Genomic DNA, 139,300 nt, shown 5'->3' with positions numbered 1-139,300 from the left:
GTCCGGCCTGGGGCCTGCACGCCTCACCCGCCCCCGGTGGCCCGTCTGGGGCCGTGTTTGCACGCGAGGCTCCGGGAGGTCGGTCGCACGTGCACCGCTGTCCTCCTAGGCTCTTCCCCTGGGTGGCAGCGGGCCCGTGGGTCCTGGCGGCTGGCCCCCGGTGCCCGCACCTGGCCGCTCCGAGCAGGCCACCGCTTCCCCCGCCCCCTCGTGTGGGAGGAAACCGAGGCCCAGGGACGTCGCCCCAGGTCGTGGCTAATTAGTGCTGAGAACGTCTGCCGTGTTCCGACACGACACCTGCCTCCCACAAGAGCGGTAACTGGCCGGGCTCCCCCAAGGCCCCGCGGACATCACGCAGACGTGCCTCGCCCGCCCCCGCTCCCCTGCCAGCTGTGGGGTCCCTGGTGCGTCCGTGTGCCCTGTTGCACGTGTGAGGGCCGCGTGTGTCCTGGGCTGGTCTCCACCCGCTGACGCTGGCCTCGGAGGAGGCCCCCCCTGGCTCTGGCGTCTCAGGGGTGACGGGGTGGGGGCCCCTCGCTTCTCCCGGCCGAGGAGCGGGGCGGGGAGGCTGGGGCAGCGTCCCCGCGGGGAAGACACGGGCTCTCGGGCTCTGGGGGAAGGTGCCCCGCGCGGCCAGGCCACCTTGCTGGGCCCCACCCAGGGCCCACTTAGTGCCGGGCCCCGCAGAGGGCACCTGCAGGGGAGGGGCCGCCGCCGGGAACCCGGCTGCCAGGCTGCCCCTCGGTCGCCGGGGGGCCCACGGAGCCGGCTCTGCATGGCTGCGGGGCCGGGCCTGGGGGGCTGCTGGCGGCCCGCCCAGTGACCTTGTGCCCGGGGGGGGGGGGGGGGCGCGGGGCTTGGGAGGGCCCCAGGGCGGGGGTGCTGGGCGGCCCCGGCTCTCCCGACGGCGCGTCCCCCCCGCGGGCCGCGCCTTCCCCGCCCGCCCGCCCTCACAGGCCAGTTTCTCATGAGTGGTTTGAGAGGAAAGCCGCGTCGTTCAGCAGATGCCCGGCCCGGTCGCGGGGCCTGGGACCCTCAGCTCGGCCTGAGGACGGGGACGGGGCCCCGAGGACGTGGGGCGGGGGAGCTGCTGGACGGGGCGGCGCGGGAGGGCCTGGGCTCCTGTCCCGCGTGCTCGGCGAGGCCGGAGGCCCGGCAAGGACCTGCCTCGGGGCCCTCTCGCCCGGACTGGCCCTTTCACCCGGCAGCACGACCCGCGCTCGGGACAGAGGCGCGGAGGCAGGGACACTGCCCGGGCAGCCCTCCCTCGCCCCTCGGGCTGTGAGGGGGTCACGTCGGACCATCTCCCTCTGTCCTGACCCCCTGCAGACGCAGATTTCAAAGCCACGTTAGCCCAGGGCCTTAGAGAAGCACGTGTGGAGACAGGGCTGAACCGCAGACTCACTGGGACGGGCGCGGACGTGGAGCTGTGAGGCGGGCAGGGCTGAGGCCGGTTCTGGGGGGCCTCTACGGAAGGATACGGGAGACTTCCAGAGCCCCCTGGCGTCCTGGTCGTGAGCTCCCAAAGAGGGGGTGCAGCGGGGCATCCGGGGTGTCCCCACGGTCCTTCTCTGTCCCTGCTCTGCTCACTTACGCTCTGCCTCGTTCCAAACAGGGCTGGAGATGGTTCTCACCTGCAGCCTGAGCCGGTGGCCGAGCCCCCTTCCTGCTGCTCCCTGAGCCAGGCTACACGCCCTGGCAGCCGCAGGAGGCAGCCAGAGGAGCCCGGCGGGGAGCAGGGGGGCCGAGCGGAAGGCAGAGGTTTGGGCAAGTACGGGGGAGCAAAACGCCGGCAGGTCAACTCCCCGCGGGGGAGGCGGCCCTGGCTGGCGGCACACGCGGCACGGGGCCCGCGTCCTCCTGAGGCAGTGAGGAGGGGGCCGGGGCCGGCCGGGGCTCCTTCCTCCCGCTGACCGACTCGCTCCCAAAGGACCAGGCGCCGGGCCAGCAGAGGGCCCCACGGCAGCGGCACGTTCCCGCCCGCGAAGCCCCTTCCTCCCTACAGGCCAGAGAGCCCCCTCCACCCAGGGGCCCCGGGGAAGCGCCTTCCACACCATCCCCCAAGGTGGCACCAGCAGGACCAGCGCAAGGTCCTGGGCACCGGACAAACCAAGCTGACCCGACAGGGCTGTGTGGGCTCTGAGACCGGCACGACGGTGGGTGGGCCGCAGCCCACAGGACAGCGGAGACCCGGGGCCGGGCCCGCACAGGTGGCCGTGGGCTAAGATGAGAGGTGCGGCCAGCACCTGCGGTCCCTGGCGGGTCAAACAAGCGCCAGGACAAGACTTCGAAGGCACTGAAATGATATTTGTTTACTTATTTGGCTGCACTGGGTCTTAGTTGCAGCCGCGGGACCTGTATTCCCACACGCGGGCCTCTCTGGTTGTGGCCTGAGGGATCCTTTAGTGGTGGCACGTGGGAGCTAGTCCTCTGACCAAGGATGGAACCCGGGCCTCCTACACTGGGAGCTTGGAGTCTGAGCCCCTGGACCACCAGGGACGTCCCAAGGATACGACATGAAAACCACCCAGCGTACCGAGACTGTCAGGTGAACTGGGTGAACCGGGTGCCTGGACCGTTGGACAAGGTCTTAAAGCAGCACCAGGAGGGTGATCCAACAGGCAGTTACAAGTGGCCTCGAACCAAATGGGAAGAATAGAAAATCTTAGGAAAAACCCAGACGTGACGGTGAGGAACCGGATGGGAATAATAGCAGGACGAACCCTGGTCGCCTGGCAGGGGCGGTGTGGCCGTGCAGCGTACCCGCGACCCTGAGCACACGTGGGAACCCACCCAGTCTGAGCAGCAGAGAGAAACACTGAAGACGACATGAACGGGGCCTCAGGGGCGATGAGACGATGTCACTAGAGCCCCAGAGGAGAGGGGAGGGGAGTGAGGCTGGAAGAGAACTAGGATAAACCATGGCTGAGAACTCCCCAAATTTCGTAAAAGACGTGCACCTACAGGTTCAAGAATCTGAACAAATCCCGAATAGGAAAACACCCTCAAACCCACGCCAAGTCACATCGTGACTAAACTTTTGAAAACTAAAGATAAACCAAAATGTTTGCAACACCCAGAAGGAAACACATTGCTGATGAAAAAAACAACCCCGTTTCAACAGTAGCTAGTTCATCTGAGACCACAGAGACCAGAAGGAAGAGGCACATTTTCAAGGGCTGAAAGGATAGCACCGTCAACCCCAAATTACCCTTTGGGGTGAAGGGGAAACAAAGACAACGTTCTCAGGCAGAAATAAACACATAAATCAGTGAATGAATTTGTCAGTAGTGACCTGCCGTCCAACAGAGGGCAAAGGAAGGTTTTCAAACAGAAAGGACACGACCGGAGGACGCTTGGAGCCTTGGGAAGGAAGACGGAGCGGGCGGAGCGCAAGATGGGCCTCCTTCCCGCCCCACAGGGGTGTCTGAGTCACATCTGATGGTGGAGACAAAAATCACGACACCGTTGGACACTCTAGACAGCTGCCTTTAGGAGTGAGGAGGTGCAGAGCGCCAAACAGAGGTGAGAGGCCCTCGGGCAGGTGGGGGGTGGATGCCGGAGACACATGGGCAACACCCAGGCGACCAGATGCCAGCGGTGCATGGTGGACACTCCGACCCCACGCCTGGACCCAGAGCAGCGGGGCAAAGGCCGGGCTGACGTGACACCAGGGCGCACCCCTTGCAGGCTGGTTCTGTTTCCTGGCGCTGCTGTCACCAAGCCCCACCGAGGGGCAGCTCAAGGCACTTCTTCCCTGCCTCTTGCAGGCCAGGATTCCGAGATGGAGGATGGGCCGGGTCGGGGCCTCCTGGCGGCCCCGAGGCGGAAGCTGCCGGGCCTCACTCCTCTGCCCCCGCGCAGCCGTCTCTCTCAGAGTCTCCTCCTGGCCTCACGTGAGGACACGCTCCCTGGCGGTTAGAGCCCGCAAGGTAGTCCGGGATTATCGCGTGTCGCGCTCCTTACCTAAGTCACATTTGCAGAGACCCACGTTCCCCGTGGGGTGGGTGGGGTCCGAGATCCCACCACAACGGCCAACGGTGTGCTCTGCTTCTTGTGCAGCAGGGCAAACCCATGACACCCTCAGAGTGTCCGTAGGATACGCCCCGATGTTCGAAATCAGCTCGCCTGTTTAACCTTGGGAGGAATGTCTTCCCGGGGGGCTCTCCAAGAGATCACGCGATGAGAAAACCAGCGCGGACGTGAGAAGCGGGCAGTCCCTTCCGGCTCCCCCTGTGTGGCAGGCAGGACTGTCCGGTGCCAGGCTGGCTGCTCCCCGAGGGTGCGGTCACGCGGGTGAGCGCCTCGGGAGCAGAGCTGGTGCCCAGGAGCTGGAGGGATGGGGCAGGGCCCGCGAGGTGCAGGGTGGGCAAGGCCGGGGCGTGAGGAGGGGTGAGCCCTGGCTGCGGCCTGACCTGCGGGCTCACTCGCCGCCTGGGCCGGCTTGGCGGGAGGGGTCCACGGGGGCCCCCCTCCCAGGCGCCCTGCACAGAGATGGCTGCAGTGGCGGGTGGGGCAGGGGCTGCAGGGAGCCTGGGTGGACGCCTCGGAGGAACTGGGACATTGAGACAAGACGGGTTCTGTTTACTTCTCCTCTTCGGGGTCTGTCTTCTATTTTAATTATTTTCTCTCTCATGTTTCCGTCCCCTCTGTTCATAACAAATTTGTTTTGCTCACGTTTGCATGTTTTCATCACTCTAGTTTCCTATTTTCAGCCTCTCTGGGTTCTCACCCTGTGACGGTTTTATTTTTCTTTTCCGTGTCTTTCCTGAATTCTGCTACGTATCTTTTCCTTTCCTTCAATGATCTCATCAGTGCTTCGTGAGCTCTTATATCTCTGCTTGAACTCTTGTTTAATAGGTGAGTGTTTCCTGCATTTCTTTGCATTTATGACATTGTCAACACAACTTCATCTCCGGAGCAATCGTTGATGGTGTGTGTTCTTTGTCTGCTGCTTGTGTTTTTTATCCACTTTTCCTTGTTTCCTGCCGTATCTTCGCATAGATCCTTTCAAATTATTAATCCTCCCTGAACATGGTGAGTTCTCTACAGACCTTCCGCTTGCAAGGGGTGCAGGCAGGAGATGGTGAACGCAGCATCCCAGGACTGACGGACGTTTCCTGGTTCTCAGCAGAGCCTCACACACGTCTGTGCACCTGGTGGGACCACTGGTTTGGGGTTACCAGGACTTCTGCAGGCAACAGAGGTCAGCCCTGCAGGGACCTCATAGTGGGAGCTCCTCCCAGCGCCCCTCACTGACAGGCCTCTGTGCGGCTTTCCTTGTTGGCCCCACATACCCCATCCCCTGGCACCAAATGTGGTCAAAGACGGTCCCATAGCCAGCCCGTGGCCCTGATCCCATTTTCCATCCCCAGATCATGGGCTCTGATGGCAGGCTATCTACCTCGTGTGCAGAACTCAGGGTCCTGCGTCCTCTGCCCGAGACCTCCTGCAGCAGGGTCCACTCTCAGCCTGTCGGCAATCTGAGCACAGCCTCCTCTGAGTTGGTGATGCCTGCTGGTGTTGAAGGTTTGAGATTCCCAGTGTCTGCAGTTTGGTCAAAAACAATGTTTGTACTTTGTTCCTGCTCTTTGTGTCCAGGGACAAACAACTGAGACATTTTATTCACCATTTTAAGCTGAAAGTCAGTACGTAACATTTTTTCAACAATCACCTATTTATCTCTAACTCACCCTATGACATGGGTTCTGCGGTTGTCAACAGAAGTCGCATGGTCTTTACAAAACGCTCAGGTGAGAAGAACCTGTGTGGGCAAAACAGTGGGCGCCGGGGACGCTGAGGTGACCCGCGCCCGGGGGGGTGTGGCCCGCAGCCCCTCCCCGGGGACTCTGAGTCCACGGTGTTTCCGCACCGTCTCCCCACGTTGCTCTCTGGGTCAAGCTCTGTTTCCCGTGGTGGTGACCGGCCCTCACCCCTCCGGTGCTTTGTGGGGTCAGCCCCCGGGGACCCATGGATCCAAGCTAGGTCTCACGGTCCCTCCTGCAGGGCCCACATCACGCGTGTGTTGTGGGTTTGCTCCTTCTGACGTGGACAGACGCCTGTCCGGTACTCAGGGTGAGCTTGGGGGCAACCTGCTGGCTGGACCTGAAGCGACACGCACAGTCGTTCCAAAACTGGATTCCAGGCCCCGCGGCCCCGAGACGCTGCAGCTGATGGAGGCGAATAGGACGTGCTGGCAGCGTGTGTCCCCGAATGCAGGTCTGTAGCGAGCAGCATGGGGACCCTGCCCCGAGGGCCGCCCGCCCTGCAGGTTTCCAGGATAACGAGGGCCCGCCTGGCCTCAGATCCCAGCCTGGAGGGGTCGGGAGAGGGGCCCTGAAGACGGAGTGCAGCCCGGCCACTAGAGGAACCTACCGGGCTGGGGCCCAGGTGCCTCTGAGAGCGGCCTGGTCCAGACGCTCAGAAAGCCCACAGCTGCGAGGGTAAGCGTGAGCGGCTCACACCAGCCCCCGCGGGGCCTGCGGGAAGGAGCCCGGAGAGGAAGCCTCGGCGCACAGCCGTCCTCACCCCGCGGCCGGTGTGCGTCCCGCGCGGGGCGCGGGTGCTGGCGCCCGGCTTCCTCAGGCCGTGACCGGGCGTGGTCCAGTCCCTGCACACCGGCTCTGGGCTGTCAGCGGGCAGATGCGGCCTCCCTGCTGAGCTCAGGCAGGCGTGAGAGGCAGCGGAGAGAGGGGATGGTGGGCGGTGCCGGCGGCTGCGGGACGGTCTCTGTCGGCTCTCGCGGGAGGTTGTCCTTGCCACCGGGCCTGATGCCTGGGGCAGCGTCTCCGCCCCTCGGCGCCCCCACCCGGCTGCGGCCTCTGCGCTGTCCGTCCTGCGCCCTGCCGCGTGCTGGGCACACCCGACCTCCACCCCTGGGCACCGGCTGCCGAGGGCCCTGCGTCTGTGGGGAAGGGTGCGGTCAGGCCTCCCGGAGCGCGGGCTGGGGATGGAGAGGCTGGGCGGGACCTCACGCCCGCCTGTGTCCTCCCCCGAGTCCTCTCGCCCGCCCCGTCTCCTCGGCTCAGAACAGGGCTTGGGCCCCACGTGTGACGTCTTGTCCGCAGCCCTCAGAGGGTCTGCTTGGAGCCTCAGAGAGACGAACGAAGAAGAAATGAGCCCTGAGCAGCCTCCCCATCAGGCCCAGAGGGAAAACCAGCCGCTTCTCGTGGCATGTTTGCCTCGGAGCCTTGGACGCGCTTCTGGAGGACCGGGCCTCCTCCCAAGTGGTGTGTCCTTCCCAGGAGCCGGGCGTTGCCAGAGAGGCCCTGGGGAGGGGACGGGCCTCCCGCGGGTCTCCCTCCAGCTTCTAAAGTGAGGCCTTGGCGGCCCCGCGGCTGAGCGCAGCGTGGGCGGGTTGACGTGCAGACAGAGCGGCCCCCCCACCGCAGAACAAAGCTTTTATGATGTCGCTGAAAGACCAGTGTTTGCGAAGGTTGCTACAGGACACACCGCATGGAGAATCCAAAATAGAGCGTCTAGACAAACTCCTACTGTCTGACCTTTGGTGTGTTTCCTCGTCCGCCCGTCTTGCCAAGCAAATGGGCGACTGAGCAGCGGCTCAGCGGACGCCCTGTCACCGGGCCTGACGAGGCCCAGGTCGCTGTTGTAAATTTCAGTCTGGCTGCCGTGGCGACGGGGCTCCTCCACCGGCGGGGCTGCCGTGTGTGTCTGGATCTCCGTGAACTAATTTCAAGTCTGCTGCATCCAAAAGCCACAGGGCGGCTGAAAAACGGGGCTCGCTTCCAGCCAGCGGGACCCCAGCGTTCACCTAAGACACGAAGAGGAAGGCGGACAGCCCGGGAGCGAGTGAAAGGCGGTGACCGCCAGGCCTGTCCTGGGGGCTGGGGCTGGGGGCCCCGGCTCTGCCGGAGGGAAGCGTCCAGGGCCTCAGCACAGCCAGCCCGGGCATTCTCTCCCTCCAGGTCCCGCTGGCAGCCGCGCCCAAGCCTCTGAAAGCAGCCGCGCCTGTGGCTCCGAGGCAAGAGGAGACGCGACTCCACATGCACACGCTCGCCTCGGCAGGACTGGAGCCTGCCTGATTCTCCTGGACGTGCGGCTTTGAGTGGTGGAGCCTTCGGGGCGGCGGCGGGGGGAGCTGACTCTGGGATTCCCTGGGGCAGGGCACGCGGACAGCAGGGGACGAGGGCTCCGGAGAGTAGCCATGAGCCTCCCCGTGGACACGCGGCCTGGCCGTGCCTGCAGACCGCCCGGCCGAGCCGGTGGACCTGCGTTGCCGTGTGCCCTGCAGGCGTTCCGACGGGTGTTTCCACGGGGACGTGACTCTGCCTTTGAAAATGGAAACTGGAGAAAGATTGGACTTGTTTTGCTGGAAAAGATGCCGCTGCTTCAGAACGATGTTGGCGCCGTGACATGCTCAGGGCAACAGCACCTTCGCGATGGCTCCGACTGGCCAGACGCCATGAACGGTCCAAAGAGGAAAAGACACGCTTTGCACCCGATGTGCCGCCTGTACCAGAAGGTGAGGGGACGTGTTCCCAGACCTTCCTGCCCCTTGCCTGGAGCTCAAGGGCGCGTGGGATCTTAGCTGCAGGTATATTGTGGCCAAAGTGTGTCCTGAACACGCGTGATCTTTACACTTATTTTCTACAGACACAGGAAAGGGAAACGTCACGGAGTCTCTGAGCGACGCGGGCTTCGTGGGCACAGTGCTGGGAGTTCTTTAGGGAGTCTGTCCCTGACGAGGGAAAAGCAGAAACGCCTCTGCTTCGCTGGGGCGAGGCTCTGGAGGCCCCGTGGAAGGGGTAGCGGGAGCCTGGTGAAGGGCCGGCCCGTAGGGGCAGTCAGAGGCCTGCGAGCCCCCTGGACTGTCCCAGCAGGGCCCTCAGGTGGCAGGGGGGCTGCTCAAGGCCGTGGGCCCCCCCAGGGCTGTGGCCCTGGGGGCCCCGGGAGCTGTCCAGGGGCACTTGTGGTCGTTGGACGGGGGCGGGCGGGAGCTAGCTTCCGGCGGGAAGTGGGCGCGGGGCGGAGGCCGCCAGCCTCCAGCCTCGTGCAGGGCCCCCAGCGCTTGGAATTCCGCAGCAGAGCGTCCTGAGAGCTGAGGCTGGGAAACCCGCTCCAACTCGAAGGAGGCGCAGGACAGAGGCTGCGGCGTAGCTCTGGCCAGCATTTCCCAGATCTCGCTCGGTGAGGGCCCAGGCCCAGCTCTGACGGTCCCTGCTCTGAGCAGACGGGACAGCGGGAAGCTAGTGTGCGAGTGGGGGCTGGCTGGCCTGCGGCTGGTGACGGGATTGGGCACAAGCCTTCCCAGGGCCGTGCAAATCCATCTCCCCGGAGGCTTCATGAATCCTTGGCCAGAGCCAAACCTGCCCTCGGTGCCCCCTGGCCTGTCTCTACACCTGCAGCACGGGAAGCGTCAGAGCTACGCACAGAGCTGGAGTCCGCACCATAGGAGCAGTGCTGCCCTCGCAGCCTGGCTGAGGGGCTGCAGTCAGAGCTGCAGGGAAGCGTCTGTCACCGGCAAAGCAGAGCTCCTTGGGACCACCACACCCCTGTCAGAACACTTGCCCTTAATTCAGCTTCTCAACACACCTTTCACGGCCTGCCCACCGGCTGCCTGGTCCCGGGGCCTGACACTCAGCACGCTCCCAGCTCTGCTGCCTCAGGAGACAGACTTAACTGTCAGGCCAACGTCACACCTCGGTTCCACCATAGCTTTAAAAATAACGTGTGTGACTTACTGATTTCAAAATGTATCCCAAAGCTACAGTCGTCAAAACAGGGTGGTCCTGGCACAAAGACAGACATATGGACCAAAGGAACAGAATCAAGAGCCCAGAAATAAACCCTCACAAGGGAGGTCAAATGGTTTTCAACAAGGATGCTGAAACTATTCCATGAGGAAGGACAGTCTTTTCAACAAATGGCGCTGGAAAGACTGGATGTCCACGCGCAAAAGGATGAAGTTGAAGCCCTACCTCAGACCATATAAAAAAATTAACACGAAATGGATCCAAGACCTAAACATAAGACCTAAAATTACGAAACTCTTGGATGAAACAATAGGACGAACGCTTCAGGACATCCGGTTTAGCAGTGATTTCTTGGATATGACACCAAAGGCACAGGTAACAAAAGACAAAATAGACAAATTGAACCTCTTGAAAATTTAGAAACTTTGTGCATCAAAAGACAATATCAGCAGAGTAAAAAGGCAATCCACTGAATGGGAGAAAATATTCGCACACTGTCTATCTGATAAAGGGCTAGTATCCAGGATATACAGAGAACTCCTAAAACTCACCAACAAGAAACAAACAACTGGATTCAAAAATGGACAAAAGGCTCGAATAGACATTTCTCCAGAGAAGACATACAAATGGCCAATACACGCATACAAAGATGCTCAACATCACGAACCAGGGAAATTCAAGTCAAAACCACAATGAGGTACCACGTCACACCCGCGAGGATGGCTGTCGTCCCACAACCAGGAAACCGCAGCGGGCAGGGATGTGGAGAAACTGGGACCCTCGTAAGCTGCTGGTGGGAATGCAAAACAGTGCAGCTGCTGTGCAGACAGTACGGCAGTTCCTCAAGAAAGTGAACCTGGAATTACCATATGACCCAGCAACTCCACTCCTGGATTTATACTCAAAAGAATTGAACGCAGAGGCTTGAACAGATGTTGTGCACCCACGTTCACAGCAGCATATTCACAATAACTAAAACGTGGAAGCAGCCCCCGTGTCCATCGACAGATGAACGGATAAACAAAATGTGGGAACAGACCCAATGGAAGATTATTCAACCTAAAAGGAGGAGGAGGTCCTGACTCAGGCCGCAGCATGGGTGAACCGGGAGGACACTGCACTCAGCGAAATAGGCTGGATACAAAAACGTAAATCCGTACAGGTGACTCCACCTGTACGAGGTCCTTCGCGTCGTCCAATTTGTAGACAGAAAGTAGAACGGTGGTACCAGGGCTGGGGGAGGGCTGGGAGGGAGCGCTCAGTGGGTGCAGAGTTTCAGTTTTATGAGATGAGAGGCTTTGTGGGGATGGATGATGGGGATGTCAGCACAGCAGCGTGAATGTACTTGATCCCGCGGAGCTGTGCTCCAAACGGCTTACGGTGGTAAATTTTGTGTTGTGTGTAGTTTAAAACAGTTTTTTTAGAGGGGGGGAATAACCTGTGCAAAAAAAAAGCAGTGACTCATCTGGCTTTTTTGTTGACATATTTACAAGATTGGGAAGACATAAATGTGATGCTTTGCAAGTTTTTGCAGGTGCAAAAATTTCATAATCTTGCCGGCCTTTTCCAGGAATATCATTGCTTGTTTTTTTTTGTTTTTTGTTTTTTTATTTTGGGGGGTACACCAGGTTCAATCATCTGTTTTTATACACATATCCCCGTATTCCCTCCCTTCCTTGACTCCCCCCCTCGAGTCCCCCCCACCCTCCCCGCCCCAGTCCTCTAAGGCAGCTTCCATCCTCGATCATTGCTTGTTTTTGATGATACGAGTTATTTAAAAGAACCGGACATTATCCAAAATACAGAACTCCTTTGGAAATTTTGAGGAAGGCTCTTAGACCACACAGCCCTGATCGTTTGTTCGTGGTCCCCACCCTGACGGCGAGGGCCAGGCGGGTGGGGGCCTGGAGTCGGGGCGGGCGGAGCAGGGGCTCGAGGGCCGCCCTGGTGAAGGCGGGGTCCCACTGGCCCCCGGGTGCACACCCGGCTCCCGGCTCCCAGCACGGGGTGTCCTTGAACGCGGAGGACGCCTGTCCCCCCACCCCCCATCTTCTGGTGCCGTCCGCAACCCACGCCAGACAGCCCTGTGCGGGGCCTCTGTCTGCACCCTGGAACCCTGCAGCTGCAGTTGAAACCTCCCTCCTCCTGGGAGTCCTGTCTGCCTGGCGGGTTCGTCTGTGCGTCTGGACGCACCCTAGGATCGTCTTCTGGGCCCTGAGCTGAGGGCCACGTCCCGGGGCCCCTTCCTGCGGCCCTCCTCTGCCTGCTGGGGTGCGTCCTCCTGCCGGGGGACACCGAGGGCTGGCACAGGGGCCACTTCTGGCAGGAATGGGAGCCCACAGACGGGACCCCACCATCACCACCGCGCCTCCCCCAGGATCCCCCACCGAGAGGAGAAGCCGCGTGGAGGCTGCACGGCTGAGCTCCCCGAGGGCGCAGGGCTGTGACCACGCCAGGACACTGTGTGGCCCCAGCTGAGAGGCCCAGGCAGGGCAGTGCCCAGGAGCAGTGCGTCCGCGGAAAATGACAGCCTCAGGAGCCTGGAAAAGTCGTAAGTGCCGGGAGAGAGCCGGGCGGGTGAGGAGAGCGGGTCCTGCTTCCTGCCGGGCCTGATTCTCCCAGCCCAGGAGCCGCCGCCCGCTGCTCCCGCCCTCCCAGGCACGGCCCATCGGTCCCCCTGGGGGCGAGCGGGGGCCAGGACAGCCAGGCCCGCGGTTCTGTCCGCTTGGTTTGCGTGCAAAGCGGGCGCGTCCCCACCAGGTGCATCTGCGCTGAGACCCGGGCCCCAGGGCCGCGAGGAGCCCCTGGTGGGTGATGGTGGCCCTAGAGTCTCACTGTGGGCTCCGGGAGGTGGGCTCCGGGCCGCGGGCGGGGCCCACACACGGCGGGAGGCCCAGGAAGTGGACGACGTCCGTGGGGACGCAGGCTGGTCTTCACGTGCCCCCAGCTCCCGGGACAAGATCTGGATGTGTGTGTGGAGAGCAAGGTGGGTCCTGAGCCCGGCAGCCTGGTTAAAGCCCCCATCCCAGCAGCACGGCCACGCGGGACCCCAGGTTCCTCGTCCGTAAGTGTCAGGGACCCGGGACCCCTCCCTGTGGGGCGTGGGATGGTAGGGTTGGCAGGAGGGGGTCGGTAGCCTCCCGGTGAGCCTGGGTCCCTGCAAGCCTGGGCCTGGCTGCACCGTGCACGGGGGTTCTAGTGGCTCCTGGGGTGAGGACCACTGGGCCGTGGTGCAGATCGGGCCCTGGAGGGCCACGCCTCAGACCCCACGCTCTGAGTGGGGAATGCCGCGTAGCTGACTTAGTGGGAAAACACAATAAACAGGAAAAACGGGAGTCCCGGGTTGGATCGTGTCTCCAGAAAGATACATTGAATTCCTAACCCCGAGACCTGTGAACAGGCCCTCACTTGGAAATAGGGTGTTTGTAGAGGTGACCATCCTCGAGGCCCAGGGGAGACACCCTGAGACCGCAGAGGTGGGGTGGAGGGACACGGCCGTGAGCTGGGGGGCGCACAGAGCCCCCAGAAGCTGGGAGGCAGGAAGGACCCTCCCCAGAGCCTCTGGTGGGACCGATGGCCTGGGGGCTGGAGGAATATGTTTCTGTTGTTTTCAGCTGCCCCATTTGTGATGGTTTGTCGTGGATGCACACACAAGGGGTCAGAGACACGCGGCTCCCGTGGACTCACGGCCCCTCGGCTGCGGGAAGAAGGGCTCAGAGACGGCCCCTCGTCCAAGGTGCTCTGAAGGGAAAGTTTGTATTTTGCCCCTTTTCTCCGGACTCTGTTGCTCCAGGCTCCTTGCGAGGTGGCAGGAGACCCGCCACAGATCGCCGTGGGTGAGAGCCTTTCCCGGGACGCGCGCCTGGCTGCTCTGGCCCCGCAAGGCGGGAGCCGGGGATCCAGGAAGGACCGCCAGACTGACTCCAGCACTGCCTAGGGCTCTCTGTTACTCTCCTTTAATAGAGGACGTTTGCTGCGGAAAAGGACGGAGGCTGAAACAATTCTGGAGCCAGACTGAATCCAAGTGAAAACAGGTCAGGGCTTCCTCCGCTCTCAGGACTTGACCCCCACGAAGGCGGGAAAGAGGGGTCCCCGGGCCCGCGGCGCGGCTGGGGGCCGGGGTCAGGTGCGTGTGTGCATTTGAGCACGGGGCGTGTGCTGCTCGTCGGAGAGAAGTCCCACGAACTAACTCACTCTCAGGCCGTCCGGAGAGGCCACTGCAGGTCCTGCGAGCCCACGTCTTGTGGACTCTGTTTCTACGGAGGTGCTGGGGTTGGGAGGGATGCTTTCTAAACACGAACAGGAAGTTCTTCAACGAACGCTACGTCATTCCAAACCTCACTTGCTACTCAGAGCTGGGGCTGCATCCGCAGCAGCCTGGGTGTCACCTGAGGCAGGAGGCGGGGAGGACGGGGCGCCCAGGCCCTCAGCCTGACCCACGCCCGACCCCTTCAGCCAGCAGCCACCAAGAGCACTGTGGCTCCCTGGCCTGGTTCACACTCATGTGTGAATGACTGACGGCCTTTTAATAGTCCACACACATTTGCATTTTTAGAATACAACCCTATTTACCCAGATAAATCTCTAACTGGCTGCAACCCTGGGGCCTTACGTGGAAACTTCAGGGGGCAGGCCCTGGAGAAGGGACGGAGCCAGCCTCCATCAGCCCTCGGAGTCAGCCCAGTTCCGCCGCTCACCTGCTCCCCACATACCTGAGCGAATGTGGAGGGAACCGGAGGGGCTCCCGGAGGCTGTCAGAGCCGGGATTCGGAACCGGGTGCACCCAGGGAGAGGTGCGCCTCGGAGCCTGGGCCCCGCTCACCCTTCCAGACACACCTCTTGGGTCTCCCTCCCGGGAATCCCCGCCGGAAAGCTCGTCCCGCACCTGTGGGGTCTGTCCTGTGCCCTCTGCTGCCGACGGGTGGCTGCCCCACCGCAGCGCCCCCGACCCCCACTTTGTGTCCCCGCCCGCCGGTCAGCACCTCGCCGTCCCCCGGCCGGCGCGGCCCCGGCCCCTCTTCTGCCAGTTGCTCAGTCTTCTCCCTGGTCTCCCTGCGCTGGGCCCCCTGCTGTATTCCACCCTCCTGCCTCAGCGATGCAGAGACCGTGGTCTTTTTCTCCCAGCAAAGGTGTATCAAGCACCTACTGTGCCAGCAGCGTCGCTGGGACGTCTCAGTGAGCAGAGTGACCGCAGCCGCAGCGTCCAGCCCGGCCCCTCCCCCGACGAGCCTGGCGGCCCAAGGCTAAGTCAGAGCAAAATCAGTTTAACGGTTTTAGGCAGAAAGAGATTGAAAACAGAATCACCAGACGGTCTCGAGGGCACCTCTGTGCCAAGTTCCAGGGACGCCCCAGGGCCGCCCACCCAGGAGCCACACAGCCGGGACCCTCACCCAAAGCTCTGCCCCTCCCACGACCCCCGACCAGATGCCAGCAGCCGCGCCAGAGCCAGGAAGGCTGCCCCTCGCTCCTGCCCCCAGACTGCTCTCGACGTCTCCAGAGACCGGACTTAAATGCGGCCCAGCTGTGCATGCAGGGAGGCAGGCCTCCGGGGAAGAGAGCGGGGCCCTGGGCTGCGTGCCTTCGTCATTCTTGCGCCTCTGCACACACCCTGCTCTTCAGCCACTGAAGGTCTCGTTATTTCTAGAAGCAGCCAGATGCTCTTGGTGCTTTTACATGTCACAGTGGGAAATTCTCCCCCTGAAAACTCCTCAACATCCTTCAAAGCCCTGCTCCACGTGACTGGGCCCCACTGCCCTTGGAGTGAGCCCTCAGGCCAACATTCTGCAGACAGAGGGTGGACCCGTGTGCTCAGCCCCTGGCCCTCCTGGTGGTCCTGCTGGGATGCTAGAGTGGACCAGGCTTGGGATGTGGAAGTGGGAGGGGCTTGTCCGGGCCAGGTGCAGAGGTGCCTGCCCCTCCGCCACAGGCCAGCCTGGGAGCCTTCGGTTGTCACTCCCCCTGGACGTTCTGGGTCCTGCCCTCTCCCCATCTCTGTTTGGCCGCCTCTCAGCTCTCGAGAGAACCTGCCCTTGGCAATCATTTGGGCGGGCAGGCTGCCCAGTGGTGCTTCTGGGGGAGTCCCATCCTGCCCGGCTTTGGGGGCCGGGCCCCTTGCCGGCCACAGCACCCTTCAGGGAGGCTGGAGTCCAGGCCTGACGACACACGGGGACGCGACGGGGGGACGCGGCTGCCAAGAGCGCCCGCCAGCTGGAGGTGTTGCTGGCACCTGCATCCCCAGCCGCCTCCAGCCCCCAAATACCTGGGCTTACAGGGATGGCCTTTCTCCCCCGGCAGCGGCAGGGGCCCAGGGGCGGCTTTGTTTGGGCGGCTGTCTCGCTGAGCCGTGTGAGCACAGCTGTGCAAGAAGGCAGACTTGCAGGCTTGGATTTTTCACCCTCTTCTCATTTCAATGTATGTGACTGAATGGCTTGCAGCTGCTTCAAAGGGATATCCTCCCCCCACCCCCCGCCCCCCCATCACTTTCTTTTTTGTCCTCGGTGGGGGGAGAGGGACCGGCCAGCACAGCTGGAGCGAATTAAAACCCACCTATTCAGGCTCGGCACCGCCAGCCACGCACACCCACCGTATACACAGACTTACACAGCTCGGCAAAAATAGTCTTTTCATGGCCGGGCAGGGCGGAAACCACAGCCGCGTGTACAGGCCTCCCAGTTTAGGCCTGGGATCCTCAGATCCTCCCCGAGAACAAGGAGGGCTGTGTTCCTGCGACCGGTCTCCCTCGACAGCCCCAGCGCCCACAGTCGGCAGACGAGCACCCTGAGTGCTTCTCCCCGCCTGCAAAGGGCATGGCCCAGTTTGCCATGTTCTTACTCTTTTTCACTCCCATTCATTTGAAACCTTTTACCCAAATTGTTCCATGTGAAGGAGGCGTCCCCCTGGAGCCTCACCAAAGGGCTCCCGGCAGACCTGCCCCCGGACACTGCGGGGAGGGCAGAGCCACTTCCCCGGGGCCGGGATGCTCTTGGCACATGTGCACCCTGGGAAGAGGTGCAGGAATGAGCCCCCATTGGAAAAGCTCAAGTAAGCCGTCGAGTTCAGTGTGAGGACAGGCCCGAGGAAAGCTTACCAGGGTTTGTTCTCCTGGATCTGAGAAGGGCTTTCCTTTTCTTAAAGCTTTTTGCATTTTTCAGTATCTCTCGGCCAGCACTGGGGTGCCTGGAATGCATAAAAGACTATTTTTCCAACCTGAAAATCTGAAATAGAAGCACCAATAAAAACAGATCCCAGATTTATGACCATGTTTTTTCACCTCCCTCTCTCCCTCTTTTTCTCTCTCTCTCTCACTTTTCTTTCTTCCAGTTGACTCGGGATGCCTGAAAACACGTGACTTCAGAGCACGCGGTGCGGGCGCGCCCCGTGCGCTGTGCCCCTTTGTCCCTTCCCGCGGCCTCCCCTCTCCGCCCCCGGGTGGCCTGGCGTGGCTGAGGCCCTGCGGCCTCGCCTTGGGCGGCCGCGCCGGGCGGGGATCCCACCCTTGCCTGTGAACAGCTGTTTCGGCAACTCTGAGGGCAGGTCAGTTTGGCGTGACCTCAGGAACTGCAGAACGTGGAGGGAGGTGGTTAAGAACCGGCTTCTTCACTGTTTCGCACCTTTGCCTGTAGTTTCCCAGCTCCTTCCAAAGCTCTGCCTAGCTGCTATCGACTCCAACCTGTGGCCCTTTGGATTCTTCTAGAAGGCATGTCCTTCTCGGCCCCGGGCTCCACGGGTCAGCACCGTGCCCACAGCCACCGCGGCCACCTCGCCACCCGCCGGACACAGGCCTGGACAGGGCCCGCCTCGCTGCCGGCGCCTGGACCAGGGCCCGCGAGTGGGAGGCCTGAGTCACGGTTTCCGTCGCTCGCACCCAGGCCTCTGAGCCCCGGCCGCGTCAGGGCTGGGAGTCCTTGGAGCCACCCCTCATTCTTCCCTCATCGGTGGGGGTTGTTTGTTTTGGGGGCCGAAGGCAGAAGGAGGGGGTGAAAATTCCCCACAGTGGCCGTTTGCTCCCTTTAAAAATAGTTCTTTAGCTTAAAAGACATCCAGAACTTCATTTCACGGTACTTCTGTAGGTTAGAGCCCTCCCCTGTGAGAAATCTGAACAGAACTATGTTGCCAGAGGCACCATGCCTCCAAGTTAAACACAGTATCGCGTTTGCTTTACTATTATTTTAAGTGAAAGCAATTAGGTCTGCAATTTAGTTTAATCATTTGCCAGGTCCTAGTTTTGACGTCCTAACCATTTAGGGGTTAAAACTTTCCGCCTCCTTCCCACGCCACAAATTCAGCAGGAGCTCAGTGCGGGTGGCTGGCGAAACTGCTGCCCGGAGAGCAGGTCTGGAAAGAGTGGAAAGCGGACGCTCCGTCTCGCGGCAGGTAGGCTGGGCAGGGCCCTGCACCCCTGGCCCCGCCGGAGGGACCCCAGCCCCCGGCACCAGCCCCATCTTCAGCAAGCTCCGGCCTCAGGATCCGTGGGGCGTGGTCTCAGGAGACGTGGCCCATTGTGTGGGGCCCGAGCCCTGGGTGTGGGGAGGCCTCCCACCCATCCCCCCCCTGCAGGGGACGCCTGGGCCCTGGTGCTGGGGAGCTTGCATGCACCCCTGGGTGTTGTTCATGTCTCACAGTAAGGCTCCCTTGCTTTAGACTTCTTTTTTTTTAATCACTGTACTGTTTACTTTTTATTAAAGTGACACTCTTTTAAATGCAGACATATTTTTATAGTTACAGCAACAACCACCACAACAAAACAGCACGCTGGTCTCTCCCCCCACACCTTGCCTCTCATTCACTAAAGGCCCCTGTTTCATTTCTTTCAACTTTCCCTTCATTTTTACCTCCAAGTTTTTAAAAACGTGTTTCACTGCCAATTTAAGATTTTTAAGCTTTAGGTGTTGGGTCTTCCCTGATGGCACAGCGGTTAAGAATCCATCTGCCAACACAGGGGAAAGGGGTTTGAGCCCTTGTCTGGGAAGATCCCACATGCCGTGGAGCAACTAAGCCCATGCACCACAACTATTGAGCCTGAGTGCCACAACTACTGAAGCCCATGTGCCTAAAGCCCGTGCTCTGAAACAAGAGAAGCCACTGCAATGAGAAAACCAAGCACCTCAACAAAGAGTAGGCCCCCTAGCAGCAACTAGAGGAAGCCTGCGTGCAGCAAAGAAGACCCAAGACAGCCAATTGATTAATTAAAAAAAAAAAAACAAGACCTAAATATTAAGAAAAAAAAAAGATTTAGGTGTTATCTGCTGACGTCCTACTGTGGAAGGTGAAGTGTCTGGGTTTTGAACCCTCACCTGTGAGGCCTTGCACACAGCCTCCCCATGTCCTTGTACTTAGAATAGGTGACTCATCAGGAGGTGGGTTTTTTACGTCCACGTAGACGCCACGGGGAGCACCTGGACGGGCAGCAAGTCTGTCGCCCCTCGGCATCTCCAGCCTCTTCTTCTAGACAAGAGAAGAGACATTCTTTGACTTTTTAAAAACCTACTTTTAAATTGAACAAGTTTACATAATACAAATAATTACACTTGGAGTCTGAAACAAATCTTGGACATCATGTGGTTTTATCCATAAATACTTCAGTTTGTGCCTCTTACAGATGAGGGCTTTTTCCTGACATCACCCCAACATCACTTTCATACCCAGCTAAGATAACAGTCACGCTCAATATCCCACTTCCTCCAGTTTCCTCAAGACATCTTTTGTAGCAAAGTGTCACTGGGCATGTGGGTAAATCTCCATGGTTCCTTTGCACCAGGTCCAAGTGGTCTGAGTGGGTGGGAGGGGAAGCGGGCTTGGCAGCAGGGGTTGGAGCAGCGTTTTCAGACCACAGAGGAGGGCTGTGTGCTTCAGACAGTGAAACCAGAAGAAACAGGCCTGGGTCCCGGCATTGATCTCCCCAGACAGTGGGACACACCAGCCTTTCTGCTGCTTCCAGCTTTTGCATCCACCTGAGGTTTCTGCTCTCACACACTAATCTGGCCACTAGAAAACCGTCACCTAGGACATTCTCTTCTGCGGTCCCCAGAGCCCTAAGACTCCAGCCGTGCTGGGTGCCCGGGTTCCTGGCCCCGGGCTTCCCCTTCCACAAATTCCGCTCTCAGGTTGCTGCAGCACATCCTCTAGGAGTCTCCATATGGGTCTGAAAATATCTTTTTTTCCATGCTTGATTGGTAAAGCAGTTCCTAAAGTGGTAGGAAATTATTTTCCAAAAAATACAGTAAAGCGTTGTTCTCCATCTCCTGGGTTCCGTGCTGCTATCTAAGATTCCAGTGTCTTTCCCCTTCCTGACCCCCAGGAAGTCACCCCCCTGGAAGCTCTCAGGATCTTGTCTTTATCTGAGTTCTTAACTCCAAAATGTCCTGAAGGCGGGTGTCCAGGCAGGTGTGCTTCACTCCCAGGGCCAGGAACTTGGTTCTTCACTCTGGAAACCAGATGCGTCAACCTGTGGAGGCATCTTGCCTCATTTCTTTGGCTGTATCCCACCCTCTGTTTTCGGGAACTTCCTTCACTTACATGTCAGGCCTCTTGGACTGATCTTTTAACTTATTTAGTCTCTTTCTTCTCCTCTCTGTCTTTTTCTTCTACTTTTCAGGATATTTCAGTTTTACCTCCAACTCCTCCTTTGAATTTTTATTTGTGCTTCACTTTTCCTTATTTCCAAGAGCTCTTTCTTAAACTCTGGATAACCCCTTTGCCCTGGGCTCTCTTCTTTATGGGACTGCAGTGGATTTTTCTATCTTTCTGGACACATGCTAGGGGTTTGTTGCTGCTCCCTGCATTTTCCGTGTTCTTTCTCTTCTCCTTTTCTGTCTGTTTTCCTCTCATACTATAGGCAGTGCAGAGCCGGAAATGTGCAACAATTGGCTCTCTGGAGGAAAAAGCTTTGAGTTGTCCAGTTTCCACAGTGTAAAGTCTCTCACTGAGAACAATTTCTGTTATGCGGCACTCTCCGAAGGCCATAGCAAGCAAGACACCTCCCGCGTCCTGGGAGTGTCCCCGGCATTGGTCAGCCCTGCGCGCTCAGCAAGGAGTCCCCACTCCTTTCTTAGATTCTTTTGTGGGTCTCACTGAGGCAGCTGGAAAGGAAGAGCTGAGGCACCGGGTCTGGGTTCAGAGGGTCAGAGCTGGGAGGAAAGATGAAAAGTGGTGAAAGAGACGACAGAGCAGAAAGTCCCTGAGCAAGGTCAGCTCACCGGGGAGCCAATGGGCTGGTTCTCGAAAGAGGATCTGGGGCTGCGGTTGAGTCGTTTCGGGGGTACCTGAGCTTGCACGTTCACGTTCACTCAAGCCATTCCTAACTTTAATCCTGGGAGAAGTTAGAGCAGTGAAGAATCTGGCTGGCGGCTGAATGGCGTTTCTGAAATAGAGATCCCGTCTCTCAAGCGTCGAAGCCCCCTCCAGATGGCTAATTGCAGGACGATTAATTCCTGTCTCGTGTCCAGTGGCCAAGAGCACACGCAGGCAGGATGCTGTTTCCACGCTGCTCGCCCCTCGCCCAGGAGGGTGGACGCTCTCGGCCCCTGCGACCCCCCCCCCACGCCGCTCCTCTCGGACGCGGGGCCCTTGGTCGCGGGAGGTCACCATCCGTGGGAGTCAGGGTTCTGACTGGTGTCTGCCGAGGCCTCCAGGACGTCGGCTTCCACGGTGGGAGGAACGCGCCCTGTTCCCACCCCCCAAGCCCACCCCCTGCTGTGCACGAAGGAGCCGAGTACCCGGTTGACAGGGACTGAGATCCTGGCCTCCTGCTCCTTTAGTCTTCGCGCCGTGACCGCAGCAGCTGTAACTGCTCTCCTCCCCACTGCCACAACACGTGTCGAGTACACAATGTTCGTGTGAGCCGTGGCTTCCAGAAGCTACCGTGAAAGACTGGCAGACGACGGGCACTCTTTGCACGTCTGCGTCCGTGGTGAAGGTCTGCCCGGCGCGCGCTGCCGCGCCTCCTCTGGGGTCCCTGCCGAGGGCCGGGGCTGCTGTCTGCAGCGGCTCTGGCTCTGGTCTGGTCGAGTCCAGCGTCCTGTCTCGATGGGCTGTCCCAGAGCCGCCCCAGGTGCCCAGGCAGAAGAGTTGGCCGCGGTTCCTGGACGGCTTTCCAGGAGCCATGAGATAAGAAAGCCTAAGCCACGTCATCAAGGGGCCGTTCGGGGCTGAAAGCCTCTCCCTGCTCGTTCACTTCTGTTCATCCACAGCTTGAGGTACAAGGACGTTGCAGACGTGCCTCCTCCAACATGTGTGCATTTACACGGAACACGTTAATACCATTCGCCCTCAACAGGATTTAGGAGTAACTACCTAGTTCCCCAAAGAGCAAGGGGTTGCAGGGGTGACGCTTCCTGGAATCCTGGGGTAGAAATACAGTAACGTTTCTTATCCAATCTCTTGATGCCATTTGGTCAAAACACACCTGAAGACATACAACATAAGTTTCACGACCCATCCCACAGAAAAGAGCACCCAGGGCTGGTGCGGCCGCGTGCGCCGGGCGCGTCCCCCATGTGGGATGCGTCCCCCATGCGGGACGTGAGGAAGCCTGGTCAGACGTCTCGGCGCCCGCCGGGCGTCTGGGTCCCTGCTCGCTCAACCTGTGTCTCTCTGTTTGCGCTGACTCACTTTAGTGTCTGTTTGGACCTTGGAGATGTGTTAGCCTGAATCTCGGTTTGTTAGTTATTGAACAAGCACTCATCTGGGGTTTTTGGAGACGGATACAATTTGAGCTTTAGGGTTGGGACACGTCTCGGTTCCGTGGTGAAAACAACTGTTAGCGTACGCAGCAGCCCTAAACTGGAATCGCATCCTGTGACTCAGCTCTGTGCACAGTTTCTAATGCTTCCTGGGACGCTTCGGTCAAACCTGATCTGTTAGCCTGTGGAAGTGCAGCTGTGTCTGGTGCCAGGTTTTTAAGCAATGTTTATACACCATAGGTGACATCAACTAAAGCCTGCACAGAAAAGAAAGCTCTCAGGCGGGCCGCTTTGAGACCTGGTTTTGAATGCATGAGTGAAACATGAGGCCACAAGGCCACGTGGTGTGGAAGAATGTGAAACGGGGTGGGGATGGCTCCGGCCCGCGGCAAACACGTCTGACCCCTTGGAGGACTCGAGCGGTGGCAGGAGCAGCACGTCCTGAGCTCCACGGGGCAGCTGCGCCCCAAGCTTGATCCGTGTCATCCTCACAACTGCATCTGGGCCGGGCGCTGCTCCACCCCGCCGCCCAGATGAGACCCGAGGCCCCGGGAGGTCCAGCAGCGGAGCAGGGTCACCCCGGAGACCTCAGCTCCGACCCAGGGAGGCTTGACTCCAGTCTTTGCATCTGGTGCGACGCGCCGCTTGGGGAATGTCCGCCCGGGGGTCCGCCCTGAAACCTCCCCCGAGACTGAGATCCTGAGGGTCCTCGGCACCTTAGAGGGTGGCGGCCCCCCCCCAGCCCCGGGGCAGCCCCTCTTCTGACCTCAGCCACCGTAGGTCAGCTGTGCCGCCCCGACACGGGTGTCCCTGGAATCCCACGTGCCACTCTCACCTGACCTGAGACAGTCGTCCCGCGCTGTGAGTGGGCCGGTTTCACGCGGGGTGGGCGGCGTCCCTGTGTGGACACACCACACGGGTGAGCTGTCCTGCGGCTGCTGGGCGCTCGGGCTGTGCCCAGCATTTGGCTGCCATAAACAAGACTCCACAAACGTGCCCGTCCACGTGCCTGGCGGACACACGCCCACCCCGGAACCGAGTCGATGGGCGCAGAGGCCGCTGCCGGACGGTCCCCGGCGGCACGTCCGTGCGCGCCTCCGCCGGGGCTGTGGGTTTCCACGTGCTCCACACCCACGTGCGCCTCAGCCCTTCGACCGCCAGCGCCTCCCTGGGTCCCAGATGCTTTGTGCGGACGGCCTGCTCAATCTCCCGCCCACGGGGAGCGAGGGTTGGTGCTTCCACGCTGGCGCGAGCCCTGGGCCCCTCAACACCGTGGCTCCGTGGCAGCAGCTGCCACGTCTGTGGAGCCTCTTCACGCGTCACTTTCTGAACCGCATCTTGCAATGAACAAAGACTCTTCATTTTAATGAAGTCGAATCCATCGACCTGTGTCTGCTGCTGGGTTTCTGCGTCTGGTCTCCCCAGGGCCTCTGCCCTCCTCCTCGCAGCCTGGCTGCACAGCCGCGACCAGCTCTAGAGCCATCGGGGCTGCGCTCTGGCCTCGCAGTCTCTGGAGACACAGAGCAGAAAGCAGAGGGAGACAGGGACGGCGTGGGGCGTGGGTGCCCGCCCCCCGCGCCCAGGCCGGGGCTCCGGGGCCACCTCAGCTCCGGGGCAGGATGTTCGTGGGGGACGCAGCCGCAGGCACACCCGCAACCTCAGGCGGAAACAGGCGCGAGCCCGGCCCCGGGGCGGCCTGAGGCCCAGCCCAGCCAGAGGCGCCGCCACAGCTCACTCTGCGGGAAGGAGCGCCGGGCGACGCTGCCCACCTGCCAGGCAGGGCACACGTGCCAGCCAGGCTTCCGCCGCACCCCGGAGGCTGCCTGGGCCGGGGACCTGCACGTCGGGTTTCTCCTCCTCCGTCACGTCCCGGGCAGGCGTGCCGGGGCCGGGGCCGCCCCCACAGGAGGGACGGGGCCCTTGCAGAGGGGGCCGTGCCTCGAGCCGGGCACCAGCTGTCCCGCTGGACCTGGGCAGGCCCCACAGAGGCCCCATTTTATCCTGATTTCATCCTAACCTGGGTTTTCCTTCTGGTTTTAAAAGTAATGTGATCCATTGGAGACCATCTGGAAAATGCAGTTAGAAAAGAGAACATTTTCGATTTCTGCTGTACTGTGTCTGGTGTAACATTGATGGCGTCTTGATCTGTGGCACCGCCAGAGGAGACCTTTGGGCGGGAGGAGCGCAGGTACCCAGGTGCCTCTGTGGGAGAGGAGAGGGTCCCTGGGTCCCTGCCTGGGTCAGCGGGGCCAGGGTAGACGGAACCCCCCGCGAGCTCAGCCAGGCTTCGGGGGATTTGAAAACTGCAGGTCAGCGGGAGACGCCGCCCACCTGCCAGGCAGGGGACGTGTGCCAGTTGCGAAATCAATGTAACGAGTCCTAACGAGCATTAACAAATGGAACAGAAATGCCCATTTCTATGATCACAGCAGATGCTGATTTCGATCCGGGAATCGCTCACCGCGGCCAGGACACCTCCCGTCCGCGTGCGCTGCTGTGGTGGCCGGGCCATTTCTCATGGGGGTGCTGGTCTCGGTTAAGAAGGCTGGGAAGCCCCTCGCTGGCGAGGAGGGGCCTTTAGAGGCGGCCTGCGGCACGTGGCCTTGGCGGATGAGGAGGACGAGGAGACAACGCGAACAGGGCCAAGCCTTCTGTGACACAAAGGCGGCTGGGTTGCAGGCAGAACGAGGAAGGTGCAGCCAGACCTGCTCAGACCTGGGCTGACATCCCCCCACTGCCGTCCCTGGGCGTCTGCCCCTCCACACGCCACGGCCGTCCCCTTGTCCTTAGCTCCATCCGTCGCTCCCCTGGAGGGACCCTTGCAGAGCACATCCGAGGAACACGCGGCGCGTCCACACACGTGCTGGCTTTGGGGCGCACATGCTGGCTGCCTGCGTGCCTGGCCCGCACACAACCTGGGGCAGGGCGAGCGCCTCTGAGAACTTGCCCGCGACTCCACGCCGGTCTGGGAGGGCTGTTCCCCAATCACGTTTCTCTCCCCTCACCCCCGGACATGATTCCCGTGCGTCACTCAGAAGCTGAGTCCCGGCTCCTGGGCTGGTAGCATGGAGGCCGCCGTGCCGCCACCACCGCGTGGCCCCGGCACAGGTCTGGGGCCCTAACCTCTTGACAGGCGCCGGGCGGACCGGGTCCAGTCACACCCGTGAAGCCAGGAGGGTCTCTGCCAGGGTGACGCCGCGTGGTCCGCACCCCTCCCTGGAAGCTCGGCGGGCGGTGGGCACCGGGGAGTGCAGCCTGGCTGCGGGAGGTGGGAGGGGGTCCTCCTTCCAGTCCAGCTGGTGCGAGGGCCCCAAGGAGCCTGCGCTTTCCGCTCTCAGCGTCAAGACGCAGAATATGAGGCGGGGAGCATCTGCTCCAGGCTCGTTTTCTGACTTTATTTTACAGGCAAGGGAGGACAGAAGCGGTAGAGAGAATGGCCCTGTAGACCCCATGGGCCCCCTTCCGTCTTCCTCGGGGACCAGCTCAGCCAGCCTGGTGTCCTCTCCCCCCACCGGCCGCAGAAACCCTAGGCTTCGTATTTCATCCGTAAATATGTTGCTGGTTCTCTGAAAAATAAAGATTTTTTAAAAGAACATTAGTACAGATCTGTTATCACACAGAGAAAATTAATAATACTCTTGACATCATCAGATTTCCAGCGGGCGCTCCGTTCCGGACGAACGCCGCTGGGGTGGGGTGTGGATGCAGCCGTGGAGCAGAGGAACGTGTGCGGAACGAGCCCTGCGGTCCGTCTGCCCCCCGGGCACGGAGCTTGGGTGACGGTGGGATCCCGGGGGGGGATTTGATGTGACACGGGGAAAAGCTCCTGCATCTGAGCTGCCCAGGTCGGGTGGACCGGGTGTGAGGTTGTCCCTGACTTGCCCTATTGCTTTGGGCTGGTGTGGAGCCGGCGGTGCCCCTGGCAGGGCGGAGCCCGGTTGCCTGCCGGGTTGCCGCCTCCCCGCTGGCCCCCGACGGGCCCTGGCTCCCCCCCGCTCGCTGGCTTTTACGGCCAGCACAGCCTGCAGGAGACGCCGGCCCCGGCCCCACAGGAGAGTCCACGGGGCTTTGACAGCAACCTAGGGCCAGCTGTGTGGGCTTCTCTCATCAGGTCTGAGACCACCGACTGGAGCCCACATCCTGCAGTCACGGACGTGGTCCTGTCCCGCCCCGCATCGTGTCCAGCGCCACGCCCGGCACACCATGTGGTCCCTCTTCCTCGGTGCAGACCTGTGGGCCACGGGTGCTGCGTCCTCACCACCTGGACACCCCCGGCAGCGCGCACTCCGCAGAACGTCACGACCACTCAAGCTGGCACTGCTGCCGCGGGCAGACCCGGGGCGGCCCCGACGGAGACCAGAGGCCGCGCCGCGAAGACCACGGGGTGGGGTCAGACCCGCACGCGGGCCGCGCCCCCCAGGCCTCACCCGTGAGGCGCAGGGCGGTGGTGCCTTTGTCTTAGGGTTTCTGTGAAACCAAGTTTGCGTCCTGAGCCGCTGCGAGCCGGCTCCCCGCTTGCGCTTCACTCTGTGCGTCCCCCCCACGCGCCTGTGTTACACGCAGCCCCCGGAAAAGCCCAGTGAGCTCCCCCGTGGGACGCCATCCGGGAGTCTGTGTGCTGACAACGGACCCACAGGCCCCCGGCCGGCCCGGGACAATGTGCGGCAGGCGACTGCGGAGGAAGCACGTGCCGGGGACCAGGCGCGGGTCCCCGCGAGGGCGCCACGTGGGGGCCGGGCCTGGTGCCACCAGATCCCCGTGCCCTGCGGGGTCCTCAGGCCGGGGCTGTGGTCCTGCCTGAGGCCCTGCCTCCCGCGCGGGTGCCCTGCCGCGGTCACACTGGCCTGAGAGGCGGGGGGACCCGGCCGTTGGCGCGGCCCACGTAGGCGACAGGGTCTCCGCGCGCGGCCCCCCCGCCCCCGCCGCGGATGGAGGAGGAAGCAGCACCTCCGGCTCATCTGGTGGAATCACTTCTTGGAGTCGTGTCTGAAAATAGATCCTCAATTTCACAGGCAATTAGGAACGTCCTGCTGAGCGCCATGAAGCATCTCGGCGTGCCCCGGAGCTCTGGGCCCCTCCGCTCCGCGAGCTCGCGGGCTCGTCTCAGGCGGCCGGGTGCTCGGTCCCCAGTGGATGACCTGGGCAGCCCCCTGGGACAACGGGGGCTGTTTGCTGCCTCCCTAGACGCCCGCCCCTGCCCTTCTCAAGCCCCGCTCTCATTTCTGACGGTGCGGGGCCAGCAATGCCCCACCCCCCACTCTGAGTGCCAGCCTGGTGTGGGGTCTGCCCTGTGCCCAGGGAGCTGTGGCGAGTTCTGAGCTGGGTCGGGAGGTGGCGCAGAGGGCTTGGGAGGCTGCGAGCCCAGTGAGCGGGTGCCGTCGGACCCAATGGTCTGTGACGGGCAGGGTAGGACGGGGTGACCAGCTGGCCAGGAGGTGGGAGGGGGGCTGACCCGGCCACTGCGAGTCTGGAGATGCTCTCACCCGAGAAAGAGAAGAGCAGTAAGACGGGCGCAGACTCAGCCACGGCGGCCCCCCAGCCCCACCTGCCTCTCTGCCCACAGGCGACCCCAAGCCCACCCTCCTTCAAACCTGCGTGGACACTGCCTCCCTCACCCTGTGCTGCTTCCAGAAGTTCTCACTGAGCCGTGGCACCTGGGGAGAGAAGGGACCCGGACACCGGTGACCGTGGCCACAAGCCGAGGGCACCTGGCCCGGCTTGCCCCATGTCCGGGGCCCCTCCGGACGCCCGTCCTAACCCTCCCCTAGCCCCCTGCAGGCCCTCCGCGTCCCTCCCCGAATTGTCCCTGCAGCACTCCACAGCCAGGGCCGTGTTGGGCCGAGCAGGTGGACTGGGGTGAAGTCTGCGGGGCGGGCGGGGGGACGAGGGAAACAGACAGAGACCTGGGCTCGGTCCTTCCGTGCCGCCACCTTGACCAGGAAAACCGAGAATTCTAAGTTCAAAGCTGGGCTTTCCGGTGGTTATGAAGGCGTATTTTATACAATTTGTGAGCTTGAATGAAGACTTTTTGATATGTAGGCAGCCCTGCACCCAGGTGGCAGGAGAGCTGGAGGCTTCAGGGCAGAGAAGAAGCGGGTCTGGTTCTCGGCGTCACTGGCCCCTGTGCCGGGTGGTCTCAGCTATCTCCCAGGGGTCCTGCTCAGCTCCCCTCCAGACACAGCCTCCAGGCCGTCCTCTCGGCTTCTAGGACCGGACGACACCCTTTGCATGGTTAGCTGCTGGCTGTCACCACCACGGGCCCCACATCCCCAAGGATGGTCCTCCTGGAGCACCTCTCTCTGGGCCCTGCAGGGAGCTGACCACTGAGCATCTCCCAGAGATGTGTCTCCCAGCAGGAGCAGCGCTGGCTTGCGGTGGTGGGGCTTCACCCTGGAAGCCACGGAGCTGCCCTGGCCTGGGACACCCCAGGCCCTGCTGCTCAGGATGGCTGGCTCTGCCTGCAGACCTGTCTCTGTGACTTCCAGAAACCACGCCCTAAACCAGGATGGGAGACTGTCCAAGGAGACGTTGCCCCCTGACCACACTCCAATGACCAGCTGGGTGAGCGTCTCAAGCCACCTAGGAGCCTTCCCAGCCCTGGCCAAGGGGCCTCTTCCCGAGCCTCGCCCTCCGGCCATGGGGCCTCTCAAGCCACGACCAAGTGGAAACAATGCAGCTTTTTCGGCAGCGAAAAAAGGGGGGGAAGTGGGGAGAGACGTCCATTCCTCGCGGTGGCAGGGCTCCGCGTGTGATCCCACCCGTCGGCAACCTCAGGACGGCTATGGATTCGCGAGCTGGCGGTAAGCAGAGAAGCGTCCCCATGTTTGCGGGAAGACCAAGCCTTCCGACCCGTGTGTTCCCTCCCCACTTAGCACTGAGGGAGACAGACAAGCTGTGCTTTAAACAGCGGTTCCGTCCTCCTGGGCATCCCACAGAATTTCGCCAAGGATCGAGGGAGATGTCATCAGGGAAAAGCTTTTCGGTGGGGGTGGGGGTGGGTCTTGGCTGGGGACCGGCGGCCGGTCCTCTGAGGTCCACCCACCCCCTGCCGCAGGGCTGGGAAGGTGCGACACCCCCCCGACCGGCCAGGGATTCACACCTGCCGTGTGTTGTGTTGGGACCCGACTGGCTCCTTACTTGGTTTTTCAAGCCAAACTGTGCAAACACAGGAAACGGATGAAGAACCCGGGGGGAGAGATGGCCGCGCTCTGTTTTCAACCAGCCTCCGACACGGTGAGAGCGGCCACTCCGTGGATCCACGTCCCTCGCTAAGAGCGAGGCAGCTCTGCCACTGTTCCGATGAGGAGGGGCAGGGCCACTGGAGAGTCACCCGTGGGGATCAGCAGGTCCGGGAGACCTCGGAACTTCTACGCGTCCTCGAGGGCACAGCCAGCGCTCTTGGGTGATGTCTTCCAGGGAGGCCAGGACGGACAGCCCTCCCGCGGAGGCTTGAAATCCCATCAGAGTCTTCAGGCCTTAGCTTAAGGCGGGAAGTCAGAGCCTCATCCGTGTCTGCATGTGACTCGCCGGCAGTGGTTCCGGGAGCACCAGGCGCAGAGCTGGCCGGGCTCCATGGGCTCGAACAGGGATGTCTCCCGTGGGCGCGGTGGGGGCGGGGGGGGGGGGCACGCCTGCGCGGAGACCCAGCTTTGAAGCTGTCAGCCGCCATACCGCCGCGCGGTCCAGAGCGGTCACAGGGGGAGGGGAGACGGAGCGTGGGCCGGGGTCCCTGAAGGGGCAGGAAGGGACACGAGGCGGCCTGGGGACACGAGCCAGAACGCACGCTCTCGTGTCGGGCCTAGACCTGCCGCGGGTCCAGGGCGCCCCCCTCACGGGGACGAGTGACGGGAATGAAACTTTACCACCAGTGAACGTGGACGGCGTGGACGGCGTGGTCGCGTGGCACAGGCCCGCAGCTCCCCGCAGGGTCGCTGCGGCTGGAGGCCCAGGCCCCGCCCCCGAGCCTCTCGTTCGCAGGTCGGTCTAGTGCAGCGTCTCCTGCGCGTTCCCTCGCCTGTTGGCGTCTCCGTCCACACCCTTCCCTCCGAGGCCGGTGACACGGGACTGGCTGCTTAATCAGACATCCAGCCCTCCGCACGTTAGGCCGGCGTCAACGCAGGCCGCTGCCGCGAGCTCCCGTCGCCGTGGGAAGATGGGGTCAGGCCGGGTCCGCCTCGGGAGACGCCGTTGCCCACGGTGGGGCAGGCGCAGGGCTCCGACGCGCTGACTCAGCGGGTGGCGCCCCGTCACGTGAGTCACCGAGCCGCCGCCCCACGTGGCACGAAAGGTGTCTCCCCAGGTGTGACCACTGGAACCGGCCGCCAAACACTGGAGCTGGCTCTCGCACTTCGCCTACCTGATTTTAAACTCACAAGACGAAAGCCTAAATGGCCGTGTCGCTCGCTCCCTCCACCCCGCGGGTGGTGCTGCTAATCCCGTAACAGCGGCTTCTCCGCCAGCCCCCGGGCCGGGCCCACCTGGGCCCCCAGCGGCGCCTGCAGCACCCCCACCCTGGGGGGGGGGGCGTCAGATGCAGGGCCGCCCAGGCTGGGCTCACACGTGTTCAGAGGCGACGCCAACTCCAGCTCCTCGGAGAAAATGCCAAAGAATACATTCCTCCCGGCTGAGTCACGGCCCTGCTGCTAGAGCCCCACGCTCTGCGGTGTGGGCTGGGGAGCTCTGGGGGTAGAGCAGCCACCCCGCAGAGGGCGCGCCTGTGGAGGCCCAGGTGCCTGCAGGGTAGCCGTGGACCAGCGTCTCCTGGGACGTCCGTGTTGGGCCCCTGAGGTCTCAGCCGTGGGGGCCCTGCAGGCCTCTCCTTCGGGCCCCCCAGGAGCCCTCGGGGCTGGATGGCCCCCCGGAGGCGGGTCAGGCAGGCCCCTGGGCCCCCCGCAGGCGGCGCACCTCCGGACGAGGCGGGGCAAGATCCGCGCGGGGCCTGGCCGGCGTGCGGACCGAGGGCTTCAAACGGAAGCAGCTGGTCCGTGTCCAGCCTCAGGCGATCAGGGACGGCCAGTGCCAACGCTGGAGCCAGGGAGCAGAGGCAAGCAGTGAGGACCCTGTGCCCCCGGCACGGAGCCCGCCAGCGTGCGGCCGTGGGCGTCCACCCCGCCGCGGCCCTGCCTCCAGCACCTCCGCTCCCGGAGCGGGTGTGGGTGGGCTCAGGCCCCCAGGCCCAGCGCGGGGACCGGGCCTGAGCCAGTCAACGGGGCGGCTCTCGTCTCTGTGATGGTCTAGACAAATCCTGCCCAGCTGTTCACTCTCCTTGGGTTAAATTAAGATTTTGAAGAAAGAGCGTGTGTTCCACCATCTTCTGGGTAAACTGGACGCGTTTCAGTCTGCATCGTTGTGGTCAATTAAGTCTTGTTACCAAGAAAAGGGTCAATATATTTTGTCTCGGTGACAGAAAGGAGAGAAAGGGGGGATGGTCGGTAGGACACAGGCCTTGGGGAAGTGGAGGCTGAACCCTGGAGAGACTGGACCGGGCCTGGGCAGAGACGGTGGGATGGAGGGAGTTGGAGAGAGAGATGGGGGAGGGGACGGAGCAGCGCAGGAAGCCCCGCCGGAGACTGGACAGCAGGCAGGAGCAGGCCTCCGCCAGGGCCGTGTGTCTCCCCAGACGCACGTGCTGCAGCCTGACCCCAGGGCCCCCGAAGGAAGGGGCCCCTCTTTGCATGTGACTGGTTAGGATGAGCTCGTGCTGGCGCGGTGCGGCCTGCACCCAGCACGCGTGGCATCCTCATGAAAGGGGGACATCTGGACACAGGCACGCCCAGGGAGAGGCCGTGTGACCACAGAGAGAGAGACTGGGGACGCCAGTGGCTTCAGGCGGCCACCAGAAGCTGGGGAGATGCCAGGACGAGATGCCCCACACAGCTCGGAAGGCCCCAGCCCGACCACACCTTTGTCTTGGTATCCCCCTGCCAGACCCGTGAGGCGCTCCGGCTGCCGTGTGGGGACGCGTGAAGGCAGTCCTGGGAACGAACGCCTCCAGGGACCCCCTCCTTCTTGTTTTCCTGCCACGTTCCAGCTTTTTCTCCTGCCCAGCCCGGCACCTGGGTGTGGGGCCCGCGTGCCCGCGGGGTTTACAGTCGGGCTAATTGGAACCAATTTGCCAGACGTACTGGGCAGGTCCTGACAAGAGGCGCTGAAAGGATTGGCAGGAAGTCCAGGTGACAAGGAACAGGCAGGGCAGAACCCAAAGCAGAGACAATAAACAATGCTTCCTCGGAGAAAGACGTGCGGGTGGGCGGCTGGCTGGCACAGGGGCTCCCGTCAGGAGGCAGGGAGGGCCCAGGCTGGGGGAGGGTCCGGGTGGAAGCAGGCGCTGGCCCAGGGCATCGAGGCAGGGGGCCAGGTGGGCCCCCCATGCGGCGCCTGCGGGCAGTTTTGGGGCCGAGGCTGGAGGAACGGGAGGCCTGAGCTGCTACGTTAGGACCCGAGGGGCCTGGAGGCCAGCCCCCGTCGGACGTGGCCACGGTCGCGGGTCTGTACCCGGGGCTGAGCTGGACCACGTCATGCAGGGACCCCCTGCCCTGGGCACCTGTGTCCTCTCCCCCGAGCCTCAGCCTCTGCAGGTGTCTGCATCCCGCCACGCTCTCCTCAGGACCCGACCTTCCCTTCTGTCGGGGTGTCATGAACCCCCTTCCTCACACCGGGGTCCCGTCGCCGGCAGCCCCCGGGCCTCAGCCGGTTATGGGGTTCCCTGGGGGGATGCTGGTGGCGGACAGGCCGCTGACCGCCTGGCAGAGGGCACTGCGGTCGAGCAGCAGCCCCAAAGCTCCGGCTTTTTCTTACAAAGAGGAAGACAGGGCACTTCCTGTCACGGGGTCACCTGGCCGTGGCCTTTCCATCCACGGGGCACAAACCACGGGGCAGAGCCCACAAGTGTGGCGTCGACTCCACGGCAGGAGGCCCTGAGGGGGGCCGGCCTGTGCCCCCGGGCCCCTGGGCGCATGGCTTCACTGGGACGGAGCAAGGTCTGAGTGACCCCCAAGGACAGCGCCTGTTTTCTCAGACACAGAAGGGGATGTAGATGTCTCGCTGAGTCGGCACAGATCGGTGTTTTACCAAATTCAAAGGCAGGGGCTAGGCTGCCCGCACGGACGCCGGGCACCGTCTGTCCCCCGTTGCCTCTGGCTTGGCTGACGGGCTGCTGCCCGTGAGGCGCCCGGCACCTCACCCCAGGCAGCGGACTCTGCGGAGGCCCCGTGCCCCCAGGCCTCACGCACGGGGACGCGAGACGGGGAATGGGGCCTTGTCACGGAAGCTTCCAGAGCAGAGCAGGAGCCCCATCGCAGAGAGGCCCACGGCACCCGCCGCAGCCCTTCCCCCGCCCCCAGGCGACTCGGCCGAGCGCCGGCTCTCGGGGCCGCGCTTCTCCGCTGCAAGGAGGGCGGACAGGTCGCTCCGTGGTCCGGGAGGGACGCGGCCCGGCTGTGGAGGGCCGCCGCCCGCCTCGGCCGCCCGCCCTCGCCAGGGAGGGGACGAGCCCCACGCGCGGCCGTCGAGGGCGCCTCGCGAGGAGGGGGTGCGGTCGAGGCGGCGGCCGTGCAAACAGGGCCCGGGAGGGAGGGCATCGTCTGGCAGCCCTCCATCTGCCGCCCCCAGGTGCAGGCTCGCGGCCTCGGGGCTCGTGCAGAGTGTCTACATTTAAACGGGGCCGCACGGGACGCGGTTTTCTAAACCCACCCCTGAAGCGAACCCGAGACGTGGCCTCGGAAGGTGCGGCGTGGGCCAGCCCGCCGAAGCCCCGCTGCAGAGACGGCCCGTCCGCTCCGCAAACCACGACCGCGGACAGGAGGCAGCGCTCAGCAGCCGGCAAGACCAGAGACAGGAGGTCCCGGGAGCAAAGCGGGCGGACGGGGCCGGTGGCGAGGGCCGCCACCGTCCGGCGCTCACCGGGCGTCCGCCGCGCGGGGTCCTCCCGCACACGTCTCCGCGTTCGGCTCTGAGCACCCTGAGCCCGCATCCCCCCGGCTGCCGGTGTGTCTGGGCCCCCCCGCCCGGCAGGGCCCCCGCCCCCACGCGTCAAGGGGCGTCCCCGGCACAGGACGTGGGTGCACGGGGAACAAGCCAGGGCTGGCGGCCGAGACAGTGCGACTCTAGGGGTGCCGCAGGGGGTCCAGTTTGGGAGACGGGGAGAACGGCACGTGGACGAGAAAGAGGCAGCTTGAAGGCCCCCCAGGTGGGGATGACGCGGGTGGCGCCCCGCGGAGCACCCGGCCGGCAAGCGCAAGGAGGATGAGTCTTCTAAATAAGGACAGAAATAAAACCATTCGGTTGAAGCAACCTGTGAGAACGGCATCCCCAAGCACCTGTGTGTCTGCACAGCCTGGTGCGGGTGGGCCAAGCCCCCGTCCCGCAGCCGCAGCTGGCGACCACCCCCCGCCCGTGTGTGCACAGACCCGGCTGTCGGGCTGCGCTCCCACGTTAGGGTCCAGCGCTCCCTCGGGCACCCGGCTCTCCTCCCCTTCTCGGGGGGGGGGGGGGTTCCTGGGGGTGGGGCCAGGGTACGTTTCCTCTTGTACGAACGCTGTCCCAGCCCGGCCCTGCTCAGGCACGCAGACCCCGCCAGGACTCAGCCTGTGGCGCAGGGGCCGCCGCTGTGATGGCCTGTCCGCGGAGCCCAGGCTGCGGGGTCCCTCCCGGCCCCACGTGCCGTCGCCGAGGGCCGGCCCCCCCGCTGTGGGCGATGACATCTTTACTGAGAGCAGGGCGGAGGGGTCCCACAGGCTGAATAAAACCAGACCGTTCTCCCGGAGCCCAGAGCGGTCTGGGCACACACATCAGGGCTGCTAACGAGGACGCGGACTGCACTGAGACGTTCCGTGACCCAGGAGAGTCCAAGGCCTGTGCCGACAGCCATCCGCACCAGGTGCCTCTTCCTGGGGACCCAGACCCCGTCCCCAGCCGCCCCCCACCGAGCGGCTCCCTGTGCTCCACGTGCCGTCTCTGCTCGGCCTCTGACGCCTGGGTCCCCCAAGCAGCTCTGTGCGCGCGCGTCTTTCTGTACCTCCTGCCGCCCTGGCCGGGGCCGCGCCGGACCCCCCAGCTGAGGCAGCCGTGCCCCCGTTCTCGGGGAGCGGCCCCCACGCCTCCTCATTAAGAAACACTGCCTGGGACTTCATCACAAGCCTATCAGAACCGAATCCAGAGATTTTTGCTTCATGGAATAACCAGGAAATAAATGATCTGGTTCATGGGCGTCCTGGTAAACGGCGTTTAAAACCTCTTCTGTCGGAGGCTTTGCTGACGTTTACCAGCCCACCACCGCCAGGGCCTGCAGCCACACGGCTCCGTCTCCAACCCCTAACTCCTGACGGACCGTGAGGACGAAGGCAGGCCTTCCACGGCTCTGCCGCCAGAGGCGGCCGCGGCCTTTTTTGTTCCCCGGAGCCGCCTGGCATGTCGCCTCGCTCCCGCCTCCACGGGCTGGGGGATCGCAGCTCAGCTCAGCCCCAGAACGGCCCGTGGACGGGGCAGGTGTGCCCTGGGCGTCCGCACAGCCGGCGCGCACGGGAAGCTGGGCCGCGTGGAGCTTGGCTGCAGGATGACACGCGGGTCCGGACCCACGCACCTGCAGAACCTGTGTGGACGCACTCACCTGCCGCCCCTCGGCTGGCCTGGCCGCCCCACCGCACGCCGGCCCCGAGGACGGAGGGCCTGGGAGGAGGTGGGCGGGGCCGGGGCTGAGGGCCTGCAGGCCCGTCCCAGGCCCCACCCGGGCCTCTCCAGGACCAGCCCCGGTCGCGCCTCACCGCCGCGTGGCAGGCCTGGGACGCCGGCAGTCACCCCCCAGGTCCCTGTGAGTGTCAGGTGCGACCACACAGAAGACCGAGCAGACCGTTCCGGTGCCACCACCGGCAACGCGGGCCCAGACCCACTCGGTCCCCGACCCCAGCACCACGGCCCCTCAGCCTGGCGCCGCGGACCCAGCGCCGCAGCACACGCGTCCCTCACGTGCGGCCTGACGGGGCGCGGGGTGCCAGCACACCCCTCCCCCGAGGCCTCTCCCCCGAGGGCCCCCGCCTTCCAGCTTTCCGGCTGTAAAGCAGTCCCAGGCAGGGGCGGCCAGGCCGGAGGGCCCCACAGGCGTGGCCCCCGCCTCCTGCTTTGCTCTGGCTCCAAGAATAATTAGGAAATCCACGTGAGGGGAATACCAGGCCATCTGTCACCCCATCCAGGATGGGAGGAGGTGGCCTGGCCGGGGGGCCTGATGACGGGAGCACGGCCGAAGGACACGGGGCAGCAGGAAACCAACCTGCTGGGCCAGCTGCCCAGGCAAGATGCGTATCTGCCAGAAACGGCAGCCAACAGACAAAGAAACCCAAATCTGGGCACCGTGTGGGGGCAGCGGGGGAGGGTCACTGAACACGGGAGAGGAGGGAGGGGCGCACGGGGTGGGTGGGGGGCGGACAGACGTCAGCTCCCTCTCCACACAGCCGGCGCACAGGGAGACAGCCCCACTGCCCCCCAGTTAACAGAGACGCTTCCCCGGGGCCTCGGTCATGTCACCTGACGTGGGGGGTTGCATTGGTCTCACCGCTCATCGCAGGGCGGCTCTGAGGACCGGATGACATGCAGCGCATTTGAAAATAACTTTGGAAAGTGTGATTGAATCACGTCCACGAGCCACGTACTGTTTCTTTTTCTTTTTAAATTTTGTTTATTTATTTAGGCCACGCCGCGTGGCGTGTGGGCTCTTAGTTCCCTAACCAAGGATCAAACCCTTGCCCCCTGAAGTGGAGGTGCACAGTCCTAACCACTGACTGCCAGGGCACTCACCGTGTGCTGTTATCATCTAGAGTCAGTGGACTGAATGGAAATTAGTGAGAAGTTTGGATTAGAGGCTATGCTTTTTAAAAATTTACCTTATTCCTTTCAAGTATATGTAGTTACAGGAACTAATTGCTAATATTATATTTTTAAGTCAAAGTCCTGCTGGGCTTACTACAATGAATAGGGAAAAAAATCTCATAATTAGCAGCCTTATTTGCATGCAAACAGTGACTGTCCCCTCAGACCGTGCACTGCTGACATTCTTAAGTGATTAAATCGCTCACAAGCCCCTTTCTCACTAGAAAGTCTAAAAGTGAACTTGAACCAGCCAAACATCATTAACGTCTAATTGTTCCAAATTCCACATTAAAGTAGTTTCAGCGAATATGTTTTCCAGGCACAGTACGTGAAAACACAAAAGGTAGCTGTGTCCGTGCAGTTCAGCGACCCTCCTTTCTGACCGACAGCCCACTGTCCGGCTCGCGTCGTGTCGTCTGGGAGGAGGCTGCCAGTGGATTCGACGGGGGGACGGCGGCGGCTGCGCGCTTCCCGTCTTGCAGTCACGGGGACAGCGGGACACCAGGGCCGTGTGTGAAGGGTCCCACGCCACCTGAACACAGATACCTTTTTTCTTCTCTGCTGCTTTTTGAAAAGGCCTGAAAACCTCTGCCTCTTCCCCAGGATCCTTTTGTTCTTCCTCCAAGTGAAAAAGCCTATTTGGCAGCGAAAGCCGTTTTTCAGCCTCTGTTTGACGCTTTCCCTTCCGGTTAAAATTATACGGGGCCCCAAGGCATGTCTGGTGATCACGAGCCACTCTCTTGGCTAGACGTGCAGTTTTTATGTGAATAGCATTATTGTTATATGACATAAAATGTAGGGAAAATGGAAGATTGACTACTTCTCTGACTAAAATTTGGCCTACCAAGGAAGCTTTGAAAAATCAAGCATCAGAACTTCTGCTTTCAGCCAAGATGGACTAACAGGGACCAGATTTACCCTCCCACCGAAAAAAGTGAAAAATGGGAAAAATATGTGAAACACGTGTCAGACGTTAGCCATCAGGCAACAGAGAAGCGTGACCCCCGAGAGGGTGACCCTGTGACGGCCCAGCCTCCCGCCTGCAGAGGGCCTCCAGGCCGCGGTGCGAGGAGGTGGACCCCAGAGCAGCGCAGGGTCGAGGAGACGGGAGGCAGGGCAGGGCCGCCACAGCTGCTGGATGTGCAGGGGGCGTTCCCGCAGGCGAGCGAGTCGCCCAGAGCCCGGCCTGGAGGCCAGCAGGGGGTCGTCTCCAGTCTGTGCTGAGCCCTGGTCCACGTGGCCGCGGGAGGGAATCCCCTCCAGGTCTGGAAAAAAGCGGCGGCCCTAAAGGGTTAAAGGGAGAAATACGCGGACCCCACGCAAGCCTGACACTGCGGGGAAAACCTCATACTCCACAGGGCATCGGGGAGAGTCCTCAGAAGGGTTTTGACCCGATAGTGGGAAAACTTAGCCTCAGACTAAGTGTTGCTCTGGTCCCATCAAACACAGTTTAAAAGCTCGGGAGACCTCAAAGGACCAAAATTTTCCAAGTGACTTATGCTGCGTCCCAGAAGCCTTTGTGAGAGCACAGAACATATCCAGCCCTCAGTGAGGCAAAATTCACAATGTCTGACCTCTGGTCATGCAAAGAAGCAGGAAAATACAATCCAAATGAGATGAAAAATCAGTCAGTGAATCAGCAAACAAGGTATTACAACAGTGATTGTAATTCTCTCCCTCGTGTTCCAGAAGTCAGAGGAGAGAGTTAACATACCCAAACCAAGCTTCTCACACTACAGGCTGCAATGTCAGGACCGAAACACACGAGAGCCACAGCAGGTTGGACGTGGCGGAAGAGGGCACAGCACGAGAAACTAGGGCAAATAAAACAGAAAAGGTCTGCAGAACTGAGCATTGGTGAACTGTGGGCCGACTTCAGGCAGCCTCGTGTGTGTGTGTGTGTGTGTGTGTGTGTGTGTGTGTGTGTGTGAAAGAGAGAGAGACAGAGAGAGAGATTACAGCTGCAGATGGTGGGGCAGAAACAGTGGACGAGATAGTGGCTGAAACGTTCCACCTTTGATGAAAGCTATAAAGTCACGGATCCTTGAAGCTCAGCGAACCCCGAGCACGAGAGACACGCACGTGAGGGCGGAGGCTCACACGCCCCAGCTGCCGCCTCCCACACGTGACTTAACCGTCCCCCCAGACCCACGCTCATTCCTCTTTTTCCTCCTTCTTTTTGGGAAAAAGAGGAAGAGCCGCTGAGGACAAACAGGCCCTGGTCATTAAGGGCACGGGCGCGAGCGGCAGCCCTGTGGCCGCGTGGAGGCCGAGATGCCGGGAAACCTGTGGTCACAGCCAGGGAGGCCTCCAGAAAACGGCAGCTGCTGGACGATGAAAGAGTCTACGGCATGTGTGCGCGCGTGCGTGCGTGTGCGAGTCTGCGGCTCTGTTTGCAGAGGGCCCTGTGGCGGATCCCACTGTCAGCGGGGAGGTGGTCAAAGGCCTGCAGCAGCTCTGTTCCTGAAGGAATGGGGAGCATCGCGGGAGCCTCCGTGAGGCTCTTTTCTCTACCCTTGTCATCTGTACGTGTGACGCAGAAGACACGCGTGTCATCTGGGCCTGGTCGGCACCGCCTGAACGACTCGGACACACAGGCCGAGGCCCCGGTTCCCCGGCAGGTCCAGGGCAGCCTGACTGCCCCCGAGAGGTGGGGGCGGGCATGGGCGAAGGCTGCCTTCTGCTTGGGCAAAAGCGGACACTTAGTCATCGTCTAGCTAACTTAATTTTTTTGGCACAGAGAATTATAAATATGTTGTGTTTCACATACGTGATTCCAAATTAGGTTACTGACCCAGAGTCTGTCTCAGGGATGGATAATCTAAGAATCGAGCAAGGGAAAGCAGTCCTTCAAAGAGTAAAACACACAATTACCATATTACCAGGAATTCCACTCCTAGGCGTGCACCCCAGAGAATTGAAAACAGGGGCTGGAGCAAAACCTCACACAGAAATGTTCAGAGCAGCGCTACCCACAGGAACAAAAGGTGAAGACAGCCTAGGCGTCCGCCGGCTGACGGTGGACACAAAGCGTGGTCCATCCACACCGTGGGCCGAGTTCAGCCATGAGGAATGACGTTCTGATCAATGCCGTGATGTGCGTGAGCCCTGAAATCACTATGCTCCGCGAGTGAGGCCATGAAGCGTCCAGAACACACAAACCCACACACACGGAGCTAACGTGGTTCCCGGGGGCTGGGGGCGGGGTGGGGAGGCACGGCTCACGGGCACAGGGTTTCCTTTGGAGGGGACAGAGGCAGGGAGCACACAGCCCTGGGGAGATACTGAGCGCCCTGTGCTGCGCACTAGAAAATGGCTCATTTCACCTGTGAGTTTTACCTTAGTTAACAAAGCGCCGTGGAGCAAGGGCCTCTCCCACATCTGGCCTTCTTCCTCCTGTCTTTCTTCCTTCACGTTCTCCTTTCCGAACACATCAGCTCAAGTGCAGTTTATTTACTGCAACGTGGAGCACATTTCTGCAGGAATAGGTAACGAGGGTGGCGCAGAGACCCCTCCTTGCGGCGGCGGCGCCTGGGGCGCCACACCGGGGACTCGCGTTATCAGCAGAAGCAGCTGGTCCCACGGGTCCCTCCTTCAGCCAGGGTGGGGCCCCCCGTCCCGGGTGGGGGTGGGAAGCGGCCTGTCTGTGTGACAGAGTGGGGGCTGCAGGAAGTCTTCCAGCTGGCCGGGGACCCCGCATCCTCAGATCAGGGGACACCCTCGGACCGAGAGGGGTACTCCCACGGTGCGTTCTGCTCGAGCCGTACTTGGTTACGAGGAGAAATTTGATGCTTATCACATCTTTCTCATACCGCCCCCAGCTCAGGCCGCGCGGGGCCGAAACAGCCGCTGTCGCGGGAGGAGGCATGAGGGGCGTCGGCAGGATGCCCCGCTGCTTCCACGTCCGGGGCTCTGGGGCTGCACCTGCCCAGGTTCCCGCAGGGCCTCAGTCACCCAGGACGGTGCGGGCGGGAGGCGAGGGGGTGTCTGGGAGGTGACCCGACGCCCCGGTCCACACACCGGAGCGAAACACAGTAGCTGCCGGCCGGAAACAAGCTGGTGGGTGTGCTTTCCTTATTGTTCAAAAACAACATAAAATAAAAACTAAGTAAATGGCTATCTGCAGAAGCCCTGCCTCCTTTGCAGAAACCATCATTTTATAAATGCATATCTTTATTTCTGGAATATAAATTGCTATTGTTGGGAGTGGGGGTGGGCTTATAAAAACTCACTTTGAAACAGCCTCCAGGATGTTCTCCAGTGAGGCGGACGGGAACTCTGCCCTCCTCTGCGCCCTGTGGGCTCTGGGATTCGCTTGGGGGTCGAGCTCTCCAGCCAGATCTGGAGGCTCGAGGCATCCTGTCCACACTCCCTGCCCGGCCCTCCACGTGTGTCTCTGATCCCCCAAGCTCCCGTGGACATTACCCTTGGGCTCTGAAGCAAAGGATGTGGGCGGGGGCGGGGAGGGTGCTTTAAGAAGCAGAAAGAGACGGCAAAGCCAGGCGGCCGCGCCTTGTCCTCTACAGCGATGGCGGGTCCCGTGTGAGTGGGCGAGGCCTCGCCCGGCTCTGCCTCTGGGCAGAGATGATGGCAGCTCCCAGGACGGCCTCCCCGACGTGTAAGGAGGAAAGAGACGCCCCTCACATTGCACAGCTCAACATGGGATGCCCTTCTCACAGACACAGAAGTACACGGACCCACAGCAGAATACATGCTTAAGAACAAAGAAGAATTTTCTATGCGTGGAATGAATCACTCTCAGACTAAGACTGTCCAGCCAAAAAAATATTGCTTTATTGGATCTACCTTCTAACTACAAAGAGAGCTAACACAGTATCAAACATTTCCTTCCCACTGGACAGTGCCCTGGGAGAAACGACTCATGCAACTGCTAGGAGGCGAAATGCAGGGCAGGGGCTCGGGCGGGAGGGCAGGGTCGTGTGCACACGAAGCCAGGTGTCTTCAGCTCTTCACAGTCATGTGCAAATGTTACAAATATGGCTTTCAGATTTTTGCTCCTGTGACTTAAAAAAAAAGTAAGACATAATCGTACAGAAGAACATTTTAAAAATAATTCTCTCTGTGGGAGAGTGCTTTCCCCACCAAAACGCTGAGTTTGGTGACAGGACTTGTCACCTCCCCCGAGCGTGCGATTCGGCCGTCTTCCAGGAGGGGGCGTGAGTCCCTAAGGCACAGTTACCAGGTTAAACATGTTTTCATTAAACCATGCTTTTTGGTTACGTGAAACAACAGGTCACTGCTAGCGATAACGCGTAACAAGCTGTTAAGGGTACAAAATGCAGTAGTAAAGCTCACACTAACCTACCTGTTAACAGTAACTCCTCTGGAAACACACTACAGTCACCACATATTAAAACGCTGTTTTTGGTAATCATTTCCTTAGATGAAGCAGAGTTATAAGGCTTCTGTGAAATAATCATCTTACAGCTGAACAAATATATTACACTCCTTTTGTAACGTTATTTACAGTTTCGTTCCAATTCTGCCATTTGGTGACAGGTAATATTGTGGACGCACCTCTCCTGGCTTCTAAAGTGCTTGGTTAACTGCAGGAGGCAGAAAACGCAGACCTCGCGGGGGTGGGGGTGATGCCCCCACGGAAGCGGCTGGGATGCGGGTCTGGAGCCTCAGGTGCGTCTTCCAGAATGGACGCTGGCATTGCTGGGCGAGGGCTGGGCATCGCCACCTCTGTCACGTTCGCACATAAATACACACCTATATGTACACACATGTAAGGGCAAGCTCTGTCCCGAGACGGGCGGGGCTCTGTGTGCGTCCCGTCACCTGTCTTGTGCTTTTCAACTTACCTGTGCTGTGTTCGAAGTCAGATTAAACACAAAATCCTAACACGCGACAAGGAACAACCCTAAGGTTTGGGTAACACAGGGGAGGGAAGGCGGTCATGAAAGAGCTGAGATGACACCTTGGAAGAGTTCTGAAATGCACGGAGTAAGGCAACTGAATTGTATAGTACAACTGTAATTGTATCTTACAGCCCAGGAAAAGGTGAAACACGTAGGAAACGTGTTAGGTTTTCCTAACCACGCCCAGCTCTCCAGTATTATTCCACACAAAGGATAAAGCCGCATGCCGAAATGTCCTCGCAGCTCCTGCTCCCACCCTCCTGGCAGCCAGTTCAGTGCCCAACCCCACGATGCCCTGCTGCTGCAGGCTGCTTAAATAAGGCACTTCCAGCACGACGTCCAGGGGTGCCTGAAGGGTACGGCTTGGGGTCAGGCTGCCGCGGCGGGTCGTGGCCACGAGGGGAGCGTCACGAGGTCTGTCTTCTGTGCTCCCCCCACCCACCCACTTTCGTTTCCTTCTTGAGATGACTTTCCTTCAGAAGATGGAGTGGTCCTTCCTTCCTCCCTTCCTTGAGCTACTTCTCGTACAGATGATCTAAGCCTTCGCGGAGGCGGAAATTCCGAGTGGTACCAGGTGTGAGTTCAGTGTGTTGACTCAGACGTCGTCACCGTCGAATCGACACCACGCAGCTTCGGAGAGTCCGCGTTGCCCACTACGAGTGGATGTTGGTGCTGGAGAGGTCGTTTCGTATTATCTCATTTACTGCAAGAACACAAAAGGAGGGCGAGGGTTAGAGACAGGGCGCCGCACACACGTGTATGTAAATCACCAGAAATTCCATCCGTCAGTCACGTTCAGCCTGTGAAAAGGTGTCCCCAAGAGGACGAGGTGTCCCGAGCCGGCAGGACACGGCTGCCCGGGACCCGGCGCCGTCCCAGCAGAACCACTGCTCAGGCCCAGAGACCCGTCAGGCCTCAGCCTCAGGGTCCCTGACCCAGCAGCGCCGACCCGGGCGCCAGCGCGCAGCCTGTGCTCCCGCAGGGTTGCAAAACCAACAGGCAAAGCCCCGAAGGGGCAGACCCCGGTGACGGCCAGGCCCCGTGGGCCCCACGCCGTGGCCTCGCGGCCAGACGGGCCGGGGCCGCGCGGGGATGAGGGCTGACCCCCCCCCGGGCCCGAGCCCCGCTTCGCTCAGGGCTCGTCCTCCGCGTCCGGCCCCTCGGCCGCGTGCGCGCTCGGCCTGTGATTTTTGGCAGCCGCACAGGAAGCGGGCGGAGCTGGCGAAGGCCCCGGGAGGGACCCGCACCGCATCCCGGTCTCCGCCCCGGGGCACCGGAGGGGGACATGTCGCCCGGAGGCGGTCCCCACCGCTCGCAGGGCTCCGAGGTGGGGACGTGCTCGCGTCACGGAACGGCCCGGGCTCCCCTCTGCCGCCAGATCCAGCGTGTGTGTCCGCAGAGGCCCCGGCCCGGCCGCGGGCAGCTTCCTGGCGCGCCCCGCGGAGCGCGCTTCCCGAGCCCACTCCCTTCCCGGAGCCGCCCCCCCACAGCCCCGCCCCCCGCACTCTTTTTGGGAAAAACAACACCAGCGCGCGGCGGGGCGCCCGGCCTCGCGGCGCGGGAACCGCCGACAGCTCGCCGCCCGGGCGCAGCCAGCAGCCCGCCGCGCAGACCCCAGGCCCGGGCGCCTCCCCAGGGCCGCGCGCCCGCGGGCCCGGGGCGCCAGGCAGCGGCGCAGGGGACGCGGCCGGACGCACGCGGCCGCCCGCCGCACGTTCTCTGCCGCCGGCCCCGGCCTCGCGCGGGGCACGGCCCGCGGGGCGCGTGCGGCCCGCCCGGCCGAGAGGCGGCCTGGCCGCCGAGGAGGCCGGCACGAGGCCCAGGGCGGCGGGCCGTCTCCGCCACCCTCGGCCGGCGCCGCAGGAGGCAGGCCGGGCCCTCCCGCCTCGGCTCGCGGGGCGCCGGCCCGCAGGACCGGCCGCTCCTCTCCGTCTCCTCCGCGTCCCGGGTCCGGCCTCCGTGTCCCGGAGGCACAGGGCTCGGCCCCAGCGCCCGGAGCGTCGGCAATGGAAGAACCCGCGACAGAGCGCGGTCCCGCGTGCCGAGCCTCTCCCGGGGGGCGTCCCGGGCAGGCCGGGCGCACCTCCGCGCACGGCGTCCGCGTCTCGGGCCCCGCGTGCGGGACACGGGAGGACACGGGCGTGTGTGCGGGGGGCCCCCAGAGCCCTGCCCGGCACGCCCTCGGCGCCCGGCCGCGGACCAGGTGCTGCCGCGGCCCTCGTCCCGCTGGTTCTAAAGCAGCCCTAGGCCGACGGGCCCGCGGGGTTTCCTGAGCCGATCTGAGCAAAGCAGCAGGGATGGGGCCCCACACGGGTCCGCGGCCCAGCCACCGGGGCGCAGGCGCTGCTGCGGGAGGCAAAGCGGCCGGCGGGGCCGCCTCGGCTCCACACCACAGATCAGCCATCCCCCTGCAGAGACTCACGGGGGGGAAAGGGGTGCATAGGGTCCAGCCTGAGGGAAGAGAGTGTCGTCAAACGACAGAGTCCTGGGGACCTTCGCAAACAGGGCTAAGGACAGTGACGTCCCAGAGCAGAAACCGGATTCTGGTAAGATCAGCAATGAGTCCTTGAAAAACGTCAGATGGGAAAAAATGAGGGGGACTGAGGGGATCCTGAGGGGTAACAATGAGGGGGACTGGGAGGGAGGCCTGAGGGGTAATAATGAGGGGACTGAGGGGATCCTGAGGGGTAACAATGAGGGGGACTGGGAGGATCCTGAGGGGTAATAATGAGGGAGACTGAGAGGATGCTGAGGAGTAATAATGAGGGGACTGGGAGGATCCTGAGGGGTAATAATGAGGGGACTGAGGGGATCCTGAGGGGTAACAATGAGGGGGACTGGGAGGGAGGCCTGAGGGGTAATAATGAGGGGACTGGGAGGGAGGCCTGAGGGGTAATAATGAGGGGGACTGGGAGGATCCTGAGGGGTAATAATGAGGGAGACTGAGAGGATGCTGAGGAGTAATAATGAGGGGACTGGGAGGATCCTGAGGAGTAATAATGAGGGGGACTGGGAGGATCCTGAGGGGTAATAATGAGGGAGACTGAGAGGATGCTGAGGAGTAATAATGAGGGGACTGGGAGGATCCTGAGGAGTAATAATGAGGGGACTGGGAGGATCCTGAGGAGTAATAATGAGGGGACTGGGAGGGAGGCCTGAGGGGTAATAATGAGGGGGACTGGGAGGATCCTGAGGAGTAATAATGAGGGGACTGAGAGGATCCTGAGGGGTAATAATGATGGGGACTGGGAGGATCCTGAGGGGTAATAATGAGGGGGACTGGGAGGGAGGCCTGAGGGGTAATAATGAGGGGGACTGGGAGGGAGGCCTGAGGGGTAATAATGAAGGGGACTGGGAGGATCCTGAGGAGTAATAATGAAGGGGACTGAGAGGATCCTGAGGGGTAATAATGAGGGGGACTGGGAGGGAGGCCTGAGGGGTAATAATGAAGGGGACTGGGAGGATCCTGAGGAGTAATAATGAAGGGGACTGAGAGGATCCTGAGGGGTAATAATGATGGGGACTGGGAGGATCCTGAGGGGTAATAATGAGGGGACTGAGAGGATCCTGAGGGGTAATAATGATGGGGACTGGGAGGATCCTGAGGGGTAATAATGAGGGGACTGAGAGGATCCTGAGGGGTAATAATGATGGGGACTGGGAGGATCCTGAGGGGTAATAATGAGGGGACTGAGAGGATCCTGAGGGGTAATAATGAAGGGGACTGGGAGGGAGGCCTGAGGGGTAATAATGAGGGGGACTGGGAGGATCCTGAGGAGTAATAATGAGGGGACTGAGAGGATCCTGAGGGGTAATAATGATGGGGACTGGGAGGATCCTGAGGGGTAATAATGAGGGGGACTGGGAGGATCCTGAGGAGTAATAATGAAGGGGACTGGGAGGATCCTGAGGGGTAATAATGAGGGGGACTGGGAGGGAGGCCTGAGGGGTAATAATGAGGGGGACTGGGAGGGAGGCCTGAGGGGTAATAATGAAGGGGACTGGGAGGATCCTGAGGAGTAATAATGAAGGGGACTGAGAGGATCCTGAGGGGTAATAATGAGGGGGACTGGGAGGGAGGCCTGAGGGGTAATAATGAAGGGGACTGGGAGGATCCTGAGGAGTAATAATGAAGGGGACTGAGAGGATCCTGAGGGGTAATAATGATGGGGACTGGGAGGATCCTGAGGGGTAATAATGAGGGGACTGAGAGGATCCTGAGGGGTAATAATGATGGGGACTGGGAGGATCCTGAGGGGTAATAATGAGGGGACTGAGAGGATCCTGAGGGGTAATAATGAGGGGGACTGGGAGGATCCTGAGGGGTAATAATGAAGGGGACTGAGAGGATCCTGAGGGGTAATAATGAAGGGGACTGAGAGGATCCTGAGGGGTAATAATGAGGGGGACTGAGAGGATCCTGAGGGGTAATAATGATGGGGACTGGGAGGATCCTGAGGGGTAATAATAAGGGGACTGGAGGGATCCTGAGGGGTAATAATGAAGGGGACTGAGAGGATCCTGAGGGGTAATAATGAGGGGACTGGAGGGATCCTGAGGGGTAATAATGAAGGGGACTGAGAGGATCCTGAGGGGTAATAATGATGGGGACTGAGAGGATCCTGAGGGGTAATAATAAGGGGACTGGAGGGATCCTGAGGGGTAATAATGAAGGGGACTGAGAGGATCCTGAGGGGTAATAATGATGGGGACTGGGAGGATCCTGAGGGGTAATAATGAAGGGGACTGAGAGGATCCTGAGGGGTAATAATGAGGGGGACTGAGAGGATCCTGAGGGGTAATAATGAGGGGGACTGGGAGGGAGGCCTGAGGGGTAATAATGAAGGGGACTGGGAGGATCCTGAGGAGTAATAATGAGGGGACTGGAGGGATCCTGAGGGGTAATAATGAAGGGGACTGGGAGGATCCTGAGGGGTAATAATGAGGGGACTGGGAGGATCCTGAGGGGTAATAATGAGGGGACTGGAGGGATCCTGAGGGGTAATAATGAGGGGACTGGGAGGGAGGCCTGAGGCGTACTATTGACGGGGACTGGGAAGGAGGGCTCAAGTGTTTTAGGCAGTAAGCAGAGTAGCTGAGATTCTTTTCGTTACTCAGGGTTATAGAGACCACAGGAAAAATAACATCTGTTTGACAAGATAAAAGGGGAAGAAGCCTCAGTAGTGGGCTTCCCCGTGCTACCCACTGGGGCACCTGAACCTCGCAGGGGGGCCTGGGGTGGGAGGTGGTGGTGCAGCCACTCGCCGTGTCCTGAGGCATTCTGGGCCTGCAGGAGGCCACGTCACGGGTCCTGTCTGAGGGAGACAGGACCCTGGCCCTGTCCGCCTTGGCCCTGCCAGGAGATCTCGGGAGAGCTGCAGGGACCCAGCGTGGGAGCAGACTCTGCTGCCCGTCGCTGTGGGCCAGCGGCCTCCCGCAGCCTCCCTCGGGGCACTTTGTCAGCTGGACCCCTGCTGTCCATACCGGGCAAGTTCGGGCTGGCGTCGCAGCGTTTCATCTTCTTAGGGACAGACTCAGGACCACCCCACACGCAGAAAGGCCCTCCAGCGTGTTCCCCAAGCGCCACGGGGCCTGAGCTGGGCAGCTGCCCAAAGTGGAGACGGACGATGCTTCACGCAGGCGTTCCCTGGGCTGAGGTGGACGCCCAGACCTCACTCTCTTCCACAGACACAATCTGGGCGGGAACCGCCTAGGGAAGCCATGATGGTCCCGTTTCACAGATGGATAAGGAAAGACCACATCACGGAAGGGCTGCTGAGGTGGAGGGGCCTTTAATGGCGTGCGGGCGGGGAGTGAAGCACAGGGTCCTGGGGCCCCCTCCCTCCCGGCCACGACTTCCTATCTTCCCTCCATGAGGTCATGGGTCCGAGCCCGTATCAGCCCCGGCCCCGGGGCTCCGTGTGGGTTATTTCGGGGGCGGCTTTCTCTCTTTGATATGGTTGTGCCGATGACTCCTACGGTTTCCCACACTGTCTTCTCTCTGCTGATAATTTCCATCTTCTTATTCAGCTTTTCCACCGACACAGAGGTTTTTTTCTTAACAGAAGTATTTTGAACTGCAGGTAACATGTGACCCTCACGGATCGTCAGGGACCTGAAAGAGGAACCTTTGCTCTGCTTCACGTCAGATGTCCTTGCAACAGGATGTGGTGAGCTGTTACACCACAATTTAATACGAAGGGTTTTTTCCCTTATATTTAATTTTTCTCTAAAATGCTCCTAAGGTGGAAACTCTTGTTTTTTTCTAAAACTCATGTGGCAGTTTGAACTGTTTTAATCTGGGATTTGTTTGCAGGGTGTGTGTGTGTGTATCTGATACACACACACACACAATCCACCTCTATATACAAATCTGGAATTAAGTGAAAAGGAAGTTAGCATTTTTTAAAATACCCAAACTAACATGTACAAAGTACAGGCATAGCTTTTCACCTGTACTTGCATGACATTTGTAAATGTCAACTGCATCCTTCCTGACACTGCAGAAAGATGTCTCTGCTATTCATAAATAAGCATGCGAATTAACTAATAAAGTGAAATGTCCTTTTTAAAGTAAAATATTTGAATTTTCACATATGAGTTTCTTCTCTGGATCACCACTTTGAGAACAGTTGACATCTGAGCTTCGTGTTGTAGGGGAACATCCACGGTTCGTCTCTTAGGTTTCACTCGTGGGTTTGTGAGACTATCTTGAGAACAGTGCAAACCTAAAAGGAATTGTGAGTCTGCATAGTTTTACATGTTTCTCCCCTCTCAGTGCCTAACCTTTAAGCAACGTGTTCCCACGTTTCTGAACACTTGGTTTCTGAATGCAGCTAAGGATCTCAAGGCAAATCTTAAGAAATGAACAAACGACGTCTTTACCCAACACCTACACAGTCTACAGTGTTTGTTTCTAAGCCCTTGCACTTATATCATTCTCAACCATGCCACCACCCTCCGAGAAAGGAAAGGCAGGCAGCGTGACCAGGGAGGCTCAGCCAGAGGGACGGGGCCACTGCTCTCGAGCGACAGGGGAGAAGCTGGGACCGTGCCTCGGTGACCCGAGCGAGGGGCGCTCCCCTGCCCACTTGCCCACACCGCGGGTCCGGGAGCTTCCGGAGGGCTCCCTGGCGGCTCCACTGACAGACCCACAGGGCCAGCGTGACCTGCTCTTTCTCAGGACTTGCTGGGAACGCCAGAAAGGCCCAGGGGCGATGGAGGGCACACAGGGGTGCGAAGATTCCCACGGCCCAGCCCGTGGGACCCGTGCCTGCCCGTCCCCTCCTCCCGGGCCTGCCCCACCCCCCAGGTCCGTCCTGTCCCTGGTCCTCACGTCCTCCCTGAGAGGCCGCTTGGAACACAGAGGCCGGGGAGGCTGAGGGCACAGTCACAGCTCTCCTTTCCTGTGGTGCGTGTGTCTTACAACAAAACGAGACGTCAACACGGCCGCCGGCGCGCACACGAGAACAGCACTCTGTTCATGCTGAAAAGGTCTTTTCCCTCAGTCACCTTTCCTGTAGACTTTTTATGCGCTTCAGGAATTTTTTTAAGGAAGGAGGAGAAGTTGCAGGCGACCAGGGAGCCCACAGGGCCTGCGTGGTGACCGTCTCTCTGCCCTGCAGGAGCCCACGCCGGCCGTGGCCCCGGCTCAGATACGAACCTGCGGCGCGGGCGCCGGGCGGGCGGGGGGCACGCGGGCCGCTGCCTCAGACACGCCACCCAACCCCTGCGGCAGCGCCTCTGCTCACGGGAACAGCCTGGGGGGCTCGCGGGCTGCCCCACCCGGACCGACCTGCTGAGCTGCTCACCGTTCGAGCAGACTCTACCCGACTGGACTCGACTTTAAGCCTTGACAAGCGAGGGGCAGCTGCCCACTGTGCAGGCGTCCCCCTTGCTTGCGGCGACCTCGCGACCTCCCACCCTCCCAGTCCCGAGGCGGCCCCTCCCAGCCAGTGTCACGGCCTTATCCGTCCCAAGACTTTATCACCAGCTGCCCCACTTCCTACTCTAAGTGGAGAAGCGATACGTGTGCTTCTGTGTTTGACCCTAAATAACCAGGACTTTGAACACAGGGATAACAGTACCACTTTGTTCTGCGAGAGCAAAGAATGACTCGGGTGGGACACCCAGCAGGGCCCCCAGACCCCAGGTGACACAGGCCGGTACGCGGTCAGAGTTGAGACAGAAGGCAGCCCTTGAGGAGTGACAGGAGCCACAAGAGAGCTCTGAGGTGGAGCTGTGTTTAAAGACGGCCTGGCTGGGTCTCCAGGGACAGCACCTGGGCCCTGTGTCCTCTGACACCCATGGGCAACCTTGAAGCTGAGCATCCTTTGATCTTCTAACTACTCTCGGACCTAAATCCTGGCCACGTCCACGCTGCATCATTCAAACCATCACTCAGAGGCGTGGGAGCAGCCTGTGACCTTCCTTCAGAAAACCTGCTACGAGGTTAGCCCTGAAAACGCAGTGGGGAAAGTGCTGGACAAAGGCCACCTGGGTCCCCCCCTCCGAAGCCCTGTGAGACTGTCCTGCCCCTATGAGGCCTGGAGGTCACCTCTGAAAAAAGGAGGCTTGACTAAGACCTCTCTGAGGCCCCTGTCTGCCCCGAGAGTCGGGGAACTCCTCAGTCATGTCAGCTGGAGAAACATGCTCTTCCTGGTGACACTTTGTGTGCTGGGAAGGGCAAGGCACGACCCCGGCATCTTCCCAGCTCCGGGGGGGGGGGGGGGGGGGGCTGCTACGCTGATTCTTATTTTGGACGGGACCAGAGCGGGCAGGGGACGCGCCAGGGCTCACACAGCGGGGACGGCAGGGGCCGCCCTGGGGGGCAGCTTGGGCAGAGGGGCTGGCAACAGGGAGCCCCTCGGTCTGTCTCGATGCAGCAGGACGGCTGCTGAGAACTTTCCATCAGCGGCTCGCCGGCCTGCCTGGTAAAGGGAAGAGAAGTGCTCAAGCACCTTCTAGTGAACTCTCAGTTTACCAGCTGTCAGGAAAAGAGAAAACTGGGTGTGTGAGTGGCGGCCGCCCTGGTCTAAAGTTAATGCAAAGTCTGGCTGAACCACAAGACACAAAACGGGACAAGGACAGGGCCACCTCGACTCTTTTAGCTTCCGTGTCTCTGACGATGCACGTGGACCCCTTTATCATCAGAACCAACATCTGTGCAGGTTTCTCAGGTTAGTGAGGACGTCGGCTGTGTCCTTCCACTGGTCACAGAGAGCTGGCAGTGTCGCAAGGGTCTCTCATCAGACGCAGCTATGAATGACGGCCAGGAAAAGCAACAGGACAGCTGCCCGCGCCTGGCCCCGCACCTGGCCCCGCGCCGGGACGGGCGGTGGGCTCTGCCCCCTTTCTGTGTCAGGACCCCAGCAGAGTCACGGCCCTGCCTGCCGGCCTCGGGGAAGGAAAGGCCAGGAGGAGCAGATGCTAGAGTTTTCCAGCTGGCCTTCACACAGTCGTCATCCTAGCTTCCCAGGCCTGGACTTGGGCTTAGAGAATGAGAAATCCAGCCACACTGTTTAATCCCTGATTTAAAAAAAAGCTGAATTAACTCGGATAAGGACCATACTTTACAAATAATACCTTTCTGTGAGTTAAAAAAAACACAAACGTATTGTTGATATAGTTTGTCCCATTAACCTAATTCCATGATTACATACTCAACTACATACAACACACTTTAAAGCATCTTTCTCTTTTTCTTCAATAGTTATTTTAGTTCCAATAAGGAAACGAATTGTACTATGAATTTTTAAAAACTAACAACATTTACCTACTGCTACTTAGCAAACTAGCCAGCCCAGCAGGGATACTGTCATTTTTTCCGTTTCTGGTTTTACAACGTGCTTGATGTTGCTTTCTCATGAAGAGAACTATTTCTTTAAAGCCTCACTGTCCTTTAAACAAGAGCAAAAGAGGGAACAAAGAAGGTCCTGGTGATTCTACTACGGTCCCCGCAGGGCTCTGTTCTCGTCCCCGTCCCGACCCACCACACCGCATGCGGCATGAGGTACCATGACTCTTTCCGTCAAAGCTCACCATCAAATTAAATGCTGCACGTAAATAAACGCCTGGCACAAAAGCAACTGTTACTTGCCCACTCCATCTTCCTCTGAGGGACAGAAAAACGCATATTCTCCCAGAGGACCAGTCATCAAACACATTTTTATTTTTAAGGGAAAGCCAAAATAGCTTTTTGAAGAGCAAAACAAAACAGGAAGGACATTCTTTCTCATTCCTATAACTAAAAGATAATTTTAAAAAGCATTGGCGAACTTTCCCAGAAAGTACACCTTTGGCTAAAGTTGTAACCTAAGAGGATGATAATTTGGGTAGACAGAAGCAGAAACGTCTCCGGCCAAATCTATTCTTAAAGAACCAACTTCTAGGAAGCCTCCAGGTCACGTCTGCTGTGCTGAGCCTGCCTGTGGATCTAGTCACTCATGGACAAGGAAGCCCTTCGACGGGGGCTGCAAATCCTGATGGCCGTAAGGACCATGACCGCTGTGGCTGTGTCACCGCTGGGACACGTGCTGCCACATGTGGACACACAGTGTCCCCGTGGGCACTGGACACTTGCATTTATACTCGGACCTCACTTAGGGTAGCGTTGTGGACGTGAACTAAGCTGAGATGCAGCACGACTAAAGCCCCAATTCAGAGGTCGGGGGGCTGCCCGGGAGTGTGTGCCGCGGTGCCACCGGGGGTGTCAGCTCAGCCGCAGGCAACGTAAGGTGGCGGCTCCCGTGTGGGTGTTTAGCTTCCTGAGAAGAGCGACCCCTTGGCAAGTCCACCTCCCTCACAGGTGGGCTCGGGCCCGCGGCCTCCCAGGTCCGGTGGCCTGTGAGCCCAGTGTGGCCGCACGCAGTCCACCCGCAGCCCCCTCCCCCCACTCCGCGGGAGGCGCCGCCTCTGTGAGATTCTGCCACGAGTGCATCACAACCGCCGTAATTCTGAAAATGCAGAGTTGCAACATCACTGAAATCCTTTTTCACTTTTCTGTTGAGTTTTTTTTTTTTTTCCAGAGATGCTTTGTGAAGCAGTGGAAAATAAAACAGTTTCTCAAGTTTCATTAAAAAGTAAGTTCTCGTGTTACCTCGGGTGTCCTGGACCTATCTCAGCCGTCACTTATTTTTATCTTTTTAATCGTAATAAGCCTCTGCCACGGGCTGCTATTTTTGGAAGGAGAGACGGGGCAGCGGAGGGACTGGGTGACAACACGTCACCATCTTAATAAAACATGACCCTCCCGGCTGGATGCAGGCTTGGCGCTGACGGACACCACTGTTACGCGGGGCTGCCAGCCATTAAAACAGAATAATTGTCCTGCCTCCGTGGCTGCTTCCTGATTTAGCCTGAATATTCCAAATAACGCAAACGCCCCGAGTGGAAACTCCAGGGCCCGTGGGGAGCAGGCGGCCACGTGACGGGAGGGTCCCTGGCTCAGCCCCTGCCTCCCGCTGGGGTGTGCGGGCCATGCGTCCCACGTGACCGGGGCCATTATTTTATCTGTGCCAAACTCACTCCGCGTTGCGCGCTGGGGTCATTAAACCACCAGCAAGCATTTTTCCAGGCCTGCTCTGTGCCGCTAGAAAACACATCGCCTCCGTGATGGAATTTCTATTCCGACAATTAACAGAGTTGGAAAAATAAAAAATGTTAAAGGCCCCTTTAATTAAAAAATAAAACAGGATAAACGGATGGACCACAGAGCTGCCGTGCGTTGGCAGGTTTGTCCCTGTCGCTCGGCTGCAGGAACACAGGCTCCTCGGTGGACACACGACGTCAGGGCACCCCAAGGCCCGAGACACCCGCCACGTGGCTGGTCCTGCTTTGTGGGGCATTGGAAGGGACAGTGAGGTCAAACATGCCCGCTCCAAGTCTGGGGCACTCGGGCCCGAGTCGGGGGCACAGGACCCTGGACCCCTCACCCGGCGCCAATTTCGGTCAGGAGATGCTGCTCGTGAAGGAAGCACAGAGACCCTGGGTTTGTGGGAAGAGACGCCCCACCTCAAAGCGAAATGTGACCTTAAACTAAACCCTCACCTCCCCTGAGCATCCTCAGCGGTGTTGCTACGTGTGACCGTGTAAGAAAACGACACTGTGTCTGAGGGACACAGGGTGAAAGATGCGAGGCCCAGGCCGACTTTCAAACACCTCGGCACAGAGGTGGCAGGTGCAGTGACGGTGCCCCCCTCGTCCCGGCCCCCGATGCTGAACTGGGGTGAGGGGGCAGGAGACCCTTTATGCTACTCATTTGGCCCCAGTGGACACTTGGAATTTTCATAATTCAGCACCAGCCCCACAATCAGAGAGAAGCTGGGGCTGGGCTGGCTCAGCATCTGCTGTCCTGCAGTGACAGGGGACACGAGGACCCCACGCTCGGCCCGGCCACCCACCCGCCCCCACTGCCCAGGCCGGGTCCTTGTGCTGCCTGGGGACCGCCGCGTGGCCCGAGCTGGGAGGATGCGGACTCTTAGCCCCACCCAGCCCCACTGAACATTCTAACAAGGTCCCCAGCGACTGGATTCGCACCCTCGAGTGTCTGGAGGCCCGGGGCTAGCGGCGGGGAGGGGTTGGCTGACAGGAAACCTTTCGGAGCCGCAGAAGAAATCTGCCTTAAAGAGAATTCTCTAGAGCTGCTGCATTAAAGGCCACGCCTACATCCCTATGGACAGAAAAGCATGCTTTTCTCATCTTCAAAATATTCTGAACTATCATTCAAATGGTTGAGAAGAGATTTTGTGGCGCAGGCCTCGCTTGGGCAGCCCAGGGCAGGTGCAGCTGCTCGGAGCCAACGTCAGCTCGGTAGCCTGGGCTCGGGGGGTTGAGAGAAGAATTAAAGTAGCAGGCAGAGATTTTCATTTTTATCTTATAGTTTGCAAGGGATAACTTTTTTTTTAATATTTATTTATTTATTGGCTGTGTTGGGTCTTCGTTGCTGCACGCGGGCTTTCTCTAGTTGCGGTGAGTGGGGGCTCCTCTTCGTTGCAGTGCGAGGCTTCTCGTTGCTGTGTCTTCTCTTGTTGTGGAGCACGGGCTCTAGGTGCGAGGGTTTCAGTAGCTGCAGCATGCGGGCTCAGTAGTTGTGGCACACAGGCTTAGTTGCTCCGCAGCATGTGGGACCTTCCCAGACCAGGGCTCGAACCCGTGTCCCCTGCGTTGGCAGGAGGATTCTTAACCACTGCACCACCAGGGAAGCCCCAGAGATACTGTTTTTAAGGTGGTATTTTAAGTTATCGCTGGTGCAACCCCATGTTTCCTAGACTGAACTCCTGAGAGGCCACCTCCACTTCCAGGTGCAGGTGCCGCAGGGTGAGGCACGAAGGCCGTGATCTGACGGCCCTGCCGGCGCGTTTCCTGCGGGTCTCAAGAGCACCATCCTACCCTGTCCCCCGTGAGCTCGGGGGCAGCAAGGCCTCCGGTGGGGGGGCTGTGGACACCGCCCGGGCCCCTACCCCGTCCCTGCCCAGGGCCGCGCTGACCCTCCGCCTGCTCGTGGAGAACTCTGGGGCCCAGTCACGGGGCCGGGGGCGCCCGGCGGTAGGGGGCACTGCGTGGACATCATGCCTGTTCACGGGGTGCTGCCTCCAGTTCGGTTTCTGCCAAAGGTCCAAGCCACGGCCTTGGAGCCCCAGGTCCCCTTGGGCCGGCGGCGCTCCCTGGCTCCCCCACACTATCCCCGTGGACATAGGCATGGCCGCCACATGGCAGCAGGGCCCCGACCTTCTCCTGGGCTCCACAGTCCGCCCCGAATCTCGCTGAGCCCACACGGGTCCTGAACACGGAGGCTGCCACGTCTACCCGCCCGCGCGTCTGAGCAGTGCGTCCGGGATGGAGACAGAGGGGCCCACGGCCTGTGCCCACCTGGGCAGCCCCTCTCCTCGGTGGCCCCTGACCCCGAGCCGGGACCCCAGCCCTGCTCCCGCACCTCAGCAAAGGCCGCCTGTTGCCTCCTGGGCATCCGAAAGTTTTGTAACTGTCCAGTCTGCTCCCCTCCCCATGGCACCGAGCCCACCCTGAGGGTCAAGCTGTGCCTCTGAGTGTTGACAAAACCGACAGACCGCAGAACCTGTTTGTTCATTCCATAAAGATCTGAACAGAGAACCACAGAAGGCATAAAGAGAAAAGTGCACAATATCAAGTTGGTAAGGGACTCAAAACTCCTAATTTCGAAAACGATCGGAAAGAGAGGGGGGCAAGGAGGCAGAAAATTCTGCAAAAGGGCCAGGCCCCATCATCTTCAGGACACATTGACCCCAGAGCAGGAAAAAAAGCAAAAACCAAGACTGAATTTTTGAATTGATTATCCAATTATCAATGCTTATAGCAGCTATTTCAACACTGCACATAATGAGTAATTCATCAAAGCGTATAAGGTGCCGTGCACATTGCCTCCAGTAGAAAGGGCCATTAGGCTTCTTGTAATTGCACATTTCTGGAGCTCTCCTCAGCGCTAAAGCAGATCGACAGGACCGGCTTGCACGCACTCTCATCGACCTTGTGGAAGGACGCCGTGCCCCTGGGGGTTACCAAATGAGCAGCCCTGTCAAGTCACCTGGTCCCAAAGACCACCTCTCAGCCTGAGAGTGGTGTGCCCGGTTCTAACGATACTTGCAAGAACAGGCAGGAGAGTCACCTGTGTTTCCTTCCTGCGCCTGGAAAGAATGCACAGGGCTGTGGACCAGGGACCACGGTAGGGCGGTGGGGGGATTCGGGGCAGGGACGCATCCTCATGGGGAGGGGCTTACAGGCTGGTTTCTGGAGGGAGCTCTATCAGTCAACCACTCCCCGACTCGACAGACCTGGAACCCGGGGCTGCAAACGCGTCTTTCAGAGGCCTCACGCCCGACGATTCTGCATTTCCCACGTGGAACAGAGATGCCAGTTGAGGTAGAGAACAGGCAGCCTCTGAGGCTTAGCTCTCACCTCTACTCTCTGAAAAGTCCTTCCTGAGACGATCCCAGGGTCCCTCAAACCTAGAAGCAAGAGTGCCGGATTCACTGGCCTCCGTGATTCCCTTGGCAGCGAATCGGGCACTGTCTGCAGCCCTGCTTTGTCATCCTGAATTGTTGTTTATATTTTAAATCCTGTTTAGCTGTTTAACCTGCTCTCCCCGACCCCACTCTAACGTCCCAGGGGTCAAGGGTCTGGTCCAACCACGTGTCTCAACAGCCCTGCCATGCCAGAGCAGAGTAAGAAATCTGCAAGAGCTGGTGGGGTCCTGTCCTCTTTGAAAGTTGAATTAATCCCTCCCAGGAGTCTCACCGAGGCTGAGCCTGGGCAAGGTCTGCCCCGCAGGCCTCAGAGCGCTCGCTGCCCGGCTGTGACCTTACTACCGCAGGGACCTGCACGTCAGCTTCCTTTCCCTGGGGCGGAGCTGTGTGTTTGGAAATTTAGTATTAATTCCTTCTGTTTATCTAAATTTGATTTCTGAAGAAGCCATGAAATATGTCTTCAAAAACAAAACAAAAAACAAACAAAAAAAAACCCCAAACCCAAAAATCCCAGCACGTGGAGAACAAGCTGCGGAGGCTACTTGTTCGCGGGAAGGGTTCACCCAGACGGAAGGCCAGCGAGGCCTGCGGGGGTGCCAGGAGTCACCTCCACGCTGTGCTGGGCCTTCACGAGGGATTGAGACTGCGCTTAAGGAGAGCTGGGGGCCCATTCCCATCACAGGGCGTGAAGAGACCTGAGATGACATGACGGGAGCCTCAGGCCAGGAGCCGGGCTCCGAGCTCAGCGCCGCCTCTGCCGGTCCCCGTTCCCGCGCCTCGAGCCGGCACACGGGCCTCCCCTGCAGGCGCGCAGTCAGGCGCTGGACCACGGCGCTCTGTGGGCTCAGCAAGCCCTGGTCCTGCGGAGACCAGGGACACGGGTCCACGTGATCAGCGCTGCTTAAAGCATCCCACACGTGTCCATAAAGATCCCGCGGTGAGCAGGGCTGCAAGTGCAGGGGCAGGAGGACATCTCTCTAAACCCAGGGGTCCTCTGACCGGCCAGTGGCAGCGACGGGCTCCAGGAAGGAGCGTCGCCCAGAGGCTCCTGCTTTTAAGGCTCCTTCTCACCTTCCGACCGCTTAATGAGTGCCGGCCGCGGCCTGCAAGATGAGGCTCCCGCCCCATGGCCCAGCTCCTGCCCGCTGTGTCACCACGGCCTGGCAGGGGAGGTGGGAGCCAGGAGTCTGGGTGACCCCAACACTGGCTCTGAAGACTTTGTGACGGTGGCGACTGGACGGCTCCAACAGACTGGTGGTGGCCGGGGGACACCGGCGTGTCTGAGTCAGAGATCGTGCGCCAGCCTGACCCCGAAAGCAGAGAGAAACAGGACGCGGCGCAGGAGAGGGCGTGGCCGGTGAGGGCAGGGGCGCGCTGCTGCTGAGAGGCTGCCGACAGCCCAGGGCAAAGGCCACCCACAGGGAGCCCACCCGCTTGTCCCATGCCCCCATCACCGAGCTTCCAGCTGCACGTCTGCCTGCAGCCCTGCCATTCCGCGCCATCTCAGCAGGAAACGGCTCGCAGGAGGGAAAGCTGGCGTGTGAGCCGGAGGAAACCGCCGTTTCCACCTCGGCAAGCAAAGGAGGCTGTCACAAGAACAACACAGGTTATAGCTCGGGGGTGACAGGCGGGGGGGAGGGGCAGCCCTGCATCTAGCGGCCTGGACGGTGGACTGGTTCTCAAGGACAATGACCTCTGCTCCCAGCACTGCTTTCCATCCAGCACGCACGCCGAGTTAAGAGACAGACTGACAAACACTACCTGAGCTCTTTTCTAAAACTAAAATGCATTAAAACCACCTACGCCCCCCTCCCCTGCCCCCAACGCGGACTGGCTGCCCGGCGGCTGCTTTCCCACTGCGGCCACAGATGCCCCTGCCGACGCCAGGGCCAACACTCAGGTGACGGCCCCGGGGCCACCGCGCTCCAGCCGCCGCCACCACCACCACCTCTTTCCCTCTAGCCGTCTGCCAAGAGGAAATCACTCCGCTGCACGGGGAGCCTGCGAGTCCCAGAAAACAATCTTAAGTCCACAAAAATAATTGAACTTCGCTTCTACTGAGCCGCCCGGTTCCATTCTGATTTTTATTACAATGTCAACAAGAGTTTAATTTGTTTTAAAGTTTAGGTTCTTAAATCTGAGTGATATACGGTAGTTTACAGCTTGCTGGCAACAGCTACTGTGGAAAAAAAAGGAAAGCGCATATAAAGGCGATTCTAAGTTTGACGTTGTGAAAGCAAGGAGCTGGGCCAAGAGCAGCAGACAGCAGGCTTTCCCCACCGGACGGCGGCCCCGACACGTGACCACGGTCCGTGTGCTCCCTGACCAATCTCGTCTGGGGACAGTAATTAAGAGGAAATGCCCTAACGTGTCATTTCTCTCACTAAACACTCGCGGATGCCAGCTAGGTTGCCAGTGGTCCTATCTGGGCTCCTTCCTAAAAACCGATTCCAGAGAAAACCCTTGAGGGGCAAGGAGGGTGCTCCCTGCCCGCTGGGTGACTTTCTCACTCACTAGACTCTGGTCCGTGAGCCGCGGAGGCGCTCAGATGATGTGTGTCTGCACAGAACGCTCCGACCTCAAATGCATCCACAGGCCAGATGTCAGCTCCCGAGGCCTCTACAGGGGCCCAGCTCTGATCTCTGCTGAAACCATCTGCTGAGACACAAGCCTAGCCCGCGAGCCAACCCACTCTATGGAGAAAGGATGGGGAGGCCGTACAATGGGGCTGTCCCCAGAGCCCCCACCCTTGGCAGGGCAGCAGAGGGAGCCGTCCGGCCAGCGGCCTGCTTCGCAGCTGAGGCCCCCGCGTCGGGGCCCCAGACGTGCCTGGGCTGCCAGGGCTTGGACGGGACGGGGCCAGAGCCTGGGGGAATCACAGACGCTGCTAGATGTCGTCCAGGGCTCTTCCAGGCACCCTTCCTGCCGTATCTAAAATAACAGCAGCTGTGGGGGCCTGATAGTGCCGAGTCGGGGAAGCCTTCACCCTGGTGGGGAGGGAGGGCGGGCTGGGCTGATAAGGACCCCAGGCCCCGGCGGCGGAGGGCTGCACCTGCGTCCTCGAGGAGGCGGTGCTGGCCTGCGGCTGGGCCACCGTCCCAGGACCCGGCCCTGGTCAGTCGGGTCCCCCGGGCCTGATAAGGGCGGATGTTCTAGAAGGGGTTAGGCTTTCTTTGTTCTGTCACTGTGTGGACGTGTCCACATTACAATCTGGAAGGAAGGAAGAGCCCTGTGTCAAGATTCAAACTGAAGAAGCTAAAAGCACTCAAGGCTTTGTGTGCCCAGCCTGAGTGAGGCACCCACACCACCCGTGGTCGGGCACGGCTGGCCCCGTGTGCGCCCCACGCTTTAAAGAGAATCTTTAATTTAGCTAAACAGTAAGTAACAGAGAAGGACACATTTTTATTCCCTGAGAGAAACTCTGTCATCAGCATTATGTTCATGTCATATAAAAATAGAATCAGAATTTTCTCCCAACGCTCCTGAAAAAGGACTGTGTGTGTTCCACACACGGAGGGAAGCACACACGACACACACAGGCCTTCGCCTCAGAAGCACTTTTCTCCTCTAACACCGAGTGTTTTAACAAAACTGTACTTAACAGCAGCGAACCTGCATAAGAGACCAGACCTGGAAATATCCATCCCCCCCACCCCCCGGGCCAGGCTGCCGGCGGCTTCTGCTCATCGTCACACAAATGCAACCATAATGCGTGGGCTTCTGTGTGTGGCTTTGTGGGTCAGCATATGTTCCCAAGGTCCCTCCACGGCTGAAGAGTCCTCCCCTGTACGGATGGAGGTGCCACGCTTCCCTGCTTATTCTCTATTGCCGGCCACTCAGGTTCCTCCGTGGCTGAAGAGTCCTCCCCTGTACAGACGGAGGCGCCACGCTTCCCTGCTTATTCTCTATTGCCGGCCACTCAGGTTCCTCCGTGGCTGAAGAGTCCTCCCCTGTACGGATGGAGGTGCCACGCTTCCCTGCTTATTCTCTATTGCCGGCCACTCAGGTTCCTCCGTGGCTGAAGTGTCCTCCCCTGTACAGACGGAGGTGCCACGCTTCCCTGCTTATTCCCTATTGCTGGACCCTCAGGACGTCTCAAATGTTGCACGTTATATGTGATGCTGCAAGAACACTTGTGTGCAAGCCTTTGTGCGTACCTGTGTGTTCACTTCTCTTGGGTAGATGCCTAAGCACACACTACTTGGGCCTTAGCACAAATCTATATTCAACTTTTAAGACACCGCCAAAGTGGCTGCACTATTTTATATCCCCACCAGTGATGTGTTGAGGGTTTCAATTTCTCCATATCCTCTCCAAAATTTGCTATTGTCTCTGTTATTTTTTACAGCCATTCTAATGGGTGTGAAATGGTATCTCTCTGGCATTCCCTGTGACTAATGATGTTGAATATCTTTTTATGTATTTATTAGCCATATGTGTATCTTCTTTGGAGGAATGTCTATTTCAATCTTTTACCCAGTTTTTGACTAGGCTATTTGTCTTATTACTGAGATATGTTGCTCTTTGCATTTTCTAAACATAAGCCTTTATCATACGTTCGTCCCGTATGTTGCTTGTTTTCTGTTTGTTTGTTTGTTTGTTTGTTTTGGCCATGCTGCATGGCTTGTGGGATCTTAGTTCCCCAACCAGGGATCAAACCCCAGCCCTGGCAGTGAAAGCGCTGAGTCCTAACCACTGGACTGCTGGACTGCCAGGGAATTCCCTTGTCTTTCTTTTCCTTAATGGTATCTCTTGAAGCACAAAATTTTTGAATTTTGATGAGGTCTAACAACAACTTTAAAATTTTATGGGCTGTGTTCTTGGTGTCATAGCTAAAAAAATCTTCACCTAATTCAAGGTCTCAAAGATTTTCTCATATGTTATCTCCTCAAAGTTTCATCATTTTAGCTCTTACATTTAAGTCCATGATCAATTTTGAATTAACTTCTTCGAATTCTGAGTTAACTTTTTCGTGTAAGGTGTGAGGTAAGGGTCTAAGTTTACTTTTTCTACTGTATCATTTAAATGCTTTTGGGGGGGTCTTGTTTTGTTTACTATGTATATTCTTAACATTTTCTTTGTGGTTCCTCTAGAGATTACAATATACTTAATATCTATTTCAGATTAATACTTATTTCTAATAATACAGAGAAACTCTGTTCCAAGATAGCTTCCTTCCCTAAATGACATTTTTATATAAGCCCATCGGCAAAGTTTTGTAATTACTGTCCTATGTATTTTCCTTTAAATTAGTCAGGAGAAGAAAAGTTTTTTAAAATGCTTCTGTTGTCTTTTTAATTTACTTACGTAATTATTTTTGCCAGTGCTTTTTATTTCTTCATGTGGATATGAGTTACTATTAACCTGAAGGACTCCCTTTGGTACTTTTTGTAGATCAGGTCTGCTGGCAATACATTTTCTGCATCTTTGCTTATTTCTCCTCCATTTTTAAGGTTAGTTTTTCTAGGTACAGACTTCTTGGTCAACAGTCTTTCTTTGAGCCCTTTGAGGATGCCATCCCACTGCTTTCCGGCTTCCAGGACTGCTAACAAGAAGTCAGCTGTTGACCTTACTGAAGATTCCACGTACTGAACCTGAGAGCTTGTTTTTTTTCTTGTGGCTTTTAGAATTGTCTCTTTTTCTTTGACTTTTGACAGTTTGGCTATGACATGAATCTCCTAATTCATCCTACTTGGAATTTGTTGACATTTTGGGATGTGTACAATGTTTTTCTCCAAATTTGGGAAGATTCTGACCATTATTTCTTCAAATGCTTTTCCTACCCCTTTCTTCGCTCTTTCTGGACTCCCATTATGCACACATTTTCATGCTTTATGGTGTTTCATTTCTTCATTTTCCTTTAATCTTTTTATTTTCTACCCCTCAGACTGGAGAACCTACTGGCTTTTCTTCAAATCTGTTGATTCTTTTATTCTGTCAGCTCCAAAACGTTGTTCAGCCCAACTAATGAATTTTTCATGTTAGTTATTATGCTTTTCAACTCTAGAATTTCTACTTGGCTCTTTCTAAAAAATGTGTATTTCCTTCTCATTATTGACAGTCTCCATTTTGTCAGACTTGATTATCCTACCTTCCTTTAATTCTTTACACACGGTTCCCTTTAGTTCCTTGAGCTTATCTATGGTAGCCGATCTGCTTTACTACCAAGTCCAACACCTGAGCCCTTTCAGGGACACGGTCCACTGCACGCGGGCTGTTTCTCCCCCAAGTATGGAACGTGGTTTCACGGTTCTTTGCACGTCCTAGGACTTTCTGGTTGAAAGCTGGACGTTGTAGACAGTGCACTGTAGCAACCCTGGAGTCAACTCCCTCCCCCACCCACCCCCCCATCCCAGGATCTTTTGTTATTGCTGGATTTTTTTCCTCTAGCTGCTGCTAATTTGATCCGTGACTTTCCTGGACTAGCTCCACAGATTCTCTGTCTCTGCAGTGTGTGGCTGCTGAGTTCTCTCTTCCCTTTTGCAAGCCTCGCGTCCTGGTGGGCACCCTCAGGTTAGCATCATTCGACGGTCAGTCAAGTATCCGTCAGGTTTCTCTAAACGCCTTCAGCCGTTAGGCCTGCCCATTTTGTCGAGGAGTTCTGTGTGCGAAAGCCGCCTCTGATGTACCTGCAGCTCACAGTCAGCCTGGGTGTCACTCCTGCTCATACAGAGTCTTGAGATGAAGGAGTCAGAGGCGAGCGGCTGGGCCTTCTCCTTGCCCAGGTCTTCCTGAGCGTGCACATCCATGTGCGTGTGTGAGGTCTTCCAGACCCCCAGGGGCACGTCAGGGCTTTTCAGAATCCCCTGTGGTCATCTAGCTTGGCCAGGCTCCTTTGCAGCAGTTGAGACCACAGCCTCGGGCAGATCCAGGGAGCATCTACTGTGTTTTATCCTGCCCTGGGAACAACCAGTCAAAGGACTGACTGTGCTGTGGGGATGGGTTTTTTCTAACAGAGCCCCAAAGGGGCCAGTCTCCTCGACTGTCAGTGAAGCTTCTGGCTTTTCACGGCTATACTCCATGGAGCTGGGGAGGAGGGACGGGAGTAGCCCCAAGTTACAACACCACAGATTCATTACCAAGGTCCAGTTTCTCTTGAATAAATGCTTTGCAGTTTGGTCTGCCTCTGGTTAACGTTCAGACTCTGGAATAATTGACTTGAAAGTTTTGTCAGTGTTTGTATTGCTTTTTAGGGGGTGCTCTCTCACCAAGGTCCTCTCTCCATCATTTTCGGAGTCATGCCTGTCTTCCGGTGCTTCTTGGGCCATCAAATTGTGCCTCAGTTAATAACGAGAGATTCTCTCATGAAGAAAATAATATTCCACACTTCTCTTCGGCTTGCCAGGCCAATTCATACTTGAAAGCTAGACTTTGAAGCAGGAATCTTTGCTCATTTCCTTTCCAGTGGGTAAAAAAAATTCAATAACACAGCTCAACCTTGAGCGTAGAGAGACCGTGTTGAAATCAGGGCTGGCAGATCAAGGTGGTGTCCCTGGTTCTGTCACTCACCAGCTGTGCTCTGAGCAGGTCGAGTGACATTTCTCTCTAAGCTTCAGCCTCCGCCTCCATCAGGTGCGGCTGAATCGGCAGTTCTGCCCACTCACAGGACTGTCGTGAGGCTGAAACGTCAACAGAGACTGTATGCAAAGGTCACTCTGGAAGGAGCCAGAGGCCACACGCTGGTACTAGTATTGCCGTTTGGGTTTTCTGTGTGCTGGCAACGATGTGTCACGTTGGATGGGGACAGCCTTCTGGTTATTCCAATTGTACTGGAATAACTGCTCTGACGGGAAGACGGTTATTCCAATAGAATTATCCGCGTTCTTCTCCACCTGACTCGATGGGCGGTTGTACCGGGCACTCTCTGTCCCTCAGGAATCCACATGGAGAGGACACTCGCATAGCAGGACGGTCACTTAGAAGCGCCATGCCGCCGGCCCTCTGCTTGGCTGCTCTCGTGAAAACACAGGCATCCAGCAGAGGTGGTCACCACTCTCCCCGCAAAGAAGCCAACGGCTGGGCTTTTGAATGTGGCTGTTGCGCTTCTGGACACCTTTCCTTGTGGCTTCGTGCTCTGGTGACACAGCACAGCCATAAGCCACATGCTGGCTCACAGATCTGAGAGGATCTGTCCGGGGTGCTCCTGCTTCAGCACAGAAAGCGCTTTGAAACGTTACGGCATCAGAGAGAGGAAACGCGGAGACCAGGCCAAGGTTGTGCAAGCTGGTCTGAAATGCAGACGGAGCTGATTAAAGCCCCCGGAAAGGTGCTCACCTCCGCGGAAGCGTGTCCACACCGGAAAACTGCATCAGTCCTGACCCACTCACTCGCCAACACTCTCCCGCCCTCAGAGCCTGCCTGCAACGTGGGACAACACGCTACAAGGTGCCCACGTGGCCTGCACACGGCCAGGTCTGAGCACCAGCTTCCATCACCAGTGTTTCTGGCACCAAGTAGATCTAACTGGTTCTAATTCCATACAACCTTTCCAGCTCTTCCCTCTGCTTTCTCCCGATCCCACCCCAGTTTCTTTTCCTCAAGTTAATAATGTCAAACAACTCTCTATCAAAAGAAGGAAATAAGCTAAGACCTAGGATTAAGGAGGAAAGTTAACATTAGGTGAAAGCAAACGACCCAATTCCTCTCCAAGTGCACAGAAATAAGTGGGCTGGAGAAGACCTGATTAGAAACTCCAAGCAGCCCCTGCTTCTAGCGGACGTCTACGTCCTGCAACTGAGAGACGCCCCGGACCTCAGACACCTAAGCTGCAGTGTTACATGAGCTGCAGCAGACACTCCAACGTCACAGGCAGCCAGCTGCGTCCCGGGGCCAAGTGCAGCACCCTATTTATAGAGGCCCTTACTCAGCGGACACTCAGTGCCGTCCCTGCCTTCCCCCTCCTCCTTCGAGGGGGGCAGATCCTAAGGGCTGCTGCCCTGCAGCGCGGCCGCAGCAGGCAAGCACACACCTCCCAGGACGCAGCAGAAGCTCAGTGCTGGACCACTGCCCACAGCAGGTGGACAGTGGTCGACAGCTCCCAACAGTCACTGGGGGTCGCTCGGGTCCAATCCAGCCAGGGACGAGGATGTTTATGCCCAGGTCCGCACACTGGTCTGACCCACTTGGAGGCACAGTATCCCTGGAAGCTTGGCCCCAAGTCCCTGTGCAGACAGACCTGGGCGTTCAGGGAGGCATGCGCAGCTGCGTGGGGAAAGGCTGCTGTGCCCTTGCAGGGTCTCAGCGCCTGCGAAGTGAGCAGGCGGGGGCTCTGCTTCTCGGAGTGGCGGCGTCAGGCCCGGCCCCAATGGACTCCCGCCTTGGGGTGATGAGGCCCACGGGTCACCACGCCGACAGCAGTCCCCATGTGCGGTGGCACCCCAGACGCCCGGGCCTTAAGGACTGACCCTCAGGAAGTGTGTGCAGGGCTGAGGGCATCCTCCCGCCCACCGGGTAGCAGCCCACGTCCGCAGCGTGTTGGATCTGCAAGGCAGACTCTTTCAGTCATCACCAGGAGCGCGGAAGGCCTCAGAGCTGGGCCCCAGGCCAGGTGAGCAAAACGTTCCATGAGGAAAGCTGCGCGTGCTCTCCCAGAGCAGCCCAAGCTCAGGAAAGAAGGGGGGCGCGGGGGACGCGCAGCCAGACGTGGGGCAGACACGGTCCTGGCCGCCCGCTCCACCTGCTTGTTGTTTTAATGACACCTGGACTTCTGGAAACCCGAGCGCCCCCGGAGGGGCTGAAAGGGCCGATTGTGGCCGAGGCCGCGGGGCGGGCGGAGGGTGCGGCGCGCGGGGCTGCAGCGGCAGGCAAGCCGACAGCCCGGGAGCCACGGCTTGGGTTGCAGAGGGGGTCCTCCTGTCAGCACAACAGGGTCCCCTTCACAAAAGCAAATGCTGGAACAAACTCCGAGAGCTTCGGGGACACTCACACTGCGTCTCTAGCAGATGTACAAAAACGGGAGCGCGTCCGTGACACAGAGCCCTGTGCGCGTGTACGTGAGCTGCCCACGTTCCCACGTGCGTCCGTCAGGGACAGCCCGTCACCGGAGGGGCACTGCCGTGGGGTCGTGGAGCTCAGCTCGGCGAGGGGCAGGGCCGGGGAATCCCTCCGGAGAAACAGCTCCCCCGTAGCTTTCACGGCACACTTAGTCTACATTTAAAACAAGGGAGGCCCGTAAAGCTGATTTAAAAACAGAAAGGTTCCCGCGTCACTGCCGTGATTGAGAAGTCCACGCTGAGAGCTGAGGCTTCATGAATGTTGAAATTATGTATGGGCCAGACACTTTCGAAACAAAACCCAAGAACAGAAACAAGTGACACACAAAGAAATCCTATAAGCGGGTGGGGTTCACTTGAGGCGCGTGCCCGTGACTTGAACTGCCCCTCGGTAAACGAGACCGGGGACGTCACGGACCCTCCGCGTCTGGGAGACCCTGTGCGGGCGGAGCAGGCGCACCCCGTCTGGAGCATGGCCGCCTCTCCCGTCTCTGGGTGACTCATTTCTGTCCCCCAAATGCCCCAGGCTCTCTGGACCTGGAACCCTTTGCATTCTACATTCCTGGAAAACAGAAACCCAAATAAAAAACCAGAACACGCGTGAAATCAGCTCTCACCCCTCACAGACCCAGCACCATCAGCGTCACGAACAAGCCCGAGGAACCCCAATCGCCCTGACTCAGAGCGGCCGTCCCCCCGGAGCAAGAACGGCCGGAGTCACTGCAGTCCCGGCCGGCAGAGCGCCTCCGAGAGCCCTGCTGGGGGATTCCCTACGCTGTCACCGCGGGGTCGGGACAGAGGTCGCTCTGCGTTCCTGGAGGTGACATGGGGCTGCGTTTGCCGCGTGGGTCGCGGTGCCTGGCTGGTCCCTCCCACCCTGAGGACCACGCCGCGGCTCGTGGGGCAAAGCCCAGGAGATGGCAGGTCAGACCTGCCAGCGCCTCCGGAACAAGCAACCCCGTCCTGCTGAGACGAGGCCTGGGGAGGGGCTGCCACCCACAGCCCGGGCCACGCCCCCTGCACCCCTCCTTGTCCCCTGGTCCCAGCCATCAGCCACCCAATTCCTTGCCGCTCCCTGGGTGTAGACGCCGACAAAGTGTTTGCTTTCTAACGCCAAGACCACTTGAACTCCACGGTGTCTAGTTTTCTGATTTAGCTTCTCGCCCTTGTTTCCGTTTTCTCGTCTGCACCTTCCTGGGCTGGGCTGCAAAGTCACACCCAGACACAGAGAGGGAGACGCGTGTGCCCTGCCGGGAGGGCTGACGAGCCCCTCCCTGCGACCCCTCCAGACCTTCCACAGGGGCCTGTTTCCTAGATCGGGCAGTGGCCACAGCCGATGGGCTCCCCGTCCACCCAGGCCAGGCCCCGGGGCCGCGCTCTGCACACCCCCCCCCCCGCCCGGGTGCCCTGTGCCCCACCCGGAACGAGCGGGGGTTTGGAGGTTGTCCTGATTTACAGATTAATTTTCAAACACCTCGACCACACACAGCATTTAACGGCGAGGCCGGCCCAGGATCGAGCCCAGTCGTCCGAGCTTTACAGAAACCCGCCCCATGACACCTGCGTGTCCCTCCCACCATTCTGCTCAGGAAGGACCCGTAAGAACCTGCCCAACCCCCTCAGCATTTGGGGCAGGGAGGCTGGGGATTCGGGCTCCCACACACACGATGTGGGCCTTTATCTTGCACCAGATGGTCTTTCGAGGCCTAAAGAGGGTCTGACACATGTTTATATCACAGCTCCTGGGAGCCAGTGGGTTCCAGGTGGAGGAGCCAGGGTGAGCACAGAGATGTGGCCTCAGGATCCCCCTGCACTCAGCTGACAGTTCCGGACACCCTCCCACAGGACAGAGGGGTTTTCTCCTGCTTCCACTGCAGGATTTCTGGCAAGAGCTGGGCCCTCCTCAATTCTAAATGCCTGTGGACTCGGGGAGTCTTCGGCCACTCAGAGCAACGAACACTCAGTCTGCTTTCCTGATGGGGGATGGACGCCTGACCGGACGGTGTGTGCTCCCAACTCCAGGAGGGAAGCCCCACAGCCTAAGTTCGCGGTGGCTACATCCAGGGTAGTCCCCAGGCCGGCGTGCACGGATTGACCCCGCAGGCCAAGAGCCCCACTGCAGGGATGCCAGGCTCGTGTGAGGCTGCCTCCCAGCCACGTGGCATGTGTGCCCCGAGGCCTCCCTCAGCCTCGGGGGTCTCCCTGCAGGAAAGGCTGCTGTAGGGGGGGACACTGGCTGCAGGCCCCCCGGCAGCTCCAGCAGGACCGTGGGGGAGGGGGCGGTTTGCCCACTGGCGCGTGTCGAGGCCACTCTGCTCAGGGCTCCACCCCGGCACGGTTTTAACTGGGGGTGAGCAGGGCGGCACCGAAACACCACGTATGTGGGGGCGGGCATGAAAACACACGGACATTCACGTAAACGCAGTCACCGCTTTCCGGGGTGGCCTTGCACCACGACGGCAGTCCTGACCGAGGAAACCAACATCACTCCGCTCTCCTGGCCAAAACCGAAAGGCTGCGGTGGCAGCTGACCCGAGTGATGGACACTGAGTGGAAACCAGGGCCCACGTGGCCACCCTGGAGCAAGGCAGAGAGAACCTGTCTCCCAGAGGGAACCACACTGGGCTGATCTCAGAGCCGCTGCCCGAGGGGCCCCGGGACCACAGGCGTAACCTGAAAACAGTGGACAACTGCTGCCGGAAGGTGGGGCGGCCGGGAGGGGAGGGCCCGTGGGGGACAGGGCACCGGGCGAGGCCCCGCTGTCTGCTCTCGCCCAGAAGCTATGAGGCTGTGCAGGCCCTGGAGAGCGCAGATGGATGTCCTCTCTCCCCCGGCCTCCAGCAGGACCACAGGGCACTTCCTGAGACAAACGGATGCCAGAGCCACTGTCCAACCTTGGACACAGGGGCTTGCCTCGGCCGGACGCTGGGACCGAGGGCAGAATCCGCCAGCTCCACAGAGGCCACGGCAGGGGGGGGGGCACAGGTGCCACGGCCTCCTTCCGTCCTGACCACCAGCCTGGTCCCAGCGTGAACTAGGGTCTGGATAGGTGAACCTGGCATCTCCTGGGCCGTTATCAACCCCCGAAAGTTGCGGAGGGCAGTTACGGCCCTAGAACGTGGTTCTCAAGGGAAGAGCCCCTGGGCTGGGACTCTGAAAGCACCTCTGGGGGTGGGGGGGGCCCTGGCCTCCCTAGGAACCCGCACGTGCCCTACAGAGGGATCGCCTGCTTTGAGGGAGACCATTTATGGAATAAGAATACCTGCAAGCGCGCGGCCTTGCGTCAGGAGCACGCAGGAGAGGCGCTGGGTGGGGCCTCATCGCCACTTGCGGGGCCCTGAGGGCTGGGCTGGCCCAGCTGACCCGGTCTGGCCCGGTCACCGGGCTGCGGTGGGGATCTCACCCCCAGGAAGGCTCGCGTGCCGCAGGCCCACCTGCACCTGCACGTCAGATGGGACAGCGCGTGGGGGGGGGCCCGGGGGCACCTGCGACCATTCCTGGGACGGCAGCGCCAGGGACCCTCTCCCCACAGGACCCTTGGGACACGAGGGCCGCCAGGAAGCGTGCAGAACACAAACGTGGGGCAAAGGCGACACTCACTGAGAGGGCGGTCGTGGGAAGAAGACGCCTACGACGTTTGGCTGTTATTTTAGGGAAAATGGCCAAAGGAGGCCAAGAGGCCTTGACCGTGGAGGCTGTAGAGGCCAGGCGCCATGTGCCCGGGGAGGCCGCTGGGCTGTGACGGGGAGGCTGGGGGCCCGGGGCCGCGCCCTGGGTTGTCCTGCACCAGCGCCTGGGCTCCTCCTGAGTCCAGGGGCCAGGGAGGCAGGCACCTGCTCCTGGGCTTTGGTCCGCACTCCGGTCCGGGAACACCTTACACCCGGGGGACGGGCTATGCAGCTGACGGGAGGCCAGGCGCCTCACACATCACCCACGTAGGGCCCACAAGAGCCCTGATCGCCTCTTACCCACCCATCACGGGGCCCCTGGCACCTGGCCCCAAAGGACAGAGAATAAATCTTTCGAGGAGGGGCCTCCTGCTGTTACTTCATAGGAACCTCGGTGCTCAGATTTTCACACCAGCTGGCCTGCCTGCAGGTGTCTTGAGGACACTACCTTTCCAAAGCACCCTCACTGTGTCTGCACAGGGTCTGGGTGCTGTCCTGGCGGCGGGGGCTGTGCTGGGACCTGAGCCCCTGTCCAAGGAGCCGACGGCTCCTCGTCGCCTGGTCACTGGGCTTCTGACGAGACTGTCACGTGCTTAAGTGTTTTCACGGCTCAACAGGGGCAACGTCCCTCACTTTCAGCTACGCAACTACATAAAAACCGTTCACGCGACCAGACAGGCCCTCCGGACGCTAAGAAACGAGAAGCTGGACCCGCAGCCGCGTCCAGGGCGGCCCCCTCGCCTAACAGGACGTGTCAGCTCGCGGAGGCCGTGCTCCACGCGGCCGCGGCCGGCACACCCGGGCGTCCGGGGCCCTCCCGGTCTCACCGCGGGGACCGCGCGCCCCAAGGGTCGACGGCCACGGCCACCCGCCGGGCAGAGCCGCGCGTCCCCCGCCGGCCAGCGGCGACGCCACGGGCCGCCGGGGCCGCCGTCAGCGGGAGCGTCCGGCACGCGCGCCCCTCCTGCGGCGCGGGCCCCACGGCACGGGGCCGGGCGCGCGCCTGCCCGCGGGCACTCACCGTCGTCCAGGTCCAGCGGGTCCAGCTCCTGCGGCTCTCGCTTGACCGACACGGGAATGGGGGCCAGACTAGGATTACTGTCCTCACGCGCCGCGGGCGGCGGCGGGGGCCGGGCGGCTGCAGGCTCGCGGCTCGGAACCTCGGGCGGCTGGTGCTGCTGGTGGCCCGTCCCGGGGGGGCGCGCTGGGCCGCAGGGCGGCAGGCGGGTCGGCTCTCGGGTCCCGGGCGGCAGCGGAGAGGAGGGGCGGCGGGGACAGGGCGCCGGCCGGCACCCCGGGGAGCCGCGGCCGCGCGACGGCGGACTCACCTGTGGCTGCAGCAGGGCGGGGGGCGGCGGCTGGGGGGGCCCGGGAGGCACGCCCGCGGGTCTCGGCGCCTCCTGGCCGGCGAGGACCCCGCCGACGGGCCTCGGGAGTCCGAGGGGGCCGTGGCCGTAGGGGGCGCAGGACAGGTCGTGCAGCTCGGGGCTGGCGCTGCTCTGCGGACGGGGCGGGAAGCCGGGCAGGAGGCAGGCGCCCGGGTCCGGCGGCAGGGCCCGCGGCCGGCCACAGCAGGGCTCGAGGAGCGGGCTCAGGCCCTGGGTCGTTGGTCCACAGGTGAGGGCAGGCTCGTAATCGTCGCTGGGCTCCGTTTTTATGATGGGAACTGCAAGGAAGAAAGACGTCGAGTCAACACGAGCCGCAGACAGGAGCGATGGGGCGGGCTCGTGGCGAGGACACCCTCGGAAAACAAACAGCGCTTTGACTGAGTCCCTGTGTGTCTCCCGCCTGGCTCGCCCACCCAATTAAAAAGAGGGCGTGAGTCATCGGCTCCAGAAAGCTGCAGCTGGTTCTCATACCGAGAGCACTGTTTTCCTTGGAATCTCCCCCAGCACTAATGTGCTATAAAAATCCATTTGCAAACTGCAGTAGAAGCCTTGGACCCAAGGGCCCGCGGATTTGTAGTAATCAAAGTGAAAATTTTAACTTGGATGTTCTACTGCATTTGTGCAGCTACCGACACCCTATCTGATAAACGTCTGACGCTTGGTGAACTTGAACACACAGTCAGATGGCGTTTGGAAGCCAGTAAAAATCCGACAGGAAGGATGTGTCCGTTCGCTGTAGAAGAGGAGCCTTTAGCTGCTGGACAAGAAAAACACTTTCTACACGAGCAAAAACGCCCTCCCTCCTTCCCACTGCTCTGCTGCCGCTGGAAACGACGCACAACCAGTGACCACACAGCTCCTGGGGCAGAGCCCGAAGCCCCCAGGCTGCTTCCAGACCACTGCCCCGTCCACCCCTGGCCAAGAGGCCAGTGGCGCAGAGAAGGGCCGGGAGGAGGGCTTGACGGGGACCGGCCTTGACCGCGGCCCTCTCCCGCCCTTGCCTACTTCCTGTGTCCCGTCTTCTCTTCGGTCCTGGCCTCTTACGCCGGTTTACGCGAGACATCCCGTGGCTAAATTACTCCGAGAGTGACCGGTAAGAGCACACTTAACCTCATGGCAGATGCCCGCGTGGCAGCGGCGGTCGCAGGCTGGGTGACGAGCTGTCAGCGGACCCTCCTGATCACGTCTTCACCTCTTCGTGTGTGTGCTGCTGAGTTCCCAGTGGCGGGGTCAGCCATACGGAGGCAACGCCCCCTCGCGATCCCAGCCTGCGGGCCTAGGTGCGGCCCGGCCTCCTCCTCAAGGAAATTAAGATTCCTTCTCAGACGTAGCTTTGCTTTAACAAAGGCCTCAAGCCAGCCAGGATGCACATCTGTTCTCTGCTTGGGCCGGGCGAACCCACAGCAGCCGTGACCAGGAAGACGGGCTCTTCCGAAGCCTGGGGCACCGGGCAGCGCGGTGGCTGTGTGGCCGGGACTAGGGGACACTGCAGACCCACCAACGTGAGACCACGTCTCCGCTCCGCACCGTCAGGCCCTGGGCCTTCAACTCGGGATACCCAGGAGCTGTTTCCTCTCGTTTTGCCCTCATTTTGCCGACTCGCCAGCCCCTGTTCCCAGTCATTCTTGTGGCCTTTGCCGCACCCTCCACCTGGCACGCCGGGCAGGGAGGCGCCTGGTCCGCGGGCGCGGCTGACAGCTGGAGGGCCAGGAGGAAGACAGGCGGGTGGCGGTCATCGCGGGGCAACCTCAGGAAGTCTCCCCGGCCACCGCAGGCAGGGCCACGGTTGCTCCCGTGCTGCCCCTGGAGTCACGTCGGGCTGAGCTGCAGGGCCTTGGGCCTGCGCGGCGGACACCCCCCCCACGGTGCCCACAGCCCGGCGTGCCCAGCCCCTGGGACAGCATGCACGTGGCACGGCGGGTGCAGGCCGTGCAGGCGGGGGTGGGCGGCCCCCCGGAGGGCGCACGGGGCGTCCTCACCCCAGGTGCCCCGTCGGGGACGCGGGGTGGTTTCTATCCGCCAGTGGACCCCCCCGCAGGGCCTGGCCCGCCCCAGTGCCCACGCCACACCCACGTCCTCTGCTGGGGAAGGGACCCCGCCCCCGCCCCCGCCTCGCACAGCCAGCCCGTGCTGCGCGTGAGGGGCTCGGGTCCCTGTGTGACTGGATTCTGGGGAGAGCGTCCCTGGCAGACGGCCGCACCCCGAGAAGGGCCGTGGTCCTCGGGGGGCATCTCGTCTCCACGGCAGCAGCCCTGTGCGTCCCCGTGGCTCTGAGGGCGCCCCCCTCAGCGCAGGTGTGAGGATGCCGCACCCGAACGCGCCCGGATGCAGGGCCGCAGGCCCGGGGAGGGGTAAGTGCTTGGCCCAGGCTGTCCAAAGTCCAGGCTGGGCCCCCAAGACCCAACGTGTCTGTGGGCCCCGCGCCCCGGCACGTGTGCAGAAGCCCTTGTGGCTTCGTCAGGTGGCCCCTCGGGCATCAAGGGACTCCCTCTTCCAGCGCGTAGGCCTGCCGCCAGGGCTGCCACAGCCCGGGCTTTCTGCCACGCGCACCCCCCGGCCTGGGGTCGCAGTGTGGGAGCCCACCTCCAGGAGGGGCCTCTGCTGGGTCCGAGCTCCGTGTGCAGCAGGCTGCTGGGGGCTCCTGCCCAGTTTTGCATCCCAGCGGTGGGGGGGCGGGGGGGGCCCCGGGGCGGCCTCGACAGAGACGCACGTCCGCGCGCGCGTGAGAACACACGATGCGCTGAGCCCTCCCAGGAGCAAGCAGCCCTGTCGTCAGCGCTGCAGGCTCCAGGACTGCACGGCGAGGGCAGCTCCCAACCAGGATCACCCGGGACGGCACGTGGACACGGGTGGCCCCCGAGAGACCCGACACCCGAGGGGCGGGGCCTTCCGATGGGACACAGCTGTCGTGAACAACGGCCTGACAGACCCACACGACCGGTGGATGTGAAAGCCACCTGTGTGGACTGTGGCGTCCAGGTCAGCAAAGGTTAAATTCTGCGTCTGCGCCGACAGAGTTCAGGATCTTAAAGAAAAGTGTCTGGCAGGTTACACGAAAGCGCTGCTGGGATCCGCTCTCCTGCACTGGACTTTCAGCCAGACACGAGGGCCAGCTCGCCTCTCTCATCAAGCGTCCCCCGGGCTCTTTAAACACCCTCACCGTGTCTGCTCTGCTGGCTCTGGAGATGCTGCCCGGAAATGCCAGCAGGTCTGATTTGCCCGCCACGCGGCCAGGCCAGGCCCCACGTTCCCGGGGGCTGGCGGAGGGCAGGAGCGAGTGGGCGTCCGGGCTGCCAGCCGCTTCGGTGTCTGTGGTTTATGACCTGTTTACAGCCGCCTGATGGCAGCGGTGTTAACTCCCACTTCACCGTGGGGGTCCTGCGGGGAAACTCCCAGCAAAACCAACTTGAGGGGCCTCTGTGGGCCCCTCCCAGCCAAGGGCGCGAGGGGAGGGTTCAGGAAATGCGTCACCCTCAGCTGGCGTCGGGACCCACCAAGTTCTTGCCACGGTCGGGCGGAGCGCCGACCCAGGCGGGACCCCTCCCCACCCCAGCCTCCGGGTCCTCACGGTTGCACGCGTCCTCGGTGATCTGGCCAGCAGGGCCTCCTCTCTTAGACGCCCTCCCCTAAGCACACACGCAGGGGGCCGAGTCCACCTCCGGAGGCCCCTGCACGAGGCCGTCCTGACAGGCTCCCTTTGGGAACAAACTCGTGTGCACCTGACAGAGATGATCCCCACCCTGCCTTCCCCAGGGGCTCCGCACAGCCCCAGGGACAGAGACCGGTACAGAGACCCCCGCACCTCGGCACCAGGTGGGCCCCAGGCAGACGCAGAGCAGACGCGGGGCCCGGGGTACGCGTGCCCACTCCTCCCACGGCAGCTACGGAGGCGCCTGTGTCTAAACGCACGTCTCGTGTGGGTTTCAAAGCCAGCGGACGCCCCTCCGTAAAGCAGGGATGCCTCCTGCCTCCTCCGGGGCAAAAGCAGGAGTGCCCCTCAGTGGACCCGCCTGCTGGCCGCCCAGGGGGATCGGGGGCACTCAGGGCAGGTCCGGCCCCCGTTTCCCAATTCCCTGCACGTATCCCGCCAGACCCCGCCCTCCGCGGGGCGCCGCGCTCCAGGTCCTCTCAGCTCACGGATGTGGCTGCACGTGGTCAAGGAGCACGGGCGAGCCTCGTTCTGCGTGGCCTGGGCGCGGGGTGGACAGACGACGCCCCAGGCACGGCCGCCCCGCCCTACCGCAGCCACACACCCTCCTGACACACCCTCTTAGAATGTGCCCGTGGGAAGCGCGCCGGCGCCCGCCACGCCTGGGGCCTGGGCGTCCGGGCTGCGGGTGCCCTGTGCGTGCCCGCACCCTGCCTCTCCCCCAGGGGCTCCGTGCTTTTTGCGAAGGACCCGCCCCGGCTGACGTCCTGAACGATCAGACGGAGGCACCAGAGGCCCTCGGCTCACGGCCGCTCAGCCCAGGGCCCGCACCGGGACGTGGGGCAGGACCGGGCCCTGTGGTCCCCGACGGGGCCTGACCCCCCAGATCCCACAGAGACGGAGAAGCCCGTGGGGGGCGCGGGACGACCGCCTCTGGGAAGCAGGGCTCAGACCCTGGCCCGCGGGCTGCTGCGCAGAGGGACACCTCCCCTCCTGTGCTGTCAGACGCCGAGTCACGTGACCCCGCCGTGTCGGGCTCCCCGCCCACCTGTGCCCCCGGGGCTCAGGCCCAGACCGGGGCCCTCACACGGGGGTGAGGGGCAGCCGGGTGACCCCTAACCTGAAGGGCACGGCCCAGCGGCCCGAGCACAGGACCCCAGTCCTCTGACCCAGGGCAGGCCGAGGCCGACGGCTCGCCGGTCGCTGGGGAGGTGTGTGGGCCGCGGATACTGAGCGTCAGCACCGCGGGGACCCGCTTTACTCAGGAAACTACACGCCCAACACGCCACGCGCCTCCGGGAGCCCCGGGAGCCCAGGGTCTTACGGACACGTGTTTCCCCGGCACGTCGCACGGCAACCAGACGCAGACCAGCAGGCCGACCCGCAGCTGCAGTGAGAGGAAAGCCGACGACCACCCCCCCCCGCCCCACAGCACGTCTCCTGCACACAGACGACGGACAGACGGACGTGGCCACACCTGGGACGAGGGCGAACGTCCCCGCTGCGCTTGGGCGGGTGGACTCAGCCCCGGCAGGCACCCCCGGCTGTGTGGCCTTGGGGCTGATCTGTGACCCCAGGCCTCGGTTTCCCAGCTGTGACACAGGTGACACCACCTAAGAGATGGCGGGGGACCCGACGGGCGTGAGCGAGGTCGGAGGCGCCCTGATGCCGCAGGGCTGTGGTCTTACGAGGGAGACGGGGCCTCACGTACGTGGGGACACAGCAAGGAGGGGCGTCCGTGAGCCAGGAGGTCCCCCCACCGGCACTGCCTGCAGCTGCCTCCAGGCTGGGAGCGCGAACCTCCGGTCTTCACCTGCAGCGACGTCCGGTGACACCACGGGCACCGAGCACCCCTCCCCGGCGAGGACTCCCCCAGCGACCCCCCCACAGCCTCAATGGTTCCGGCTCCTGCTGCTTCCCGGGCACCGGCCACCGCCCGGCACAGAAGAGGCTGTTCTGAGCCCCGGAGAACAAAGCTCAGGCTGTCTTGTGTTCGTTCCGTGACACGTGAGCCGCTGACATACACACCGCAGGATGACTCCGGGGCACGGCTTTTCCGGGGCAGGAAACACGGCGACGGCGCCTCCGTCCACGTCCAGGGCCGAGAGGGAACCGTGGAGGCGGACGGACCAGAGGATGAGGGGACTCACCGGTCCCACAGCCACGTGGTGGCAGGAACGGCGCGCCTTCCTTTGGGGACAAGCTCCGTCCTCCCCACACGGCACCAGGGAGCCGTGCGCAACGCGCAGCACCTGCAGCAGGTCGGCCGCGACACCAGCGACTGCCCGGGACCCCAGCTCCGCGCTGACGGCCCGTCCGCTCTCGGGTCCTGCCAGCCGTCCTAGGGGTGCCGCCTGGCAGCCTCGGTGGGCCCCGAGAGACAGGGTGACTGAGGGCTCGTGGACGGGACGGCCGCGGTGAGCAGGAGAGGCAGCCCTGCCCGTCCGGGCGCCCTGCCCGGGGATCCCACACCCTCCAGGGAGGCTGAGGACGAACTCTGGGCAAAACCGACCGCACGAGACAAACGGTCGCTCAGCTTTCACCCAGCGATGCCAACGGCGCGTCCGAAGAGCACGTGACGCGTCCTCCTGCGGTTGGTCCAAGCAGCTGTGTGTCGAGGGCTGAGACGTGGTGGGGGGCCTGGCGAGCCACGCTGGGGTGACCCCCGCGCCAAGAGCCCTCGTGGGCCCGGGTCCCCGGGGGCGCGAGTCTCCAACTCTCCCGTCCGCGAGGCAGTGCCCGGACGTCGTGGGGGTCCGGGCTCCCCCCTGACGCGCACTGCCTGTTTCTCGCGGCCTGTGACCCTCAAGGGTCTCAACGAAACCACGCCCCCCACACCCGCCGTTCCGCCGCGGGTGGCGTTTCCTGCGGGGGAGCAGTGGGCGTGACGGTGCCAGACTGCTGGCCCTGCTCCCTGGGGAAAGGGCACCCACGTGCTTTCCTCCCAGTTCAAGCCGCACGACTCACCCCCTCATCCTGCTCTGTTCTAAGCTCAGACCCCCTCCCTGCAGGTTCAAGGTCAGGCTGGGGGCCTCGGGCCGCCGTCGGGCAAGACGTTCGATGGCGTTGACCCCACAGCGGCCTTGACAGGTGACGTCCACCTCTCAGTGCCTGGGCTCTCCCACCACCGGTCTGGACGCCAAGGCCAGCGACACGCAGGCCAGACACGCCGTGAGGGGCTCGGACCGTGGAGGGAGCTGCGGGGAAGGTGGCGTCCGAACCCCGCCACGAGCCGTGGCTCGGCCCAGCCCTCCAGCGTCCCCCGGGGGCCCCCGCCGCACGTGCACAGCCAGCTCCCTGCTCCTCTGCTGTGGCAGGTTTAACATGGAGAGAAGTGAAGACATCGGGGCCTCGTCCTCAGGCTGGAACAGCGAGAGAGCCCGTGGCACCGGGAGGAGCCTGCGGGCCACGGGAGCTCCTGGGACAGGGCGTGTCCCGGCGCCGGCAGGAGCCCGACAGGCACAGCTGTGCACCGACCCCTCACTGCCCGCTCCACCGGCCACGTGGCTGCCACGCAGCTGAGCGGACTGGGGAAGGTTCCAGAAGGCCCACAGGCACTGGCCACGCCACCCACTGCAGCAGGCTCCCTCGGCACTTCTCCCTTCTGGCCGCACCCGGCCCCACGCGGCTCCCCTCGGCCTGCAGACAGGAGCTTCGGGTGGGCTGCAGGTCCAGGATTGGCATCCCCGAGCCCCCCGGCCTGTCCCAGCCCTCCATGTGCGTGGGTGGACACAGCGCCACGGCTGCTGCGCGTGGAGGCCGGCAGGTGCTCCGGGACGACGGGACGCTCAGCCCTGGGCCCAGGTGTGGACACCCTGCACCCTCACCTGCACCTCCTCGTTCCCGCCAGAAGAAGATGAGAAAACCCGGCCGCACAGGGCCCGGGGGGGAAGGACAGGCGTGGCCCTGGCCGAGTGGGCTCTGAACGCAGCTGCTCCAGAGGGGCTGCCACGTGCCGCGCACACACGCAAACACGCACACGTGTGCGTGAGGATCAGACGCTTGGCTCCTCGGGGTCAAGGCCACAAAGATGCAGCTGTGACCCGTGGCGGGATAGGGACCATTTCCTCCCAAAGAGCAGGACCGGGTGGGGGGGGCCTGGAAGCCCAGGCTCTGGGGAGGAGCCGCCGTGGCGCCACGCCCAGCCGCTCTGCAGCTGGCGGCTGGTCCCCACTCAATGTCCCAGCCTCGTTCCGATCTAGGACGTGAGGGCCGCTCGGAGGAGCTGGGGCGGGGCCCGGGAGCTGCAGCAGGAGTGGCCGCGGTGGGAGCCGGGGCGCTTTCCACGGTCCCTGCCAGGCACGCACACGGACATCTGGAAGTCCGTGCATCGGGATAAAGAAAAGAGCCGGGCGCTCAGCGGAGGTCAACCTGGAGTTTGCTGTGGGCGCGGCCACAGGGCTGACTGGGCCAGCTGAACCGCCGCCTGCCCGCGACCCCGGCCATCAGCCCCGGCCGCCCCGGCGCACCTGACCCGCACGTGTGCGGCCCGCAGCCTCAGCCCTCGGAGGAGGGGCTGCGTGGGCACACGCACGTCCCCAGGGCTTCCTCGGCGGGCGCTGGCGCAGCCCCAGCCCCAGGACCCCCACCCTGAGCGACAGGTGGGCAGGGGGCCCGGTGCCCCCGCAGGCCCTCCCGGGAGCGGCTGCAAGCCTCTCAGATGAAGGCATGGACTCCCCGGACCCCGGGGTTCGTTGTGGCCGCCCTCCTCGTTCCAGGAGCACTCCGACCTTGGGCTGGGACCCTGAGGTCACGGCTGGGACCCCTCCCTGGTGTGTGAGCTGCCGCCCCTCCCGCCGTCACTGGGCACGTCGGGAACGTGGGCTCCCGACAGCCCAAGTGGATGCCACCTTCCCCGCGACCCCGGGGGCGGCTCCCCGCGGGGCAGGCTGCTCTCCGGCGTCCACTGGGGCTGACACGGTGGACGCTTCAGAACCGCGACCGTTCCCGGGGCGTCTCGGTCTCGTGACAGGACCTGGGCCCCTCGGCTCGCAGTCAGCTCCGGAGAGAGCGGACGCGTCCTCTCAGAAGCGTGTGGTTACAGCCAGACTCTGACCCACAAGAAACGGAGGAACCCCTTCCCGGGGGCCGCGGGCCGGTGCGCGGCCTCTCCTGCCGCTGCCCGGGAGCCTTTCCTGCTGCTGCCCGGGAGCCTTTCCTGCTCTACCCTCGACCTTCCTGCCCACTGGGGGTGTCCTACACACCCCTGGAGACTCTGCCCCAGACACGGCCCCCGAGGAGCGGGCGGGCCCCAGGCGGCCCCTCGGCTGGGCCTCCGCTCAGCCTGAAGGGTGGCGCCAGCTGGCGGGCGCTGGGCCGAGCCGGGTCTGCCCGCGGCGGAGGGTGAGGACAGGCGGGGACCAGACGTGGGGCGGGGGACGGAGGCGGGGCCCCACCCCCCCAGCCCCTAGGCAGCACCCCCCACTCAGCCTCGCGAGAAAACACCAAGCCTAAAGCTGGAAACGCGCGTTCCGGTCTTTCCTTCATTCGTTTATTGAAAAAGAAAAGAAAAAAAACACAGAAGGATGGCCCCCCATGACCTGGGCGCAGAGTCAGGACCGGCTGGGGTCCGCGACCCAGGGAGCTCTCGGTCCGGCGGGGCGTCGGTGGTCACGGCCCCGCGGAGCACGGCCCTCACGGGCCCCTGAAGACGGAGCAAACGTCCAGGAGAGAAGTGAAGGCGGGCCAGGGCCTGGTGAAAGCAGCGCAGGCCACAGACGGCCAGACAGCCATGCTCCGGACGGACGGACGGACGGAGGGTGGAGCTGGGTCACCAGCTCGAGGGACAGGGGTCCGGCCGATGGTCCTCGGAGCACGAGCGGTGCGGGGACGGGCAGGCGCCGCGCGGGGGCAGGTCGGCCCGGGTGGGAGGGAGCCTGCAGCGCGGCGCGGCGGCGGCAGGGAGGGGAGACGGTGGCCTCCCGGCAGCCCTGCCCCGGCATCTCGGTGACGTGTCTCGGGGGGCCTTGGTCCCCCCACCTGGAAGGGGACCCCCCTCCCACGCAGGCCCCTCCCTCCGACTGGGGCGTCTGCGTGAGCGGGAGGCGAACTTGGAGCAGGCACTGCAGACAATAACATTCGAGCTCATTTCTAAACTGCTTGAGAAAGTAATGTTTCTGTGTAAGCGTAGGTTTTCTTTAAAACATTCAATTTTTAGTCAGCCTCGCTTGAATTTTAATTAGAACATGATCGTTACATTTTCAAATAAAGACTGCATATCTTCTGCTGTAAGGGATATAGCACTGTATCCCAGAACCGGTAGGATTCGCGGGGCGCGGGCGGCACCCGTCACAGACGTCCCGGAGGGGCCCAGAGCAGGAGGGAGAAGGTCCTCCCCGCAGACGGCGCGACGGCAACACGCATTCCTGCAGTTCCGGTCACACGCGCGGGACGTGGCGACGACAGAGCCGTGTTACTCCAGCCTGGAGACGCACGGCTACTGTTTGCCCGAGAAACAGCGGACTCGGACCGTTTGGTATCCACAGGCTTCCCAGGGCTCTCCGTGACCCAGTGCACTCTGGACGACAGCTCACACTCGGAGCAAACGGAAGCCTCGAGGAGCAGCGTGGCCTGCCTCGGGTCCCACCGCGGCGGCTGGGGCCTGCTGGCCGGCCGCGCTGCCCGACACGCGGCGGCAGGCTGCGGGGCTCCCGGCCTGGCCCCGCGCCCTGCCGCGCCACGCCGGGAAACAACCTCCTGCTACTTCAGGGGCGGAACAACCAACCGTGCTGTTCTCCCTAAGAAAAGAGCCTGAAAAGTGGGCAAGCAAACCGGTCTTTTTTAGGACACGAAACCACCCTGGAAGCATGTGCGCGGACAGTCTGAACAAGGTGCTTTCTGGTCGAGTAGAGGGCGTTCGGGGGTGAAAGCCTCCCAGTCACGGGGAGATGGGACCATCCACCCAGGAGCTTTCTGTGGGACGTCAGCGCGAGGACAGGAATCGTGCCAGCCTTCAGGCTTCACGCGAGGGTTTATTTCGGAAGGCTCCTGCAGAATCATCACGGCCGTGCGCTGCTCCACCTCAGACATCTCCAGGATCTACACTCACAGCCCGGCCACCTCAGCGTCCGTGCACAGAAGACCTGCACCTCCTCTCCCCGCTGGTGGTTATACACACATACGCGAGTGGCCAGCAAAATGGTCAGTGATTCCCCTCCAACGCGGGCCCCACCCCCAACAGTAATAAAGGAAAATACACCGAAAGCGTCACTTTTCTTTGGAAGGGACTGACAGTCTTGCTAAGAGGACGGTAGCCGCTCGAGGGCACAGCGCGCCCACGTTTGCAGCCACGCACGTCAGGGTTCCCGACGTCCTCCTAGGAAAAGCACCCCGTGGGCTGGCTCGCAGCGTTTAAGGTTAGAAAGAGAGCGTTACCATTGGCGGGCAGGTAGGTGAAGTGCTGGTACTGGCTCCTCTTTCTCTTCCCGTTGCACACGTAGAAGCTGACCTGCACGGGGCTGGTTATTCTCTGGTTGCGGAAAGGCGGGATCTCGACCACCAGCGAATTCTAGTGAGGAAGCGGCAGAAGGAGGCGGCGGTGAGCGTCTCACACACGCAGACACACACCCAGGCCCCCTGGAGCGTGAAACACTCCGCAGGTTCCCTCCCCCGACAGGCCGCCCAGAGAGCCTGCAGGCCCTCGTCTCCTGCTCAGCCAGAGCCGGGAGGTGGGCTGAGGGGCTGCACGGGGGTGGGGTGGGGTGGGGTTCGGGCGTCACCTAAGATGCCACCGACGCTGCCCACGAGAGCCGCCGTGAGCACAGATGCTAAGCGTGGACCAGCTACCGGGCAGGAGAGTGTCCACACGACCCCACGCCCCTCGGCCCCCACACCAAAGCACGACCTTCAGAAAACTAACTAAGCCCGCGTCTGCGGACGTGCGGGTGAAGCGGGAGCACCCGTCCAGGTAACCGGCGGCGACGACCCAGGCGACGCGCTCCCCGGAAACGTCCCCTGCCAACGGTCCAAAGCCCGTGCTGTGACCCCTCCAACGGCAGGGGACGGGGAGGCGGGCGGAGCGGAGTCTGGGGCAGACGGATCTGGGCGGCACGCGGGGGCTGCTGTGACCTTTCCGTGTTTCACATGGAAAATCAGCGACATTTTTACAAAAACTGCGCCCTTTCAAGCGGAGAGATAAACACAGGCCGCCGTGGGGCAGCGTGCTGTGGGAGGAGGCAGGAGGGGTCCGTGTGCAGAGCTGCCCGGGGGGCCACACGAGGGCCCGTCCTCAGCACCAAAGAGGCGCCCCGACCTCGGGGCGAGGTGAGCGTCCAGAACCGCACGTTTTCGTCAATGATTTTCATCACGTGACTTCCGTTAAGAAGCAGGAAACTGTCTAAGAAAACCCCACGGCATCACTTTTGCTGTTAGAGTCGTCGTCGCCTCACCCAATTTAACAGCAAGACGGACGGAATCCTGTGGACGAAACCTGAAGAATGTTTACACAGAACACTGAGCAGACCTTTGGGGCAACCTCTTCCCTTTCCAGGGGAAAGAGGGGGCAGGGACGCCCGCTGCGGACGGCGCCGGGCCCGGTCTGCAGCCCCCTCTGGGCGCCATCCCCGGGGCCGCCCTCAGGCCAGGCAACGCGTTCCTGTTGTGTTAACGACTTCATTCCACGCGGAAGAAGCCACAGGCTTGCAGGCCTCCCGCCTGAGCAGAACAACCCGGAGGCGACGGAGCCAGCGGAGCACACGGCAGGAGCTGCGGCCGGGCCGCCTCTGCCGGGAGCCTGCAGCCAGCCGCGCGGCCCGAGCGCGCGCTCCCCGTCCCGGCTCCGACACGCTGGGGTCGGAGCTGCACCAGCTGCCCGGGGAGGAGGCCGGGGAGACGCTCCTCGGGGGCTGTTTCCTGAGGATTCGAGGACGCGAGGAGGCGCCGCAGGGGACGCCGGCGCCCGGCACACAAGGGTGGCAGACACCTCGGTGCACGGTGACAGGAGCCCGCTCCCTACGCCAGGAACCAGGAGAGAGACAGGGAGGAGGCGGGCGTGCCCGGGGCGCCACCAGCAGCAAGGCCGGGAGGCCGGGAGGCGGCCGCAGGAGGTCCCGGGATGGGGTGGCAGGGCGGGGCGGGGGCCGTCAGTTCTCAGACTGGGGGGGGCGTTGTGACGCGGGCACAGACTGAGGTGCTGGACAACGTGTCACACGTGGCCCAGTGCCCAGCCCGAGGAGCACGAACGCTGGGCGCGCGGCGAGGTGGAGACGAGGAGGCACGCGCACGCCACCTGCTGCCACACCGCCGCCTCACCCAGCACACCCAGCCGCGCGTGACGCACGTCACGCACACGCCTGTGCGCGGCTGAGCCTGCAGACACACACCCAGGAGAAGGGCAGGACGAAACACCCCCAAACGTTAATGGCGGCTACGTCCAAGCGGTGAAACGACACTCAGCGTTTTCTGGTTTCACACTTTGTTCTGTCTTCCGAGTTTCCACAATGAATTTCACACTTTCATAATTAGAGAAAGATACACAAAAGTAAACTTCAGTTAAGAGATAACAAAGGTGAAACCGTGAACTTGAAGCACATCATCCTTCACATGTCCTACGTCCTTTCAGAACAAATGACTGATCACTGCTCAGCTTTCTTTAAGGTATGCTCTGTTCACAGTAGAAAAGGAAACTCAACAATGGAAAATCTGAACACGCAAACGTGGCAGAATTATTCCGATGCCAAAAGATGCACAGCTTCTGCAGGCCTCTCCTTCCTGCCCAGGGAGAAGGGGTGGGCGGCTCCGGGCCCCAGGGCAGAGTGCTTGGCCCGCGGTGGGGGAGCCCGTTTCGGGGTGACTGCCGGTGGCCAGTGCCTGTCATGGCAAATCCGCAGGCCGGCTGTGCAGCTGCTGGGCCTGGGGGACCCGGGGTCCCCATCGGGAGATGGAGCTGCCTGAGACAGGAGCACTTCCTCGGGGGAACCAGGAGGAGCCCGGGAGGGCATGTGTGAGGCCAGCGGCCTGGACACCCTGGGGGCAGTGAGACTGTGGACACCGGACACAGGTGTCACCCTGGGCCAGGGATGAAATGTCTCCCTCTGACACCATCTGGAAAGGCTGCTGCTAAGTGGGTCAGTGCTTGGAAAAGGAAGCTTAAGTCACAGGTTAAGATGCTTCTTCCCGATGGAACCAGCTGTGCGGAGGGCGGGGCAGGCCCCAGGCCCCCCTTCCCGACACGCGTCCTCCCGGCCACGGGCAGAAGGCACCCAGATCGCGTCGGCAAGCCCCACGGCCGGAGGTCCCCTGTTCACACAGGGAACCCAAGGAAAATATTCAGTCCTTGACCTGAAAGAGACTCTGAACAAAGACCCCCCCTTCCTGCGCCTTCAGGAGGACCCCCCACATGCCTCTATCAGGAGCGGCCACCGGGACAAGGGGAGCGCACGGAAGGGCTGTGAGTTTCTCCAAAAAGTTACCGAAGGCTGCTACTGCTGTCCTGGGACTAAGCAGGACCACACACGCGCGGGGTGGACGGTAACCCGGCCCCAGCCACAACCACTTCGAACACAGCAGTCCCAACACCCCACCCAAAGACAGCACCCGTCAGCGCGGATGAGAACACAGGGGCCCGCTCTCCGCTGTCTGCAGGACCCGCTAAAAACACAAAGACGCAGACGGAAAGCTGCCACGTTAGAGCTCGTCCAAAGAAAGCTGGAGCAGCTACGTAGCTTCAGACAGAAAATACCCTCCACCGACAGCAAAGAAACGTTCTTCCTGAGGTCCGCCTGTGTGTGGACAGCCACGAAGGCCATGGAGGCCGCGTGTGAGGCCCTGGGCCAGTACAGCGGCCTCGCAGGGGTCAGGGGTGTGCGGCGGACGTCTGGCCCCGCAGGCGCCCCAGCCGCTGGCCAATGAGCCCCGCAGGTCGTGTGGCACTTAGATCTGACCCCGGGTCCGTGTTCTGGCTCTTTCCTGGGAGGACGGCAGCGAGGAGTCATTGCCAAAGATGCTGGCGGAACCCTGCGGCCCACAGGCCCGGGCAGGGGCGGTGCCCTCCTGCTCTGGACAGTGGGTCCTCCCGGGGGGCCGCGGGCCGCCTGCGGCCCCCGGTGACCACGGCAGCCAGAGGGGACGGCGGGCCCTGGGCGCACGTGTGCACCCTAGTCCTCCTGGTGGGGGCTTGCAGCCCCCCGGCACCGTGGCCTCTGCGGTCGCCCCACGTCCCCCCGAGAGCTCCTGTGTCAGGTGTTTCACAGCCACGTCTATGCCGCACGCCCACATTGTCATGTTCATCAGGGGTTCATTTTAACAAACCAGAAGCCACGTGTCTGGGCGGAGCCCCTCTCTGGTTCAGAACCCCCCGCCCCACCCCCGGAGCGCGTGCACCCACGCCCGCCCGCGCTCACCGGCTTGCACAGGTCTCCGTCGGTCTTCGCCTCCATCTCCCAGATGTGGTGGCCGTCTGCAATAAAGGGTGCGAGAAGTCCGTCACTCCGTCCCCACCGGGCACCACCCCGAAAGCCCGCCTGGATGCAGGCAGAGAGAGGACCCGCTCTGGCCCGGCCGGCCCACCAGCAGCTGGCACGAGTGGGACGCCACACGTGGCTGATGGCTGGAGAGCGGCCGCCAGGCCCTGGGGAAGAAGCTTAAACCCAGACCCGAGAGCGGGGAACTGGTGGGGCCTGGAGACCCCCGTCCGCAGGAGGGGCCAGGTGGCAGCGGGCACGCCCAATGCCGGCCCTGGGAGGGGTCCACGCACCGGTCTCCAAGGGGGCGCGAGCCCGGGAGGAACACAGACGACCCAGTAAGGAGGGCACCGCGGGGACGCGGACCTGGGTCTGAGTCTGGGCTGCGGGATACACGGTGGGAGCCGGGCCGCGTTCCCTGGGCCCACGGAGCCCTCGCGTGTCTCAGGAGCACAGTTACTCTAATGAGTGGGGCCTGGGAGCCGCGGGGCCCGCCCTGCTCAGGGAAACTGCTGGGCGAACCCTCTCCGTGACTACTCCTTGCCACATCAGGACAGAGAAATGCAAAACACAAGGTATTTTTAACCTCCCCCCCACCCTTGGCTGTTTGCATGTTTGAAAAAAACGAAAAGGCTCCTGTGCCCATGAAAGAAAGGGCTTATTGTCCCCGGGCCAGGCCCTCGCGGGAGGGGAAGCCCGGAGTCCCGCTCGCTGGGGTGACGGAGCCGTGCTCTCGGTGCCGGGAAGCCCCTCTGGCGGACACGCTGTTTGCGGACGAGGTCTGGCCGTTACTTTGAACGAACAGATGTCCGTCTCCTGCAGAGGCCTCCTTCCTCCGCATCTTTTATAAACTCGGCTCCCAAACGGACCATTACAGCCGGATGGGCTGAGCTGCTGCGTGTTCTCTGTTTTTCAAGAAGAGATGTGCCTTACACATCCTAAATTGTACATAAATCAGACAAACCCTCCTTTTTCTCCCTGGCAGAGCTGGCCAGGCAGGGGCGGAGCGTGGAGCCGCGAGGAAATGTGAGTCAGAGAGGCTGGGACGTGCCAGGACGACACCGGCCCCTCGGGACGCCGCGCGGCCCGTGCAGGCCGTCCACCAGATGGACCCGCTCGGTGATAAAACACGGGCTGGAGGCCCGAGGGACCGGCGTCCATCCCTCCTCTAGGAAAAAACAACAGGAAACGGAAAGAACGCCCACCGCCCAGACTCTCCGGAGTCCTGTGAGCGCAGGAGCGGGTGAGAGACGTGTCCCTGACACCGGCTGATAAACCACGAGGACGCAGGTACCTGTGCGAAGCAGCCCAGGCCCGCCGTGGACGCACCGTCGGGCCCCACCCACCCCCACGTGTTTGAAAAAATCAAAATCACTCTTCCTGGAACCAAGCTTCCCATGTCCTCGGTGCCTTTTAAAAACAACAGTTTTCTTTCTTCTGACAAAGTCCATCTCTGTCCCTCTCCCCCCGAGACGGCTTTAAGCATTAAACGCTGAACGGTCGGGGGGCAAGACCCAGCCGCTACCCAGGCTCTGGTCGACAGAGGCTGACGCGCCTCCCGTCAGAAGGAGCGCGGAGACGGAGACCTCCGGGGGCCGGGACACCCAGCACCACCCAGCGCCCACACCGCCGCCCACCGTCCGGGACCGGCCTCCCCAGAACGCTGTTGTGGGTAAACGAGGAAAACGCGGGCAAGGAGTGGGCCGGGGGGCGGCGCAGGTGCAGAGGACAGGCGCGGCGGGGGGCTGCTCCCCCTGCAGGGCCGCGAGGGCCCGTGGGACACCACCCTTGTCCCCGCGCCCGCCCAGGGGCCGGCGGTCCCACTGTGCGCACCGCGTCCGCGAGCCCGCTGGGCCGAGCCACCTGCACAGCTTCCGGAAGCGCAGCTCCTTCCAGCCTCAGACGCACACGGGGCGCAGGCAGGCAGGCTGCTAAGGGCCAGCTCTCAGGCTCTGGGCTCCCTGCACCCCTGTCACCCTGGCCCTGGGGGTTCTGGCCCTGAGGTCTCGACTCGGCGGTGGAGTCACGGCCAACGGGCAGGCCTTGGGGACCCCACACACAGCGCAGGCCCCTGGAAGCCTGTCTCCTTCGTCAGAAGTGTGTGCACGGCCCCGCTCAAGGATGAGACAGGAAGAGCCACCAAGGCGGCTCTGTCGTCTCACGGGGACCCTCTCCCGTGGCACCGCACCCCCACTGCCCGCTGACTCCCCAGGGCGGCCCGGGCCCCGGGTCACGGGCCACCCGGCCCGGGGCGGCCTCTCCCGCACAAGGCGCGGCTCAGCCTCCACCAGGAAGGGACGCGGTCGGCCCTGAATGGGCCTTTGTGTTCCAGCCTTATCAGGAGCTTGCTGGCTTTCTCAGTAGGAAACTGTGCGCAAGCCCAGAAGTAAAAATATTCCGAATCATTAGGGAATTCCCTGCAGCGTGAGTCATCGGAAAGGCTTCCCCACCACACCCGCTGGGAGACTTCCACAGCCGCCCGCGGGAGGAGTCGCCGCTGGGCTGGACAGGTCCCGCTCACAGCTCCCGGGGCGGGCGCTGAGCGGGCCGCACGGCAGGGCCCCACGGGCCGACGCCCTCCCGAGGCTTCTGCGGGCCGGGGCACAGGGGCCAGCGCGGACGCCCGCGGGGCAGCACACCCAGCCTCGGAGCCCCGCGGGCCAGTGCGTGCGCCCCAAGAGGGATGGAAGGCCACCCGCCGCAGCGCCTCGAGGCCCAGCAGCCCTGCCAGGAGTGCCCCGGCAGGGACACACGTGCGCTCTCGGGAGCCCAGCCCGGAGCCACGGCGACGCCACCCGCTTCCGGGTGTGAGGGGCAGGCCAGCCAGCGGCTCCCACTTCCCTGCTGCCCCGCGAGCCCACGCACAGAGGGGCCTCGGCCCAGGGCTACCCTCAGACCCCACCTGTCACCGCCTGTGACAGCGGCCGTCCACGTGGACGCACGGCGCCTCCCGCCCTCCTTTCCCAAGTCGGCGCCGGTAGCATCTGAACGCAGCGGTCTCCCTGCACCCATCACAGCTTCCGGGTGTGAGGGGCAGGCCAGCCAGCGGGCGCCGTTCTGGGCAAGTCCCAGACACCCCTGAGCCCAACCCCAGGGCAGCGGGGCCGCCGCCTGAGCGCCAGCTGACGCCGGCAAGCGAAACCCGGCCCGCAAGGCCCTGCCCGAGACCCCCTCAGCAAAGGCTGACCACGGTGGCCGGACCCCAAAAGCCAAAGGACCGTTGGGCACCGCCCAGCTGGGGGGCCCCACGAAGACCCAGCTCGATCCTCTTTAGTAAAAGGGGCGAGGTTTGCATCCGGTCCAGTGTAGACTCCGACTCTGGCAGGCAGCCACTTCCCTGCAGGCAGCAAGACCTGCTTCCGTTTTAAAGTTTTAAGAACGCTTTTCTCCTGGGGTCTGTCTCTGCTGGGTCTGGGGCCTTAGTAAGGGTTCGAGGAGGTTTCACAGGGAGGTGGTCTAGTCGTGTAGCTGGCGGTCACCCTGTGCCCAACGACCCCCACGTCCACACCCTGGGTGTCCCGCCCCCGAGTCCGCGTGGCCTGGGACCTGCCTGAGCCCTGGTGCACTGGGGCCCCTTGGAGTCTGGGCCCGGAGGAGGCCTGGCGCCCACAGAAGGGGCCCAACGCCTTGTGGAGGAGACCCAAGGGCCACAGCCGCGTCCAGCCACGCGAGAGTGCCAGCAGACAGTGTTGCTTGTTGAAGCCGCCAAGTCCTGCTGAGGTTTGCTGTGCAGGAAAAGAAGCCCTGTGGGCTCCACGTGGTTTCCAGGAGTCGCGCAGAACGGCCGCGGCTGCACACGGGGGACTTTCAGCGTCGACCTCAAGAACCTGGTAATGAACTTCCAAAGCCTTCCCCTCTCCAGAGCAGGGAGCTCACCTCCACGTGGGTGCTCTCCGTGTCCTCGTGTGCACGCTGGGCTGTTTCAGATATTCACACACATGTGCAAGTATGTTCCTCGCGCACAGATCTTCCGTGGGAGACGGGACACAGCATCTCCCTTCAGCGAGTGGCCCCGCCACCGCCTCCTACACCTGCCGCGCCTCCCGTGTGAGCCCGTCCCGATCTCCACTCACGTGACGGTCACCGTGGGAGGTGTCATCTGACGCGGAGGCCACAGCTGCGACCTTGAAGGAAAGGCCCTGGGGCTTCCTGCTGGACACACAGACCTGAGAAGAATCACAGCACGGTTCCGGAAAGTCCTGTCACTTATGCGGCCAGAGCCGAGCGCAGCTGGTTCACGTCTCTGTGACGGGTCCCAGGTCCACGGGAGGAGCCACGCTCCCACGTCCCGAGGGCCATCCGCCTTTGGGGACCCTGCTCAGTCACCACAAGGAAGACACAGGTGATGGCCGGCCTGTAGCCAGGAGGAACTCTGAAACACTGAAGAGCTGCGAACGCTGCCCAGAGCCGCCGAGGGGACGCCGAGTGACACGGAGCCCAGCTCCCCCCGGCGCCTGGTATGGCGACACTCACGGCAGCGACAGTCCGGCTCCTGCAGTGGCTGCCGAGGTGCCGGCTGCCCACGTCCAGAACCTCCAAGAGACCTTCAGGAGCCCAGAGGACCATCAGGCTTTTAACCTAAACTGACTCCAGTGGTTTCTCCCCCGAGAATCAACCAGGAGAGAAGCCCGGTGACAGCTCAGCCCCGCCAGGGAGCGGCGACGTGTGGCTGCCGAGAGAGAAGGAAGACACACAGAGGAAGAGGGCGAGCGGACACCTGCTCCCTCCTCCTGAAAGTCTGGGCTGGCAGGGACGTGTGTGCAAACGTGCCAACAACCTTGCTTAAACACAGACACGACGTGACAGGATGCACAGCTGCATGTTTACATCACACGTGTCACGACGCAACACATGTTCACAGGACATCTGGTTTCCACCCACTTGCTGGGCTCTCGCCGTCTGCCCGCCAGACGTGGCGCTGCTGCAGCAGCGAGCTGGGGACGGGCCCCTGCGAGACGGCGAGCGACAGGGGTGCTCAGCCCGCGTGTGGGCCGGGGCAGCCGGGAGGCCCAGTGAGGACGACGGCCAGACGTCTGGGGACTCGGCTCCCGCCCGGTGGCCACCGTGAAGGCCCCGTGACCGGGCTACAGCAAGTCTCCCAGCCTCAGAGCCCTGCAGGCACCCGCGACAAGCCGAGGGTATCAGGGGGTGCCGCACGGTCCCGTCCTGGCATCAAGGTCAAGGTCAGGGCTGACTGGTAGAGCAAGGGCACTGGCCAGTTCCCATCACAGACGTCTGCGTGTGTGGTGAGGACGTGGCGAGGACGCAGCGACGGGCCGGGCCCCCTCCCCCACGTGCACAGATTTAAAGCACAAAAGCTTAAATTATTTCAAAATTCACCTCCTCCAAAGAAGGGCGTTTCGGGAATGCAAATTCTCCCCCTACCATCGCACACTGTCCCCTGAAACAGTTTCCAATCACGTGCATGATTGTACCGGGAGAACAAATTAAACGTGAAACACTCTTAAGCCCATTTTGATTCAAGTGCTTACGTTTCCTGCAAACGGTACAAAATCAACCCCATGACGGAGGCTGAGTGCCTCTGCGGCTTGCGGTCAGCAGCACGCCTCCCGCCCTGGGCTCGGGAGGGAGATTGCGCCTGGGGAAGAGGGGGCGGGAACTCGCCCGCGGGCCCGGCCCTGCAGGCGCCCCCTCCTCAGCCTGAGGGCTCAGACGGCAGCAGCCCTGTCTGGGGAGACGGTGCCGGCAGGCCGCGGGCCAGCCCCCTGCAAGGAACCCGCGCCAAAAGCCAGCTCCGGACTCTGAGAGGGACGTGAGGCCCACACGTCTCCTTTACGACCCCGGGGTCTCCGGGGCAGGGCCGTGCCGCCCCCACGTCCTCCCCACAGCACAACAAGGGGCTCGCCGCCCGGCGCCCCAGACACTGGAGGGAAGAGACCCTTCCCCGTCAGACCCACAGCCCCCTCCTCCGAGCACACGCGCACGCACACACACACGCAGACACACACGCACACACACACGCGCGGACACGGAGCAGCGGGGGCCCTGGGTCCCCGTCACGCACAGAACAGCAGCGTCTGCCTTTGTGCCTTGCTCTGCGCCGACGAGGACAGGGGCCTGCAGGGCGCCGTGGGTGCAGAAAGGTCTCTGGGCCCCAGTGGGGTCCCCCGTGGCTACCGTGGCCACCCTGCACCTGGACGCCTGCCTCGCGTGGTCTGTGGTTCTGAGAGACGAGAAGATGCACCCGCACGGGCAGACCCGCCACAGGAGCTGCTGGCGCCCACGTGGGAGGCCCCTGCGAGCCGGGCAGACGCGGGGAAGCCCCGCACGCGCAGAGTGCAGCGCCGCATGCAGCGGCCCCAGGACGGCACGGCGCCCAGGTAGCCCGCGCCCGCCTCACGCCCGCCAACCTCTGCCCGGCCCCGCACGGCAAGCACCCGGTGTCGGTTTTTAAAGCGAATACCTGGTGCTTTCTCCACGAAAATGACCTTGGAGTCCTGCAGGAAGTTGTGGCCGGACAGGACCATCCTCTTCCCGCCGAGGACCGGGCCGCTGGCGGCGCTCTGCTTCTCCACCAGGGGCAGCTCCTGGGCCGAGCGCTGGGCTGCACGGGGCAGGAAAGCGAGCGCACGTGAGATGTCAGGCCCCCTCCTCGGGCCTCCGGGGGCAGCCGGGCCCCCTGGACCCCCCCTTTCAAAGGGTTCCTGGGTGAGCGGCACGCCCCGTCCCTGGCACACGGAACACAAGAGGGGCCACGCGTGGTCCGTGTCTTCACAATCTCGCTCCGGGTCAGAGCAACACGGGGAGGCAGCCACGCCGCTGACGCGTCCACGTGGAGGCAGCGCCCCTCCCGGTGACCCGTGTGCACGTGTGTGTGTGTGAGCCTCTGCGGGCCTGAACACGCCCTGCGAGGGTGACCGTCCGTGCACAGGCCTGGGGAAGCCGCGGGGGCAGGGGGCAGGAGCTGACGGGGGAGGGGGCGGCCCACAGGCAAGGCACCCCCAGACAGGAGCCGGGGCGTGGATGGAGGCCCACCCACGGCGGGGCCTGGCTCAGGAGCGGGGGCCCAGGCGGCCGGGCCGTCGGGGAGGCAGGACAGGCCAAGGACTGGACGCAGGAGGCCGCAGGGCTCGGCTCGGTGAGGCCGCGCCGGGGGTCCTGACGCGGCCACCCCACAGCAAGGGCACCCGCGAGGGAGGGTCCCACGCCGTCTCACGGGGCGGGGGCCACAGGGCAGGGAGGAGCAGCCACCGGCGGCAGACCCCGCGTCCTGGGGACGGAGGTCTGGAGACCGGAAGTGAGGTCCAGCAGCGGCGGGCCGTGAGGGGTGCCAGGCAAAGGCCACGAGGCAGAGGAGGGGCTGCGGGGGGAGGACGGCCCGTCGCCGAGGTCTGACGGTGCTCTGACGACGCGAGGCAAAGGCACCAGACCGGGACGCTCCCACCGAGACAGGCGGGCTGGTGAGCCGCGAGGACGGCGGGGGCCTCCAGGGCTGAGAGGGGGAGGAGGGCGGCAGCCGGCACAGGGTTCGGTCGCCCCGGGCCTGGGTCCCAGGCCGGGGACGGGGAGGCTGGGGGGCCCTCACGTGGCCGGCCCCGCCACCCGATGTGCTAACAGAAACGAGCAAAGTCACGACGCGAGGCAGCTGAGCCCCGGCCTCGGCGGCCCAGGCGCCTGGAGGGGCCCGTGGCCGGGAGCCCTGAGCTGCCGGGGCCTGTCCACGCGCTCCGAGGGCAGGGAGCCCAGGGCCGCCGGGGACGGAGGCCTGAGGTGCAGGCAGGCCGCTCAACCCCACGGGCTTCAAGGCCAACGTGCCACGTTCTCAAGGTCTCTGAGACGTGAAGGGATCGACGCAAACGCGGTCACTGCAGACACCTCAGGGTTTCGGGACGCGCTTTCTATCCTTTTCATTCCCTGCTGCAGGCCCCGCACCACGCCCGGGAGCTGCGGGGTCGCCCTGACCAGGGAACAGGTGTCTCCGTGACGACACGGAAGGCGCCTGTGCTGCGGGACAAGCTCCGCTCGGAGGCCGTGCCCGCGCGGACCGAGGTGCTGCCGGGAGAGGCGCCGCGCGCGGGACGCGGCCGCGGGGGCACTCACAGCACTCGATGGGGTTGGAGGCCACCTGCAGCGACAGCGTCCGGCCGCTGGGCTGCGGGATGTGCACGCGGAAGACCAGCCGCACCCGCGTGTTCTTCCTCCCGATGTCCGTCTCCCCTTTGCGGAGCTCGATGTCGGAGTTTCTGAGCTTCAGGATCCCGGCGCAGTCGATGCTGCCGGAGACAGGGGTCCACGCTGGCCTCATCCCCAAGCCCTGAGCCCCGCCCCCACCCCGGACACCGCTCCCTCCCCCAGCCAGGGAGACGGGGCCGGGCAGCGGGGCGCACGCCAGTGCCGCCCCGTGCTCAGGGCTCCAAGGCCGCAGCCCACGGCCCCAGGCGCGGGTGGATGCCCAGAGCAGGACACAGCGCCCGAAGGACAGCCTCCCCGTGGCTCTGAAAACCGCCTTCCATTTCAGGTTCTGGCAGTTAACTCAAGGTCCCGACTTCCTAGGGCCTCACACGGTTTCATTTACTTTCATCTAACCTAATAATTCCATTCAACACCGGACGCCCGCAGAACCACCCAGGTATCATTGGTTAGCCCTCTTCCTCTGTCAGAAGCTAAGATGCCCTCAGGTGGGGACCACAGCCCAGCCCAGAGCGGCGGGAAGCCCTGGCCTTGGAGCCGGGGCGGGTCCCGGTGCCCTGGTGTCTGCGCTGTTCCCAGGCTTCAGGGGTTGGAGCACACGCAGCCCCTGAAGGCACAGCTGCTGCCAGCGAAGGAACCGGCAGTCCTCTCACACCACCTGCCTGTGCCCTGGTCCCTGGGAAACCGAGCACAGCTCTTGAAGCGCACCTAAAGATCTAGAATGAGTTCACCCAAATCCATGAAAAGCCAACACGGAGAGAAGGTGTTCCTTTTGCTTTCGACTAAGAGGGTTTAAGAGTTACAGATAACTTATCAAAGTCCCACACAAAGCTCTCCATGACACAGCTGCCACAGCCTCTCCCTCACCCACCCCAGCCCTGGGCTCCTCCCCAGCCCAAGGATCCCCCAAACTCCATCCTGCCCCAGGGCCTTTGCACCTGCTGCCTCCCCTCACAGTCCGCTCTCAGCTTCCGTGCCACCCCCGCCCAACTCTCCCCCACAGGGCTCCCACATGCCCCCTGTGTTCACGAACGGCTGCCAGACCGTGTTTAGGGTCTGTCCTCCGCCCCCGGAGCAGGTAAGTCCTGTGGGATGACAGAGCTCCCTTTCTCTGCCGCAGCTCAGGAGTGAAATACACACACTCGTCCGTTAGCGAAGCCGTGAACACAGCCCCTAGAAGCCGGCTGACCCACTCATCTCTAAGCTACTGAGTCCGATCTGACCTGCACATTCCAGCTGGTCACATCAGCGCTGGCAGAAACCTTCAGTGAACATACAACCCAGACGTACTCATCTCTCTAATGTCTCAACGTGTGCATCCTAACCACTCCTCTGACCCTCACAGTGCACTCAGAAATAGACGGGTGCCGCGTTCGCACCCGGAGGAGGAGGTGCTGGCAGCTGGGAACGGAGATCCTTATTTTAAGTGGCGACATGCACCGTGGCTGAAACCCTCAAAGAAACACATCTGTCGTCATCCATATTTGTAAAGTCCCCTGAGGTGTTAGGCCAGGGGCACCCGGGGCCCTGAGCTGCGGGAATGTGGGGAGAGACTCAGGCGGGCGGTGCCCGCCCCAGCCGCGAGCCCGCGCGCAGCTTACATGGCGCGCATGTTGTTTTCCGGCAGCAGCGGGATCTCCAGGACCTTGGTGTTGGAGAGGACGGCCTCGTGGCTGGTGGTGGAGACGGTCTTGCCCGTGATCCGGTGCACCTGGTAGAAGGCGTGGGGCCGCAGCAGCCGGTCGTCCGCCGTCCCGATGAACAGCTGCAGGGTGAGCGGTTCACTCTCCACGTAGCCGTGCAGCTGCGGAGAAGGGACAGCCGTGAGCGCCCACCACGCCCCCCGCGCAGAGGCAGCGTGTGCGGCCCGAGGCCGGCCCCCCCCCCCCCACCTACACCTCGTGCCCCAGGGCCTCTGCCCCGGAGACAGCTCTGAATGCTCGGCTGCCCACGCTGGAACACGCACACACGTGCGGCGCACACCTGCACGCGTGTCCCTGCATCACAGGAGAGCACGTGCACGGTGCCCGGGACGGCGACGGGGATCCGCAGGAGGGGCAGGAGGGACCCAGAGCCCATCTCTCCCGACGCTGCCTCCTGCTCAGACCACCCTCTGCCCACGCGCGTGCGACACGAGCATCTCGTGAGGCCCCCCTGGAGCCGGGCCAGCACCAAGCCCTCCCCACGAGCCTCCCCTGACGGGTTCAGACACATGCCCAACAGGACTCCATCCCCTTTCCCCTGCCCGGTCCAGTCCCAGCCAGCAAGCAGGACACACGCGGCGTCGGCCCTCTCCTGTCTGGCTTGGCAGGTGGCGGCCGCGGGCTGCCCTGGCGCCCGTCGCACGCGCCCCTGGGCCGGCTGCAGGACGCCCCAGGTCGCGGCCCGTCTGCCACGGCGTCGGGCCCACCACGGGGGGCTGGGGGGCGCACGTGGCCCCTCCCGTCTGGATGCAGGGTCTTGAAGACACTGCGTGTGGGCGCGAAACCCCGTGAGACGCAGGCCCCAGGACCAGCACGGGCCGATCGCCCACCAGGAGCCCGGGGGCGCGCGCGGCGCCCGCGTCTTAGGACCTACGCGGGGGCCGAGGCCCGAGCCCTCCCACCCCCCGGCACTGCCGGCCGCGCCTCCCTCAGGGGAGTCCTCGGGGCTGCACGGACCCCCTCTCCTCTCCCCTTTTCCGGCAGAGCATCTTCCAGAGGCAAACCCAGAACAGGCAGGCAGCTCAGCGTGAGGCCCGGGCCCAGCTGCCCACCCCCTCCCGCTGCAGGAGCGGGCGGCCTCGGTGGGCGGCAGCCCCCGAGGGTACTGACGCCGGACCCCCCCGGGAGGGGCAGCCGGGCCAGCACAGCCGCGCGGCCTCACCCCTTCGCTCCCTGGACTCATTTTAGCGGCTCTGACGACAGGTAGCAACGGTAACAGAGTCTGACGGGCCGAACGAGCGCCGTCCCCGCGAAGACGGTCCCTGCCCCCACGGCAGCAGAGACGCGGGTGCGGCGTGTGCGTGCGCGAGGCCGCCTGCAGGCCCCGGACCCGCCTGCCCCGCCGAGGGACTCTCCGGGGGCAGGAGCCCCTGCCAGCACCGCGGCCGCGCGGAAGCCACGGAAGAGCCGGCCCCGCGGCGGAGTTACTCTCGGTCCATCCACCCTGCCAGCCCCAGAGCCCCGCCTCCCCGCCATCCGGGCTCCACCTCTGCCCCCCGGGAAGACGCCCTGGCAGTCACGTCACAGCCCGCGGGGACAGAGGCCGGGCTGCACGACCAAGAGCTCCCAAGCCGTGCTGGCTCGGGACAGGGACGGTGCCGGGGCACCGAGGAAGCACAGGAGGAGCAGGCACCAGCTTTCCACGTTAGCGTGGAAGCCGAAGGTCTGTCTAGACGAGGAAGGTCCGTCCAGACGAGGAAGCCGGGGTCCCACCGGAAGGCCCGGCACTGGGCTCAGCCCTTTCTCTGCCCGGCTGTCGCGTGCTCTCTTCCTCGTGGAGGGTTCACGACATGCCGCTGCCATGGCGGGTCCTCCGTGTCTTCCCACGGCAGGTCCTCCGTGTCTTCCCACGCCACCCGGTCAGCAGCCCCCGCCTTGTCCCCCCGCTGCAGCCTCCCCGCGCTCCCCCCCGTCCCTGCATGTGGGACGACTCTCTCTGCAGCCCAGAGACGCGCGCCGCTGCAGGGTCGGTCAGATCAGCAGGGAACCGCCCGTCCACACGGCGCGGACGTCTCGTAATGAAGAGACGACGTCACTCACAAATGTCGACAGCTCAGAAGACGACCCCAGACGATGACATGCCGTTCCCGGCCGGTTCACACGCACTCCGCAAGCAGAGCGCCAGGGCCCGCCCAACGCCCGCCACCCACCTGGGGCCCCGGCAAGGATGTGCTCGGGCGTCAGGCTGTGGAGGGGCCGAGGAGGGGCCAGAAGCAGGATCCGGGCGGCGCCTCGCAGGGCAGGGCCCCGCAGGGTGAGGGCTCCCTGCACCGGGCCCCGTCTCCCGGCCGGCGGGGGCTGCCTGGTGTCACAGCTGTGGACACGAGACAGCAGGCCGCGCGCCAGGACGGACCGCTGCCCCTGACGCGCGAATGCACAGCTTCGGAGGAACGTCCGGCAGCTGGGACTCCCGCACGAGCTCCTCAGGGGTGTCTGGCACCTGCGGGCGCCCTGGGGCACATTCTGCAGCCCCCCGTTACCATTTAACCCTGTGTGTGTGTCACAGGCTGTGCAGAGGCTCCCGGGGGCTCTGAATGCCGCCCGCGAGGTTTTACGGAGATAAGGAGCCAGCTCCACGCAGGCCGGGCGCGTGGCTGTGAGCCTGGGCCGCGGGGACTGTGCGCACACGCACTCGCCCTCCAGACGCGCCCTGGAACTCTGTCCCTGGGGGGGAAGGCCTTCCTTCCCACAGCAGCAGGCGTTTCACGCGTCAGCCTCCCTGTCTGCACCGTGTCTGTCTGCGACCCCGTCCCGAGCACCCATGGATGTCCTCATCCTCAAGGTGGTTCCTTCCTAGCAAAATCACGGTGGCTTCCTCCTGAGCCACAGGTGTCCGGCAGGCGTGTGCGCAGAGGAAGGGCGTGGTCTCAGGCCTGCAGCCGAACCCCGCGTGGCCCCGGTGAGCAGAGAACGGGCGGCAGCATCGTTTACCGCGGGGCCCACCTGCCCACGCACGGTCCTGGCCCGCCGTGCGCACAAAGGCCACGGCAGAGCACCTCCCGCCCCCAAGGCCATCGCGCAGAGAACCTGCCAGCAGCCATGCAGTCCTGACGCTCATCGGCTCTGCAGCAGCAAGATGCCGCTCCCGTCTGAGCCGAGCTTTCCTCCAGTGTGAGCACACGGGAGTCTCCACACACAGAGTCCAGTTAGGGGAACCAGGACCGGGGGCCGGGCCCACGCGACCTCTCCTTGCTGGGGGGAACCTGAGTCTAGCCTTTTGCCGTTTAACGAACCTCCTAAGAAGCCCGTACTGCACGCTGGACTCGACCTACATTTTTATAACAGGAAACATAAAAATAAAATCAGCGACGGATGAAGAAACGCACATTGCCTCTCCGTATTCCGCCCGGGACATTAAACGCAAGAATACGTCAATGAGTCTTCGACCGAGACCAAGACCTTCTCTGGCGCAGCCGAGGCGAGCTCCTCAGCGCCGGGAGGCAGCCTCAGGCCGCCACACGGCCTGGCCAGGGTCAGACGACGTGACGATGACCCCTTCAATCCCCACAGGACTCACACTGGGGCCCTGCTCTGACGGCACGCAGGACGCAGCGGACTGTGGGTGTAACGCTGCCTTTTTAAAAACATGCCGTCTCAGTGAAAATGGGAATATGTAAGGTTGATCCTGGGAGGTAAAAACATCTATTATTTAAAGCATGACGTTCATTTTAAGAGAAGTCATTTAAATACTTCACATGTTCCACTGCATGGGTTTTCTGCCCCCAGCACGCTATCGTGTCTGTCAAAATAATATTTATAAAATGACCTGTCGTAACAATGGCCTCTCTTTGCTTCAACCTAAACTAAACAAACTGTATTATTCCATTTTCGAGGTGTAAGAGCTGGGGTGAGTTTTTAGGCGCTACGCTCGCCTCGGCAGTCACGTGGCAGGATGACAGGTGAGGCAGGGACTGGCTGGGCGCTGAGGCTCCCGCAGCGCACGCGGTGGCGGGGAGCGCCACGCAAGCGAAGGACCCGTTCACCGAGGGAAATTACTTCCGACTCAGTTTCGAGCGGGTGCAAACTCCGAGCGAGGGGTCCTTGCACCCAGCGGAGCAGGCAATTGAAGGGTACATTATGCATTTAACCCAGATGTAAAGTTTGCATCTTTACACAATCCCCAAGGGAGCTCCGCAGGAAGGAAAATCCAGTTCGCAAGCGGGTTTCACATGTTTCCAACCCAAATTTTCCTAACACTGGATTAACTTAAGGGACTGTGCCACGTGAGCATCGTCTCCACATCCACAGGCGCGTGCTCCCCGCAGGGCACCCTGTCCCCCAGCGCCTGGGAGGGAGGCCGGGCCCAGGGCCTGTGGCCGGCTCCCCACAGACCAGACCCCAGGCGGGCGGGGCCCACCCTGTGCCCCCGACCCCGCCTTCCCCGGGGCAGCCCCCCTGAACTCAACTGTGCGTACCTCAGGATGGCGGAGGGGGGCGGCGGCCACCCCCCAGGCGTACGGGCGTGGGCAGAGCTGCACCTCTGGCAGCGGGCCGGGCCCTCCGCGGTTACTGCCAGCGATGGAAGAGTGGCCGCCGGCAGGGCCTGGACGAGGGCTGACAGAGGCCCGGCGCGGGCCGAGGGCACCGCCCGCCGGGCGCCCGCACGTCCCATGACGGTCGGCCCGGCGTGAGGCCAGCTCCTGCCCTGGCCCCGGGTGCCGCTGAGGGGACGGTCACCGCACGGCCAGCCACAGCACGACCATGGGTCCCGCTGGGCGGGGCCTGGCCCACGGCAGGGCCGAGCTGGCCGCCTGGGCGGACGCAGAGCAGACAGCCCTGCCCGGTGTCCCGCAGAGGAGGAAGAGGAGACCGGCGGCCCAGCTCAGGGAGACCCTGCCACCCCCCCGGGAGCGTGCGGACGGTGCTCACGGCTCCCCAGCCGCACGCTGGGTGGGGCAGCGCTCAGGGTGCAAGCACCCCTCCAACCTAGAGCCTCCCAGAGACGGAGCCGTCTGCAGAGCGCAGCAGCAGGAACAGCCAGGAGGACTCGGACACAGGGCCCGGGCATCCACCCGTGCGCCGGAGCTCAGGCCAGGGCGGGCTCCGCGGGCGCGCGTCCTCTTTCTGCCCGCGGGGAGCAGCGCGCTCGGTGGTCGCGCCTCCCCCTCCCACCCCCCGTCCCTGTGCTGCGTGGTGCCCCGGAGCGAGGACGTCCAGGAGACCCTCCCCCGGGGAACGCGCGGCCCGCAGGCTGAGGACAGGGCTCTGCCTGGGGCCGCAGGATGGGGGCTGCCTCGGAACCGAGTGGGGAGGCCAGGCCAACCCCCACCCGAGGGCTCAGGGCATCCGTGATGCTGCCACCCGTGGGCGTGGCCCCGGGGAGACCACGGAGCCCCCGGTCAGAGCGGAGGGCCAGCCGGGGCCACGGATCTCCCTATTTTGTCGTTTTTATCAAAGACGGTGACTTCTCACCATCACACTGTCCAGCGCCCACCCCCTCCCGCCTGCACCGCACGGGCGTTTCCTGAGGGCTGGGATGGCGTGTGAGGGCAGACGCAGAGCTCTGAACGGCAACGGCCGGGACGCGGCCCTGCCCTCAGGGGACGTTCCGGGAAACCTCCTGGACTCACGCAGGAGACACGGCGGAATTACGGACCATCGCCAGAGGTTCTGCGTCCGAGGCAACTTTTGTCTACAATTCCCCACAGCCTGCAACACAGAAGCCGAAGCGTCTGAACTGGAAGGTTTTTGGAGGCTGACAATGCTGTTTATCGTCCTGAGAAGGTTTCCGCCGCTGAGCTACTCACGGCCGTCTCCCCCGGTGAACGTCCTGGCTGCAGGAGAGCCTGACCCGCGCTGTCCTCAGCTCCGCCAGGCGACGGAACTCTCAAACAGGTGTTTAGAAACCCACGTGGCGCAGCGGAGCCGGGCAGGCGAGGACACGCCCCAGCACCTCTGCGACCCTCAGAGCTATGATCACTGGCAACGCCGCGCCTCGCACGTGCTCACACCACGTGACTCCGCGGAACAGCCTTCCCACGACGGCGCGCACGCGGGCACCTCTTTGCTTTGCTTCGGGAGGAACAGACGTGTCCACGCCCTGCTCGGCACAGACGCTGACGACGTGTTTCGTGGGCTGAACGGCGCCGCCCTGAGCACCCTCAGGGCCCACTGCGTTGTGGGGGCAGGAAAGGCCGCCCCGTGGCCGCAGCTCGCGGTCAGCAGGTGCGTCCAGAGTGAGACCGCCCAGGTCCACGCGTGGCCGGCCCGGGAGGAAAAGGCCATCTGCCCGGACGCTACCGCAAGAGCAGAGGGCGGTGCCTGCCGCCCCCAGGCTGCCCCGTGTGAAAGATGAATCTGCCCCGTGGGCAGGTCCGCGGCGTGTGGCTGCCGGCCGGCCGCTGGGATTGGGGCTGCGGCCACCGGGCAGCTCTGACCCTCAGCGCCCTGCTGGGCCCCAGGGGGTTTGCCACCACATGGAATTTCTTCCACCCGCATCTGTTTCTCTGGCTTCTGTGAAAACCTAGGCTCCCAGGTTCATAATCCTGTCCGGAGCACAGAAAGAGATGCTCACTCAGGACAACTCACATAAGAAAAATGGAGCAAAGCTTCGGGTGAAACAAAACATGCCGCGGACATCAGGGAAAAGGAAGAGCTGCCGTCTGTCTGGGGCATTCAGACACCCACAGGAGGCAGGGCGCTGCACGAAACGAGACGTGACGATTTTGATGATCTGAAGAAAACGGCTGTGTCCTGGTGCGTCCCTGCCTTGGCGTCCGCTCTCAAATGCCTTCTCTGATAGATAACTACGCGTCATGGCCCACAGGGGCAAATTTGAGCCGAAAAGCCAGCCGCCCTAAGGAGAGGCCCCCGCGCCACACAGGGCACGAGGCTGGGGCCGGGATACCCCCGGGGCCGGCCCAGCCTCCCAGCCCCCGCTGCCTGCGCCACGGTGGTCCCGCGTCCCCCCGCCCGTCACCTGGCCAGACAGGGGTTACACGGGTCATTCATAACTGACAAGAACACAAATGACAAACGTGAAGTGCTGTTTAGGAACTGACAGCTCTGCACCGAGTCTCACGTTTCCGCGACCTATCAATTATTGACGCGGGCCCAGCCTCCTGTGTGACCGGCTAGATGCTATCGAGCAGGTTATTTTGGTAACTGGGTAAACAGAGCTTCACCCTTTGACCCCTGGGTCAGAGGCCAGCGACAAGCCCCAGGTCACTCCCCCAGCCTCCGTGGGGCGGCCAGAACCAGGGACCTCCACGGAAGGGCTCTCTGCTCTTGAGATGGGGACGAGGCATCAGGGATGCAGCCCAGAAGGGCAGGGAAGAGAGATGGCCAGGCCTGGACGATGGCCCAGGAGGAGAGGAGGACAGGGACGCAGCAGAAAAGAAGCAGAAAAACAAAGTGAAGAGAGTCAGGCTCCTCGAGCTGCAGTTTTCTCTTCTGAGGAAACACAGGGGCCTGGAGGCCCCTTCGGGGACATGCGCTCTGATTTATCCGTAAAAACACTGGAAAGGTAAATTCCACACAGGCCCGAGGACTCCCTCTGCTCCCCCTCCTCGGGGGGACGGCGGGGGGATGTCCCTCCTCGCCCCAGGCCCACTGACAGGAACGGCAGGGGACCAGCCACGGCCACCGTCTAGGTGCTGGGCGCAGACGGGGGCGGTGGGAGCCGACGGGCTGGGAGACGGACAGATGGGAGGTGCCCCCGGACGCACCCAGGACACCCGGCCCCGGGCTGGAGAGGCCGCCGCGCCCAGAGACCCTCGTCCGCGAGCGACTGACCAACAAGCAGGGGAGGGCCTGGGCGGGGCCGCGCGCTCACCCTGCCGGGGCACCGGTGCAAGCCCAGCAGCGCAGGAGAGACAGACCGACGGCGCGACGCGCGCGCTCTGACCGCTCCTCGTCGGCCCGTCCTGCCGGCACTGCCGGGCAAGCTCGCAGGGGCACAGGTGGGCAGAGAGATGGCCTTTGCATCCCCGTCGGAAGCTGGGGCCCCTGCCGGCAGCCCACAGACTCACACGGACAGCCGGGGCGCTGGCGGCAGGAGCTCTGGACCAAGGACAGGAGGTGCCTGGGTGCTGGGAGCCAGGACACCCCACACGGTCCCTGCGGGACACCTTGCGCCCGAGGGGCGCACTGCGTGTGTCCAAACCGTTTGTCAACAGAGGAAGAGGCAAGATTTGAAAGTGCGGGGAAACCCACACCGCTTCCTCCCTGGTCCCATCGTGACAAAGTCAGCAGAGGCCAGCGCGGATCCTGGGGCCCTGACGCAGCCCGGGGCCACGCCACACGCACCCGCCGCTGGAGCCGGCGGCCTTGCGGAGGACAGCCGGCCCCATCTCGCCCCGCCCAGCCTGCGAGGAGGGGGGCCAGCCCCTGAAGGGGCCGTCACAGCAGCCCCCGGGGCTCAGACGCACCCCCGGACACACCCGCCAGGGCTGCGGGGACCCTGGAGAGTCCGGGCTGCGGATGGTCTGGGACGCTCCCTCCCGGCACTGGCCCCGCCGGACACCGGGCAAGCCCCGCACCCACCTGTGTCCCCAGACGAAAACGGGTGGGGTGGGGCAAGACCCCCTGAACGCAGGGTCCTTTCCTAATCTGAAAGTTTAGTCTGATTCTGCCTACAGTGAAGAGTCTGCAACGCGCGGTCTCCTAGACGCAGAGGAAGCGGCTGTGTGGGGCAGCTCCCCGTGCGTGTCGGCCACTCGAGAAACGCAGGGTGTCCTCCCTGGGCCCGGCGGGGCCTCCGTCCCGCACAAGGCGCTGCTTCTGACCTTGCGACAAGCTTGCGGATGCAGGAGCAAGTCAACGCGCTGGGCATCCCGGGGGAGCAGCGACAACCCCCGGTGCAGCCCACACGCACGCCAGCCTCCCCCACGCCCCACGTGACAGCAGGTCCACGTGATGGCCTGGACGCCCCGGAACCAGCACCTGGCTTCCCTCTGACCAACTGACCGCAGGACGGCCAGTGGGAGTGGCTGTGTCCCCCGCCGTGTGGACCGGCCCGTGGCCGAGGCGCCAAGGCTCGGGTGGGAGGAGCCGCCGGTGTCGGAGGATGTGCTAAAATAGCTCACAGCGCAGAAGAAAACTTTGTGGTTACCGGGCTTTCACAGCAACTGAGAGAGTTTTCTGTTTTCATTTGTTTTATAATTATGTGCAAATTCTATTTTTATCGAATTTGCGGTCCACTAACTGAAAAAGAAAACAAACCCTAAAAGCCCCTCTTTTTACCTGCTTACCCTGCCGCAGAGATCAGAGAGAGCTCCGCTACCAGCTCCTCCTGCAGGAGAAAGGCTGACAGGGGCTGACATTTCTGTGGGGACCGGCTTCCTCCGGCGTTTCAGCTGTGCGGCGGGGGGCGGGGCCTTCCTTCTGTTTCACCCCAGAGCCAGCCCCTCCCATCCTGCCACCACGGAACGCGAGGTAATTTCTGAGGATGCGTTCTTAAGATAAATGCTGTTCCAAGTTTCAGAATTCCTGCAAAGCATCTCAATTCTCTCTGTCTCATCTTCGCTGAGAGGTTAACACCACCTGGTGCCCAAGACACTTGCCTGGTGGGAACGGAGGCCCGGTGCTGTGGCCCTGCAGGGCGTGGGGCTCCACGTGCTCCCGCAAGAGGCGGGGGCGAGCCCGCGCCCCCAGGACCACAGCCCCCACACCGAGGACAGGCCGGCCCTCACGCAGGGCCGCAGCCCGGCCCTTTGCATCTCACAGAAGCGTCCGCATGACACAAGGCTTCCTGCCATCCGGGACCAGTACCCCTCGCCTACAGAATTTACAAGAAAGGGGTCTTTTGGCCATTATTTCTCTCCTGCTGTATTCTCATTTCTCCTTATTTAACAGCCTATTTCCTCACCTTTGTAATGTCTTTTCCATTCAGCAGCAACACACGTTCTTCCAGTGGAAACCGTAGCGGGAATGGACTTAAACACTGTGTTTATGGACTCGGCTGAGAGCAGGCATGACGCAGCCTGCCTCCGCCCAGGAGGGGAGCTGAAAGGGCCGCCGGCCGCTGGGCGCTGATGAGCCCCCTGCGTTTCCCGAGTCCGGCCGCCAACCAAGTGGGTATTCATTGGCGCTGAGCGCACGGCCTCGAAGGTCGCCCCAACGTCATCCCGCGAACTCCAGGCCCTGATTGTCACGTTGGCGGACCACCACTTGTCTCTGCGTCCTCCTGCCCTCGCACGCTTTATTTTTATTTATCTAAATGGAATAAAATAAAAACACGGCGTGCCCTGCTGCCTCCCCTTCCGGCTTGCACCGTTTCCTAAATGACAGGGTCGGGGAGCCCGGTTTACGGTGGGGGCGTAGGCCGGGGAGAAACCTTCTCCGTCAACACCGCACAGCCTGCCGCTCCAGGACAAGAGGGCAAACTCGCGTCCACGGGGACCGTCGCAGGTCACATCAGAGGGGCCTGGGGGGGGACGTCAGGCTGATGAGGGACACGTACGTCCAAACGCTGACCCAGGACAGCCTGCCCGCGAGTTCACGCTCACCTCCTGCCCGGAGGAGGGTGACAGGTCCAGGACGGCGGGTGCGGCCTGGACACCCGCTATGAACACGCTGACCCCCAGGGCGCGTGGGGCGGGGGGCGGCGCCGAAGCCACGCCGGCAGAGCCCACGCCTCCCGGCACCACCGGAGCAGCAGCCCCTGCCCGCCGCCGCCCCGACACCCAGGGCAGTCCCGCGGCTCCTGCTCCCAGGTCAGAAGCAAAGCGCTGGGCGCCGGCCCGCGTCCAATGCCGGGGCTGGCGAGCAGGCCCAGGGCCGGCGCTCCGGGCCCAGCAGGGCAGGGGGCTGGAGAACCCGCGTCTGCAAGGGACCCGGTGAGACGGACCCTGCAGGTTGGGGCCGCTCTTCGGGAACCGCTGCCTCAAAGCGCCCACGGCTTCAGAGAGCAAAGGACGGAGCCTTTAAACTTAGCCTTTGAAAACCCAAGCCAGAGGCACCCCCGTGCAGGTGGACTCTGCTTCGGACCCATCTTAACGTGGCCCAAAGAGACCCTGGTCGAGGCTGCGCTGACGGCCGCCGGAGACGCGCAACAAGGATCGCGGCCACCTCTGGGCAAGCAGCCCCGGGAGGCGGGTGGCCACGGCCGCAGGCAGAGCAGGGCCGCACGCTCTCCCCGCGCGCCTGCACCTGCGGGCTCGGGGACGGGGCGGTTCTGAGCAGAGGGCTGCGCGGAGCTGGGCTCCGGGCCCTGGACGCGCCTCTCTGGCCCTCCCCGAGCGGGGGCACCAGGGGCGTCCTCCGCCCGTCCGCGAGCGGCGCGTGCTGCGGGCTGTGGCGTGGCAGCCGGGCCGGGAAGCGCGGGCGGGCGAGGGCCTCAGCAGCCACATCCACCCGTGGTGCTAGGAAGCCTGAACGTCTGCTGCTACGGGTCTGTTACAGAAAAGGTCCTCAGAAATGAAGCACTTTTATTTCAAAGCCGTATTTATTTTCGTCTATATTTTCCTATTCCAAGACACTTAAAACGCAATAGCTCCAGGGTCAAGTCTACAGCAGCCCCAGCCCACACAGCCCAATGCCACCATCCAGGCAGCGAGATGGGCCCTCAAGGTGGCCCAGGCCACCTTCGTGGACACGCTGTCTCTCCTTGGATTCTCTTCTCCTCTTTCCAATGTTTTCTGAGTCAAACGTGACTCCTCAGGGACACACAAGGATAAAGGACATTGTCCATCTGGACAAAGCAACAGCCAGGCTGTACCGAGGTCACCTCAGCCACCCACCAGGAACCACACGCAAAAGCTACAGCTCTTCAGCCTCCTAGTTGAATACAGACCTGCCACCAACACCGTCCAGGGGCGTCCCCCAACCCCGCCAGGGCCACGCTGGTCGCCCCGGCGACACCGTCCAGGGGCGTCCCCCAACCCCGCCAGGGCCACGCTGGTCGCCCCGGCGACACCGTCCACGGGCGTCCCCCCAACCCCGCCAGGGCCACGCCGGTCGCCCCCACGATCTTCAGGGCACTGCCTGCTCCCCAAAGCAGCTCCACTGAAGAGGAGCCTCCGGTCCGACACCTACCGCTGATTTACGAGCTGCGGAAGCAAGCGGAGGAGACTAGGCAGGCACTCTCATTCCACCTTTATACGTATTGAGGAGAAAACGAGGACTTGACTGTGTATAAATACTTAGCTAACCTGGCGGGAGATGAGAATTTTTTTTAAAAAGACAGAAAACGGAAAGCGCTGTTACAGCACAGCGGCCTCTGGACTGAACCAGCGCCAGCTGCTGCCCTGCAGCAGGGACGCGCCCTGGGGCCAGAGCAGAGCAGATACCTGCACACTGGGGTGTCCTCCGGCCGACGCCTTCACGGCCCCCCGACTCCCCTCCGTCTCATAATGAGCTCTGTGGTGGGACTTGGGCTGCACCTCGATCCTCAGCTCGTACGGTCCTGAGTGTGACGGCAGCTGCCAGTCGAGGGCAGGCAGAGACGGGCTGAAACAGAACACAAGAGTGTGAGACATTCATGCACACGCTCCCCGCGGCCCACAGACCCGCCCTGAGACCTGGGGCCCCGATGAGCAGCTCATCCTTCCAGGCTTGCGTCTGAAATTCCCATCAGTAAGGATAACGTCCTGACGCAGTCGTTTAAGTCTCTGCAAAACCAGTGGGGATTTGACGGTGACGGACGCCCAGAGCCTTGTCAGGTCTTCAGGACGAGGTTCTTGAATAAGGTGGACATATTTTCCCCACGCGACCTTAAAATATTTTCCTTCCTTCGCGATGGGCCTATAAATTATTTCACCTCCCTAATAAGACAGGTTCCAGAATTACAGATCTTTTTAAAATCACAGCGCTGTCGGCCTGGCCTGAGAACGGGGCAGGCTGGCCCCTCGAACGAGCTGTGGGCGGAGCTGAGCCGTCAGGGGTGCGGCCGGGCGCCGGATGAAACGGCGGGTTTGCAGCGACCTCGCCCAGCCCCCTACCTCCCGCGATCTGCGCACGACACATGGGCAGCCGCCCACCAGGGCACGAGTGAGCTGCAGCCGAAGGTCTGCAAGGCCAAGGGGGCAGCCCCGGAGCCCAGGGAGGCTCTGCGGGCAGGTGTGTTACTTGGAGGCTGGGGAAAAGGGCGTGAGCTGGGCCCTGCCGGCGGGGCCCACGGTAACCTCAAATCCCTTGAGGCACTGAAAGCCTCCCTGTATAGACAGGAAATGGAGGCCATTTGCCACCTGAAACCAGGTCCACGTGGGGCCAACGGTCCTGCTCTCCCTACAGAACGTGCTTCAGGGCCCTGCCCTGTGAAAAGACAAAAGGCTGACCCCAAAAAGCCGCAGTCCGCACAGGGAGGCCACCAGGTTCCCACAGGAGCTGGGGTCTGACCCACCCCCCCGCCTTCCTGCAACCAGAGCCCATGGCGGGGGGGTCTTGGTCCCCACGGTGACAGCCCCTCCCCCTGCCTTCTCGGACGCAGAACCTGACCCAACAGACATGCTGCTCGTCAGACCAAAGAGGCGTCTGGGAACCGACCTGGCGCGGCCAGGAGGGTGTGAATCAGGAGCCGCGCAGGGACCCCCCCCCCCCCCGCCGCCAACAGAGGTGGACGGGAGGCCCCGGTCTTGCCCTCCGCACACAGCCCCGAAGGCGCCTTCACTCCTGAAGTCTCCACCATCGAGGCCCCACTGTCCCCTCGCCCCGGCGCCTGTCGCTGACGTGTCCGTTTCCGTGTCCACAGCAGAGACACGTGGGTCCTGGCGGCCGGTTTGGGGCAGGCGGCCGGCGAGGCCGGGTTTTGTTTAGAGGCCCAGACACACGGACGCAAGCTCACGGTGTCCCAACCTGGACGCAGTCGTCCACGGCGTCCCCGAAACGCCCCCCATCTCCTCTGCCTCAGCTCCCAACTGTGAACCAGTGGTGATGTTGGAAACACAAAACAATAGAGAGAATAAAGGTATTTTTTTAAAAGAAGAAAAAGCCCAGAAATCAACGTGAATTCGGATCAAACGCGTAATTTCTAAAAACACAACATGTCTGAAATATTCCTGGAAAGGATGGTATATTTCGAGGCATCCGTGGCTCTACAGTGACCGGAGCAGCGGAATCCTCTCACCACGCGCGCGGTCGCCGCTGAGTCAGCTCTGAGAGCGCCCCGGCCACCCTGGGGTTCTGCGGCCCCACCCCCGGGGTCCTCCGAGGGTGTGTGGCGGTGGTGCTGAGAGCCTGGCAAAACGCAGGGACGCCACGCGCCCCACGTCCCACCATAATGTCAGCACTGGGTCTGAGGGACACCACCAGCCCCGAGGCCACCCGGGGGATGGGCCCGCCCCCAGCAGGCCCCAGCTCAACCCTCACGCAGTAAATCCACACCTCTAGCGGGAGGAGACCTGCACCTGTGTTGACGCAGCCAGAAATGTAAACTCCCAGCTGGGGTCCGTGCGTCCAACCGCCAGACGCCGCTGGAGGCGGGAGGCCACCGTCCTCGGGGGCAGGACCTCCGTGCAGGCCAGCAGGCCGCTTTGGAGAGTGTCCCTCAGCCCCTGGGTCCACCCTGCTGGACCCTAAAATCGCTGTGTGGGAGGCCTTCCAACCCTGGGAAACCCCCCTCCAGACTATCTACTGGATTCCAGGACCCACGTTCACTTGAAAATCCTCACCAAGCACAGCCTTGGAAAACTCTAGACCACGTGACCAAGAGGACTGGGACACACACGTGTGTGTGGAGACTCTGAGCTGCCCAGATGAGAGAAATACCCACGTCGCGGGCTGGGCGCCACACCCCGCCCAAGTACCAGGGGGCTTCTGGGCGTCATCAAACAGCAACTGGACGGGAGTCCTCCCCACAGAGCAAGCGCCACAACCCGTGCAGCAGTCGCCCAGGCTGTGGCACTCGCGGGCACCTCCTAGACCCGTGCGTGGTCACCGCACCGGGAGAAAGGACCGGGTTGGCCCTTGGTGACGCACGTCTCACAGGGGGTGCTCCCCAACCCCCAGGCAAACTGCACAGCTCAGAGCTCACCCCGCCCAGAGGGACCACGTCCACATTCAGAATATCCAAGGTACTCATCTGTTCTGTTATCTTACACATATGGCTGATCTAAGTGAAAAGACTGTCCTCTGCTATAAACAGAACAGAAACACATAAAAAACAAAATAAACGTTGGGCTCGTCTGACTCCCAGGAAATTTAAGAAAAGAAAGAGAGTAAGAGACAGAAAAAGTGAGGGAAAGATGGAGCGTCCAGCTCCTCGCCGTCCACAAAGGGCAGGCGTCTCCTGAGCCTCTCTGCAGCTGAGCATGCTCGCAGCATAGGTCTGGGGAAGCGAGCTGCTCCTGAGTCACTGACAGAGCCAGCAACACAGCACGCGCACGGCTTCACGTCAGAACGGCGCGCGACATAAATACTGTAACACAGGCAAGTAAAATCATTGTTTGGGCTGGAAATTTTCAGCACGAATTTGGCACCTCTCCAAAAAACGTAAACGTCTCTCTGACTCAGAGAAAAGGCCTCAGACGGGAAGCCATGTTCAAAGACGCTGCTGCCTCTGCTGTGAGGACGGTGACACGCGGCTGTGCTCTCCTACCCTCCTCGCGGGCCCTGCGGCCGGAGCGCCGCTCCTGGGGTCACCGCCGACCCCGAGAGGAGTCGCCCACAGGGACCACATCAGGAGGACCCTCTTGTGGCCTCGGCCCCAGCTGCTGAACACAACAGATAACTTCAAACTCACCTCCAGCTTAATCTGATTTTTTAACAAGTCACCCTCAAGGCAACCAAGACAACAGGCGGTTAAATCTGTATCTAAGATCCAGCCGATCTGTACGAACAGAAGCGATTTTATGTTCTACATGTGCACACACGCACACACACATGCACACACATGGACACGCACACACACATGGACACGCGCACACACACATGGACACACGCAATGCACACACACATGCACACGCATGGACACGTTGCACATATATGCACACACATGGACACGCACACATGCAATGCACACACAAACACGGACACGCGCACACACGCAATGCACGCGCACACACGCACACACAGGGACACGTGCGCGCACACGCACACACATGCGCACGCACGCACACACGCATCTCATAATCAACCAGAGAAAGTACCTCCCCAACCAGGCATCTATCTGTAAGCATTTTTACATAAAAGGCATATATCTTAACAAAATAAAATACAGAACGTGACCTGTGACTTTTTAATTTAAAGATCACATTTTGAGCATCTTCGCACATTGTTCAGATGGCCTGACCGCAGCTTGCCCTGTGGGTGAGTGGTCAGCGTACAGATGGACCTTTCGCTCTCATCAACACCGGAGACACGAACACCCAGAGCGAGGTCCTGGCGGCCTCTCTGGTCATTTCCTTAACACAGACCCACGGCCTCCGTCAGAGAGCGTGAGCCCCCGGGGCTCCCGATGCCCCCGGGTCCCCTGCCCAGCCTCGCCTACACAGGGCCTGACCCTGACGGCTTTCACCTTTGCCCAACCACACAGGGGCAGCTGCTCTGAGGCTGCAACACTGTAACACGCACCCGTGACGTGGTAACAGTAAACACAAGCGACTCTGAACCCCCGGGCAACACCTCTGAAGTCTCCAGGCCTCGCAGCGTCCCCTGACCGCTTACACGCGTTTGACTGACGGCGACGTGGCACACCAGGCCCCCCACCCCCGCTCCTCTGGGGTCTCCAGAGGCCACGTAGCATCACCCTGTCCGTGCTGGGGACGCTGGCTGAAGGGCACTGGGTCTCTCTGCAACGTCTTGTGAATCTGGAATTCTCGCAAAGAGAAGCTTTTTTTAAATGACTGTCTTGAGGTCGGCACGTAAGGACTTGAACCATGTTCCTTTTGCTCCCGTTTAAAGAAGAAGAGGCTGGAAGCCACGTCCCACGGGGCCCTGCACGCCCACACGCAGAGCCACGCTGGTGCCCCGTGGGCGCTGAGTGCCTGCCGTTTCCACCCGTCACCGCTGGCGCCCTCACCCCCCACCCCAGGCCGCGCGGCGGACCAGGCCACGGCTTCCCCAGCCGCCGGGAGCCCCGATGCAGGCGGGCGTCGGTGGCCTGGCCGGCCCTGTCCTCCAGGCTGGGGGTGCTGGCTCGTGCGACACAAGGAAGTGAGTCGCGTGCCTCCATGGGGAGCCGCCGGGGACCCCGACACAAATTCCCACTCTCGGGGCTGCTGCCACCGCCCGCTTCCCACCAGAAAGCTTTCCGCGTGCTCCCCGAACCTTGCGCTTCCCTTGTGCGGGAAGAGGGGGAAGCACCCTTCCAACGCTGAGTTCACGGCCTGGGGCCCGGGGCCCGCAACCCCGTGGACATCCAGAGCCCGAGACAGACCTGAACTTCTCCTCGGCCCGTACCTCCTGCCCCATCCAGGCCCTGCCCCAGCTCCTGGGGCCCCTCCTCCCCACTCGGCCACCACGGTCGCCCGCCTGGGGCTTCCCTGGGAACCCAAGCGTCCCGGGGGTCTTTCCAACACACAAAGGATTTCACAGACAGCGTCCCTCCCCTCCGCAAAAGCTGTGCAGCCCCGGAGCAGGGGTTTATGAGACGACAGCTCTGACCCTGACACGCCCAACCACCTGCACCCATCCTGATGCGCGGGGACCGGGGCAACAGCTGACCCGCCCGTTTCCACGGGAGCAGCCCGACAACGACGCTTCTCCAGCTCAGAGCGCGGCTCACGCGGGGACACAGACAGACGGAGTCCACCCGCCCCGATTCAAAACCAAGGTCACCGCAGGGCTCGGGCTCCGGAAAGCCTCACCCAGTCCCCCCCAAGTCCTCTGTGCTCCTGACGGCCCACGGGGCAGGGCTCGGAGCTGCTCACCCCAGGCCTGTCTGTTTAAACCACCTTCAACCACCACGAACACCACGGAGATGCCGGAACCCGCCCCTGAGGGAACAGCATGCATCACGTGGCCAAAACTCGGAGCCAGATCCCAGCAAGGCCCTGATTCTGCACCAATTTAGGAAAAGCAGCGAAGACCAGGGACAGAGGAGTGTGTCAGCTGACCTGACGGGACCCTGCCCTGAGTGGAGACTCACGCACCCGAGCGACCTGAGGGGCGAGGGGCCAGAGCCCCACAGCTGCGGAGAGAGTAGGGTCTGAACGCGGGCCCGGTGACACCAAGGGCCTCCTTTAAATCACCTGCGAGCGTCCAGCATGCATCGACTGGTGTCAGGATGCCTTTCTAAAACTGAGCCCCCAGCTCGGACAGACACACGCTGAGTACCCACGGGTGAGCGTCCACGAGGGCCGGGCCTCACGGCAAAGCAACGGGTGTGGGTGGGCGAGGCCAGCCGACCACGCGTCAGTCGGGTGGGCGTGAGGACCGTGGCGCGTCTGATTCTGCACACGTCTGATTTTCTGCGACACAAAGCGCACGAGCAGCGCTGAGGAACAGGCCCCAGGTCACCACGGCGCTACCCCAGGGCTGGGAACCGTCGGGGACGCGCCGTCCTTTGTTTGCCGGCATAAAAAATACCGCAGTGGCAGATGCAGGTCGTAAACCCTCACATCACCGCCCCCCCCCGCCCCTGGGCTCCTGCCCTGGCCAGCCTGCGGACTGCTCTGAGTCAGAGGCAGCGACGTTCCTGAAACGGCTCCACCCGAGCCTGGGGCCCTTCTGGAGGCTTCCCCCTGAGAAAGGCCACGTCCTCCCCGCGTCCGAGAACCCGTGTGCACTGGACATGCCCCGCCAGGGGCCGCGTGCGGGAGTCTTGGGAGAGGCGCTGTGGCGTGACGCTCCCCTGCCGTGCAGACACCAGGTAGGGCGGCTGCTCTTCTGTTCAGGTGGTTTGGGAAGAATCCTTTCAATTCTGAATCGTATGAGACCTGAGGCCCGCATGGACTCATCCCTTAGAAGAAAACTGTACAGGCTTTTAGGACTCATGTTTCTAAAACAGCCGAGGCTACAACCTCTCCACGGGGCGGGACGGAAATCTGCCCGGAGGAGAGAGAACCAGAGCTGAACGGGGGACATCGCCCCAGGCGCTGACGTCTCGCGTTCTCCCAGGCTCCGGAGCCGAGGCCTCCCCGCTCGCTCCCTTCGTTTTGGCTTTCTCCCTCTGATTTTAAAAAAGGGTATCATCTCAGGTCTCGGCGATTTAACTAAGCAGGGTCTCCGGGCCCCGAAGGGCTCCCGTGGGCCGAGGCTGAGCCAGGACCACACACCGCGCCGTGAGCTCCACGCCGCTCCCCCCGGGCCCCCTCCTCCCCCGCGAGAGCGGTCCGCCTTCCCGGAGGGCGGCCCTGCGGAGCTGACCTCCCCCCCCCCCCCCCCCCCCCCCGATGACCCCCGCCCACCCTCCCGGGGAACGGCCCTCAGGGCGGGGCTGGCTGTGATCCCCTACGAGGCCAACGTCCCCCAGGGCTGGCCTTGCACGTCGGGTGCCTCTGGAAGGAGGGGGGCGAGGTGGGCTCACAGGAACCCACGCCGGGGGTCTCGGGACATCGCGGGCTGTCACCCCCCACGGTCGGGACCGGCCTGTTCTGCACGGTCCCTCAGACGGCGCGGAGGGGGCTCGGGGACAGGATTGGCCTCGGGCGGGAGGCGCCCCGGCCACACTCAGAGCTGAAAGGGGCTCTTACGGAGACACGACGGGCGAGCGGGGCACGCGCGACAGAGCCGGGCCGTGACGCGCGAGGAGACCCGCGGGGAGCACAGGGGCCCCCCAGCACCTGCCCGTCCTCAGGGCGCGCACAGAGCACCCCTCCCGAGAGTCGGCGGCCCGCGACCTGCCGTGCGGCCCAGCCTCCCCCCACCAAGAGGCCCTGTCCAGGTCACAGCGGTGCCAGACCCCTCCTCACCGCCACCTCGGCCCCAACGTGTCCCCGTGCCCTGGGGACGTGGGGGGGGGGGGTGACGTGCCTGCTGCCCGCTCGGGGAGCGGGCAGCCCAGGGAGGACCACCTGCCCGTCCTCCACACTCCACACTCCGCCAGGCCCAGGGCTGCTCAGGAATGCAACTCGGACTCAGCCAGGGACCTGCAACTTTCAGAATAAGCACAGCAAGGCCACCACGGAGAGGTTCCTTCTTTTCTAATGATGGGTTCAGGAATTTCGTAAGCATTCATCGCGTTCAGTGGCTCCGCGGAACAGGGTGTGGAGGACTCTGGGCAGCAGAGACTCCCTTCCAGCCTTCTGGAAAATCCCCGTCATCCTGCTCTAGGCTGCCTCCCACCCCCGGGAGAAAAGGCCCTCTTCACGTGAGCCCCCTGGGCCCTGCTGTCCAGACTTCCAGCCCAGCCATTCCCGCCGACCCTGCACCCGCAGCCGGGTGGCCAGGCCGCCGGCCTCGGACTCCGAGGCAGACGGGGCCCGGCCCCCCCCAGGGCGGACGGCTCCCTGGGTCTCCTCCTCGGCTCGCCGCGGAGCCCTCCTCCCCCACAGCCGGCCCTCTGTTCTCCAGGAAAACGCGCCCTCAGACTCCTAAAACCCTTCCTGAGAGAAGGCACGTCTAAGGACACGAGGTGTCCCTACAATTCAACACGGGGGGCACCTCAGGGGGACGGAAAGAGCTCTTGTCCAGAAGTCCAGCTGAGACGGAAAATAAGCTACCTCAGAGGAATTTCTCAAACTGCTGGGGCTCGTCCTCCTGACCCTAGACGAGACAACTGCATCTCAATCCAGTTCCTCGGTCCCCGGGAACGGGAACTGTCTGGACAAGAGGGGACACGGCCGTTGCCTCACGTCCACTCTCAGAGTGGAACACAGGGCGCAGGGAAGGCCCATGCCTTGGATGCGGGGGGCGGGGGGGGGTGGACAGATGGATGGATGAGTGGGTGGGTGGGTGAGTGGAGAGACAGATGGGTGGGTGGATGGATGGACAGGTGGACGGGTGAGCGGGTGGACAGATGGATGGGTGGGTGGGTAGACGGGTGGGTGGATGTGTGAGTGGGTGGGTGGGTGGAAGGATGGACAGGTGGGTGGGTGGATGGATGGACAGGCGGACGGGTGGGTGGGTGGATAGATGGATGGATGGACCGGTGGGTGGGTAGACAGGTAGATGGGTGGGTGGATGTGTGAGTGAGTGGGTGGGTGCATGGTTGGGTGGGTGGAGGAACGTTTCCTTGATAAGGACCCCCGTGGGAAACTGAGCTCTGGTGGCCCGTCAGCCGTGCCACTGACCCTCACGTTTGCTGAGGGACAGATGCAGCGCGTCTGTGGCTGTGACTCTAGGCCACAAACACCTCCTTAGATGCTGCCAGTGCTGGCTGCTGACTGGTCATCACAGAGCCTGGGAAAGCTCAGACGACCCCGGCCAGGCTGCTCATAAAAACCAAGAAATGCAGGACTGCCGAGCCCGTGCGGGACGGGGGGCGTGAACACACTGTGAAGCTGAGCCTCGGGGTTGATGTCTACCCACAGAGACGCCAGGACAGCCGGGGGCGACCCCCAGAGCTCAACCGCGATCTGTTTGAACAGGCGGCCCGCAGGAAAACCTCGACAGTCAAGGAAGAGCAACCATCCCGTTTCCAAAGTCTGAGTTTACAGCCGACCTCGGCGGTTCAGGATGTGACAACTGCGTCGTTCTCAGACCATCCAGCGGAGCGTGTCTGCGTCAGGTGTGCTCCCTGAGGACCACAGAAGCTCGGAGCCCTGGGGCTCACCAAAACAGAGCTCAGCCCACGCTCAGGCCAGGGGAGGCCCTGCGTCCGACAGGCACAGCCCACAGGGTGCTGCCCCCGTCACCGTGGCCTCTGGACCCCGAAAGCGAGGGACCTCGGCACCCCCGACTCTGCCTCACCCCCTCCTCGTGACGTCTGACTTGAAATAAAACAGTGGGATCCCAGTGCCACCTACAGGTGCGTGTCCAGCCCCAAGATGTGCCCCACGGCGGGGAGCTCCCAGCCACGCTGGACCCTCCCAGCCCCGAGCCCTGCAGGGACCACACGCGTCCCGCACCCCCCCCCAAGCCCCCGACTGGAGAACTGGAGCCTTACTGGCTTCTGGCTCTTTTATTTTGTGCCTAGGTATTTCCCAGTGCCTCAGTTTCCCCATCTGTAAAATGAGACTCAGCCACACCTCCCATGAGCTTGCCGGCCCCGAGCCCAGGAGCCCAGCGAGGGATGCTGAGACGTCCAGGCCTCGGCCCACAGCCCTGCAGAGCCCTGGGCCCGGGGAAGCAGGCCTCATCGCGGGAGACCATCAGGCTTCTCCAGGGGCCCTGGCGCTTCCAAGGCGTGACCAGCGCCTGGGAGGAATGGTCAGATCCTGGAAACAGCCCACGTAAACCCACGTGCAGCCTGAGCAGGGAGAGGACAGAGCCGCCCACCTCAGCAAGCCTTTGAAACAGCGCAGCCGGAGTGACAAATGCCCCATCGCGGAGAGCACGGGACGCGGCACAGAAGGAACACAGCGCTTCCGAGCTGCAGTTCCGGGGGCTGGTGGGGCCGGTGCCTCGTGGGCACTCAGAGCACAGACCGGCCTGGACGGGAAACCTCGGGGGGGAAACAACGTGCGGCTGGCTTTCTCTACCGAAAAACAGCTCCTTGCTGTGGGTCAGGCCCCAGGTTCCAGGAGCTGTTTTAGAAGTATTTACTTAAAAAGCGAAGCCCAACCTGACATACAAGCATGGTTCTGCTCATTAATGTTCACAGAAGGCCTAGTTTTAAGTGTGGACAATTGCTGCCTCACGACGACCCGTCTAGCAGGACCGGCGACCCAGCCCGGGTGCGCTGCAGGTGCACAGGGTCCCCAACGAGCACCTCACCCTCTCCTCAGAGGAAAGCGTCTGTGTGGAAAGCAATTCTGTTTTGTCTGTGGTCACTGGTGCGTGTCCTCCCTGGATACCTCCTCCCCGTCGGGGCTCCTAACAGGCTGGGAAATCTCAAGACTGGAGACCCGGGACGGGGCCCCAAGATGGGAGACCCCTGAGCACAGCCCTGGCCCCCACGCACACAGATGGACGGCCCGGCGTGAGCAGGACCTGGCCGGGAGCTGACCAGTCTCGCAGCCGAAACTCTTCGGGCATTTGGATTATCTACAGAATCAGCCAAAGACGTGGCAGACCTCAGTGGCGCGACTTAGAAACCTGTGTGTGAAGCCCCAAAGAGTCGGATTATTTCATCCTCTCCAGGAACGCAGACGTTCTCGAGATTCTCTTCCTCCTTTTCATGGCTAATAACAGACGTCACAGAACAACATCAAAAGAGAAATCAGGGCCCACATCCTCCACGCACACCGTGCGGACCGGGCCATGACGGGGCGCAGAAGCCTCTCCCTCTGCCACGAATCCACAGATCTCAGCTAAAACCGTGAGGCGGACCTTTCCAGTTGGAAGTCAGTGCTCAGAGCACCTTTCCTGGCGTCAGCTGTGAACTCTGGGAAACCAGAAAGAGCCTGTCCCACGGGGAGTGAGACCACGTCCTCCTGCGGCAAGAAAGCACAAGCGCAGAAACACACAGCCCGGGCCCTGCCTCCGCAGGGCTGCGGCCAAGGCCGGCCTCCGGCCTCGTGGGGACCTCCCCGAGCAGGACACCCTGACGCCCGCCCCCCACGGCCCCCCTGATTTGAAGGAAAACGCGTCAGGGCTCCAGGGAGCAGAGGCCAGATGGGGGCCGCTCCGGGGTGAGCTGCTCGCGGTGTGAGTCCAGCGCTGCCTGTTGTTAGGGGGGGCTGAACGTGTGCCCCAGCTCTGGGCCCGGGTCCTGTAAGCGCTCAGGGGGGCCGTGCAGAGACCGCCCCCAAAATGTCCTCTTTTTAAAGCTCACTGTCAGCGAGTTTCCTTTTTTTTTTTCCCCTTGGTAATCTTTTAAAAAAATTTTTTAAATTTTTTGGCTGCACCACATGTGGGATCTTAGCTCTCTGATCAGGGACGGCACCTGTGCCCCCTGGATTGGAAGGTGGGGTCTTAACCATTGGACCGCCAGGGACGTCCCCAACAAGCTTGCTTTCGTGATCTTCGGATGACGAGCTCCTTTGCCAGGTCAGAAAAGGGAAAATAACCCAGAAGCGATGGGTCCAACACCCCGCGTGGGCTGGCCCGATGGAGACTGCCCGAGTGCGCACGGGCCAGGGCCGGGTGTCCCGGCGGAAGGACACGAGGTCAGGTTCGTTACCAGCTACAGCTTCATCTAACCTTATTCCAAATGAGGATAAGCGCTGAAATATTCAGGTGACATAAAACGCAATCAGAGTCCGCAGCAGTTTCATCAGACTTTTGGAAGCGAACAACATGCACAGCACAACGCTTGCAGATATTATTAAAATCCTCAATCACACCCAAACTCCTAAGAGATCACGTCTGAATACACTGATTTGGATGTGCAGCCTGTGGGTCACTGAACCCAGCAGCTCTGAGTAAACCTGTTCATTACGTGCCCGCGCCCCTTAGAAAGTCCACTCTTTACTCAAGTCGCAAAAGCAAAGTTTGTAGGAATTTAATGTGACACGTGTGCTGCTGCTGTTACAAAAGACTCATCTTAAAATGCTCCACCTTTCCAAAACCAGTTTCCTTTTAAGTGTCATACATCCCTCAAGTAACTCTGCCCCTTTAAAGGCAAATCCAGAGATTATGCCGGGCACAGATCGAGACAATAAGACCTCAAAAGTCGAGACTTTCCACAAGCCTGCTCTAAAGGGAAAAGAAGTTCACTAAACACAGCGAGGACCCTGGACAAGGATGACGCCCTCTCCCGGGGCAGACGCTCACGTATGTTCACTTGAACCAGCAGACATTTAAACTTTAGCTCCTCTGGGACAACACGATGTCCTCTGAAAGCACCACCGAGACAAAATCTCCCGGGAGCGGGAACCAGCCGGTCACCTCCAACGTCACCCCCAAGGCCGTCACCGTCGTTGGCGGAACTGCTTTCTCATCCGAAGAGAGAAGCTGGGCGGGAAGACCCTCCCTTCTGAAGAGGCTCACGGCCTGTTGGGCACGAGAACAGAGCACTTAAAATGAGTCGCCTGTGGTTTCTCTGCACTTCCCAAGCTTTACGAGCAGAAGCATCATTTTCCGAGGCCCTAAAATAAGTCTAAACTCTTATTTAAAAACTACGAACTTCTACCCAACACTGTTGTTGGTTTCACAAAATAACTCCTTCTGTGGCAAGAATTTAGCGCCATTCTCTGCCCCCGTGGGCCTATCAGAGGGCTCTGCCCGTGGGGCGAGCCACGCGCCCTGTACAAAGACCCCACGAGGGCAGCGAGCCCACGCCCCCCAGACCCCTCGGGAAGGACGGACGCTGCAGGCTTCTCCTCCGAAAGGCCCCTTCCCCGGCAGGACAGAGCAGAGGTGCCCAGAGGCGCTGCGCCACAGGAGGGAGCTGGACTTGTCCCGAGAAATCCTCCACCGCAGACGGGAGCCTGCCCGCGCTGGACACCCCCGTGCAGCCCGAGACCTGGCTGACGCCTCCGCGCGGGCCCCGCCGCCCGGGCACGAGCCTCGGGCATCCACGGCAGGAAGTCTGCTCACCGTCCCCGCGGGGTGACCCCGCCCCCGCCGCACCCCAGCTGACGGTATCACACGGAAACACACCTCCAGAGACCAGGAAACATATTTTGACATGGAACCAAAACAGTGGGAAAAGCTGACTTCAAACCCTCAGGGGAAGTGTGGGGCCTTCACGAGGTTTGCTGGTGTGAACTCACGGGAATGCTGGGGGCATGACACCTTGCTGCAGCTCTGGGACCAAGAGATAAACGGAGCGGGTCACCCGGCCAGGGACCCGTCATCAAGACCCTGGAGCAGAGAGGAAGCAGCAGCTCTGCTTCCTGATGCGGGATGACACGCCAGAAACACCCGTGTTCCCGCAGGCCCCCCCGCCGCCGAGGTCCTGATCGAGCCACCCCACCCGCCCCTGGTGTCACAGGATAAGCTGTTCCCTCTGCAAGTCCCAAGTTGGAGTCCTAACCCCGGGACCTCAGAAGGCCACGGCGCTTGGACGTGGGGTCTTTACGGGGGCCCCCGGGTGGTCCTGGTCCAACGACTTCAGAAGGAGCCCGACGCCAGCACCTGGATAGCGGACGCCAAGCCCCAGAACCGTGAGGGACAAACGTCCGCCATTTAAGCGGCCAGGTCCGTGGGCTCTGGTCACAGCAGCTCCTGGAGACACGGTGGTTACCTTCGCGCCTATGGTTAGGATGCGAGTTCGCTGACATCTCAACTCGGGCCATGAAACTGAGAAGGTCCTAAACGGTGTGTGGGCCTGTGTGCTCGAGAAGGTTAGCTTCAAAATATCCTTTTTTTTATTTAAATAATAACTATAAAGAGAGGACAGCTTGCATAAACAGTTCTTACATTTTTAAATGCCTCCAAATGGATTTTTTAAATTCCCACGTTTATGAGTTAAATCAAGGTTCTGATCACTGATCGGAAGTAACCCTTACTCTCTACCTCTCGACCCCTAATTGCACCCGCGGAAAGAAAGTATTCACCATCTGACGCTTTAGAAACTGTCACCTCTCACACTGCTTCTTTGCCACAAACTTCCCAAAAGGTTCAGCTGTGTTCATTCAGCACCTAGAACTAAAGCATCCACTTGCAGCACCACCTACCTCCTGTGTGCTTCAGCTGTGGGAAAAAAGAGGGTCTGGGCAGAACAGGGAGACTCTGTAACAAACGCAACCCCACTGACCTGCTCTCCTCGTCCCACGGGCACAACGGCTGGAGGCCACTAGGCCCTGCCACGCAGGATCGTCTCCAGAACAAAAAAGACACCACGGGGCCTGGAACACCCGAATCTGCAGGCAGAAGCCTGCACGCCCGTCACACACGCCTGTTCCCGGGGAGGCACCCGCAGCCCCGCGGCCAAGGCCGTGCCCTCCTGGGAAGGCCGTGTGCGCGGCCGACGCCTGACACAAACCCTGGCGCGGAAAGCCCTCCGCTGGGGTCGTCAGCGCCCACCTGCAAATAAAACCGCGGGCTGCGTAAGCGGACCCAGCGGAGCACCAGCCGCGGCGACGCCCTTACAACAACAGGCCGGGACGCACTCGGAGGCGCCGGCGCTCCCGCCAGGCAGCCCGTCCCCCGCGGGCCGCGCCGCTTCCAAAGCCGCGGGGCTGCGGCGGGGGCGGGCGGGGGGCTGCGGCGCCGAGGCCCCGCTGCGCCGACAGGGCAGGGACGGCAGTTAGGCGTGAGCAGGGGAGGCAGACACACGGACAGGAGCGCCGCCCGGCTCCCTGAGGAGCAGAACGAACGCCGCACCTGTGTGTCTGCAAACCCTTCTGCGCCCGAAGGTCGGACCCCCGCACCTAGACGTGACCTCGCCTGGAGACGCGCCTTCAGGAAGGGGCGAACGCGCGGAGGTGAGGTCCCCCGGGTGGGCCCTCAGCCGACAGGACTGGGTCCCGGCAGAGGGAGACACAGACCCGGGCCGGGAGACGGCCGCAGGCCCGGCGCCCCTCCCCGCGCCCTGGAAGGAGCCGGCCCCGCCGGCACAGGTGCCTCGCGCCGGCCTCCGGGCCGCGAGGACCCGCTGCTGCGGCCCGTGCCCGCCCGCCCCGCTCACCTGGCATAGGACGTTGGGGAGCGCGGCCGGGCCCACGGGTACGGGTGCTGCGGCACCGACAGGTACTGGTCGCAGAAGGCGCCCTTGCGGATGTGCTGGAAGGGCGGGAACTCCTCGAGCGGGAAGTCGGACGTGGGCGGCGTGGTCCCCAGGTCCTCGCCCGCCGGCTCCACCTTGAGCGCCACGGAGGAGGGCGCGTGGTCCAGGGCGGTCTTGCGCGCCTTGACGGGGACGCCGTCGCCCAGGTCCAGGCTGCCGTCGGTGCTCAGCGCGTTGATGGCGGCCACGATGGCCGAGCTCGTGTACTGCGTGGTGTTGCCCAGCCAGGTGTCGTCGGTGACGCTGACCCGCGGCGAGCCCTGCGGGGACGGCGTGGGCGAGGGGCGGGGGGAGCAGGACAGCTGCCGGCCGTGGAGGCCGTACTTCCGCTTGTTGCAGGGGGACGAGGGCCGGGACGTGCGGGCCCCCAGCCAGCTCTCTTCGGTGACGCTGGCGCGCGGCGAGGTGGAGGGCGAGTGCCTCGGGGACCCCAGCAGGCCGCAGGCCCCCAGGCCGCGGGGGAAGCCCTCCTCGGGGTCTGTGGTCTTGGGGGACACGCAGGGGGACTGCCACGGCGACGTCTGCGGGGACGCGTACGGGTACGAGAAGCTGGACTCGTAGGACGAGGCCTCGGAGTTGCAGCTGCGGGAGGACAGGCTGCTGGCCGGGCTCAGGCACGAGGGGTCGCGGTAGGCCTCCAGGTTGGGCAGGTTCAGGGTGGCCGTGGACGGGGACCGCTTGGAGCTGGGAAGGACGTCTTCCACGTCCACGTCGTGGAAGAACTGGCTGTTGCCGTGGTGCAGCCCCAGGTAGGAGGTGATCTCGATGCGCGGGCTCTCCAGGGCCGGGGCCCCGTTGGGCCTAACGCCGCCGGCGGAAAGGAAGTAGCTCGGGGGCCCGCTGTCCACAGCCGCACCATAGCCCGCGGGGGCGACGCCCGGGGCCGAGCTCTGCAGGTCGTGGCACGGGGCCGGCAGCGAGGGGTGCGCCGCGGAGAGGGGCAGACCGGAGCCGAGGCCAGGGGGGGCGAAGCCGTAGTGCTCTGGAAGGAACAAGGAGGCGGGTGAGGCGCCGGTCAGGACACAAACCAGGAGCTCGGCGACCCCACAACCTGGGGCCCGCCTCGCCCTCGACCCCGCAGGCCCTGGCCTCCGGGCTGGGGCTCAGCTCCTGCTGCTGCGAGGAGAAGCAGCCCAAGCCCCGGCCTGGCCAACAGGGTCCCCGTGCCCCTCCCCAGCCCCCACTCCAGCCCCAGCCCTTGCGCCTGGACACGCGCCCACCGGGGCTCCCCTCTGTCCAAATGTCCTTCCCCGCTGGCCCCCTCCTTTTTTCTGCTTTTACTCAAAAAGTGTCTCTTCCAATCACCCTATCACAATCCCAACCCCCCAGCCCAACAGGCACGTCACCCTCCCCCACTTTACTTTGTCTCCGTAACGTTTATCATCTCATCCCTCACATCTTCCACCAGGAGAAACCACGTCTTTGAGGGCAGCGTCAGGGCCGCCCAAGTCTACCCGGGTTCACTCCTGTCCCCAGGGCCCAGCCTCTGCCTGGTCCAAAATGGTGCTTAACTTGCCCAGTGAATGCACAGGTGGGTGAGTGGGTGGATTTTAGACACTGCGACCTGCACGTTTAAAGACGCTGTAATAGGGACGTCCCTGGTGGGCCAGTGGTAAAGAATCCACCTTCCAATGCAGGGGATGCGGGTTCAATCCCCAGTCCGGGAACTAAGATCCTACAACTGTCCCGCAACTGCTGAGCCCGTGCGCTGCAACTACGGAGCCAGCATGCTCTGGAGCCCACGCGCCGCAACTAGAGAAAGCCCCTATGTCACAACTAGAGAGAAGCCCGTGCGCCACAACTAAGACCTGACGCAGCCAAAAATAAATGAATAAAATTTAAATAACTAAATAAATACATTTTTTTTTAAGAGACTGTAATAGACTAATCACCGGTGACCAAGCAAACACCCCAAGGGTTGGATGAACACATAGATTCCGGGGTCTCTCATGTAACTTCTGATGGTGGCTCATGGCCTAAGAATCGTTCTTTTAAAGGAAAAACGAAGCAGAGGATATTGATGTACAGCCATGTTTTAAATCATTATATACTAATTATAACCTCAGCAAAACGTGCTTAAACATTCATTACTCGTGTAACTAGTCATTTTTAGCAGCAAAGGCACAGGTCTGGCTTTCCATATTGAGTAGACTTTTTATTCCTTGTTGGTACCTTGTCACCTGTGCCTAGAGCTGCGTCTCCCAAGGCCTCTGAATAATGGAGCCGCGGGCGGAAACCCTACACCACCCCCAGGGCCCAGCAGGGCCGCCCTCCTGCTGCGCTTCAGAGAACCAAGGGCCTCAAGGTACAGGTGCAAACGCTACCGGGTTTACTAGCAGAAGCGGGTCCAGCTCCCCAGGTCGGGAGTCTGTTTCCATCCCTGCTGACTTCAGGAGCGTCCACCCTCCCTGGGAAGCAGGCCCCGACAACCCCTGCGACGGAGGGGGTCTGGCTTCTGCACTCTGAACCCCCCGCCATTCTCTGCGGCTCCCCAAAAGGGCGGCCGGGGAGAGCGCACAGGCCCTGCCCGCCCCGGCGCCGGGGGCGGGCGGGCTTCCGGGGAGAGAGCATCTGTGTCCAGATGCTCAGAACCGGTGTCGGATTCTAAACGGCCCCAGGGAGAGCCTGAGCCGCCACGAGGAGAGACGCGAACCTGCCGTGGGGACCAGGAGCTCCGGGTGGGAGGCAGCGCGGGGCGGAGGGGCTGGGCAGGTCCCGGATATGCCCCCGCAGGCCCTGTCACCCCCCCACCCCGTCCGCGCCCACGCACCTGAGGGCGGGGCACCGGAGGCGCGACCGGGGTCCGGGCCCGGGCGCCAGCCCCCAGCCCCCCCAGGCTGCCGGGCGAAGCTCCCCTCGACCGCCGGGTCCCCCGGTCACACCAACAGCCTCACGGGCTCACGGACACGTTCAACACAAAACTGTAATCAAATGCTAAAAATCAGATGACAATCTTTGTAAAGATCACACAGCACGTGAATAACCCTGGAAAGGCCTGTCCGGGGGAGACGGCCAAGCCTGCTCAGGAGGAGGGCCCTGCGGGCTGCAGGCCAGGCTGCCGGGGCCCCGGGAAGAGGGACGGCGTCCGGTCGCGCACGCTCGCCCCCGGGCCCCCCTGCGCTTGGAGCCCTGCCTCCGCGTGAGGCGCGCAGACAGTCCAGGGTGCAGCGAAGAACGGACTTCCCTTTGCAGATGTCACGACCCCAGGAGGGACGCGCAGGCAGGACACGGACGGGAAACCTACGCACTGCGCGCAGAGCCCAGGCCCGGGGCGTCCGCACAGCCCGCGACGGGCCTGCCGGGCCTCCCCCAGCACCCGGAGGCCGCGGGGGCCCTGAAGGGGGTTTCGTGGGCCGATCCCCCCCCTTCCTGCTCAGCGGAGGCGTCCTAGGCAAATCTGTCATTTATTTCAAGAGATATAGCTGATCCCACCGCTGACCTACCATTTGTTGGCAGGAAGGTCATTCCAAGAATTGAAAAAAAAGAAATCCTAGCATTCAGCAGTGGCCACCCGGGGGCCTCCCCACCGCCGCCCCGAGGACTAGCCACGTTCCGTGGCCCCCAGCCCGAGTCTGGGCGGGGATGTGAGAGCGTGCCTGTCCCTGCCCCCTGCCTGAGGGCGCGATCAGAGCAGAGGGTCCGCTGACTCCTGGAACGTTCCAAGAGGGGCCTTTACGTAACCAACGTCTGTCAATAATCACCACTCAATGAAGAAAAGAAAAACAGAAGCCTTTATTAAAACATAAAAAAGACCCCCTAAGCAGGAGTGTTCCTTCATTCAATAAATTACAAACCAAGCGCCTTAAGTGCCTGAACTTCATTCTGAGCTCAGCCAGTCTGGTGAGGACGTCCTCCCGGCTGGGACACAACCGCGTCCAGGGAGGTCCCAGGCTGCCCGGGCCGGCCTTCCCGCCGGGAGGCCTCTCTCCCCTCCCTGCCTCCCTCCCAGCTTCCGCGCCATGTGGTTTTATTTCCCACCTAAACCGTATTCAAATCTGAATGATGCACCTATTCACAGGGGTTACGTGAGATGGAAGGAACGCATTTCCAGGCTTCCCGTCGGCCCTCCCGAGGGGCTCGGCGGAGCGGTCGCGGCGGGCGGTACCGTGCAGCCCGGCTCCACGGCGCGCTCTGTGCCGCGGCCTCCGCGGCCCGGCCGCCCGCGGGGGACCCGTGAGCTGAGAGCGCGGGCGTGACGCACGCAGGACGGCCTCACAGCCCGGCCGCCCGCGGCTCCGCTCTGAAGACGAACCGCCGCCCGGCCTCCCGCGGGTCTGGACACCCGGCCCCTCGGTGGGCGCCGGCGGACGGCGCGGCCGCTCCCAGGCGGGTCCCGCGCCCCCTGCGAACCGCATCCCCGGCAGGCTCCGCACGCCAGAGCGGCCGGAGCAGCCTCCTCTCATTCTGAAAACGCGTCTGTTCCAGAGCCACACAACTGGGCTCTGCGCCGCACAGCCCCCCGAAACGCAGACCCGTGTCCTTCCGCCACGGCCGACGGCCCCTCCGCAGGCTCCCGACCGCTGGGACCCCCACCCGGCGACGCCGGGACCCTCGGCCCCTCCTGGGCCGCCACAGGGCCGCAGACGGCGCCGCTGGCCCAGCCCTCAGGCCGCACGCCGCGGCGGCCGCGCCAGGGACAGGCTCTCCCGCGGGGACCTCCTGGCCGCTGCCCGAGCCCCCCACCCGTGCAGACCCTGAGAGGGAGCCTGTCCCGGCCACTTCTGTGTGTCATTTTAAGGAACCTCCCCTTCAGCATTTGCTGGGGTTGAACCGCAGGACACGAAGCTAGAAATAGAACTGGAAGCAGCCTGGCAGCCAGGCCTCCACACGCGGGCCAGGCCGCCTCCCCCGGGCCGCGGGCGCGGCAAGATGTCACAGGTAGTGGAAACGAAACAAAACAAAACAGAGCAAAGATGCTTCATGCCAGGGCCTTTCTGTCAGGAGCTGTTTACTGAGCGGGGCGGCCGGGCCCACGGTGACAGACAGACACAGCTCTGAGGGCACCCGTCACCCCGCCACCGGCCAGGGGACGGTCCGCAGAGGCAACAAGCTGCCCGTCCTCACAGGGGCCTCCTGCGGCCCGACGCACACGGGCTCCAACGCCCCAACCTCACTTCCTCAGGCCCTGCGTTTAAGGCATGAAAAACACCCCGTGGCCTTCCTCTGACAAACACCAGAGAATCAAAACGTCCTCTGGGACAAACAACTACAGTTGGTGGAAACACCTCGGGAGCTTCGGGGCAAACGGCGGAGGGCGGGGCTGCACAGCGGAGGCTGCAAGTGGGTCGCTCGTCCTCAGTGGCCGAGGTGGCGGCCTGCGCTCCGGGCCCCTGCGGCCTCCGCACGGTCACCGAGGAAGGACTTGAGAGTAAGAGCTCCCCAAGCCTACACGCCATCAGAAGATGTGCCCTTTCGCACGTGAACCACGTCATGCCACCCTGCAGACAGGGAAGGCGGCGAGGGACCTGCCTGCGAGGCCACCAGGAGGCCGAGGCCCAGCCCATTTCCTCCTGAGTTGCCACGGCGACCGTCCCCAGCCGGGCGGCCAAAATAACTTAGAAAACAGGAGCCCCGGGGCGGGAAGCAGCGCCACGCCCTCCGCTGGCTGAGAGCAGAGCCGCTGTTTCCTGAGACCCAGAGAGAAGCCGGAGGCCCTCCGCCTGCTCCCCAGAGAGGGAAGCCCCCCCACCAGAGGAGCCGGGGCGGCCCCCGGGGGGCACCCACCGCCCTGCCCAGCCCAGGGCAGACCGTTTTTAAAATTCTCTCTTCCTTCTCCCAACCCGTGGTGACTGACTGTCTGCACCTGCCGAGCACTCTGCAAATAGGGAACCCAGGACCCACGGCCCCTCGAACACCGGGTGCCACGCGCCCCGGCGCAAGAGGTGGTGCGAGCACCAGGGGGACAGGTGAGAAGACGCCGCTCTCTACTGGAAGAGAAGCGTGACAGGGACGGGGGGCCAGGGGCCCTGGGGTTAGGGCCGGCCGTGTCCTTTTGGGAAAGCGCCCGTGTCTGGTTCAGCGCCATCACTAAAGCTCTGCCTCAGCTCGCGTCACAGTCCATCTCCGGATCCGTCACTCATCCGCTTATTTCCACCCAGGTTCACTCCAGAAATAACATGAAGTCACTTCTGCCACCCATTGAGAGCTGAAGAATTTAATATAACAATGGAATCATTAACTTAATAATTAATAATTACAATGTAATGTCAGGAATTAATAAGAACAAGAAGAAAGTATTCATAACTACCCAAACTCAGAAGCAACCAAGACGTCCTCTGGTAGGTGAGTGGATAAATAAACTACGGTCCATCCCGACAAGGGAAGATTATTTAGCACTGGAGCCATCAAGTCACAAAAAGACATGAAGGAACCTTCAGTGCGTGTTACTGAGTGGGAGAAGCCAAACTGTAAAGGCTGCGCCCTGTGTGTCCAACTACAGGACGTCCTGGAAAAGACAAAACTCTGGACACAGGGAGCAGATCAGCGGTGCCAGGGGCTGCGGGAGGGAGGGAGGGACGGGGGGGAGAGCAGAGGACGTTTAGGGCTTTGCAAACACTCTGTGAGACCCCGCAGTGGCGGATACGTGTCTACACATGGGTCCGAACGCATAAACTGCACAACACCCAGGGTGAACCCCGTGCTGACTACAGACTCTGGGTAACGACACGTCGCGTACGTTCACCATGTGGAGGAAAGGTAGCGTCCGGCGGGGCTGCTGGTAGTGGGGGAAGCCACGTCTGTGAGGGCAGAGGGCCCGCAGGAAATCTCTGTGCCTTCCTCTCAGTTCTGCTGTGAACCTAAAACTGCCCTAGAAGAGCCTTAGTAAAAAGGAAAAAACTACGTGTGTCTCTCACATAAACAGATGAAAAGGCATGTTTTCCATCCCCTTCTTTCTAACACCACGACAAGGGGAAGGAGCCCCCTCCACCTCTGCCCAGAGCTCTCTCCAGCGGCCCTCCCCCAAAGCCTGGTGAATACTGGGCCCCAGGTGCCAGCTCCCCGGAGACCTTCCTACAGGAGGCTGTAATGGGACTGTGGTCCCTGGAGGTTGGGGTGGGGGATACAGGCTTGGCAAAGATGCTGAAAACACAGCTTAAGAACGTCCCTCAGCCTTGCTGTCGGGGGAGCAGACGTGCCAAGAGACACAGGGAGGCTGTGAGGCCTTCCCTAAGCCTGACAGCTTCCCAAGCACAGGGCCTCCGCACCAGCCGAGGGCAGCGCCCCTGAGGACACTAGACGTGTGTGGCAGTCCTTGTCCTGGACTGGCTTTCACACCACTAAAAGGTCAGGAGTGCAGTCCACACGTCACCACACCTCTCGTCAAAGATATCCATTGGGTGGTCGTAAAGGGCCTGGATACCAAGGGAGAAAGTCTCCTGGTGGAAACAACCAAGGAAGCCGGGCCAGGACGTGAGCCCAGACAGCCAAACCCCAGCAAGTGCAGACGGCCTCCAGGGCCCACGGCTCCACTTCCGGCCCCAGAACTGTTCAGACAACTGCGTCGCCCTCCCACCCTCGCCTGCGCTGGCTCCCGCTGACCCAAAGGCCTAGGGACCCACAGCCGCAGGAGAGGAAAAGAGAAGACATCCAGGCAGGGCAGATGGAGGCAGCCGTGGCCTGGTTGGAACATTTATTTTTTAAAAAAACGAGCGGACGTTGCACTTTTAAAAGAGGAGTGGTGAATGCTACGGAAAATATTATCCAGTCACTGCAGAGACGGGCGCCCGCTGGTGCCAAGGGTGCTGGGCTCAGCCCCACCGCTTCACCGCCACGTGGGCAGCGACAGAGAGAGGATCTTGAAAACAGACCACAGAAAGGAGGCCCACAGGGGACAGAGGGACAGGCGGGGGGGGGGGGGGAGAGCCAGGCTGCAGGGAGGGGGCTCCGGGTTCCCTCCACGCAGGGCGCGCCCGGGCACAGTCTGAGTCTTCCCGCGCGCGCGGGTGCGGTGACTGGGCGGCTCATTCTCACTCCAGGGCGTGCGCCCGGGGGGCTGAGGGCTCCTGTCTCTGCTATTTAAGTAGAACCTTCGTTTTTGACAGAGAAGAGAAAACGAAAGAAAGAAAAGGCCTGGGGAACTTGCTGGTCCCCGGGACTTGGAGGCTAGCTTCACTGGAACTTTTCTTGGGGGGGAAGGAGGCTCCAGTGCTCCAGGCACAGGGAGCTCTGCAGGCACCTCGGGGGCCCCACGAGCCCCCACCCCGCGGGCACGTCCGAATCCAGCGCCTGGCACACTCCGCCCCTGGCGGGAGGGGCGCGGCGCCCGCAAGGGGAGGCCCCTCCAGCGGGAGCGCGCTCGGGACCAGCCGCGCGAGCCTAGCGTGCTCGGCCCGGGGCGGGGGGGGGGTCCCTACCGGCCCTCGAGGGGCCTCCGCCGCGACCCCCGCCCGGCCCTCCACCTGCCCCGCTTTCCGTCGGGCGCTGGGCGGGGGGTGGGGGCTGTGGGCGCCGCGGGGGGCGGGGGCCGGGAGCCCGGGGGGCGCGCCTCCAGGCCGGCCCCGCGCCCCCACCCCCCGCGCGCCCCGGCCCCGCGCGGACCCACCTGCGGTGGCCGCCGCGGCGCCCTCGTCGCTCTGGTTAAACTCGAAGAGGAAATCAAAGTCGAACTCCTGGTCCTCCTCCAGCCCCGTCATGTTGGGTCGGGGTCGGAGTCGGAGGTCCGGGGTCCAGGGGAGGGGTCGGGCGTCGGGGGTCGGGGTCCGCGTCCTAGGTCAGGGGTCCAGGGCCAGGGCTGGGATCGGATGCGGGGTCTGGGGTCTCGTCGGGGGTCAGGGACGCGGGCGGGGTCCGGTGTCGGGCGTCAAGGCGGGGGGTTGGGGTGCGGGGTCGGAGTCGGAGTCGGGGTCCCGGGCCGGGGTCGGGGTCGGAGTCGGGGTCCCGGGCCGGGGTCCCGGGGCGGGGCCGGCGTCCGGTCGGGGTCCGGGGTCTGGGCCCCGGCCGCGGGCACCTGTGGTCGCGCCGCCCCGGCTCGGCTGCGCCCTGCTCTCGGCCGCGCGTCCCCGGGTAACGTGACTCCCGCCGCGCCCCTCCCCCCGGCCCTCCCCCGCCGCGCCCCTCCCCCCGCTGTTTCCGGGTTTACATAAACAAGCGGCTCGCCGGCCGCCGGCTTCCGAGTTTTAAATAAACTCTCCCCGCGAGCCGGAGCGCACGCCTTTCACCGGCGGCCCGGCGCGCGGCGCCCCCACCCGCGCCCGCGGGCCCCCACGAGGCTTTCGGGGTCGGCCCCCCGCGCGAGCGAGACCCCCGAGGGCCCCCCCAGGCCCGCGCTCGGGGGGGGGGATACACGTGCGCCGGACGGGGGGGACACGGGGGCGGGCACCTCCGTCCGCCCCGCGGCCTGAGCCGGGGGGGGGGGGGGGCGGGGCGGGAGCCGGCGGGGACCCCCGCCCGCCCGCAGCCGCGCTGGGGGAGGCGGGCCCCGCGAGCGGGGCCGGCCGGCCCCCCCCCCCCCCCGGCGACAGAGGGTCGCGACGATCGACACCTGCGCCCCGGCCCACAGAGCGTGCCCAGAGGAGCCCCCCGGCCGCCGGGCCCCTCGCGCCACGGGGATGAGCCCGCGGCGCGCGCGTCCCGCCGCACCCCGCAGCCCGGGCCCGGGGCCGCGTCCCCACCGTCCCGGGAGCGGCTTCTTCCGCGGCCGCGGGGAGCGCCGAGCGCCCGCCCCCAGAGCGCGGAGGGCCGCGCGGCGGCGGCACGGGGGGACGCGCTCCCCTCCGCGCGTGGGGGCCGCTGCCCGTGTCTGTGACCCGGCTCGCTTTCGTCCCTCGGATTCCCGAGACGCGCGCGCGGACGCCTGGGCGCGCACACGCCGGCCCCCCGCGGGCCGCTCCGGGGCTGTCCCAGGCTGCGCGGGAGGGCGAGAGCCCGCGGGGGCACCCAGGGCGCCGAGCGGCCTGTGCGCGCGACGCCGGCACGGAAAGCTCGCCCCCGGGCTTGCTCCCATTCCGAGCTCCCCAGCGTCTTGGCGCCCTGTGAAACCCGCCTCTGGAAGAGCGAGAGAAGGTGGTCAAGACGACCGAGCGAGGCGCGGCGGGTCACCCACGCGGCGGGGAGTCGAGCGGGAAAGGACGAGGGTGCACGAGTGTCCACGTCTGCACCTCCACTGCGGACCCAGCGGCCTCCTCTCTGCCCTGCAGGCCCTCCGGCCCCTCGGGGGATTGCTTTTCCCGGAAGCAGAGAACCTGGGACTCATGGGACACCCCCACCGCCCCAGACCTCTTCCCTCCCTTGACCCCTTTCAAAGGGCCGGTTTTCTCTAGGGATAAACTATAGTTCACTTTGGCCTGATTTAATTTCTAATAATAGTTCCAACTTTGAGATGTATGTTGGAGGGCTGTTTTGTTTTAGTTTGCTTTTTTTGCTGACCTTCAGGCAAATGGAAGTTCTGTTTTCCGTTCAGAAGCCACAACATTTCATTTTCTCTCTTTTCGGGTTTTTTTTTTTTTTTTTTTTCAAATTAAGCCATCTTCTCACCCCCACCAAAAATGTACACACAAACAAAAGCCTCTAGCATCTATTTAGACTAAAACTTCTCTCTTAACTCTTCCACCTGGGAGAATGTGGGTTTAGCCTTCTGGGTGCACCCGGGCGGCCTCAGGGTCAGGACTCAGGTCTGCGTAATCCTCAAGCGGAGCTGGTCCCCACCTAGTTTCAGATCCCCAAGCAAGGTAACCGGATAGGGTGGCCATTTTTTAACTGCTCCTCTTGCCAGCACCCCCAGTGCCTTTCGTCTTGTAAATGGTTTGGAGCTATTTGCCAATTCAGCAGACACTCCTGTCTCGATGGAAGTGTTTAGCTTGGCGCTTCCTCTCGGAGGCTGCGGGTGTGCACGGGGCCCAGGACGCCAGCCCTGGGTGTGACAGAGCAGCAGGGCCTTTTCTAATCTGGATTAGGAAACAACGCCGAGAAGTTAAGAGGCGGGAGAACAGGGCAGGCTTTGTTCTGCTCTGGAGAGCCAGGCCTTCTGTGTGCCTCTGAACCGGTGGGTGGCTGTACCTACGAGGCCTGCATTTCTCTGCGTTCCCCACACGCAAAAACAAGCACACGGCCTTCCCAAACAGCAGTGCCTCACGAGCTTTCACCAGGTGCTCACGAAACTGGAGGGAAGTGCTGGGGAACCCCTGAGATTCTCAGATGGGCAGCTAAAGCCTGGTCAGGCCTGCGGGGAAAGGCCAGGTCCATTCCGCCAGCCCTCAGCAAGGCAGGCGTGGACCTGCAGGCAGGGCTCTGCCTCTCATACCCTGTGCCTGTCTATATGAAGTATTAGATCATACTTTCTGCTTAGCCTCACTTTGTAGTCCTAATAAATGCACCAATATTTGTTGGGTCAAAGGGCATCATCGCGCCTGGCATGCTGTCTCTTAGCAGAGGCACCTTCAGATATATTTTCTTAAGTAGGAAACATGACAAGGAACCACCTCCGCCACACGCGTATTTTCCTCTCGTAAGAGAAAAACGGTTCTTTACTGCAGACCACCGAGTGTTCAAGTAAAGAAATCTAAACTCTGAAAGACCCACGTTTTTCAAAAGCAGTGAGAAGAAATATGTGGGGGGAGACTTTGAAATGTGTCCCAAGATGTAAAATCAAAATCTTGACAATTTTTACAACTTTTCTAACAGTAAGAGCTCATTCTGTAAACTACCTGCTGTTTACATTTAAACATTTTGTAAATTGGCTTGAAATGGTAAGAAACATAAGATACATCTTCTTCCCTTGATAAAAATAGGTAGAAATGACATAAGACATCAAGACACTGACCCCATACTGACGTTCTTATATTGAGTGCATGGTCTTGAGCTCACGTTTGCTGAAGATAAGGAAGTTCTGCCGAACTGGCGGTCTTTGAAAACTGCATTTTTAATGCAAGTGGGGCCATCATGTTTATTAGACTCGTGCAGGAGGCAGTAGCATTTAGTTTCTAGCACTCCCCAGAAGGATGTCTGCCCTTATAAAATACGAGTATTGAATGCGCATTGGCAGGCTGGGCAGTTTTCTTAAAATAATGTACACCAAGTACTTCAGCTTTGATAAGGCATTTGGAAAGGTGTCTCCCAGTCTCCAGCGCGGTCCTTAGCTAGGATGCCAGTCACCCCTGTCCGAGGCTGTTTTCAGACACCTTCAGGAACACTGGTAGGAGGTCCCCAGCTGCTTCGGTCAGGGGTGGGAGGCAGTGTTGGGGGTGGGGACGGGGGTGTCTTTTTCTAAGGGCAGGGGGTGAGGGGACTGTGGCCCTAAGGCTGCAGGGGAGGGGGTCACGCCGCCCTGTCAGGGGTGGCCTCGCCATCACCAGGCTTCAGGGCAGATGCTATGCCACCTTTGTGACTATGAACAAGTAGCTTGAAAGTCGGCAGTCCCTTTTCAAACTGTCCTGAAGCATCTACAGTGGGAACTCTCAAGTCTGTAAGACTGCAAACTGTCTCGAGTCAGGGGCTGTGCCCAACCACGCCTTTGATCACGTGTAGTCCTGCGGGTCGAGCCCCCGCGTGGCAGCGCCACACCGAGCGCTTCGCGGGGCCCAGGGCCTGCAGAGAATCGCCGCCACCGACTAAGCTGGTGGAGGGGCGCAGGGCCCCCCCCCCCCCCCCCCCCATTGTACGGCCCGTCTTCCTGTGGCCTTGCCCCGCTGGGGAAGAAGCCGGCCTGCCCTCTTTCCCAAGCTTCTTCCCAAAGTCTCCTTCCTGGGTGGCTCTGACGGCCCTAACCTCGCCCGGTCCCCAAGCCGCCTGCCTCTGCACCGAGTTTCTACGGCCGGATCAGCCGCGAGGCTGCAAGGCGAAGGCCAAGTGCGCGCCCTCAGCGCTGGAGAAGAAGAGACACCTATTGGCAAGCGGGCGCGCTCGACATCAGGGCTGCTCCGGGGAAACACCAGGGGGACACCGCTTCCCAATCTGTGCGGCGCGCCCGCCGCGCGCCCGGCCGCCCGCGCCCCGCCCTACGCGCGGCCCCTGGACCGGCCTGCTCGCCCCTCCCCGGGCCGTGGGCTCCGCCGGGCGCGGACCGGACGCGCGCGGGGCTCAGGGCGCGGGGCCGGGGGCCGCGGGGGGGGGGGGGGGGGCTGCGGCCGCGCCAGCTTACCTTCCTCCGCCGACTTCATGGTGCCGCCGGCGGGCGCCGAGGGCCCCAAAGTTGCTCCGCTCCCGCAGACTGCAGCCGGAGGGCCGAGTGGAAACTTGGAAGGGATTGGAAAACTGGTACTTGGCATCCACGCGGCGGCGGCGGCGGGGAGCGGGAGGAGCGGGAGGAGGCGGAGCGGGAGGAGGGGGAGCGGGAGGAGCGGGCGCCTCGCGCCGCCGCCCGGGGTCGGGTCTCCCGAGGAAGGCCCCCTCCGCCCCGGCGGACGCGCTCCGGCCCGGGCTCAGCGCCGCGCGCCCCGGAGAAAGGCTGCGCGGGGCGTGTGCGCGCGTGGCGGGGCCGGGCTGCGGCCCCCGGAGCGCGGCAGCGCGGCGGGTGGCGCGGGCTCGGAGGTGTGCGCCCGCGCCCGGGTCCGCGCGCCCGCTGCCCTCCCCGGCGAGGGGACCGTGCCGGCGAGTCCGGAGTCTCTGAGTCCCGCTCTGACGCAGGGCCGCGCTCTGCCTGCTGCCTTTTTAAAGCTGGAAAATACCTCCCCCGCCTCCCCGCCGGCCGGGCCGCTCCCGCGCCCCCTCCCTGCCGTGACATCACGCCCCCGCCCGCCCCTCCCCGCGCCGGGCCGCCGCTCGCCCGGCCCGCGGGGCGCAAGGGGGGCGCGCAGGGGCGCCCC

At 62.3% G+C, this 139,300-nt stretch overlaps 1 protein-coding gene and 1 long non-coding RNA gene across 4 annotated transcripts; one reads left to right on the top strand and one right to left on the bottom strand.

Annotated features, from left to right (window-relative positions):
- The first annotated feature begins 2,597 nt into the window (after window positions 1-2,597).
- On the top strand, window positions 2,598-4,932 carry LOC130831888 (uncharacterized). The gene is made up of 3 exons (XR_009048137.1): window positions 2,598-3,525; window positions 3,771-3,932; window positions 4,063-4,932. It is a non-coding gene; the product is annotated as an uncharacterized LOC130831888 (long non-coding RNA).
- A 37,100-nt stretch (window positions 4,933-42,032) lies between these two features.
- Window positions 42,033-138,870, bottom strand: NFATC1 (nuclear factor of activated T cells 1). 3 transcript variants are annotated; one of them, XM_057699306.1, is made up of 10 exons: window positions 138,637-138,870; window positions 125,463-126,543; window positions 110,317-110,476; window positions 97,985-98,187; window positions 96,294-96,466; window positions 94,657-94,797; window positions 88,173-88,228; window positions 84,208-84,340; window positions 73,125-73,462; window positions 42,033-43,840 (listed from the first exon to the last, which is right to left on the bottom strand). In XM_057699306.1, the coding sequence occupies exons 1-10, from the start codon at window positions 138,761-138,763 to the stop codon at window positions 43,838-43,840; spliced, it is 2,415 nt and encodes an 804-aa protein (XP_057555289.1). In that variant the 5' UTR covers window positions 138,764-138,870; the 3' UTR covers window positions 42,033-43,837. The 3 variants fall into 3 exon arrangements, with proteins under 3 accessions (XP_057555289.1, XP_057555290.1, XP_057555291.1); XM_057699307.1 differs by lacking the exon at window positions 138,637-138,870 and adding an exon at window positions 134,104-134,568; XM_057699308.1 differs by lacking the exons at window positions 42,033-43,840; window positions 73,125-73,462 and having other exon boundaries at window positions 82,311-84,340.
- Between the last annotated feature and the right edge of the window lie 430 nt (window positions 138,871-139,300).

Source organism: Hippopotamus amphibius, chromosome 11 (assembly GCF_030028045.1).
Source record: "Hippopotamus amphibius kiboko isolate mHipAmp2 chromosome 11, mHipAmp2.hap2, whole genome shotgun sequence".
NCBI classification, from domain to species: Eukaryota; Metazoa; Chordata; class Mammalia; order Artiodactyla; family Hippopotamidae; genus Hippopotamus; species Hippopotamus amphibius.
This window is presented reverse-complemented; position numbering and strand designations above follow the sequence as displayed.

What these genes read in the sequence shown, in the direction of transcription:
- NFATC1 (XM_057699306.1), bottom strand. Translation starts at nt 138,763, where the DNA reads ATGCCAAGTACCAGTTTTCCAATCCCTTCCAAGTTTCCACTCGGCCCT. An exon ending in TCCCCAACGTCCTATGCCAG is followed by an intron (nt 110,477 to 125,462) that starts GTGAGCGGGGCG and finishes GTTCTGTTTCAG; the next exon opens with CCCGTCTCTGCCTGCCCTCG. An exon ending in TTTCGTGGAGAAAGCACCAG is followed by an intron (nt 88,229 to 94,656) that starts GTATTCGCTTTA and finishes CCTTTATTGCAG; the next exon opens with ACGGCCACCACATCTGGGAG.